This window comes from Carcharhinus amblyrhynchos, chromosome 24, assembly GCF_965287045.1.
Source record: "Carcharhinus amblyrhynchos chromosome 24, sCarAmb.v2.hapA, whole genome shotgun sequence".
In the NCBI taxonomy this organism is placed as follows: domain Eukaryota; kingdom Metazoa; phylum Chordata; class Chondrichthyes; order Carcharhiniformes; family Carcharhinidae; genus Carcharhinus; species Carcharhinus amblyrhynchos.
The window spans coordinates 18,870,675-19,014,853 of NC_137347.1; the positions used below are offsets into that span (position 1 = coordinate 18,870,675).

Below are 144,179 nucleotides of genomic sequence, written 5' to 3' on the forward strand. Positions count from 1 at the left end.
TAAGCTCCGATGGTAAAGTTAAAAAAAAATCAAGCCCATGTAGTGTCCATTATTTTGAAGTCATCTTAGAATGACATGCACACAGATTTGTAAAACATCAGTTTTTTTTAAAGCGTTGCTCACATTGAAATATCAAGTCAGATAAATGATTTAAAAAGATATACATTTGAAAATCCTTTAAAACTCATCAGTCCTGTTTTAAAGAATCTTATATTAAAACAAAGTAGTTAGATAATTGTTAAAAAGTTTAAACATTTAAAATCAATTCAATCTTGTAAAAGAGTCTTTTACGTCAAAACATCAAAGTCAGATAAATAGATAAAAAAGGTCAACTAAAGATTGCTTAAGAATTACTTCAATCTTGTTATAAGTAAACAATGTTACAAGTAACATCCATTTAAATAGTCTGATAAGCTATGATGAAAAGTTAACAAATAAGATTCAGCATTTAAAATATCTGTACTTACCTCTGAAGGTTCCTCCTCCTGCAGTCACCTTCCTTCAAGGAGCTGAAGAACACAACGGGGGTGGGGGGGGGGGATCAAAATTCTCCTGAGTCAGTTCTGTGCATTTGCAATAATTGCAGTTCGAAAAAAACGTAAAGGTCAGCGTCCATTGTGGGCAATTAGCCCAAATGAACAAACTACATGTCCCACTTTACAAATCAGTTCGTCAGAGGGTGCTGTGCAGGATATGCGAATGTCTGAGTTCAGTCAGGACCACAAAATCCAACCCAATATAGAGCCGCATTTTCTGAGTTAGTTCTAAAATAAAATGCCAAGTTGTCAGTAATGACCCAACAATTGCAAAACATTGACCCATCAACCAATTCTATAAATGAGTGTGTGTAACAAACACCTCATTAAACTACATGCAATCAAAATATTTTATTTTATTGAAAGTTGAATCAAAATCATCATCTAAAATGCAGGTTTTGCTGAAAAGATTGGTGGTTAGTAACAGCTAAAGAACTGTGAACATGCAATATGTTTCATTCCAAGTGAAATTAGCTGAACACTAATGGAAAAGCTTCTTAGGCATGCAATGGGTGCAGGGCATGAGCATCCCATTACCAGCATAAAATAACAATATGCCATTTTATAAGGAGCTGTGAAAAGGATTAATGTACAATTCTTTACAAGAAATTAGTGACCTAATGAAGTGGCTAAGAATACTGTCATGGATTTTTTATTAGATCTAAATTATGTAGTACAGGAGTTAAGTGCCTAACACATAATGACATAATGAATAATGACTGGAGCTGGGCTGCTAATTTGTCCCAACTCAAGTCAAGGCTGGGGGTTAACTTGCCAGAAAATGTTATATTTTCATACTGTTTCAAGGCTGCTGGGACGAGCAGAAGGCAGCACTGACACCAAACCTTGGGGTGCACCAAACAGGTTTTGTACACTGTAACTCTGTGGATACTGACACGTAGTGAGTGCATTTCACTACAATCTAGAAAATTCCACCATTTAGTAACTCAAGGCTTCCTTGAGTGTTTGCAACTCTAGTGGATGTTACATCTTTGTTTTACATTATGAGCTCAATATTATATCAGGGTGCTCACAAAGAGGATAAATGTTCAGCAAACACTGGTCAGGTCTCAATTAGACTATTACTGTCCAACTCTGGGCATCACACTTTAGGAAGGACGTCAAGGCAGAGAGGCCGAGAAAGACAGAGTTATGAGAATTGCTTCATAGATGAGGGACTTCAGTTACATGGTTAACACACAGGAGTTGGGGTTGTTCGCCTTAGAGGAGGTTGAGAGTAGGTGTGATGAAATACAAAATCATCAGGGATCCCAAACAGAATAGATAGAATTAAGGGTCAAGGACACCGATGTGAAGTGCTTGGCAAAAGATACAAAGGCATCATAGAAAGTACATTTTTTTAAAAAACACATTAAGTGGTTACAATCTGGAATGCAATGGAAGTTGAGGAACTGAATTAAATTGCGCTTGTCAAAAGGGACAAATATTTCAAGGTTATGGGGAAAGAAGAGGGCTAATTAAATCGGTCTTATAAAGAGGTAGCACAAGCATGATGGGCCAATTGACCGCCTCCTGTGCTGTAACCAATCTATTCGCTGATTCAAACACAAGAGTTCACAACTCACTTAAATAATTTGTCCAGTTGCACAAATTTATGTATCCATCAAGAAGTTAAAGGCTCCAATGCAATCGAGATTCAGGTGATGTGCATCATCCACTTGGATTACATTTATGTTTTCCCATCGTCAAGCCCCAAAGCAAGAATGAACAGGCAAGTTAAGGAGTTAATTGTAACTGTGCCAGTTGGGAGACAGAGTGAGAGCAGAATAGTCATCCATTTTATACCACTTCTGATTTCCCTTTCTCTTGAAGTCAACTGAAAGGAGAATCAAGCTGGTGTTGAAAGGGCAGCCAGCTACTGCCACCCTTTTCTAGCCGGACAGGCATGTTTGAGATAGGCCCTAATACTGCCACTTCTGTGCAGCATTGAGCAAGTGCTGCACTGTCAGAGGAGCCTTTGTTTGGATGAGACTTTAGAAGGAGGCCCCATCTGCCTGATCAAGTATAAATTTCCATTATTGGTGGGAGAGCAAGGACTTTTCCAGCTCCGTGGACAGTTTCAAAACAAACCTCATCATTCACTAGCTGTTTGTGGGATCTTGCTGTGCATAAAAGCAGGTGCAGCTTTTGCCCAACAGTGTACAATAAAGTATACTCCATTGCGTGTAGAGCACTTAGAGAATTGCTGAAAGATACTGTTTTATTTTCATTTTAACCAAACCTCTAACTCATAAGAATTTAAATCAAAGTAAAATTAAATGAAAGGACTTTCATTTTTTTTCCTGTATTTGTGACCAATCCCATCCCTTACTTATCTGCATGAGCTTGTCTTTACGCGCTTGTCAAATGTAAATTTCAAGAGTATCTCACATGCAGGAAATAGCATATGAAGGTAGAACTTAGATTTAGAATTAGATTCTCAATTTAATTCGAGTGTTCTCCCCTGAATGCGTGGTTACTGTTTTGTAAAATAAACACTCAGCAATACCAGTCAGTATATGGTTGTTGCTCATAACAAAATATTGGAGCGGTGCGCCATGGTGCATGAAAGGCGAAAAATCAGTTTGTTTTGAAGTCAATCATTGACGAAATAATGCTGTAAGGGGCCATCGACAATGTGGACTGTCCTCTGTAGTTATAACGCAGAGCTGAAAATGTAAAATATGTCCTTTGACTGGTCTGCAAACGTTTGCCCTGCTGACCTTGTTTTTAATACTTTGTCCGTGAAATATAGTTACCTGGAGACAGTAGCATATTTTACAAGTTTAATCACGTTTGTCCAACCTATGCATTTTGTTCAGTGTTTTCTGTTTATAGGCTGAGTTGCTGAATGGATGATTGAATGGACTGTGGTGCACTGCTTTGCAACGAATAGGAGTGCTGATCCGAATATAATCGCTATTCGCACAGCTTCTTCAGGAAACCAAAAAATGTATACATCAGGATTCAACTGTACAGACATTACTGAAGTTTCATTGCTGATTTCTTGAATGGCTGCTCCCACCCTGTTAAATCAACCTCTTAATATTCCTGCATTCACACATACAATCAAAATGAACAAAAATCATACTTGTTTGGCCTGACGATCTTACATTGGACTGATGCTGAACGATAGTTTGAGAGAATTCCGAATTGCAAAATGAGATGACATCTTATTTCTGGGCTGCAGGGTCACACGGGGTTAGCACTACTACCTCACAGCGCCAGGAACCCAGGTTCAATTCTGGTCCTGGGTGACTGTGCAGACTCCACACAGACAGACATTCTCCCTGTGTCTACATGGATTTGTTCTGGATGCTCCAGTCATCCCCCACACTCCAAATATGTGGGTTAGGTTGACTGGCCATGCTAGATTGCCCTTTAAGTCCCAGGATGTGGTTAGGGATATTAATTGGGTAAATACATGGGTTGTGGGGATAGGGCCTGGGTAAAATGCTCTGTTGGAGTAGGTGCAAACTAGTAGGAGTTCTATGATTCTTCTGGAAAATCTAATCTGTAAACTTTATCTTCAGGCGATGAGGCAGCAGAGGAGGAGAAAAGTAGAGCGTGTGCTGGACAGTTTCACAGGCACCAAACACCTTTCAATAATTCAAATGTTCATTGTCCACAGTTGATCAGTTAATATCAAACTGTTCAGCCATAGGGTCATTCATCAAAGAGCCTGCTTGCATTCTCACAGTTAAAATGTACTTATCCAGAGTATTGGATATTCCTGGCAAGGACAGAATTTCTTGTCCATCCACAATTTCCCTTTGAGATTGTGTTGAACTGCTTTCTAGAACTGTTGCAGTTCAAATTAGTGAGTACACCCACTGTGCAGTTAGGTGATGTTCTGGGATTTTAACGCAGAAACAATATAATAGCATATTTCCATGAAGATGGAGAGGGGGTTGGAGCAGTGAATTCCTAAAGCACCTATTACTGATTGTTTAGGGACCTGATTGGGAAATTGCTGTGAAAGAAGCCTTGGCAAGTTGCTATGGTGCTGCATACTGTAGGCACTCTGTACTGGTGGCGGGAGGAGTGAACGTGTGTTAGATGGTGTGTTAATCAAACAGACTTTGTGCTAGAAGGTGTCAAGCTTAAGTATAGACAGACAAGTGCAGAATATAGCAACAGCTCCTCACTTGGTGTCTTATGAATGGTTAAAAAGCTTTTGAGAAATATGTATGACTCACCACAGAATAGCAATGGCTCTTAGGGCCACAGTATCTATGTGGATGGTCCAGATAATTTTCTGAATACACTTTCAGTAGGGGCCCCTGTAGCAATAGAATAATGTCCTTCCCCCCGGCATCCAAAGATGCTGAAACCTGCTTCTGAAATCAGCTAACTCAGTAGAAAGAAAGAATCTAATCGGGTCGGGGGTCTGGTTCCTGCGCCTTTAGTTACTCGCCATCTTAAAAAGCTCTGAAGAGGAAGAACAGTGAGGTTGCAATCCCTCAGACATCAGCACTGGGTTCAAATGAACAATGTCTCACGGTGGCAGCGTGGGGGAAGAAGATTGGAGAAAGAGTTGCTGAGGGAAGCATTCACTTCTGCAAACGTATATATTTTTTGGATTTGTTGGACCTACGGTGTTTTTCCAGGAATTTTTGTTTCCAGTGACCTCCGGCTTTCCACTTCATCTTTCACATTTTCAACTACACATTCTTTTATAAAAAGCTTTTATTTCTGTAATGTACCCATACCATTTACTGAGATGTTATAATATCCTATCATTCCACTCAGACTTGCTCTTCTACTTACCTGTTTATTGCTTCTCACGCCCCCACAAGCATGATCCCCACCTGATCACAATATGCTTTCTCAATTGCTTGCTCAACTTTGACACAAAAAACATGGATTGTCTGTTCTCTCCACCCCCCTCCCTACTGACTGGCATGCTGTGAGATTCTGCTAGCTTTCTCAATCCAACTTGAACGTAAAATAATTTGGAAACAATATGCCTGGGAACTGCTTTTCTTGACAAAATCGAAGCGTCATTTCTCGCCTTGGCTTTTCATATGCCAAATGCTCAAGATGACACTCCTACTTTGTCAAGAAATGTTGCCACCAGGCATTTGAATACGTGAAAAAAAAGTGTTTTGTTTGATCAGCAAACGATGTTGCTGCCGGGGTAGATCAGCAAATGAACTCTTTTTTTTGGAATTGCTTTGCAGCATACTTTGTGCCACCTCAGACTGCCCACATCATCTCAAAGCAATTAAATCAAATGAGCACCATCAATAGAATACAGCTTCTACAAACCTAAGGCGTGCCCAGTCAGTGGTTTCCTACAGACCAGCTGCAGGAGAGCTGCTTGAACATCAGTTATGGATGCTGCCTTCTAATGTCATGTCACCAGTTTAATGAGACCTCGGGGACTTCCTAATACTTTTTGGCATAAATTGTTTTTTTTAATCTTTATGAAGTACTGCAATAATAAGCTGAGTAGAATGTAGATAGCTGTCAGGAGGTTAGACTTCACCAGAAAACAGCACTGGGTGCAAATCGTGCTTTGTTAATCAACATATCCCACCTTGTTTTCTTTGCTACTGATATTTAAAATATAATTCAAGGGCCACAATTTTGCTTTCCTATTTAAAAAAACATACATTTCTTTCGGCGAGGAACACTGATCTGATACTTACACTGAGCTGATGCTTGCACTGAGCTGAAAAATCCTTGTCACAGAATTTCAATTGTTTTAATACGAACGTATTTAATAAACGGCAATATTTCTAAAGTTCTGTATTAATTTCTACTGACATTGCACGAGAGAATGTTTTAAATCCATGAAATTGAATTAAAAGCTGCATGAAATGAATTCAGGTTAATATTTAAGTTCAGGACTTGGTTGCAATAAATTGATTTTGGACCAAATTACAATAATGTTTATTGAAAATCCAGATAGAACTTTTATAGGATAAGAATGGCTGCGAGGTTAAATTAAACAATTTAACAATCCTTTGCCAATCTCTGTCATAGTCAGTGGCCAACTCCACTGTAAAAGATCTGACCAAGCCTGCCACCTGCTGATACACTACATTAAATACAATCAAATTATATCAGTTCTTTGGATTCACCTGCTTGGAGGTTTGACCGCTATTGGGCAGTGTTCACAAAACATCAGCAAAAATTCAGTAAGGAGTAATTCAGAAAACCAACAACAAACCACAGTTTTATTATAGCTGTCTCTGGTTGATTCCTATTATTACTCAAATGTTTGTTCACCTCAATCATTTTTTTAATATTTATCAATTAAATGTGTTTTAAATTGAACAAGATTGTGTTACCGCTTTTAAAAAATTTTCCAGAGGTGGAATAATCCACAGACATCCTTAGGAATCTTGGACTTCCCTAACAGCATTGTGGGTCAACCCACAGCACATGGACTGCAGCATTTCAAGAAGACAGCTCGCCATCACCTTCTCGAGGGCAACTAGGGATGGGCAATAAATCTGGGTAACCAGTGATGCCCATGTCCCACGTTTGAATAAAAAATATGGATCACAGAAGGGAGCATGCAGCATTTTGAAAGCTTGTGTACAAGTAGAAACTTCCTGCTTACACTTGTAAATGAAGATGTTGGCAGAGTGCCCCCATCTAGGTAGCAAGTGAATAATTAACTTTCATCCCAAACTTTAGCTAGTGAACAAGTAAATTTAGTACCCACCTAGGGCTAGGAAAAATATTGATCATCAATCGACAAAGTATTGGTTGATAGGCCTCAGAAGCAAAGATTGAAAAAAGTTGGCTGACAACTTAAAGCAAAACTGAGCTATCATTGATGAAAAGGCAAAACATTAGATTGAAAGATGCGGCAATACTTAACGTGAACTCATCTTTCTGACAATTATTTCTTTGAAGCATATAAAAATGCAGTTTTCAATGAAAATGGATTTAGAAATTTACAAGACAGAATGCTGACGCCTTGGAACATTTTACAAATGCAATCCCCCATCCCCAAGCAAAGTTTGAACAGACAACTTGGTGCAAATTTTGGTCTTCTGATAATCTCAGTAATTTCTTTCAAATAAACTCATTACAATTCCAACTCCATTTCTATTTTTGAAACCCTTGGCTCTGCCAAAAATGCTCCAATTAAAGCATTTAATATATTCAAACCAGAAAAAATAATTCCCCTTTCAAATTAGTTACAGCCTTGAAAAACTTTCACTAGAGGCAACAAGCTGGCACGCCCATGTCGATGAGGGAAGTAAAAGTAACACATCTTTAAAGGTCTCATTTTAACAATGATGTTTAACAACTATTGAACCAGAAAATGGCTGTCATTAGAACAGAAAACGTTGAAACATCTCAGCCAGTCTGACAGCATCTGTGGAAGCCATGATGTTGAGTTGCCAACAGGTTAAAACCTGTTGGACTTTAACTTGGTGTTGAGAGACTTCTTACTGTGCTAACCCCAGTCCAATGCCAGCATCTCCACATCATGGTTACCATCGACACTGCAAAACTGCCAGCTCCAAGTGGAGAGGATCTCCAAGACGATCGTGCACATCAACTGTGAACACAATTCCCACTCACCTGATGAAGGGGCAATGCTCCAAAAAGCTTGTGGCTTGTGCCACCAAATAAACCTGTTGGACTTTAAGCTGGTGTTATAAGACTTCTTACTGATTATCTATGGAAACAGAAGAGGCAATGTCGAGTCCTGACAACCCCTTGTCAGGAGTCAGCAAACAACATGTAGACACAATGCCCTTGTTTCAGCGACACAAAACAGCCATTTGCTGGTTCATTCCTCAAGACAATGCCTTGGCCAGTGTCAATTTTTTTGTTTTTTTAAATCTCGGCAGTTAACTGTCATTCAACATCAAATGGTGCATTCTATATGGCAATCTCTCTACCAATCAGCACTCTTCCCATACTGTACAAAGTTGTTCCCTGACATTAGTCTTGTGATTATCCTATTGAGTGCAAGACAAAGAGAGACATTGTCAAAGCTTTTCAGCAATACTCAAATTCAGTGCCAAACAGCTATTTGTATGATCTTACTTCAGACCCATAAATTGAGAGAGAATCATAATGGGCATTGTTTTAGGCTGTATTCATTGAGTAAACATGAATCAGCCAGCTGATTTTTGATTCCATGCCATCAGTTTCATTGGAGTGTAGGTTTGAGTAATTCTGCGGACAAAGATGACAGCTGTCAGTTATTTTCATGAAAAAAAGATGTTACAAAGTAAAATTATGAAATGAGACATCCACAAAATGAAGGTAATGATAATCGGCATGCTCAACAAACATTGAGAAAGCATTCTCTACCTCAAATGCTTCAATATCAAAAAACACCAGAGCTGAACATATCCTATGATGAATAGGAATAGCTTGGTGAATTTGAAATATTGTCAACAACTCTGGAGAAGCTGCCCTCAATGAAGGGAGATGAGTCTTTCCGATTGTCAGTTGAATCAAGAAATACAAACACTGCAGTCTTAGAATCAACTATTTCACGTTGTTAGAAGCTTCCAATGCTCAGTTTCGAACATTAACTATTTTGCCTATTCTGCCCTCTGCTGGTTCCTCAAGCTCAAAGCAACCCCCGAAACAAAAATGTTAAATTTTAAAGTTTTCAAATTTCAAATTTGTTTATCAATGTCACAAGTAGGCTAACATTAACACTGCAAAGTGTTAATATTGCAAAAATCCCATAGTTGCCACACTCTAGCACCTGTTCAGGCACACTGGAGGGAGAATTTAGCATGGTCAATGCACCTAACTAGCACATCTTTTCGGACATTGGGAGGAAACCCACGCAGGCACAGAATGGGCAGACTCCACACAGGCGACCCAAGCCAGGAATCAAACCCAGGTCCCTGACGCTGTGAGGCAGCAGTGCTAGCCACTGGGCCACAAACAATTTAAAAAGTTACTGCATTTTTGTCAGAACATTGTAATATTCAACCCCAATACAGAAGTTATGCTTTTAGAGTTTTACTCAAATAAATGGAAAATGTGCTTTGAATTTGTACGAAAACATTTTGCTCTCCCTCCAAATTTTGGAATGGCAAATGCCAGTGTTTCTAGAATTAAAATAAGACACTGTGAGAATGCTGAAGAAGCACATGCAGATTGTCAGATTCTTCATTCACCTTTTTATACTTGTTTTGCTTTAAGTAAGCTTATAACTGTTGGAAAAACCAGTAGAAAATTTGCAAGGTTTCACCCTGATGAACATAGAAAGCTATAAATAGAATCATCAACTCCTGCAAGAATTTCTTGGGAGGCTGGTGCAGAAAGTCTAACCCAACGTACATTGAAATAGTTTGAGGTTCCACTCCAATCCGTAATGCAGAGTGCAGGACTCAGAAGAGGGGGGCCTTAGAGGGCTAAGTGAGAGTCAAGAATACAAGAGAATAAGAGTTGGGAAATTGGGGATGGGTGCAAGAGGGAAGAGAACTAGGATTTAATAGAAATTGATTTATTATTGTCACATGTATTAGTATACAGTGAAAAGTATTGTGTAGTTCTGCAAGAAACAAATCATATTGTTCAGAGAAGGAAAGGAGTGCATAGTGTTACAATCAGATAGGGTGCAGAGAAAGATCAATGTAGTGCGAGGTAGGCCCATTCAAAAGTCTGACGGCAGGAGAGGTTGATACATGACCTCAGACTTCTGTATTTTTTCCGACGGAAGAAAGTGGAAGACAGTATGTCCGGGGTGCTTGTGGTCCTTAATTACGCTGACTGCTTTTCTGAGGCAGGATTGTTTGTATGGCACTGAACATTTCCTGCAAGAGATTGGTGCAGCAACACCACAACGGAAGCAGCCAAAAAAAGGCCAAATGAAATGTTGTGACTTACTGTGGATAAAGTGAAAAAAATTGATTCCCTTGTCATGTGAATGAGGAATAGAAAGTATGAGAGAATTTTCACTGTGCTGAAAGAAACGAGAACCCTAAATTGATATATTGAGTTCCAACCACACTGTTCACGTCAGGCAGGAAGAGAAAGGGACAGCACATGACTAGCTGCAACAAGCTACAGAACTGCTCCTGCAGTTCCTCTCCTAGCCACAAACTACCCTAAATTTATCTTAGGAGTCCTGAGACTCATCCAAACTTAGGACTCGGACCTCATTTGAGCAAAACAAGTGACGCATAGGTATTTTGTCACACCTCCAGACCGATTGCCCAACATCGAGGAATCAAATTTGAGCCTGTTGCTTTGCTGGACATTAAGGGGAAGCAAATAGGGGCATTGTCCCCAACCACTTAAATCACCTACAGTGATCCTTTAAGTATACGCAACATGTTTTGCATTACAAAAAGAGCCCTGAAACAGGAACAGGACCCTCTTGCTACCTAGTAAATCAATTCAATGCCAACTTCAGGCAGCCTACTAGGGACATGAAAATGCAACAAGGAGCATGGGACAGATTAGATTCAGGACCTCTCACCCAGAAATTGGTAGATGCCCCAAAAATGATTGAAACATTATTTTCTGCCAAGAATGCTCAAAAACCTTTTGTTGAAGTGGCTCACATTAACTAGGATGCAAGATCAGGCCCACGTAAATTGAGTTCAACATCCTCATTGTAGAAGTATTTTAGTTAATCAAAAGAACAATACCAAATGTCTAAATTTCCATCCATCTCAGTTGCTACACGAGGTACAATCTGGCACATAAAATACATATAGCAGTTTCAAATTCAAAGTAATACAAATCCAAAGGGTTTAAAGTGCCTTCTGAAAAACTGCAGCTCACGTTGGTTTCCTGCAGCTTGCCTTTCTTTCCTCCTCAGGTCCAGTATTTCTGGATTGTGAAACACCTCCTTTTGAATTGCAGTGCTACAAAAATGAATAGAGCAAGAATAGAAGGATAATCCCACACACCAATGCTTTTGAGTGTTGTGAACAACTTGCATTACATGCATCCTGATGTTAAGAGGTCTAATGGTACATAAGGACTTGTTCAAATAATCACACTAATATACGCATATATAATGCCACCACCAATAGAAGTAAAACCCCAAATCCAGAGAACTGTCTACTTTTGAAAATAATCACTGGTCCAATAAAAATATTTGATTCTGACAAACAGATATTAAATATAATTGCTTTTAAATGCCAATTTTAAATGGTGATTTTAAAAAAAGTAAAACTAAGTGCCCTCTGGCATAAGAAGGCTGCCAGAGAATGAGAATCCAATTTGGGCTTCAATTCATGAACATTAAGAACCAATGCTGCTATCATTTATGAGGTGACCTGAAAATTTAACAGGATTATTGTCTTGTAATTTCAATTCACCAATAACTATAGTTGCTATTCTCATGGGAACATAGGAATTAGGAGCAAGAGTAAGCAAGTTCACCCCTTTGAGCTGTTCTGCCATTCAATCAGATCATGGCTGATCAACCATCTTATATGTTAACCACACGCAACATGGCTTTAAAGAAAAAAATCTGATTTTAGATTTGGAACAGACTGCCTAAGTCGGAGGGGATGGGGGAAAATGAGGGGGGGAAAAAAAGGGGAAGAAAACATTGCAACACCAGTGATGAAAAACAGGTTTATTCCAGCACACATCCTGACATCAGAATGTGTATTTTCTTTTTGTAGACAATACAAGGATTCAGTAGGCTGTGTATATATAGTCTCATTACACAATAATGAATCTCGAAAAAAATAACAGCCATTACAGCAACTTTGCAACAACAATCAGCTTGGTGAAAGGGCTAAATGAGTGCATTTCAAAGAAGCTGATAGCGCCAAGCAGGCTCCGTTTTGGTGTTGGAAGCCAATACAGAAGCAGTTCTTGTAAAAAGTCTTCCCATCTCTGGGCCACCATGTATTGCCTACCACTGTACAACAGGGAAGGCATGCATAAAGCACCAAAGCCTCTGCCAACACCAGAAATTAGACATTAGGTGTGTCACAGCAACTCTGGTTAGCCACACCCTTCAATCATTTCTCCCTCCTCTACAGGAAAACACCTCACACATCACATCTAGCCAACAATGCATCAACAAGTTGCAAGGCATGTCAAGATCAGCTCACAGAGCAATATTCCAGGCTAAGGCTAAGGCTCAGCCAAGAATGCTTTAAGATGGATAGGATTATAACCTCATTTAAAAGATGTATATATTGACTGGTAGTTGCAGGTCATAATGAAATTTTCCCCTCACCTGTTTTAGAACTTGGTAATTTTTATCAAAATGAAACTTTTGTTGAGTATGGAAACAGTATCTCATACGCTAGAGTTTGATTACCAAAAGCTTGCAATAATCTAAATTCTTCATTTTAAAAAAGGAATTATTAGCAACAATCTGTTTCTTTGTGCTTCATCTACTGATAATTGTAGAATATTTTAAATATAATCTGCTGATAAGCAGTCACCCAAATTGGGGCAATACAAGCTTTAGTCATACACCTCCCAAAGTTCTGTGGACTTCCAATTCAATATTTATTTTATTGAACTAGTGTTAGCAGAACTGATCATGTGAATATAATTTTGTTTCAGATTTACCAAATCAAATCTCAAGTGTTTGTACATCATCCTCTCAACATTGCTGTCTCTTTCCACTGACCACTAGGAAGGTTGAACAAAACAAATTACTGGGATTTGCTGGCCCAGCTAATGAAATAAACTTTGATATCATTAGATGTTCTTCATTTGTAGAATAATTTTCAGCAGATTCAGGATTCCATGAAAAGAACAAAACATCTGAAGCCAGTTACAGATTTATTGATAACCCAAGTTTAAAACAGGTCTGTGAAAGAAAGAAGCTATAAATATAAAGGCATCAAGTTATCAGATCAGGAATATGGAGGGTTTAAGTGAATACTGAAGCAAGTCAACAACATACACTCAAAATCACCTGCAGAGCGTGCTGGTATCAGTTCTAATCACACTGAATGCATACAAGTAAAATATACAGTGGCATTTAAAGATGTACTGATAAGGGAGAGTGAAACACAGTACTAGTAGTAATAAAAGGGAATTCTTGTGCATTAGGATATGCAATATTGTTGTATAAGGCTCTGCCAAATAGTATAATCATTTAAACACATGCTGGTATTACTACTATCCTCAATGAAATATCGCCCTCTTTCACCTGTATTACTTGATTGATCAGTTGACTTTTTTCATGCGATTGTGCAGTTGCCTTTTATGAAAAGCAAATACTCAATTCACTTTGTATCATTAGTTGATGATGGAAGCCAAGTGGTAATCCATGGTCATTATTGGTAGTATTTTGAATAAACTATTATTCAGCAGAGATCAATGGCTTCGCGTTCAATTCACTTCATTACTGGCATGTACTTGAATGTTCTGTACGAGTTGTAAACAGAACTAGATTAAAGTTAAATAAGCTTTTGACAACAGCTTCCTGCAGGAATCTGCAATGACTGCAGGATGCTGAAAATTACCACACCAAACCACACAACTGGTTCAGGGCCTCCATTTCCCTTCATTCCATCCTCCAGTCATTTTAATCCAAACTTTTTATTATTTCATTTATGCATTTTTGGCATTAAGCTTTTGCAGTGAAGCAATATTTCAAATGTTCTGGCTCCACTGAAATTGAAAGGGGACCAAACTGCAATCTGCAACGTACTGTAGGAATGATATTAGTACCAACACTAGCACACACATTCTGGATCATTCTAAGCAGTAAGTAATGCTACATGAACTGTCAAGACAAAGTTATTTATGCAGACAGTATCCCCATTTGAGGCGCTGCATAAATCCTTCACAAAACAATAATTGGTCTTTTCACAGAAGAGCAGGTGACTGTAGTTATTTTAACATTGGCAGTAGCAGCATACACTACTACAATTATCTTAACTTTCACCTAGGGTCCACAAACCAAAACCTTAGATAGGAACGATTCAAAAAGAAAAGTCGTGATGTGGGGTGGGTGGGTGGGTGGGTGGGTCATGGGCAGACAACACTTGGAACAATAAATCAATTGTTGACATTTAGGCCATGGAAAAGTCGTTCTCTTATTCTATTTGTACAACAGTACAAATTAGATCAAAAGGCTGAACCAATGGAAATATTATTCTGGCATGATTGTGGGTGTGGTACTTTGCAAAGCCACCACTGTACTGACACAGCTAGACCTCCCAGTGTACAGATACAGCTTACAGAATCGCTTAGCGTTAATCCACAAAAGTTCAGTACACAATGTTCTTCTCATCAAGAGAAAGGGCACCACTCTAATCTTTAATGCAAGTCCTGTTGTGCTCTGCTTGCATTTTGTTTTGTCTACTGCTGTGTCATCAGACTTAAATCACAGGAAGGTTGGCACAGTCATCCTATGGCTGGCTACACAGCAGCTCTGGGTGTGCCATTGTGAGTCACTGTCTTCATGTTCTGCATATTCACTTGGTGGCTGCTTGGCCTGTGAGCACTCACTCCAACCTCAAATACCTCATGGATGGCCTTACGAAAACAATGGAAATTGTAGTCTATCAAACCTGTAACAGAAAGCAGGTACACTGAGAAACATGTCTCCAGTTTCCACTTTTATCCATTTTTCAATCATGGCTACACGACCTCCTGACAGAGGTAGAATAATTTTGCTAAAACATATAGGCAGCATAAAAAGGGGTAGCAATCCCAATTTTAAAAGTGCTGTAAATTAAGCTCAGCTTCACACATTTAAGAGTTATAAACGTTGAATTATGTTCTTCAAACTAACAGAGCCACTAAGAAACTCTTAAATGTGGAGAACACATCAATATTCTTAACTATATTGCAATTCTGAAATAGTACAACTACATACTCCAAATCCCCTAAAATGTACACAAAGTTATTTAGAATGGCATATACGGCCTGCATTCAAGCCAGGAAATCCTTACATCCAGTCTATGGCAAGCAGCTGACATTAAGTATCCTGATACTGTTAGTGTAATCGTTTCTCCCAATAATTCATATGGTATGGACATGTTTGCATTTCTGGCATAGGTAAAGAATGGGTTGGTCCTTCAGTACGCTTCCTAAGGAGCATTATAATACAATACAGCAGTTTTGTTGATGTGGTGAATGTTTCATTTCACATTTTTAAAAAAGGTAATTACTGGATAACATACTAAAGATAAACTCCATTAACAGTCAAGTTATTGGACAGCATTAAACTCAAAATGTTCTATCAGCAACATCACAGTGGAAGTGGAAAAACTTTGAAAATGATAATGAAAGATACATGTATACCTAGAATCAGCAGCCACGAATCAACAAGTGTAACCCTCAAATAGACTGATAAACAAAGCAGAAAAGGAAAGGTGATCTCTATAAATAATGCAGAGAGAAAATTTAGCATATTTACTTAGTAGCAACAGTAATAATAAGCACAAGAGCCAGAAAGGAGATGAGCAGTAGCGGTTGAAAGGGTGGGGATTTTCACTAAATAATGTAATTCTTGCAGCAGTACACGTGACAATAATAAATCAAATCAAATTTGATCCGTGTACCCAAATCCTAGTTTACATTACCTTTTCTCTCAAAGCTTTCCTCTCTTAAAATGCACACAAGAGCAAGAAACCTAGTCACTTCCTTCAGATACAGGACTGTTGTATTGTTGAGTTTGATAATTGCCATAGACTCTTTGTCATATGCACTCCCAGTGCCATCTTCTTTAAGTCTGCAAAGATAATTTATCATATTCATTACTTTCATAGGTCAATTATTCCTGCTTCGCTTGAACGTAATTTAGCATCAATGACCGTTATAAAAAGAGGAAGGACAGATCCACCAAAATAAACTCAAGTTAAATTATACTGCAGTGTGTAACTTCAGTCACTAGGCAGCAGAATATGCAGTCTGCTAGAAAAGTTCTGTATGAAATATTGCATCATCTTTTTCAAACTGGGATATAGTAGATGCTTCACCATGAATTAGAAAACTGCCATCATAACATTTACCATAGCCTGCAAAAGTGCTGAACAAATGCTTTGACAGTTTTTATTTCATTTAACAACAAAAGCAGAGGAAAGAAGATGAGGTGAAGAAATAGGAGGCAGGGTTGAACTGACAATCAAGTAAAGAAGGCTGTTTATTTTTAAAAAATAAAGAAATTGTAATTATGCTAAACCCAAAAAAATTTAGGTCCCAGCTGGAGTATTATGCCCAATTCTGAGCATCACACCTCAGGAAGGATGTGAAGGCTTGAGAGAATGCAGAGGAGATTTATTAGAATGGCACCAGGGACACAGAATCTCTGTTAGATACATATAGCAACTAGACAAACTAGGGCTGTTCCCTTTAGAGCAGGGACTGTTAAGCAGAAGTGTTTGAAATCTAGAAAGCTTTTGATACAAGGGGAAAACAGTCTCCAGTTGCAAAAGCATCAGTAATTAGAGGAATAAGATTTAAGAAAACCAATAAAAGAAACAGAAGCAACGTGATGGAAAAACGTTTATGAAATAAATTGCTGTGATCTAGAGCACGCTACCTGTAAAATGGACAAGCAAATGCAATACACTTCAAAGGGAATTTGGAGAAGTACTTGAAAATAAACTGCTTTCTGTGCTATGGAGAAGGGCAGAGGAATTGGACTAATTTGACAGGTCTTTCAAAGACCAGCACAAGCACTATGGGGCAGAATGGCCCCCTTGCGTGTGTGGCTCTTGGATATTGACCTCCACTCCAGTGGAAATCTGTTACCCAGCGATGAGCTGCAACTCTCAGTTTTGAACAGTGGAAAACTGAAGAGTTTATTGCTGAGTTTGAAATGCAGCTTTAAACAGTTATCAACACAGACATCACAGCAAAATTCTTTAATCACCTGAACCAATTAGAATGTGCAGCTTTGAGAGGAGCTTTCCGCACATTAGGGCAGGAAATGAGGGAGTGGCAGAATGGTCAGTAACTAGAGGATACATATTTAAGGTAATGAGCACAAGAGCCAGAAGGGAGATGAACAGAGATTTTTTTTAAACACAGTGAACTGTTACGCCTGAAAGGGTGGTGGAAGCAGATTCAATAACTTTCAGAAGGAAATTGGATAAATACTTCAAGGGGGGAAAATGTACAGGGCCATGAGGAAAGTACGAGGGAACTAGATTATTTGGATGAGTTTTCAGAAAACTGATACAGACATGTTAACAGAATGGCCTAATTCTGTGCTGTTCCATTCTACAATTAGAATTATAGGAAAACATCACATCACAACAAAGATTGCTAGGAGGACCAATTTACTCAATCTCAATGATGCTGCTTGTGCACACTACCAACCTGGAAAAGAAACTATTGGATTTCATTTTTATTCCTCAAGCTGTAAATATTTCTTGTGACATTGTAAACAGAAACTAATCAGATCATAGTAGAAGCTACAGAAGTGTACGAAGAACTATATATTTATTATTGTATCTTTCTTACCCATAAATGCAGGAGACATCAATCACCACATCAATCATATCACAGCACAGCTCATATGACTGCATGTCTACAGGAGAACTGTCCGTGGCAATATAGATTTTGCTGACTACATCAAAAAGAAAGGCTTTTTCAATCCCAGAATTCTGCAGATAAAAAATTAACAGTTTAAACACCTATTTTATCATGCTTTGAAAAAACTGTTGATTTAAGAGCAATTTTCATTCAAAACCTTGACCCTCTCCCTTTGGTCTGTTACAACAGACAGTGCAATAGCACACACCAGAAACTGCCTTAGTTATGACAGACAGATAGAAGCAATTGGGATATTTTATTTGTATTTTGGTTAAGTTTCCCCCGCAATCACTATTTGGATGCCATGATCTACTCCTCTGTAGTTCAACTCAATTGATTCAAAGTATCTAATAATTCAATTCCTACTACTAAATTCCCACTTTGCAGTATTACTGATGCTGCTCAATTCAAATTGTTGGAAAATTATTTATGGCGCAAAGGTGACAATTACCAGGAGATGGCAACAATTATAATTTTAAGTATATTCTAAATAACACTAAAGGGGGAAAAACTTCAGATATAGAAAACATGTTACAGGATTTTGAAAATGCGCACATTCTTAACATAACTTACGACACCCACTAAATTAAATTCAGATCTCCCACAAATTTTCAATTGATGCAATTTGTTGTGGTAGGGAAGGAAGGAGGGAGAAAAGAGGAGAAAGGAAAGCAACTATTTACATATATTTAAAAGGTGGTCAACTGCAGTTTGCATTTTCCAATAAATACTCTGCTGTTTGCTAGGCAAGTAAGAGCTAACATTCCAGATATTTCAATGTGATGGCCAGACTTTAGGTCCAAAACAATCCATCTTAAATCACCCAGCCAGGTCCCATTTTAGAAAACCACAATCAGGAAATGCGCAAGAAATTTAAACAGATTTAATTAGATCAGCTCAACCAATTATCTACTCAGACCACCATTTTGCTGCACAAAGATTAGCACTGCCAGCTCAGCATCAGGGACCTGGGCTCAATTCCAGTTTTGAGAGAGTTGCACTTTCTCCCCATGTCTATGTGGATCTCTTCACGCAGTCCAAAGATATGGGGGTTAAATGGATTAACTATGGTAAATGTGTTGGGATACAGGATAGGGTGGGGGAAAGAGAGTTTATTCTGTCAGAGAGTCGGTGCAGACTCAATGGACCAAATGGTTGTCTTCTGCACTGTAGGGATTCTATGATTTTTAATCTATGTTTCAGTAGAAGGGATCAAATTGCACGATTTCCCTCTTACTGCACTTCTGCTGCTCAAGTTTCTGAATGAATGTCAGTCAACAATTTGAAAATGAACTGCAGCAGATTTCAAAATGGTCTTTGTGACTTCACTCCCAATTAATACTGCACACCTTGTTTGGATTGTTGTGAAGCAGGTTTGGTACTCCACTAACACAATGTTACAACTATCCAGATACAATTGATCAACTTCACTGTGAAAACTGATAGCTTTAGACTATTGACCTGAGATTGAAATGCCCCGACAAATTTAAATACATAAAAAAAGTATTATCTTTCATCATCTATTCTGTGTTGAGGCAGTTTCAATTTAGGTACTCACCGATATAAAGATGTTAAGTAGATTTTCCAGTGTTGGTAGCTGTGGGATAAGCTTCTGCACTACTTTACTAAATGCTTCAAATATTGAATGATCATAGATGCTGGTTAAGTAAAAGCTGGTGGAAGGGAAGGCAAGGCAACAATCAGTAATTGTACAAAGTCAAAAACTATCCAACATATCCACAAGTGCATCAGCAAAATGCAACTGAAGAAACAGTTTTTCATATAAATTAAGCCATAGTTTTAACCCAACATACTTTAGCTCATATTGTCCTTCATTAAAAAGCAGCCACAAAGATAATCTAGAAACTGAGTGCGCACAATTAATCTCTTTGTAGCATGCACATAATCAAATTCCTACAAAACTACAACTCAAGAACTGGGACTAGATTTGATTTTAGAGTTTGTACAAGAAATTGCTTCACAAAGAGGTATACTTATTTGGCACTCCATTGACAATTATTCACATTTTCCACCATCGACACACAGTGGCAGCAGTGTATAACATCTACAAGATTCACCAAGGTTCTTTAGACAGCACCTTTCAAACCAATGACCACTACCAACTTGAAGGCCACAGGCAACACTTACGGGAACACTATGACCTGGAAGTTCCCCTCCAAGCTACTCACCAGCCTGACTTAGAAAAGTATCACCGCTCCATCACTGACATGGGTCAAAATCCTGGAACTCCTTTCCTAACAGCACAAAGGGTATACCTACACAACATGGACTGCAGCGATTCAAGATGACAGCTCACCACCACCTTCTCAACACCGATTAGGGATTGTTGACCATCCAGCGACATCTACACCCGTTAAAAGAATTTTAAAAATAATTGTTAAGTAGAAGTCGGCCCATCCAGGAAAGAGTGGCTCTCCTTTTTGACATGCCTGTCAGGAGTTTTGCAATTGTAAACCAGAATGTGCAGTTCTGAAGCCAATGGTTTACAATACGAATTAACCACAAGGTTATAACTTAAAGTAAATGTACTGGGGATGCAGTGTATTCAAGTTCATAATTAGCAGGTTTCACTCTTCACATTGAGTTACTAATGTTGCTTCAGTCATGGAGAGAGATTGTAAAAATGACATATTTCAACAGGGGAGCTTTGAAAAGGATAAGGAGCACCAGTTACCCTAGACAAATGCTTTCGCAATCATGGGAAATTTCAAGAGACAGATCTCCATGCAACATTTTACCCAGAGAAAGATGGACATGATATCCTTACACTGCCACAATTAGTGGCACAAACAGGTTCACTGGTTAAAAGCAAAACTGGTCCCCAGGAACTGCCCAAATTTACCAATTTAGCATAGTGTCTTCTTTCACAGGTAAATAAAGTAATTAAAAGTAAACTAATGCTTTATACAAAATAAAAGGACAGAAATTGGATGAAAGAGCTACAAGAATAAACATTTAATGTGTGAAACAAAAATTTCTGACAGGGTCGTCTAGACTGGATGGAGGGGTGCTGGGTAGGTCAAGAACAAGAGGTCACAGTCTCAGGATATGAAGTAGGCCATCTAGCACTGAAATGAGGAGAAATTTCTTTACTTAGATGGAAGTAAACCTGTGGAATTCTCGAACACAGAAGGCTGTGGAGGCCAAGTCACTAAGTATATTTGAGGAAATAGAGTTCTAGACTCTAAAACTACAAAGTGTCATGAATCCGGTTGATATTAACTGTGAGGGTTTCCCAACTTGGAAGCACCATTTTGTGGTGTATAGTTTTATCTAGAGGAAAGGTGCAAGGGGCTACATACAATGATACCCAGTGAGAACTGTAATCAGCCCGGTTGTAGTATAACACTTAGCCGTAGCCTCTCAGCGCTAGGGACCCAGGTTCAATTCCAGTCTTGGATCTGTCAGGAGTTTGCAAGTTCTCCCCAAATCTGCCTGGGTTTGTTCAAGTGCTCTGGTTTTCTCCTACATTAAAAGATGTGCGGGTTACAGTAACTGGCCATGCTAAATTGCCCTTTAGTATCAGGAAGACTAGCAGGGTAAATACATGGGGTTGTGGGGATAGGGCCTGGATGGGATTGTTGTAGGTACCGGCTTGATCCTCCTGCACTGTAGGGATTCTATGATTTTATAGACTATTCATTACAATAAAGATGACACATACTCAGATAGGACTATAATAACCTAGGACAGTTACATATAATACACTGAACACACTTGCATATTTTAAGTAGGAATTACCCTTCTGATCCAAAGTACATTGACAAAATCTGAACTCTTTCAGGACTTCCCTTTTCCCAAACAATATCCAATTCAACAGATCTATAAGTAAAGGCCAGTTTATATTATCACACTGTATACAACTGAAGTTATTCTGGGGAATGTCTCTTCTTGATTCAGTGAAGATATGGGCTTAAACTGCTTCCATGAAAGGTACTCTGCAAGCTTGCTTCTGGTCTGCAAACCAGCACTGGCTTACAGGCTGCAAGCTGGACTCTGCACCTCAGGCTTCTAAATGGATACTGCCTTTTCTACAAAACGGTTGCCAATTGTATCATTGTTTTCCTTTGAAGATATTCTACATATCTGACTATTGTTGGTTCTAATATTGTAAAAAGTCTGACAACACCAGGTTTAAGTCCAACCGATTCATTTGATAGTAAACTCTCAAGCTTTCGGGGTTTGTCCCTTCATCAGGTGAATGGAGAGTTCTGGCCTCAGACAGAGCATATAAAGCACAGTTTAGAGATTACTGATTAGAATGCGAATCTTTACACCTAACCTGCTGTTCAAGTCCTAAAGTGGCTGAGAACGTGAGTGGAAGGAGCACTGATCACAGGTTAAAGAGATGTGTATTGTCTCCAGACAGTACAGTAAGTTCTACTATTCAGTTCTAATATTAACACATGTATGCCCACCCTGAATGTTCCCATTGTCTAACCCAAAGTACTTCCTATTAGCAGCATGTAGTATTTCCTTTCTTGGGCTGTCTACAACTTAACGTTGTTATTTGGATTCACATCTTGCGAAATGCCTTTGAAATGCTGGTGGCTTTAGACCTGCTGGCACATTCATAACACGACGGGTACGGGGAAAGTGCAAGAGTGTGGTGTTGAGTTAGATCATACAGAAAAGCAGAGCAGGTTCAAAGATCTGAATAGCCCACTCCTGCTCCAAGTTTCTGTTGAATTAAAACTATGGTGTTTATTTTGTAGTTTAAGGCTATTGCATCATAAACTTATTTTAATAGCAGTATTGAAGTATTGAGCATTTGCTGAGTTGTCACAAACTGGAAATGAACAAACAGTTATTCAGGAGAGATGATCTTTTCCTTCCGTGTGCTGGTAGCACAAAATAATAGATTGGAAACATAGAAAAGTCTGGTTAAAAGACCTGGGCTGCAATTATCCTAAAGCAGTCAGAGGCAATTCAACAAAAGCTACACCTGCATGAACAAGATAAAACTAAACCTAGTGCATGCAAGTTACTTTAAGATTGGTTGATGCTAAGTGATAAGAGGGAGTATTAGGAAACAGGGGTGTTCCGTTTACTAATGAAAACGATTCATTATTCTCGTCATGAGCAATAACTGACACCAAGATGCTAAATTAAAACAAAACTGTTCAGATTGACAGCATCTATTGAAAAATGCAATCTAGGTCAGCCAGCATTTAATCTTCAGCACAATTCAACTCTACTCTTTTTGTAACTACTTGCTGGGAGAGCAAGCTGCTAGCAACATAGCGAGAGCAAGAGGGCATCAGAATATCAGTGAATGATGGGCCCATCAGTTTACATGCTTAGCCAATGAAATTTAAGGATCAGGAAAGAGGGATGACTGAGGACAGCGATTTAGAGATAAATCAGATACAAAAAGAGCAAGAGGGGAAGATTGGATTAAGAGAAGGAAAAAAAGGCAAATGTTTAAAATTTGACCTTTTAAAATCTTATGTTCAACAGGTCTCAGAAGTGGAGTATCTTGTACGGTTGAAAATATTGATAACTCAAAAACTATGTTAAAAAGGATATAGCCCAAGCTGTGAGCCATGCTTGCTTCTATACAAGTCTGTCTAGTTCATAACCAATTCTGGTCTCAAGTCATGTGTTTCTTTACACCTGACTGTGGGCAGTACTGTTTCCCAGTCCTACATTAATCCAGGCGCCCTTATATTACACCTTCCCACAAGTCTGTACCCATTTTATTCCCTTTACAATCTTGCTATCCCTTCTCCCACCCTCAAATCTGAATTTGTAAATTCAGATGATATGAATTCTTTCAAATTTTGTTCTGTTCGCATTTGGAGAACGGATAGGCTCTGTTAATTTGTTGATTCAGAGTTTGAACTGAAGTTTGTGTTTTAGAACATAGAACATAACAGCGCAGAACAGGCCCTTCGGCCCACGATGTTGCGCCGACCAGCTTTTAAAAAAAAACACTAACCCACTAATCTAAACCAATCCCATTTCGTCCATAAACCTATCCACAGATCTCTTAAACGCCCCCAAACTAGGCGCATTTACAACTGCAGCAGGCAGGGCATTCCAGTCCCTCACCACCCTCTGGGTAAAGAACCTACCCCTGACATCAGTCCTATAACTACCCCCCCTTAATTTAAAGCCATGCCCCCTCGTGCTAGCTTTCTCCATCCTAGGAAAAAGGCTATCACTATCTACCCTGTCTAAACCTCTAATCATCTTATATGTTTCAATAAGGTCCCCTCTTAGCCGCCTTCTTTCCAGCGAAAACAACCCCAAATCTCTCAATCTCTCCTCATAGGATCTCCCCTCCATACCAGGCAACATCCTGGTAAACCTCCTCTGCACCCTCTCCAAAGCCTCTACATCCTTCCTGTAATGTGGGGACCAGAACTGCACACAGTATTCCAAGTGCGGCCGCACCAGAGTTGTGTACAGTTGCATCATGACGCTGCGACTCCTAAATTCAATCCCCCTACCAATAAACGCCAAGACACCGTATGCCTTCTTAACAACCCTATCTACTTGATTCCCAACTTTCAGGGATCTATGTACACATACACCTAGATCCCTCTGCTCCTCCACACTATTCAAAGTCCTCCCGTTAGCCCTATACTCAACACATCTGTTATTCCTACCGAAATGAATTACCTCACACTTCTCCACATTAAACTCCATCCGCCACCTCGCGGCCCAGCTCTGCAACCTTTCTAAGTCACCCTGCAAACTATGACACCCTTCCTCACAATCTACCACACCTCCGACTTTGGTGTCATCAGCAAACTTACTAATCCACCCAACTATACTCTCATCCAGATCATTAATAAAAATTACAAACAGCAGTGGCCCCAAAACAGATCCCTGAGGCACACCACTCGTAACCGAACTCCATGACGAATATTTACCATCAGCCACCACTCTCTGTCTCCTATCTGCTAGCCAATTCCTGATCCAATTACCTAGATCACCCCCAATCCCATACATCTGCATTTTCTGCAGAAGCCTACCATGGTGAACCTTATCAAACGCCTTACTAAAATCCATATACACCACGTCAACTGCCTTACCCCTATCCACCTCTTTGGTCACTTTCTCAAAGAACTCGATAAGGTTAGTAAGGCACGACCTACCCGCTACAAAACCATGCTGACTGTCTCTAATCAATTCATTACTCTCCAAATAACTATAAATCCTGTCTCTAATAATCCTTTCCAAAACCTTACCCACCACAGAAGTAAGACTCACCGGTCTATAATTCCCAGGAAAGTCTCTGCTCCCCTTCTTAAACAATGGGACAACATTTGCTGTCCTCCAATCTTCCGGTACTATACCAGAGACCAACGACAACCTGAAGATCAGAGCCAGAGGCTCCGCAATCACCTCTCTTGCCTCCCAGAGAATCCTAGGGTAAATCCCATCCGGACCAGGGGACTTATCTATTTTCAAACCCTCTAAAATATCCAGCACATCCCCCGTATCAACTGCAATACTATCTATTTTACACCCCTGCACCCCAGTGTCCTCCTCAGCTACATTCATGTCCCCTTGCGTGAACACCGAAGAGAAATATTGGTTCAACGCCTCTCCAATCTCCTCCGGTTCCACACACAACTTCCCTCTACTGTCTGTAACTGGCCCTAATCTTGCCCTAACCAACCTTCTGTTCTTGACATACCTGTAAAACGCCTTAGGGTTCTCCTTAATCCTATCAGCCAAAGTCATCTCATGTCCTCTTTTAGCCCTTCTTAACTCCCTCTTCAACTCCCTCCTAGCCAATCTAAAACTTTCTAATGCACTACCTGAGCCCTCAAGCCTCATCCGAACATAAGCCTCCTTTTTCTTCCTAACCAACGAATCAACTTTTTTAGTGCACCATGGTTCCCTGGGCCTACCAAATCCTCCTTGCCTGACAGGGATATACCTATCACAGACCCGCAGTAGCTGCTCCTTGAAAAATCTCCACATCTCGGATGTTCCCAGTCCCTGTAATCTCCTAGTCCAACCAATGCTTCCTAATTCTCTCCTAATAGCCTCATAATTACCCTTCCCCCAGCTGAAACTACTGACCCGAGGTTCATGCCTATCCCTTTCCATCACTAAGGTGAACGTAATCGAATTGTGGTCACTATCCCCAAAATGCACACCAACTTCCAAGTCTAGCACCTGGTCTAGCTCATTACCCAGCACCAAATCCAATATAGCCTCACCTCTAGTCGGCCTATCTACATACTGAGTCAAAAAACCTTCCTGCACACTTTGAACAAAAACTGACCCCTCTAACGAGCTAGAGCTATAGCAATTCCAATCAACATGAGTAAAGTTAAAGTCCCCCATAACAATTACCCTATTACTTTCACTCCTAACAAGGATCGTCTCCGCAATCCTTTCCTCAACCTCTCTAGAACTTTTTGGAGGTCTATAAAAGACTCCCAACAGGGTGACCTCTCCTCTCCTATTTCTAATCTCCGCCCATACTACCTCAACAGACAAGTCCTCATCAAAGTTCCTCTCTGACACTGTGATACAGTCCTTGACCAATAATGCTACCCCACCCCCCCTTCTACCTCCTTCTCTACTCCGACTAAAGCATTTGTACCCTGGGACCTGCAACATCCATTCCTGACCCTGCTCTATCCAAGTCTCTGAAATGGCCACAACATCAAAGTCCCAGGTACTGGTCCACGCTGCAAGTTCATCCACTTTATTGCGAATACTCCTCGCATTAAAGTATACGCATTTCAAACCCTGCTCCGCCCCACCCCCACAATGCCGTGCATTGCAGTCCCCATCTATGCCCCCCTCACTTTCACCCCCTCTACTCAGGATCCCAACCCCCCTCTGAATCAGTTTAAACCACTCCGCATAACCTTCACAAATTTACAAATTTGGACACTTATTTGCCTTCTAAGTTGCTCAAGTGTATAGAAGGAGATTTGCCTCGAGGGAGGAGGCACCTCCTGTTCCTCTGGATCATGTCTTCCAGTATATGGATGACATATGATTTTGGCTGTAACTGTAGCAAGTTTCTAGTGCAGTACTTCCTATTGTAGATACAAGCCTGCCACTGCCCATAGGACTGTTCTCAATTCCCGAATATTTCCATAGCTTTTGACCACCACTCCTGGGATTTGTTCCCTTGGCAACAGTGGGAGCTGGGGGCAGAGTTTCCTGCCCATCAGGAGCTCTGATGGCGCTAATCCACGTTGCAGAGGGCTGGACCTACAAGTTAAAAGAGCCACAGGGAAGTCATCATGCTCTCTCGGAAGAGCTTTAATAGTGTGTCCGCACCTTTTTACTTCAAAGTGTAATTGGTGATACCATGGGGTGTTGAAATCTATAATGAATGGCAAATTGGGTGGTCATTTGTGAATATGTGCTGTTATTGGACACCATGGGGTCTGGGAGGCTATGGCTCACCACTTCCTTCAAGGATTTCATAACTACCTCAGTAGCTGTTGGTGTGTAGTTGTTTCGTCACAATCCAAAGTGAACTTGCCATTAAAGACGAACAAATTGGCTCACAACTATTCAGTCTTTTAGTGAACATGTGGGGATGAGGGGTCTCCCTTGTCAGGCTTGTAATCATTACTTCAACAGCCCTGATATGCTTGGCTACTGTACTGTAGATTGGGCACAAGCTCTGCATTTTATAATGCTCAGGTGGCCTTGGCAAATTTTTTTTTGAGAATATCCAACCAAAGGCAAGCCAGAATAGCCATCAATTTATTGTATACCAGCAGTTACATTAGGCAGTGAAGTGTTTCTACTGCTCAAACCAAATGGTCATGCTGCTGCTGCCTGGCCTCTGCGGTAGCCACTCTTGTTGATAGCAATGGTGGATGCTTGCTCGCTCACACCTTGCAACAACTTCTGGTGGATCTACTGGCTTCTCCGAGATGCCAGCTGTTGTCTTCTCACCAACTGGGACTTGAGCTCCTTAAACCAGGTTGGCATCATGTGTTGCAGGAAAGTCAAACATGGCCCTGGATTGTGTACTTGCAGTAATTTGACATTTCCCTCGAGCATACGCCATCTGAATTCAGAGAGGCATCTATACAAGCTCCTCAATGTCTAGCAGTGAGACCAACGGTTTATGATCTGCTTCAATGACAACTTTCAGGCACGAGTTAGAGAACACCACAAAGATCATGTAAATGCACGAGCTACTTTTTTGATAACAGCATACACTTTGGTTGACAGTCCTCCAGGTGCGTAACATACCAGTTAGCAACATCCCAGTTAGCAATATCCATCTGGTTGCTCTGGAAATAAAACTGACCCTAGACATGTTGTAGTAGTGGGCAGGGATGGGTCAGAACGAGCCAGTCTAAATCGGGTGAAAGCAGCATTGTTTGGATGTGCTGAAACACTTGCCTCTGGTGCACGTCCCAGTACCATGCCTGGCCTTTTGTGAAAAGGTGTTGCAGTATTTCTGCAACGTTAGATAATTTTGCTAACTGCTTCACCATGCCCAGGAATCTCTGGAGGTCTGGAGTAGATGGAATTGGGAAATCACCAATTGCTTTTGTTTTGTGCTGGCTTTTTGCAATACAATTTGTCCTAAACACCAAATAGAGGTCATGGACAACTAATTTCTTGTTTAGGATCAACCTGCTTCCTGGAAGCATGCTAGACTACACACAACCTTCTGTCATGATCCTGTGGACCAAAGCATCACCGTTATGGCAGATGAAACCGTCCAGGCACTGCAAAATGACCAACACCGTGCCTTGAAATATCTTGATACTGAAGTAATGCTGAATGGCAGGTGGTTGAAACAGAATCTGCCAGAAGGGGTAATAAACGTACACTGCAATCAAGACTCATCTTGTGGAAGATGCCATAAGTTGCTGTTAAATGCCGTTTTGAGAGAGCTTGGTCAAGCTGTTGTCTACCGAGAACACTGAGCAAGCTTCTCTTGTTACTGCCTTGTTGATTTGTGTCAAGTTGACAGAGATACAGATAGACCCATTTGACTTTGGAATTGGGACTGTCTTGTGAGCAGGTGCGGTATTTTCTGTGTTGTGAACAGGCACACTGGTTTGGTATCCTCCATTAACGTAATACTGAATGCAGTCCCCAGCCAATCCAAAGTTTGGGAAACATTTTTAAATTTGGAACCAGACCCTTGCTAGTTGACTTTGATTTTCTAAAGGAGATTGAAGTCACCACAGTAGTAGATATTATTTGTTTCCTGCCTCCCTTATTTCAAGAAGGGAGGCAGGAAACAAAAAAAAACATAGGCCAGTTAGCTTGATGTCTGTCATGGGGGCATTTACAAAAACCCAAGGTAAATCAGGAAGTCAGCATGTGAAAGGGAAATCAGGTTTAACCAATTTGTTGAAGTTTTTTTTCAAAGGAGTAATATATCCTATAGACGCACTGTACTTAAGATGTCCAAAGGGCATTTGATAGAGTGCCACATCAGATATTATTGCAGGAAACAATATTCATAAACAGGTCTTTGTTTGATTGATATAAAGTGATGAGTGGAGTCCTGCAGGGGCCTCAACATTTTACAATTTACATCAATAACTTAGATGTGGGGAATAAAGGCATGGTAGCCAAATTTGCCACTAATACAAAAATAGTTGGGAAGTCTGCTGAAGATAATGAGTTTACAGATAGATGTAGATAAATTGAGTGGGCAAAAATCTGGCAAGTGGGACTAAAGTTTGGGAAAACATGACCGGAAGAATAAAAACAGCAGAGTATCATTAAACAGAGAATGACTACAGAATTCTGAGCTGTAGAGGGATCTAGGTGCTCCTGTGCACGAGTCATAAAAAGTTATTGTGCAGGTTCAGCATGTAATTAAGGCAGTTAATGAAATGCTGTTCTTTATTATGAAGGGAATTGACCATAAAACTAAAATAAGCAAAACACTGGGATACTAGAATTTGAAACAATTGAATGCAAGAACTGGAAAAACTCAACAGGTCTTGGAGCATCTATAGGGAGAAAACAGCTAATGTTTTAAGTCCATTTGGCTTTTCATCAGATCTAAAGATGGAACATGTGTTGGCTTGTACTCGTTAGAGTTTAGAAGAATGAGGGGAGATCTCATTGAGACGTATAAGATGATGAATGGGATGGATAGGATAGAGGTGGAGAGACTCTTCCCGCTCAAAAAAGACAGTAGGACTAGGGGGCACAGCCTCAAGATAAAGGGGAGGCGGTTTAGAACGGAGTTGAGGAGGAACTTCTTCACTCAAAGGGTGGTGAATCTCTGGAATTCTCTGCCCGTTGAAGTGGTGGAGGCTGCCTCGCTAAATATTTTCAAGAAGCGGGTTGATGGGTTCTTGATAAGAGAGGGGATTAAGGGTTATGGGGAGAGGGCGGGAAAGTGGAACTGAACCACAACAGATCAGCCATGATCTTATTGAATGGGTTCTTATATTAAACAGCAGCTGAGAGAGATTGCAGCAAGATGTAGCAACCTTGAGAGAGGCAGATGGCCTCGTTAGGGGGTAGAGTCAGAGGCTTTTGCATCAAGACAATAAATGTATGGGATATTAAAGAACATAAGAACATAAGAAATAGGAGCAGGAGTAGGCCATCTAGCCCTTCGAGCCTGCCCCGCCATTCAATAAGATCATGGCTGATCTGTTGTGGCTCAGTTCCACTTTCCCGCCCTCTCCCCATAACCCTTAATCCCCTCTCTTATCAAGAACCCATCAACCCGCTTCTTGAAAATATTTAGCGAGGCAGCCTCCACCACTTCAACGGGCAGAGAATTCCAGAGATTCACCACCCTTTGAGTGAAGAAGTTCCTCCTCAACTCCGTTCTAAACCGCCTCCCCTTTATCTTGAGGCTGTGCCCCCTAGTCCTACTGTCTTTTTTGAGCGGGAAGAGTCTCTCCACCTCTATCCTATCCATCCCATTCATCATCTTATACGTCTCAATGAGATCTCCCCTCATTCTTCTAAACTCTAACGAGTACAAGCCTAGTTTATTCAGCCTCTCCTCATAGCTCAATCCCCTCAACTCCGGTATCAGCCTAGTAAACCTCCTCTGCACTCCCTCCAGGGCCAAAATATCCTTGCGCAGGTGCGGCGCCCAAAACTGCACACAGTACTCCAGCTGCGGCCTCACCAATGCCCTATACAGCTGCAGCAAGACCTCCCTACTTTTATATTCAATCCCTCTCGCTATGAAGGCCAGCATCCCATTCGCCTTCCTGACCACCTGCTGCACCTGCAAGCTGGGTTTTTGCGACTCATGCACAAGGACCCCGAGGTCCCTCTGCACCGTCGCCTGCTGCAGTTTTTCGCCACGTAAGTAATAGTCCTTCCTACCATTCTTCCTACCAAAGTGGACCACCTCACACTTGCCAACATTAAATTCCATTTGCCATTTCCTGGCCCACTCGCCCAGCCTATCTAGATCCTTCTGCAGACTCTCCACACCCTCTGCACAATTTGCCTTTCCCCCAATCTTGGTGTCATCAGCAAATTTCGACACCCTGCACTCGGTTCCCTCCTCCAGATCATCTATATAAATGGTAAATAGCTGAGGCCCCAGCACCGACCCCTGGGGCACCCCACTAGTCACCAACAGCCAATCCGAATAGCACCCATTGACCCCCACTCTCTGCCTCCTATTTGACAACCAATCCTCTATCCACGCTAACACCCTACCCCCAACTCCATGTCCCCTGACCTTCTGCAATAACCTCTTGAGGTACCTTGTCAAACGCCTTCTGAAAATCCAGAAAGACCACATCCACCGGCTCTCCTCTATCCACTGCCCTAGACACATCCTCATAGAACTCCAGTAAATTTGTCAGACACGACTTCCCTTTAATGAAACCGTGTTGCGTCCGCCCTATCAAGCAATTCCCTTCAAGATGCCTCGCAATTTCCTCCTCAATGACAGATTCTAACATTTTACCTACCACAGACGTTAAACTAACCGGCCTATAATTCCCCGCCTTTTGCCTGGCACCCTTCTTAAACAACGGCGTAACATTAGCCGTTTTCCAATCTTCCGGCACTTCCCCGGAATCCAGCGACGTCTGGAAAATAACCACCAAGGCATCCACTATAACCTCCGCCATTTCTTTCAGAACCCTCGGATGCATTCCATCCGGTCCTGGGGACTTGTCCACAATCAGCCCCTCCAGTCTGTCGAGCACCACCTCTCTAGTAACAGTAATGTCATTAAGACCCTCCATTCCTACCACCTTTCCATCGCTAACACCCGGCAAATTATTCACGTCCTCCTCCGTGAAGACAGAAACAAAAGTTATTCAAGACCTTAGCCATATCCCCATCCCCTACCACTAGCTCCCCTTTCTCATCCTCTAAAGGACCAACGTTCACCCTAGCCAGCCTCTTCCTTTTTATATATTTATAAAAACTCTTGCTATCCTTTTTTATATTAAGTGCTAGCCCAGCCTCATAGCTTCTCCTACCCTCCTTTATCAACTTCTTTGTCAATCTTTGTTGACATTTAAACCTTTCCCAATCCTCTTCTCGCCCACTGCTCTAGGTGGTTTTAAGATGGAGGAAAGAGAGATGTCACAGTCTAAAGTTGAGAGCTGAGGATGTTGGGATATTAAAAGTAAAGATGTTGTTATGTTTCAGTTGTACAGAGCATTGGAGATATTTTAGTCTCCTTATTTAAGAAAGGGTGTAAACACGCTGGAGATGGTTTAGCAGAGAATTTCTAGATTGATACCTGGAATGAGTAGAGTCATCTTACGGGGATAAGTTGGATAGGCTGGGATTGTTTTTATTGGTGTTTAGAAGAGAGAGGCGATTTGTTTGAGGTATCTGATCTTGATAGCCTTGAATAACCTTGATAAGGTGGATATGGAAAAGATGTTTCCACTTTTGGGCAAGTCCAAAACCAGGAGGCATTGTTTTAAAATTAGGAGATATGGGGAAATGCTTTCTCAGAAGATTGCATGACTTTGGAACACTGCCTCAGAAAGCAGTGGAAGTGGGCTCACTATTTTTAAAAGGCAGTGATAGGTAAATTCTTGTTAGGCAAGGGGTTTAAAGATTAACCAGGGTAAGTGGGAATGTAGAACTTTTAACACAAATGGTTCAACAATGATGTTATTGAAGAGTAAAGCAGGTTTGAGGGGCTGAATGGCCTACTTCAGCACCTATTTTTTATGTTTGTAGACCTTTCTGCTCAAAAGGGAAATTTTTTGAATGTGGATTACAAATACTATCACACGTATTTGCTTATCTTTGCATTAGAGTGTCACCTGCAATGTAGCTTTAACCGGAAGCTTGACCCCTGCAGATCTGTACAGATGTATTGCGAGTAGCATCAGGTGGTGTGTCAACAGCCATGGTTCCTTTCTCAAGAGGACCTTGCCCCCATACCCAATTTGAATTTGGTGAGGTGACCGTTTCTGGGAATGTCTATATTTCCAAACATGAAAATCCAGGGTCCTGGTCCTCACCCAATCTCAAAATATTGTCTTTGGATCCCCTGCCCATCTGAGTGTCTTAGCTATGCCTAGCTTTCGCTGCATTGAGATTGCTGGACATTGCTCTTGCCTGCAAGGTTGTTCGCCTCTGAAGCACTGTAAAGGGTCACCCCACCCTCCCTGTGGTCAATTTGTATATTGCCTTCTTTGATCTGGAGTATCACTGCCCCTTTGTTGCTTTACTAGCTGGACAGTGGGGTTATTCGATGCTGTGGATTGCTTTCATTACCCAAAATGGATCAGCACTGTTAATGGATTTCAGATCGTGACTATTTGGATAGTACTTCCTAGTGTCAAATATTGGAGGATTTTTGGGTGTTTTACAACGGAATCCTAGCTTTGGTTGAGTTTTTAAGCCTGCTTTTTTTTCCCTCTTATAGTTTCAGCTGCCATGTGGTTATGGTAGAATCCCCTAATTGTGGCTGTGATTCTGGAAATGGGCAACTCAATTTTTAAATGGCACTGAACAAAAATTTCAATTTTAAAAATTGTCAGTTTTGCTAGGTTCTGTGACTCTGCACACTGTGGACACTCAATGGATCTCCATGTGGTCTTAAAAAGATCCTCAGCTGCCAAGTTTTTTTTTCTCTCTGCTTTTCTGCTTCCAATTCTGCAAAGGAGCTTTTTTCAGAAGATCTCCATGTCTTCCATTCGGGTGCTTTCAAACAGATCAGGATGCTGTTTCTTTACTTTTCCAACATCTGATTTCTGCTTCAGCATCTTTGATGTTCTGGGTGTCTCCGTAATCCGCCACCATGTTGACATTGTATGTTCAGTATGTCTTACAGAGGTTCTGAGTTTTGTGTAGTTCAGCATTAAGTGTTTATTAATAAAACGTAACTATATTATACAGGACATAGCCCAAGTTATGAGCCAAGTCCATGTTTGCTTCTATACTGGTCTCTGTGCAGTCCACAAATGATTCTAGTCTCAGGTCATGTGTTTCTCTGCACGACACTGGTGGTATTGGTCCCCATTTTTACATTAGTATTGGATATCTGGCTTAGCAAGGATTAAACTAAAACAATTTACCACCTGTAGGAATGAAGCTGTAGTTTACATGCCTTGTTAAAAAAAGGTACAATTATGACAAATTAACTGCATTTTTAGCATAGTAAAGTTGAAGCAAGTTTGGAACAGCAAATTTCCGGGAAATTGCAACTCATTTGCTCATCCTCCCCATAAGCTGTTACATAATTTACATATTGTTAGCAGAATGGAGTGACAATACATTAAAAATGCCTTAGGATTTAGAGCAGCCAAAAGCAGCAATTCTGACGTAAAACACCAAGAGTGTGATAATTGGTCAAATTATCTTCTTTCATATCAATAGTTAATTACAATATAAATGCACTTTTTTCCTAAAGGGAAACATATCTTTCAACAAGTCTGACAGTAATGCATCTACAACGCTTACCTCAGGTGGAGTTTCTCTAAGCCAGCGTCAGCAAGGTCATCATTGGCTCGTTGGTGAATGTCTCTTTGGGTTTCTATCTTGTGGTCATCTGACAAACCATCTACTTTGTGGATGAATACTTCAAAATTGATTTCAGGATTGACTTTGTATGCTCTGGATACTGTCAGGTGAAGTCTTGCCAGAGCTTCCATATAATCATCCTGCCAAGGACACAACATTCACCAGTAAGCTGACATTAGCAAGGAGGACAATGCACTCTACATTACATCATCAGCAACAAAAATATTTTTAAACCAATAAAGAACAAACTTGCTTGCTTTTGTGAAACAGCAATCACAGTACTGTTATTTTTTAACATCTGATTTTTCTGTCAATTAACCAAGCAACAGTTCCAATCACTGAAGTGGCTATTAATGACACATTTTTATTTCATTTCTTGTTTGGGAGCAGGGTCTGGGTGTGGTGGTAGGGGAAGAGAAAGAAAAGCAGCTCAGATTCTGGTTGATTTTATTAACTATTTCATGCAATGTTTAGATCAGGTAAAATGTTTTGCCCAGAAATTAAAATGCCAATTCTGGCAGTAGCAGCAATTGAGATTTACTATTTTGCAGCAGGATGTAGCATACGGGTCCTGGAATTGTAAGAAAATCTCAATTTTAATTAATTTCGAGGTGACAGCAATTGTTGTCCCTTCCTCTTTTGTCAATCTGATAACTATTCTCTCCTTTTGGTTGAAAAGTGAACTTTCAACTAAGCTTAGATATTTTTAGTCACTTAAAGTTGTACCCTTAACCAGATTTGAAAATTACAATGTTACAGCATGAATGAAATTTGCATCAGGTAAACTGCATGTATTTTTAATATACAACACAAACATATGAAGTAGAATAATATTTCAAGGGCATTCTTTTTAATATTCCTTCCCTTTCCTGCTCTGCCCTAAAGGCAGTTACTCACTTTTCATTTTCACATGTAGAAAAGCACTTACCCAAATGACCATTCAGTAACACCAAGCTATTCAACTTTTTAAAAATTATGGCTACACCAGCTTTTATAGCCCATTCCTAATTGCCCTCAAGGTAGTGGTGAGTTACCTTCTTGAACTACTGCAGTCCACGTGTAGGTACATTGACAGTACTGTTAAGGAAGGGAATTTCCCATTTAATTTTGACCCAGCAACAGTTAAGCAATGGCGATGTATTTCCAAGTCAGAATGGTGAGCGACTTGGAGGGGAACTTTCAGGTAGTGGTATTCCAATGTATCAGATGCTTCTTCTAAATGTTAGTGGTTTTGAGTTTGAAGAGCCTTGGTGAGTTCCTAAAATAAAGTTTATTTATTAGTCACAAGTAGGCTTACATTCACACTGTGATGGGGTTACTGTGAAAATCCCCTAGTCACCACACTCTGGCACCTGCTCAGACACATTGAAAGAAGAATTTGGCACAATCAATCCATCTAATCTGCACATCTTTGGACTGTGGGAGGAAATCGCAGCACCCGGCGGAAACTAACAGACACAGGGAGTATGTGCAAACAGACAGTGACCCAAGCTGGGAATCGAACTCAAGTCCCTGGCACCACAAGGCAACAGTACTAACCACTACGCATCTTGTAGATGGTACATACTGCTGCTACCATGCGGTGACGGAGAGAGGGAATGTTTGTGGAAGGGGTGCCAATCAAACGAGCTTTGTCCTGGATGGTGCGAAGCTTCCCCAGTACTGTTGGAGCTGTAATCAAAGAAAGGGGAGACTATTCCATCGCACACAAGACTTCTGCCTTGTAGGCTGAACAAGCTTTGGGGAGTCAGGTGGAGAGAGTTACCCTCTGCTAGATTCCTACCCTCTGACCGGCTCTTGTAGCCATGGTATTTGTATGGCTAGTCCAGTTAAGTTTCAGGTCAATGGTAACCCTCTGGACATCGATAATGGAAGATTCAGTGGTGGCAATCCCATTGAATGTCAAGGGTCAACAGTTAGATTCCTCTTATTGGAGATGATCATCGCCTGGCACTTCTTTTGCACAAATGTTATTTGCCACTTGTCAGCCCAGGCCAGGATAGCTTCCAGGTCTTGCTGCTTTTGGACATGGACTGCTTCGGTAGCTGAAGATCACAAATGGTGAATATTGGGAAGTGAACATCCGCACTCCTGACTTTAAGATGGAAGGAAGGTCATGAAGATGGGAGGGATGAGGACACTCCCTTGACAATCCTGCAGTGATGTCCTGGAGCTGAAATGACTGCTCGCCAACAACCACAACCATCTTCCTTTGTGCTAGGTACGACTCCAACCTTCAGAAAGATTTCCGATTCCCACTGACTCCAGTTTTGCTTGATGTCATATTCTGTCAAATGTTGCCTAGATGTTAAGGGCAGTCACTCTTATGTCACCTTTGAAATTCTGATTTCTTTGTTCATGTTTAAACCAAGGATACAGTGAGGTTAGAAGAAGAGTGGCCCTGGAAATGCAATAAGTTATAAGGGATTCAATTGTAAGGGGATTAGATACATATTTTTGTGGCTACAAGATACTCCAGGGTAGTATATGACTTGCTAGCACTTGGTTTTCTCAGGGCAGCTACAGGACATTCTGGAGATGATCAGTGAACAGCTAATGGTCATGATACACACTGGTACAAAGGAAAGAGGTTAAAAAAGGATGAGGTTCTAAAAGTAGAATATAGGAAGTTAAGAACTAAGCTGAAAAGTAGAATTGCAGAGGCAGTGATCTTAGGCACTTATTACCAGTGTCACATTAGTCAGAGCAGAAATAGCAGGATATATCAGACAAATGTGGCTGAAGAGTTGGTGAGAGAAGGTGGGTTTCTGATTCCTCAGACACTGGGACTCGTTCTGGGGCAAGTGGGATTATTATAACCTGGACAGGTTTCAACTGGGCAGGATTTGGACTAATGCCCCAACAGTACTGGCTACAGTGGTTGAGGAAGGTTTAAACTAAAATAGCAGTGGGATGGGAACTTATGCAAGGAGTTGGAGGGGGAAAACAAAAAAACAAAATACAGAAAAGGGGAATGAGAGATGTGACAGAGAAAGCAAAGACCAGAATCAAACAGGATCACAGTGAAAAATAATGGGAACACAACCAGAAATGTTAAACAGTCAAGCCTCAAGACCATATGCCTTAATATGGGGAGCATTCACAATTAAGTGTATGAATTAATCGCACAAATAGATGTAAACAGCAATGATATAATCAAGATTAGGTAGAGATGGCTGCAGGGGGACCGGGGATGAGAATTGAACATCCAGGGGTATTCAGTATTTACAGAAGACAGACAAGGAGAAAGATGGCGGGGTTTGCACTGCTGGTTAAAGGGGAAATTATCACAAATAGTGAGGAAGGATATTAGCTCCGACGATGTGGAATTTGTATGGGTAGAGCTGAGAAATATCAAGGGGCAAAAAAATTAGTGGGGCTATATAGAGACCCTTAGACTGTAGTGGTAATGTTAGGAATGGCATTAAACTGAAAATTTGAGACACGAAGAACATCTGTAATTATGGGCAACTTCAATCTACATAGATTAAGCACTCAAGTTAACAACATGAATGTAGAGGAATCCTTGTAATGTATATGGGATAGTTTTCTGGATCAATACATTGAGGAACCAACTAAAGAACAGGCCATCCCAGTTGGGATATTGAGTAAGAAAGGAATAGAACATAGAACACTACAGCACAAACAGGCCCTTCGGCCCACGAGTTGCGCCGATCACATCAACACCTACCAACCTACAGACCTATCTATAACCCTCAATCTCATTAAACCCCATATACTCATCCAGAAGTCTTTTAAAAGACCCCAGCGAGTTCGCCTCCACCACCACTGACGGCAGCCGATTCCATTCACTCACCACCCTCTGAGTGAAAAACTTACCCCTAACATCACTTCTGAACTTCCCTCCCTGCACCTTAAATCTGTGTCCTCTCGTAGCAACCATTTCAACCCGGGGAAATAGCCTCTGAGAGTCCACCCTATCTATTCCTCTCAACATTTTGTAAACTTCTATCAGGTCGCCTCTCAACCTTCGTCTCTCCAGGGAAAAGAGTCCCAGCTCCCTCAACCTAACTTCATAAGGCATGCCTCCCAGTCCAGGCAACATCCTTGTAAATCTCCTCTGTACCCTCTCAATAGCTTCTACATCTTTCCTATAGTGAGGCGACCAGAACTGCGCACAATACTCTAAATGAGGCCTGACAAGGGTCTTATAAAGTTGCAGCATTACCTCCCGACTCCTAAACTCAATCCCTCGATTAATGAAGGCCAGTACACCATACGCCTTCTTGACCACCTCCTCCACCTGCGAGGCCGATTTAAGAGTCCTGTGGACCCGGACCCCAAGATCCTTCTGCTCTTCAACACTACTCAGACTTCTGCCCTTGATAGTGTACTCGTTCATCCCGTTGGTTCTGCCAAAATGGACGACTACACATTTATCCATGTTGAAGTCCATCTGCCACTTCTCTGCCCAGTCCTGCATCCTATCTATGTCCTGCTGCAACTTTTGCCATCCTTCCAGGCCATCCACAACACCACCGACCTTAGTGTCATCAGCGAACTTACTTACCCATCCCTCCACTTCCTCATCCAGGTCATTTATGAAAATGACAAACAACAAGGGTCCCAGAACAGATCCTTGAGGCACTCCGCTGGTGACTGACCTCCATTCAGAAAAAGCCCCATCCACAACCACTCTCTGCCTTCTGCAGGCAAGCCAGTTCTGAATCCACAAGGCCAAAGGCCCTTGGATCCCATGCCCTCTCACCTTCTCAAGAAGTCTTGCATGGGGGACCTTATCAAACGCCTTGCTGAAGTCCATGTACACTACGTCCACGGCACTTCCTTCGTCAATGTGTTCAGTCACATTATCGAAGAACTCAATGAGGCTTGTAAGGCACGACCTGCCCTTGACAAATCCATGCTGACTATTCCTGATCATGTCAAACCTCTCCAAATGTTCGTAAATCTTGTCCCTCAGAAGCCTCTCCATCAGCTTACCAACCACTGAGGTCAGACTCACCAGTCAGTAATTTCCCGGGCTATCTCTGTTCCCTTTCTTGAAAATAGGAACTACATCCGCAATCCTCCAATCCTCCGGAACCTCTCCCGTCTCCACTGACGACGCAAAGATCGCCAGGGGTTCTGCAATCTCTTCCCTTGCCTCCCACAGTATCCTGGGGTACATCCCATCTGGTCCAGGCGACTTATCTACCTTGATAGAATTCAAAAGTTCCAACACATCCTCCTCCTTAATATTCACGTACTCAATCTTTTCCATCTGCTGCAAATCCATAACAAAATCTCCCAGATCAGCTTCCACTGTGAATACTGAGGCGAAGTACTCGTTAAGCACCTCTGCCATTTCTTCTGGTTCCACACAAACCTTTCCCCCCCCTCACCTTTTATAGGTCCTATCCCTTCTTTTCTTATCCTTTTACCTTTCACATATTTATAGAAGGCCTTGGGATTCTCCTTAATCTTACCCGCCAAGGTCTTCTCATTACCCCTTCTGGCTCTCCTAATTTCCCTTTTAAGTTCCTTCCTACAGTCCTTATACTCAAGATCTTTAACCTCTCCTAATTCCCTGAACCTCTTGTACACTATTCCCTGAACCTCTTGTACACAAGAGAATAATTGACAATCTAGTTGAGAGAGACCATTAAGGGATGGGTGACCATGATAGAATTCTTTGTCAAGATGTAAAGTGACGTAGTTGATCCTGAGACGAGGTTCCTGAATGCAAATAAAGGAAGTTATGATGTTATGAGGTATGAGTCGGCTATAACAGATTGAACAATGTTACTAAAAGGATAACATCAGATAGGCAAAAATTCACACATAGGTGAACCACAACAATTATTCTTTGCTGTGTGGCGCAAAAACAAAACCAGAAAGGTGGCCAACTCATGGCTTAAAAGAAATAAGATAGTATTAGATCCAAGGGAAAGGCTTACAGATTGACCAGAAAAATCAGTAGACCTGAGGACTGCGGGCAGTTTAGAAGTCAGCAAAGGAGGACAAAGGGATTGATTAAGGGGAAATTAGAGTACAAGAGTAAGCTTGCAAGAGAACATTTAAATTATAAAAGCTCATATAGGTAAGCGGAAAAAAAAAATTGGTGAAGACAAATGTGGGGTCTTACAGTCAAAAACAAGGGAATTTATAATCAGGAGCAAAGAAATAGGATTGACCAATGCAAAATGTTGAGGAACAGAGTTTAGAAAGAGGGAGGAACTGAAGGAAATTGGTATTAGTAGGAAAGTGATTGGGAAATTGATGGGATTGAAGGCCAATAAATTCCAAGGGCCTCATAATCCACATCCCAAGAGCATTTAAGTGGCCCTGAAAATAGTGGATGCATTGGTATTCATCTTTCAAAATTCTACAGACGCTGGGACAGTTCCCACAGATCAGAGGATAGCTAATATAACCCCTTTAAAAAAAGAGGTAGAGAGAAAACAAGAGAATTATAGACCAGTCAACCAGACAACAGTTGTGGCAAAATGCTACAGTCCACTGTAATTTAATAGCAGAGCACTTGATAAACAATGGCAGGATCAGACAGAGTCAGCATTTTTTTTTTATTCACTCATGGCACATGGGCATCAATGGCTGGCCAGCATTTATTGCCGATCCCTAGTTGCCCAGCATGGATTTATGAAAGGGAAATCAGGCTTGACAAATCTACAGAAATTCTTTGAGGATATAACTAGTAGAGTTGATGACAGGGAGCCAGTAAATATGGTTTATTTGGATTTTTAGACGGCTTTTGATAAAGTGCCAAATAAGCATGCAAAATTAAAGCACATGGGATTGGGGGATAGTATATAGAGATGTATAGAAAACTGGTTGGCAGATAGAAAACAAAGTAGGAAGAAATGCATATTTTTCCCAGATAGTGGGGTACCACAGGTATCAGTGCGAGGACCTCAGCTATTCACAATATACATTAATAGTGAGGGAGCTAAATGTAACACGTCCAAATTTTCAGATCCTTTCTCCCTTGAATAAACCTCAATTTTCCTGCCCTACCAAACTAGGGAGGTTTAACAGTTAGGGTTCGTCGAGTACTTATATTTAGCGATGCCTGTTGGGTGTATACATGTCACATTTGATTTTACTTTGTAGCACCTTTGTGCTGCTCTTGCCTAATAGTGGTAGGAATGAGGGTGAAGGGAAACGGAGAAGCCAAAATACTCTAAATTAAACGAATGTTCCTCTCATTTGGCAGCACCATGCTACTAATACATCTCTACAAATATTCACAGATCAAGTTTGAGATTTCCACTTGTCAAATTCATTTGGTAAAAACCCACATTCAACATTGCTAGAGGATCATTTTCCGAACAGGAGAATACAGCATTTAATCAGCTTGTAAATGAAAATGATTCCTGCTTTTGGTTGAAGTGCTGTTAATCTAATAATAGATTGGTCACTGAGACAAGAACATTATAAACATACAAAGACAAATTTGCTTCTTTAAACAAATGTACGACCAACTTTGCATCTTTTCTAAGAGCCTTGTCTCCATTTAATCGCCATCTGCTTAAGGATTTTTTGTGAACACACATTCTGCGCTCACTCGAGAGTCACCTGCTCGTGCTCTCAAAGTTTCTACAAACACTTCCCTACAACTAGCTGCTGGCACAATATGTGGGAACAGCTTACTGAGCTCTGCACTATGACAGTTTGGGGTGTTAATGCCCTATCCCATTGCATCACTGAATCCCATTCTTTTTACTATTTTCCTAATTAGACAGGACAAATGTACAGAAACAGCATCTGTGACTTTGTTACCGACCTCATCCGCATCAGGTGAGAAGGGAAATTAAACACAGTTTGGACACTTCACATTCTAACACATGTTTTGGCATCCACTAAACTTCAAAATAATTTAGTTTTGTGGAAGTGTTCTTTGATGCAAAGGTATATGAAAAATAGCAATATATAAAAATGTACACATTTTTCTAATTGAGGCCAAATTATTTGGCAAAAGAGAATTGTGCCTATTTTTATAGCCCATTACTTTCCAGGCAAGCAGAAGGGACAGCCTTTATCTGATTAAAAATTAATCAGATTCAAATCTTACAAGTGTCATTTACCACTAGCTAAATTGCAAATGACTGTTCGGCACTGAGAAACTACATTGCTGGAGCAATAATTTAAATATAAAACCAGAATCTATTAGGAAAACAACTGAGTTTAAAATGTACATTGTTACTAATGTGCAATTCAAGCAAATCTGTAGCAAAGAGATACAGAATTGCGAATTGCTGAACAATGTGTTGCTCCGCCTTTGGCCTTGCCAAAACAGTAGCTGGTTGTCAATTCACCCATGATTTTGAAATCTGCTGCAGTTGCACTGTTAAAATAAATCAAACTCACCATAAAGTTAAAACTGGTATTTAAAAAGTGCTTAATGACAAGATTTGTTCCTGCAATACTGATTTATTCTCTCCTGGCACAGAAACAGCACAACTGAAACTGCGCAGTCTCATACCTGCAGGTACTAATACATTTCTAGAAATTTTTAAAAATGTCAACTAGCTTTAAAAAGTTTAGCCTTTTCTCCCTCTCATTCAATCTTTGTGTCTAAATTTCTGAGTTTTAACTCTACTTCACTGTTATGGCTCAGAAACTCCAATGTGTTTTATGAAAGCCACCTGAATCATAAGTTTTGCATCTGGAATTTGACTAGGATAAGCATGGGATGCTTCACTTCAGATATGATTCAAATGACCCACTAGGGAACTTTTATTAAACAAAGTTTATTTAAGAACACAGTTAACATGTATAGTAAGAAAGTTAGCAGGAACTTTTATCAATTACAAACAAGAAACAAAACAACCACAATATGTATAATCCAACCTATAAACAAAAATACCCTTTTCACAGGTTTAACACAGTACAGATTAACGCTCATTTGATACTGGGATTGAGGCAGTTAGTTGAATTCTACAAAGAATTGTTCTTGAGACTCAGAACAGTTTGAAGCCAAGACAGCTTCCCAGGATATCTGTGACTTTAGGCAAATTAACAGCAAATTGTTTCCTTCAGGAAGGTAAAACCTTGGTTACTAGCAGAATTTCCAAATAAAGGAGAGACTTCTGTTCAGCTTGCTATCCCTGTTAAAACCCTACTGTAGCTCAGAACTGAAAATGAAATTCACTGGGGATAAAAATCCTGTCAAAAAACACATGACCAACCTTCTAACAATGCAAGATCATAAAACTAACCCCAGAGTGGATCCCCATTTACCACTTAAGCAACAATAATCGGACACATCATAGTTAAACCAAAGACAACACTGAAGCTGTGAGCTGCAGAAATCATGTTTTTAAAAAACCTTTGAAGGTACAATGACCCAAATAGATTTGTTTTTAAAAAGGCAAAGACAGACAGATTATTGGCTGACAAGCAAAGAAATGGAATATTATCGGGGATAAGAAATATGGAGCTGAGTTTACAAATCAGATCTTATTGAATGGCAAGCAGGCTCGAAGGGCCGAGTGGCCTACTCCTATGTTCACCCATTTCCTTCTCTTGTCATTTCTCTATTTTTAAATCTCACTGGTCGAGATATTGTTGAACGACTCATTCACCAGGATCCAACATTTAACTAACAAGAAAGAATCTAACAAGTGTGGCATCTCACAAAATGCCCACTCTAGCAAATTCTGGGCTTTTCGTGTTCAAGACAACAGGCAAACTCCTCAGGCATTATGCAATTAATCTGTGGAGATCACTTGGCAATAACAATAAATTGCATACATTTAATAACTGATTAAATTAAATTTATCAGAACATAATCACTAATTTCAGTTTTTCAACGATTCTGATAACCTGTAACATTTTATACAGAGGGAGTGAAGACCAAGTATTATATTTAGGGAATTCAGGATGGGCGTAATTAAACCTAGGTGCACTGACGTTATTCAATTCCAATTTTAAAGTCAATGAGTTTGCTCTTATGTTTATATTTCCATTATATATATTTACAATGGAAATACTATGATCATACTTTGTCAGTGATGGCATTGCATTCACTTCAGAGGTAGGGTACAATTACAGTGTGGCAAATTTGCATAAGCAGTTTCCATTACAAACATGGACATCAATTTAGAACAGAAATGTGTTGTACTGATGGCAGATTCTTAATATAGATTCTACTTTGCATTACCCTAACCCTGTAAATAACCTCAACTGCATAATATTCTAATCTGGTATCCTTAACACTACGGACAGCTATCAGTGACAGGACCTTATCTGTCGCTATAATTCAAGAATCTCGGTGATTTGATTTATCCAGAAATGGATCATGGGATGGGTTTTATTCACAAGCCTAATTCAAGGCTTATTTCAGAACCAGCAGAACAAAGGAACTAAAACCATCATGTCATGCGTAATAGAACCATTACTTGCCCTGTTCAGTCCAAACTGTTTCTGCAAACCACAAAGTTTAAATTAGTGTAACCTCTATACTACCCATTTGACCTCCCATTGGCAGATTCTGCATATGCCCTGAGCCCAAAAAAATACTGACCAATACTAAAATATCCATCCATTGCATTTAACCCATAGCAGCACCCAAGGAACCAATATAACGAGCCAAGTATATTAAAAGAAGCAAATACAGAACTGCTAAAAGATAATCCATGCTGTCATTAATGGTGATTTAAATGTTAATGTTGTTCCAAATTTGGTGACTGTATGACATGGGCATACACAATGAAATAATTTATTTGGGAAAGAAAGCTGAGGCTTCAAGGTATTTTGATTGTCCCAAAAACAATGTAGCATTTGCCTTATTCAAAGCTACACAACTTTGCTTGTGTTTTAGAATAGCAAATAAAGAAATAGGGCTGATTTAATGAACATCGAATAAATAAACTTGGCACAACAGTAGTCATCAAGAGAAAGAAACAAAATCTTACACAACATACAATGGAGAGATTTGGTCTGATGCTTAAATTAGCCAGGCATTAAGGATTAGGAAATGCTACTTCCTCATTGGCTTTCATATTATCTTCAATAGGGCTTGGAATCTTCAGCTACTGAAGTTTGAGCTCTGGATTCTGAACAGTGGTGGCAGGTGCTAGTGAAGCAGCAACAGCAGGGAGGGCAAGTACACAGAAGGGAGAAGATGCTGGTTGGCCAGACAAAGCCAGGGGCCGGTGAATAACAGGGCAGAAGGCCAGACTAGCAAACTAAGAGCAATGGGGTAATTAAGGTGCAAGGGCTTTGTCTGGGTTTTTAGAGGTGGGGGGAGGGGTGGTGAAGGAGGATGGATTTTTATTGTTCTGTGGGATAAGAGTGTATAGGAGCAAAGAGATTAGAGCACAATGAACCACCAACATGCCCATGTACTGTGATTTTTGCACATATTTTGCTCACAGAAAAGAAACAAAAAAACTTTAGGTTTTACATTTAAATTTTGCATGATATGAATATCAACACAAAATCCAATAATCATTAGATACTAAATCAGAAGTGATGTTAATACTAAGCCATACAATAATTGTGTTACTATGTAATGTTTAGATAGCAGGGTTATTTACTGTGCACTGCTAAATCTTAGCACCAAAAAGAGGATTGTTACTCGCAACTTTTTTGAAATCTCGTCAGATTTAAAAGTCTGGCAGAAGCTTCAAGAAAAGCAAAGAAGATTTTAAGGATTGCATTTTTTTTTAAAGACAGAATTTTGTGGAACAGAGCTGCCAGTTCTTTTGCACGCAGTTTGTGTCAGAGGGCAACATTAAAGAATACAACATCCAACACCACTATAGAACTAGACTCAGCAAGATTTGGCACATTTCGGAAACTTTCCCCTCTATGAATGGGTAATACATTAAAACATTAAGTACAGTATCATATTTTCTATCAAGAGTAATACGGAGATGAACAAGTTAACATCCAGCCTTCCTTTAGTAAACAGTTGTGAAACCCTTTTCAGATCAGTGCTTAAGCTGTGCACGGTAGCAAACATTTATCCATAGATATATCTTTTTACAGATTTTTCCCAGCACAATTCAGAGAAAATGCACCAACTGTTTCATATCATCACTTTAACAGTTTCAAGACGACCCTGATTAAAACAGCAAAAATATGGACACTCTAACTGATCACCTTTCAAACCAGAGAGTTCTTCAATCATCTGGTAAGTAATACATCACCCACAAAAATGCTACAACTTTTATTATTTCAACAATTAAAAGTAATCCATCACACTTCAAGCAGACATTTAAATGCTTGAAAATGCCACAGTCTACTTACTGGTACTTGGGAACAGAGTTAAGGCAATTATAAAGATGATGTCTATCAACAAGTTAACTTCTGTTAAATCTGTGCTGCCATGGAAAGTGTCTAGATTAAATAGTCCCATTTGTGTTACAAGTTTACAGAGCCAGCTCAAGCAACCACCACTACACAACACCTTAAGCAGAATCAGCAACCCACTGCCTACAATGGATATGTCTTATGATATAGTCCTTCATTCAAGTAGGAGAGTTGACTATTGCCAGTTTTGAAATTTAATGAAGTGCACAAACAAGGCTCTGCTGTGCATGTCACCTCGATCAGTGCTGTATTCAGGGGCAATCTGCATTGTGCCATTAAATAGGCACACCTACTCAGAGAAGAAGACCTTGCTCACATGAATTATGGCCGGTAGACTATGCACGTCACAACTAAGCAACTAGTCTCAGCAAGAGGTCGACCAGGTTTGACACAAGTGTTTAGTCATGTGTGTGCTTGAGAAAGCATGCTTTAGATGTTTGACAGCCAGCTGGTTTATGGCCAAGTTAGTGCACTTCCCCTTAGGTGCTGTCATTCAGAGGTCAAGATTGCAGCCACTTCTTTCCAACAATGAGGGATGAAACATTACTGGTAATATCAAGACTTCTGTAATAAATTGCAACAATTGGGGGTGCTTGGAAGCCTTTATCCCTTTAACATTTACAGTATCCTACATCAAGTGGTGTGGAGGAGTTAGTGATCAAGTTCATATAGGTGTGCCAAGATTCTACAATGCTGCTGAGGGGAATTTCAGGAACTGTGATGTAATTATTTGATTGCATATAGGTGTGTAAATATTCGTACAAATTTACATGTTAAGATTCCTGGTAACATCTGGCAGGACATGGATACGTTTGTTATCAATGGTGAGGATGAAATCAATAGTGAAAGACTAGGAAAAGCAGAAGTAAACTCCTGACGGAGAAACTGGCCAGTGGTGTTATGAAACAAAACAGTTGTCCAACACAAGTGTATTTTGTTGCAAATATAAAGCCATAAACTTGCATCCAAAGTGACATTCTACAGGAATGTGTGGATGTTTAATAAACATACAAATGTTTTAGAGAGATAAAAGAAAAAGATGCAGTCATTCATGGTGTTTAATTGCAATTGTTTGCGCAAAGTGATTCATCACATGCAGCTTGAAAAAGTTGGCACGCTGTTCAAAAAGCAAAAACAAAAAATTGTTTTTTATTTATGACTTACTGACATTACCCTCAGGTAGCACAGCAAAAACAATACTTTTAGTTTAAAGAAATGAAACGAAACCATTCGCTAACTGTCTCGCTGAAGTTTAAAAATGAGTGATGACAGCTTTAACGTGAAATTTTAGTTAAAGAAGTTTCTTGCATTTACCTTCCAGCTTGTTTTCAAATCATTTGGGAAAACATTAAGAAAAACATCAGCTACAATAAGAATTAAATAATAAATAATTCAGGAGGGATATGGTGGCATGGTGGTAATGTCACTGGACTAATAAACTGGGGAGACAGCCTAATCCTCTGGGGACATATGTTCAAATCCCACCATGGCAGCTGGTGGAATTTAAATTCAATAATAAATCTGGAATATAAAACTAGTCTCAGTAATGGTGACCATGGCAACTATCATCGATTGGAAAAACTCATCTGGTCCACATATCCTTTTGATCTGTATGCAACTCCAGACTCTCAGCAATATGTTTGACTCTTAACTGCCCTCGGTTCAAGGGCAATCAGGCATGGACAACAAATGCTGGCCTTGCCAGCACCACCCACATCCAACAAGAGAAGGAAGAAAATAAAGCGTGTGTTCTAAATCAAATAATTTTAGTTAATAGATGAATATAAAACTGGAAAGCTTGTATATTAATTTTCCATGTTATTCTCAATTATTTGGGGGAAAAGCCCAAAAATCCTATCTGAATGAGAAACAGTGATTAGAAAGTTTCATATCAGTTCAGGATACAAAAAAACTGGGAACTGGAGTGACTGGCTTTGCAGCTAAATAGAATAAATATGACTTAGTGATGGAGACTTTTTCCTTACTGAGCTACAGGTTTTGGAATAACGTTCAAATCAGCTATTAAAAATAATTAATTGCATTTATATGGAGTCTTGTAACACCAAGTACTTCCAGGATATAAAAATAAATCACTAATACCTAATCTTCTGGTTTCCACACACATTATACCAATTTTACAAGAATCTAAGTATGAATAGATCACTCTTGACCAATTAATGGTTCAGACAAAAAAAGATAGGCAAAAACAAAAAGCTTCACAAGATGTCAGAGCATAATTTAAGGCTACAATTGCCATTTCTATAGATAAACTTTAAAATGCCACACTTGCTCTTCGTCAGTCCTGATTCTCACTTGGATTTCATTATCAACCCTGAAAATTGGCTCCTCGTGGTGCAAGAGTTATATAACTCACCATATGGACCAGTATTAAGTAAAATCATTCACAGCTCGGTTTATTTGGTGGAGGATGAATGGCAAAGATCTTCTGGCACAGTTTATAGCACCTCCACCACAGAGTAGAGTCTTAGGATCAAGTCCCACTTCATGCTCGATGGCCACGTACGATGTATTCTTAACATAATCAACAGATCAAACATCAGCCTATAAATCCTCCCAGCAAGCAGTAAGGGCAGGAGTGCGTTCTGGTCAGCCATACTGCAGAGGTAAAGGCAATTATGCAGTACCTTGTCAAACATAATTATGGGCCAATCCAGCACAAGTCAATGGTCACCAATGCCTTCACAGGGCATGGTAGCAGGGTAAAGAAGGGGAGAGTTGAGAGAGAAGCTGGCAGCAGCACAAGAGCAAAATCTGTGCTAAATTGTTTCCATGCAGCACCTCCCCAAAGAACAAACTGGATCCACATTTTCCTTCCAATGGTGTCACACGTAAATTGAATTGATATTGAAGATGTTAGTTGATGTTCATTCCATACGTTAATTGAAGCAACATTGTTTCAAACTTATTTAGAGCAAAAAAAAGTTAGGGTCTTGGACCAGAACCCCAAGTTATACTAGGAAGCCAGACTCAACTAACATTTTCTCTCTTTTTGGTATAAATATTAGGATAGGATATTTCTGTAAGAAAACGCTCCTGCTCTTACTGCTTGCTGGAAGAATTTAGTGATTCCACTAAAAATATGGATCTTTTACAGTAAAACAATTCTATTAAATAACAGTTTAAATATAACAAAAATTAAACAGCTTGACCATTAACAGTTGAATATTTAAAAATGAGGGAAAGCAACTTTATTTTTTAGATTATGACTTTCAATTCCAAATAAATCCCATTTATGCATAGATCGATGCCACTTAACTAGCAAAGCCAGGCATAACTTGTTAAATTGTGTTAACAGTCTTAAAGTTTTCAGAGACAAACTCCGCAGGAAGAGTCTGCACATGCCTCTGACTTCAACAGATCTTCACTTGCAACTCTAAACTGCAAAAGCTTCTTCCTCTGCTGCAGACCCAACTCTGCACATTAATCACATTATCACATGGCCCCCCTCAATCAACTTCCCTAGGAATCTCCTGTGCAAATAAAATCTCATTAGCTCTAAAGTAACCAATTCCTAGCTAAAAATGGGCAATTAGCTTGCTTTTACAACTCTTGAGTTAAAATGTTTTCTAGATACCAAGTGTCTACAGAATAAAGCTAAAATTTTAAACATTCTACAGAAACATTAAAAACCAGCATATATACCCATAGCAATTGCCCACTATCAGCACAAAACTTACAGCAGCTTACAAATTTTGATTCTTGGATATGATTATTCAACACCCAAGTGATGCAAATCCTGCCAACTTGTGCAGCTAACATTCACTGTAATTCTCACTTAAAGCAGCATTATACTGAATTACAAAGCTTGCTCAATAAAGAAAATTGTAATTTTTCACACAAATAAATTGTAAATAAATTAAACTAGTTACCTACTAAACCTAAATGGATAGCAACATTTAATCTTTTTGTTTTAAGTCAAATATGTGCTTTATCTGAACAGCTTCTAATTAGTGCTTTTCAAATCTTCAGCATTTGTATTAATTATGCTGACCTCCATATTCTTTCGAATTTACAGAAAACCAGACCAGGCAGTTCACTGTGCCTCACTCTTTGTAAACTGCACTGCAAAAAAAAAAGTTCAGTGCAAGTGTGGGAGAGATATAGAAAAAGAACAGGAGGATGGTCAGCCATAAATCTGCATACTAGCTCAGTTTTGTGTCCACAAATAGGTCAGAATGTTTGATTTTCATTTTAGGAAATCTCAAATCTTCGACTCCAAGAGTCTCACTATTAAGACTGACTTGATAAGCAGATAACAAGTTCCAGTTAGCTAAGCATTTTTCCAACACTGACTTAGATACAACACTGTGCTCTGGAAATGTTATACATCTGATGTTGTGAAACTGTAAATTTACAAATACCTAGAAAAGTGATTTTGCACACAATGATATTGAACAGAAGCCCAGGGAGCAGGCTGCAAGCCCACAAAAGGTACATTTATATAAGTAAGATTTTGCACTAAGTCTGCAGCTGCTTTCTTTGGTGCTCTTACCCTGGCCTCTTCCCTGGTACAGCCTTCAATCACCACTACCACAAATCCTAAGGCCACAGACTTGAAAGGATATAGCGACCAACTACTTTAGACATCCACTATCCAGGAGACCCAAACTCCGGCTCCCTCGACCCTATTCCCAATTGAACTGCTGACCACCTAACTTCCCCTCAGTCGTGATGTTTGCACATACTGCAAAAGGTTCTCTTCTTTAGGTGCTGAGAGGTTCCTCTCCCCTTCAAAAGTAGTTTCCTCAAAAAAAAACTCCTGATCTCACAGTCTTTGGAAATTACTACCCCATCTCCAAAGTCCTCAAATATGTTGTTAACACCAAAGTCAATGCTCACCTTTTCTAAAGCCCCATTTTTAAAATGCCTCCAATCAGGTTTCCCTCCTGTCACAGTAAAGAAACAGCTTTTATCAAAGTCACAAATTATATCCTATGATTCAAAACATGCATAATCCTTACCCTCGTTGACCTCTCTGCAGCCTTTGACAAGATTGACCACATCATCCTTCTCCATTGCACCTTCAGTCATACAGCTGGGTGGAACTGTTCTCACCTGTTTCCCTTCTTATCTGATCATAGCCAAAGAATCACTTGAAATGGCTTCTCTTCCTCCTCATGCACCATAACCACTGGTGTCCCCCAAGGATCTAGTCTTCTACTTCTCTTATTTCTAATCTAAATGCAACTCCTCGGCAACACCACCATAAAGCATAGGATTAGTTATCACATGTACACTGCTGGCACCCACTACTATCTGTCACACTCCACCACTGTTGCTGAATTATGAAACTGCTCATCTGATATCCAATATTGGGTAAGCAGAAATTTTCTCCAATTGCTTGTCAGGACAATTCTGATATTAGTCATCACTCCTAACTCTTCCCTAATTATCAACTACATCCCTCTCCCTGGCAGCAGTCTGCCTAAGACTTAAACTGTCCGCTTGCAACATTATTTTCATATTTGACACCGAGATGAGCTTTAACCACATATTCATGCCATCACAAAGACTACAAATTTCCACCTCTGCAACATTACTGACTCTGACCTGTTACAACTGATAGGCTGCTGGGACCCTCGTGTGTTTTTATTACCTCTAGGCTTAACTATTCATCATATTCCTGGCTGGTCTCCCAAATTCTATCCTCCGTAAACTTGTGTGCTGCCTGCATCTAAACTTGCACTGAATTCCTTTCGCCTACCATCCATGCTTGATGATTTAGATTGAATCCCAGTCAAGCAATGTCTTGATTTTAAAATTCTCATCCTTGTTTTTAAACCCCATCATGGCTTCAGCACAGAGAGCAAAGTGGAGTTGAGACACAACCATGATCTTATTGACTGGCAGAGCAGGTTTGAAGGACTGAATGACTTACCCCACTCCCAAGTCATATGTTCCAATGACATCATCTGTCTCAATAACCCAGGCAAGTATTGCTTGAAATGTCATTCCTGGTTTAAACAATATTCAAAGTGGATGGGGGAAGGCTTTGATAATTATAACATCAGTTTTTCCTGCTTTTCAATTCAACAAAGCAGAACAATACCCTTGCAGAATAAGGTAACACATTTACCCTAATTTAGATTACATCTGCTCTCTAGTTTGTTAGACAATGTTTAAACCAAATTGGAATTGTGTGACTGCCTCTTGTAAGCGATCTCAGACTACTCCTTTCTAAAAAGTCAGGAATGTTATACTGCAACTTTCATGCAGCAACACAAATCAGTATGATGATTTTTTGATAAACACAAGAATCAACTCATTCAATAAATTACTATCCTCCCTGAAGGGTTGATTCTTGTAGCCACAAACTCAGATTCATAGTACTGGAATAATGTTGACTCACGCAGCAAGTGCAATGACATCAAAGAAAAAAGGAATAAAGTAACTTTTTGCTGCTAGAATCAATTATTCAGGTTTCATATGTAATAGAATGTGGATTAAAAAGATATTATAAAAAGAAACATTTGCCAAAATCAGTGAAAGCAGGGAATAGATGTAGCCAGGTGTAACTACTTACATTTATTCAATGTCAAATGATCACCAAACTCCAATATAACCTCCAGATGGATGCACTGTCCTGGCACACCTTTCCAATACCCCAGTTACTGGCACTGTCAGTTCAATCCCACCGCTGGTACCATTTGCAAAGCAGTGCAACAGACAGACAACCATTTATAATAGCTGTTCACATCACTGACCTCCTCGTATGAAGTTAAAGCAGCCAGTGTATCTTCTGATTGTTAGCGTGTCTCAAAAGGGACTGAATGGAATAGTGGTACAAGCAAATACAAATAAAACCTCGACACAAAAGGCTCAAACTTACACTGACAATATTTTAATCTGCTCTTGATTCAAGTACTCATCTTAGCACTAGGTTCCCAAGTTCCTTTTTATTCACTTTAATTCATTCAAATTGATGGATAATTTGAATTATAGACAAAGAAACTACTTAGATGTACGAGATGACTTGCAATTGGACCATTCTACATTTTATGGCTAACATATGAACTTTGGTGCAATATTAGACCCAAACAATCAGAAAGCTGATGAAATATCCAGTTGCAATCAGACCTGATAACTCATGTTACCATCTACACTTCAGATTCAGAATATGGTCAGAGGCCTAGGGTACCATAAGGAACAGATCACAGTCCTATATATTCCAAATCTTGGACCCACGTTGAAAATGCTTAACAGTTAAAACAACTGCATGTTTCAGCAAAAGCTGTTTTACAACAATTTCTCACAGCTCCTACTACCTTAATTTTAAAAACCAAGAGAGGATCTGAAAGTGATGAAAGAATTCCCCTACCTGCACAGCTGCATGATGATGGGCACCATAGCTAAGCAGGAAGTATAAATACAAAAGAGAAAATATAGATGACGTGCTGAGACACATCAAGACCAAGTTGTGACTTTGATACAGGAAGGGTAAATGTGTGACATGTTAAATGATGCAACTTAACAGGGCTAGCAAACATGGCCTGAGTATTGATGAGGTACAAATCCCTAACTTCACTGCAGAAAATTCAGTGCAAATGTCATTGTTAATAGAAGCAATTATTTACATTCTTATAGAAATAAAAAAGTCCAAGAAAAACATCAATAATATTTTTAGATCATCTTTATCATTAAATATCCCACAGTGCTTCACAGGAGGATTATATAACAAGATGCGACACTAAGCCATATAAGAATATACTCGATCAGATGCCCAAAGACTTGATCAAGGGGACATATTTTAAGGAGTGTCTTAAACAGAAAAGTGAGATAGGAAGGGAATTCCAGAGTTTACATACTAAGCATAAGGTTCAGACAAACCATTAAAATTGGAGAAGCTCAACGGGCCAGAATTGACGAGTGCAAGTATCTGGAAGTGTTGAGGGGCTGGAAGAGATTATAAGGATAGGGAGGGACCAGACCATGGAGGGATCAGAAAATAAGGACAAGAATATCAAAGCGTTTAACCAGAAGCCAATCGAAGTCAGTGAATGAAAGGATGATAAGTAAACAGGATTTGGTGAATCAAGATATGACAGAGTCTTTGATGACCTCAAATTTACAGGGAATATAATGTGGGAAACCAGTCAGATGTATATCAAAATAGTCAAGTGTAGAGGCAATGAGCAGAAATAGGAACAAATCTAGAAGTTAGGAGGTGGAAATAGGGGATCTCAGTGATGGTGTGAGCATGCCATCAAAAGCTCGTCTTGAGGTCAAGCAAAGACATTAAGGTTGCAAACAGACGGGTTTCATCTCAGACTGTTGCAAGGAGAGGGATGGACTCTGAGTTGAGTTTGGTTTCAATCTTCCCAACATTTAATTGGAGAAATTTTCTGATCATCCAAAATTGGACGACAGATTAGCAATTTGATATTTCACAACAGAGAAGTTGAGAAAGATGGTGGCAAGATAGAGTGAGATGTCATCAGCACAAGTGAAAATAACGTGTCACTTTTGCTACCAAGGCAACATGACATCAGCATTGAAAAGAAATCAGGAATAATGTAAAGATCAAGATGTTAATTTCTGTTAGTCGTTAATTTTCTTTAAAAAGTCTAAAATGTCCCATTTCTTAAAATTAACAAAATAGAAATTTTACGTTTTAGCAGGGCAAAATCTAACAGAAACTGAATGAAATGCTGCATTGCTACAAAAAGGTCAAAATAATTAATACATGTGAGCCAAGTGGAAAGACAACTTCGTGAGTAATCCAAAGATATATGCAAAAAAAAAATCAACAAATTGCTGCATAAACCTTTTATCTACCATCTGTTGCACCAACTTGCAACATCCTTATCTTGGGGAAATATGCCATGGTTACAAGCATACAAGAATAAAATTGCCATAAACAAGGGGCTTATTCATAATAAAAATAAATTGCATGTGTGTTAGGACAAGACAATGGTATATTCTGATTATTTCTGGACTGAGCACATTCTACTTGACAAGTGTGTATATGCAATTTACCTTCAGTAAAACCATCAGCAATACACTTTGTTAATTTTACAGAATGTGGGCTTTGCTGGCTAGGCCAGCGTTGATTGTTCATCCCTCACTATCCTTCAGAAAGTGGAGGTGAGCCACTTACTTAAACAGCTACTGTCCACGTTGTGTAGGTACAACCACAGTGCTATTAGGAAGAGTTCCAGCATTTTGACCTAGTGAATGTGAAAGGATGGCGATACACTTCCAAGACAGGTTAGTGTGGGGCTCAGAGGGAAACTCGTAGGTGCTATTCCCATGCATCTGCTGCCCTCGTCTTTCTAGATGCTACAGGTTGTACGTTTGGAAGGTGCTGTCAAAAGAGGTTTGGTGAGTTGCTCCAGGGAATGAACATTTAAAGTAGTGGATGGGCCATTAAACGTGGGCTGCTTTGTCCTGAATGGTGTCAAGCTTCTTGAATGCACTCACTCACACAAATCAAGAGTATTTCATTACTCTCTGACTTGTGCCTTTTAGGTGTTGGGCAGTCAGGTAGTGAGTTACTTGTTGCAGAATTCCCAGTTTCTGGTCTGCTCTTATGGTCAGTCATGAATCACCTAAAGCAGTGAGATTTCAGTTACATAATACATTAGTTAACATTTTTGGAGCAACTGGGCTTCCATGATGCAACCAAATATGAAAAGAATGATACAGACATACAATTTTAGCTTAGCACATGGAACTACAAGTACCAATGAGATTACTCTTGCTGAGATAACATGCAATCCGAGTCCACATCTTCATTGGCTGATAATTTCATGTTTGCCTGTGTTTTCTCCAAACTTGACTGTTCCAAAGCACCCATGGCTGGTGTCTCACATTCTACTGTCCTTAAATTTGAGCTCATCCAAAACTGTGATGTCTGTGTCTTAACATGCCATGACTTATTCACCTTTGAACAATGCATGACGACCTATACTGGCTCCCAGTCAACTTCTTGATCTTAACATTCTCTTGTTTACAAACTGCACCACGGTCTCACTTTTCACTATCTCAGTAATCACCCTCCCCAGTTTTACAATCTCCTCCAGCCCCCACAATCCTCCCTATCTCTAATCTCCTCGAGCTCCACAACCCTAGTAGACATCAGCCCTCTTGAACATCCAAGATTTTAACTGCTCCACCAGAAGTGGCTGGCTTTAAGTTGCTTAGGACCCAAGCTCTGGAATTTCCTTCCTAAACATTTCTGCCTATCTCAATTTCTTCCTTTCAGACACCCTCAAAAATCTACGTCTAACAAAGCTTTTGGTTATTTGGACTAATACCTTCCTACATTTTATATGAGGCACCTTGGGACATTGTCTCAAGTTAAATGTGCTATGCGATATAAAAATAAGTTATCTGTGTTCAATCTTCCAGCTTTAATATTAAACAGCTGATAGGACAGGAAATCTAAACAATTTTACATTTCACAGATATTAAATTTCCTTTGATTGAACTATAGAGCAAACAGTATCTGCTTGAGAATATTTCACCACTTATCTTGACCTAGAGAATAGCTTTGGACACAACAACGGCATGGCACACCCAGACTGCACAGTGACTAACATCTGGGCACTTATACCAAAGCCAAGGGAGCTGTCTCAAACTAGTTAAGCAACAGCCTGACATAATCATCCTCACTGAATCACAACTTCCAGCCATGTCCTCCCATCACCATCCTATAATATGTCCTGTAGCATCAATAACCACAGGTCCACCACAACTGGCAAAAGCAGCATACATTCAGTTCTCATCAAGCCCAGACTGTATGAAGTCTCACGGCAGCAAATAAAACATGGGTGAGAAAGCCTCATACTGAACACCCTGGCTCAGCTGATAAAAATCAATACTGCGTGTTGAATTCCACTTGGAAGCAATCCTGAAGATAGCAAGAGCACAGAATGCACTCTGAATAAAGTGCATCACTTAAAGTGGCATGGTGGCACCACTATTGATCAAACTGGCAGAGTCCAGAAGAACACAGCTGAGACTGCAAATAGATAAAGAACGAACACAGGGGACAAAAACTTACTTGACTTTATGTGTCTGTGACAAATGAATCGATCTGTGACAATCAGTGGAACTGACCACATAATCCTTGCGAATACAAAGTTCCTTCTTCAAATGAAGACACTCCATTGTGTGGTGTAGCACTACCATTGTGCTAAATAGGATGGATTTTGAACAAGTCTAGCAGAATTGTATTTCCCCCCGTATAGTATATAGAAATAAATATACACAGGTAACCTCATGACCTGACAAATCCCACACTCATTACTATCAAAACAGGGGACTAACTTTGGTTCAATCTGTGCCAAGAACAGCATTAAGCATACCTAAAAACAAACTGCCAACCTGATGAGTTACAACAAAACTACATGCATGTTAGCCAGCTGAAGCAGCATGTAGACAGAGGTTAAAAAAATACAACCATTGGATTAGATCAAAGCTCTGCAATTCTACAGTCGTGAATAGTGGTGGGCAATTAAACAACTAATGGGAAGGGAGGCACCATGAATATCTGTTCTCAATGAGAGTGGAATCCAGTACATGAATTGTTTGCAACCACCTCTGCTGATGCGCCAAATGGATAATCTCTCTTCTCCTGAAGTCCCCACATCAAAGATGCAAGTCAACTAATTCAGTTCACCATACGCGACATCAAGAAATAGACAAGTGTGGCAGTTACAGTGGAATCTACGGACCCTAACACCATCTTGGCTGCCGTATTGAAGATCTATGCTTCAGAATAAGCCAAGTTTCTAGTCAAACTATATTAATACACCCTCAAAACTTGCATTTACTCAATTGGAAATTAGCTTGGTATACCCCCATGCACAAAAACAAACAGTCCAGGTAATTGTCCCAGACAATTCCTCCCCCCTCCACCGATGGTCCAAAATGGACAAAAAGCACCAAATTTCAGCGGTTCCAACAGTGGTAAACAGAGACAGCAGTGGGTACCATCTACAATATGCACTGCAGCAACTTATCTGGACTTCTTCAATAGCACCTCCCAAAGCCAAATGACCTTGCCACCCAAGGACAATGACAGCATCCAAACAAGGAGGATCATCACCTTCACGTTGCACACCCTTTGCTTGGAAGTATACTGCTGCTCCTTCATCACCACTGGATTAAAATCCTGGAACTCCCTACCTAACAATATTGTGGAAGTGCCTTCATCCCTTGGAATGTAGCAGCTCAAGGAAGCAGCTAAGTTACACCTTGACAGAAATGAGGGATGGGGCAATAAATTGTCAGTGACACCCACATCACGTGAATAAAACAGCTAGTCTAGCAATTGCATACTTGCGTTGAAATACAATTTGCAAAGCAAAGTTGAATTTGATTCATACACTAAGGATGCAGTGTATCTGATCTATTGTCTTCTCTACGCAAAATAAAATTGCTAAACCCTGTGAATAGCTGATGCAAGTCATGAGATAAACATATGCATCAGCTTTGCAAATGGAAGAACAGATGAGACCAGAATTGTATAAATGTGGCATGTGGTGCCATATTGGGTGAAAAACAGATCGATTTAGGGCTTAGTTACTGCAAAGCTCCCTCAATTTAGTCAAGTAATCGAGAAACATTTCATGGTACAGTGCTGCCTCACAGCATCAGAGTCCCAGGTTAAATCCCAATTTTCGGTGACTGTCTACATGGAGTTTGCACATTCTCCAGTATCTGTGTGGGTTTCCTCCAGGTGCTCCAGTTTCCTCCCACAGTCCAAAGATGTGCAGGTTAGGTGGATTGGCCATGTTAAATTTCCTAGTGTCCCAAGATGTGTAGATTAGGGGGATTAGCAAAATAGATATGGAGTTACAGGGATTAGGCTTCTGTAAAATACCCCCAGAAGTCCTGCAGACTCAATGGGCCAAATGGCCTCCTGTTGCATTGTAGGGATTCTATGATTCTAAAAGATGTTTACAAAAACATGGCCTTATGTTTTGGTGACTTGAGCAAGCAGGTTGAGGGAGGAGGTTTTTGTAAAAACAATACAGTACAAGCTGATTGGAATTGCTCAAAGCTGTGTGCAGTGACCACAGAGGTGGGGAAATTAAAATCCGAAAATGATGAGAGCTGCACAGTGACCACAAGGCAGGAGGTGAGATATTAAAACCTGAAGACTCAGGGGCTGTGTGCAGTGACTGCAGGGGAAGGAATTAAAATCTGAAAATGCTCAGAGCTGTACAGTGACCACAGAGGTGGATAAGATTAAAGCCTGAAGACTCAGGAGCTGTGTGCAGTGACAGGGTGGGCGAAGGGAGAAAGAATTGAAACCTGAAAATGCTCAGAGCTGTGCAGTGACCAGAGTGCAGGAGGGGAGAGATTATAACCTGAAAATATTCAGAGCTGTGTAGTGACCACAGAGGTGGGGAGATTAAAAATGCTCAGGAGTTGTGTGCAGTGACCACAGGGGAAGGAATTAAAACCTGAAGACTCAGGAGCTTGTTGCAGTGACCACAGAGATTAAAACCTGGACAACTTATCAGCCCTCTCCCGCCCATCTTAACCGGATGAGATCATGGGTTTTCCGGAGGCTGGGGTAGATCCTCTCTCAGCATTGGGGCTGCAGTCCGTTTACCTGGGCATCAATGACGAAGATGAGAGCCCCGGTTCCCCTGAAGATCATCTCATAGTCGAAGGTGGGGTCGAAGAAGTCCACCTGGCCGGGGAAATCCCAAATCTGGAAGTTGACGAAGGAGCTGTTGGAGATGTCGTCCTTGTAGATCTTGTTGGTGCTCTCCAAGAAGAGAGTCTCGTTGGGGGACATCTTATGAAAGACCACCTTCTGGATGGAAGACTTGCCGCTGCGCCTGAGGCCCATCAGCAGGATGCGGGGCTTGCTGTCCGACTGCGACTCGCCGCCCTCCATGTCGGCCTCCTCCACCCCGTAGCCGAAGTCTTTGGGGAAGGAGTCCACCACCCCGTAGCTGCCGGCCAGCGGCTCCTCGTCCCCGTACTGGATGGACATGTCGCGGGGCTGGGTGAGGGGAAGCCGCCGCTCAGCTCCGGCCACCACCGCTGCCGCTCGAGCTCCTGCCTGCCTGCACTGTGCAACCAAGCTTGGCTCACCTACCCGCCCCCGCCGCCGCCTCTCCCTCCCGCTCATTGGCTGCCCGCCTGCCGCCCGCCCCCTTAGTCCAGGCTTCCATTGGTCCGCCTGCACGTCCATCAGGACTCGAGCCGCCCAGCAGGTTTGGCTGCGGCCGTCATGTGTTAACGTCACCTGACTGGCGCTGACGACCTTTGACCCCCTTCCCCTTTCCTGGGCCAGGACATCAGCAGCTAGGGGGAGTCAGGTGAAGGGGGGGAGGGACCGGGCCAAGGAGACAGGTAGATGGCACAGGATTGATGCCTGCAGAGAGGGGGAAGGAGGTGCCTGGGTGTGGTTAAATCCTAAGGTCTTTTAGGATAAGGGGTGGCAGATTTAAAACAGATGTCCAAGAGTGGTTGAATTTCTAAGAATGGATTTGATTCAGTCCCTAATATTTTTGAATTTGGTTGACTTGATTTGTTTATTATTATCACATAGGAATTAGGAAGAGAAGTAGGCAAATTCTGCTCTTTCAGTCTGCTCAGATCATGGCCGATCTCTCCCTGATCTCAAATCCACCTCCCCACCTGTTCCCCGTATCCCTATTTTTGTTAGAAATATACCTATCTCTTTGAAACCGTCCAACGATTAAAACTTCACCATGCTATTGGCAGCAAGTTCCACAAGTTCACCACCCTCTGGGAGAAATAGTTCCTCCTCATCTCAGATTTAAATCTTGTCAACTTATACCTGTAGCCTCTTATTCAAGATTGCTCCATAAGAGGAAACATTTGGTCTACATTTACTTTATCAATCCCTCACATGTATTGGGATACAGTGAAAAGTAATGTTTCTTGCACACAATACAGACAAAACATACCATTCATAGAGAAAGGAGAGGGTGCAGAGTGTATTAGCCACAGCTAGGATGTAAAGAAAGATTAACTTAATATTAGGTAGGTCCATTCAAAAGTCTGATGGTAGCAGCAAAGAAGCTGCTCTTGAGTACGTGACCTCAAACTCGTATATCTTTTCCCCGACCGAAGAAGCTGGAAGAAAGTAACAGGTGTATTCCAGTCAGACTGGCCATAGTACAAGCTCCATCATGTGACTGGTGGAAAGGATTTGTTTACAATCAGATATGAGATTGTAATGTACAACAATCCCCCTGGATCATTTAGCTAAATCCAGGCAGTAAACTGCCTGTAAATTGACTATGGGAGATAGCTAAATGCCACGGTTTCTCTGACGGTGAACAATGTTCAGTCCCTTGTGCAAATCAGCCTCCCACCCATCGACTCTATCTATACTCCCCACTGCTTCGGAAAAGCAGCCAGCATAATCAAGGACCCCATGCACCCTGGGTGTACTCTCTTCCACCTTCTACCGTCAGGAAAAAGATGCAGAAGTCTGAGAACATGTACCAACCGACTCTAGAACAGTTCTTCCTTGCTGCAATCAGACTTTTGAATGGACCTATTATATATTAAGCTGACCTTTCTCTTCACCCTATCTGTAACTGCAACACTATATTCTACACCCTCGCCTTTCCATCTCCCCTATGTACTTTATAAACTCTATATAGTGTTCAGGAAACAATACTTTTCACTCTATCCCAATACATGTGACAATAACAAATCAAATCAAATTATACAGAATCATTGTATGTTTTAGCACAGATGGCCTCTATCCTAGAGGCTTAAAGGAAGTGATGTTGGAGATAGTGATGCATCGGTTACAGTATCCCAAAATTTCCTGGATGTGCGAATGGTTCTGGTGGATTGGATATAATTTTAGGATAAGGGGTGACAGATTTAAAACAGAGATGAAGAGAAATTACTTCTTTTAAAGAGTCATGAATCTGTGAAATTCAGTATGCCAGAGCATGGTGGGTGTTGAGATGTTGAGTGAATTTAAGGAAGAGGTGGGCATATTTTTAATTAGGGTTTGATAGACTATGGTGAACAGGCAGGTAAGTGGAGTTGAGGCTGAGATGAGATCAGCCATGAATATATTAATCATAGAATCCCTGCAGTGCAGAAGGAGGCCTTTTGGTCCATGGAATCTGCACCAAAAAACAATCCCACCCAGGCCCTATCTCTGTAACCATACGTATTTACCCTGCTAATCTACCCAAGACTAAGAGGCAACTTACCATGGCCAATCAACCTAACCCACACATCTTTGGACTGTGGGAGGAAAGCAGAACACCCAAAGGAAACCCATGCAGACACAGGGAAGAACATGCAAACTCCACACAGACAGTCACCCGAGGCTGGAATTGAACCCGGATAACTGGCACTGTGAGGCAGCAGTGCGAACCTCTGTACCACGATGCTGCCCAAAATACGCAGCACATTAAATGGTGGAGCAGGCTCAAGGGAGAGGTCTATGATTCATACAAGCAGACCATTCGGCCTGTCAAGCCTGTGTCAGCTCACTGCAGGATCAGTTTAGTTACAGCTCCACGAGTTTCAAAGACGAGTCATATTACACTCGAAACGTTAATTATTTCTCCCTCCACAGATATTGCCAGACCTGCTGAGTTTTTGCAGCACTTCTGCTTTTTTTTCCCCTGGCACTTCCTGTTTTTATTACAGTTCTCCAGCATCCACAGTATTTTGCTTTTTATTTAATCCCACTCTGTTTTGCTGCAATTTGTTTTCTTCAGGTGCTTATCCAATTGCATTTTGAAAGCCACAGTTGAATCTACCTCCATTATCCTTGCAAGCAGGCATTTCAAGTCACAACCACTAACTGCATAATTTTATTTTCCTCATCTCACCTTTGAATCTTTTGCCAATCACTTTAAATTGGTGTCCTCTGATTCTTGACCCTGTACCTGTGGAACAGTTTCTCGCTAATTACTCTGTCCAGAACCCACATGATATTTAAAATCTCTAGCAATCTCCCCTCAACCCACTCTAAGGAAAACAACTGCAACTTCTCCAGTCCATTCACATAACTGAAGTCCCTCATCCTTAGAACCATTCTTATAAATCTTTTCTGCACCCTCTCCAAAACTTTCACATCAGCCTCAAGTGAAATACCAGAATTGGGCACAATATTTAAATTGAGGCCAAACCAACATGTTGTAAAAGTTCTTCATAACTTCCATGTTCTTTTTTGCATTTTGTGCCACGAGTTATAAATCATTATTTTGTAAATTGAGTTTGTGTCTTTACATGCCCTGTTTGTGAATAGAACTCCCACTCACCTGACGAAGGGGCAGCGCTCTGAAAGCTAGTGGCTTTTGCTACCAAATAAACCTGTTGGACTTTAACCTGTGTTGTGAGACTTCTTACCATGATTTATAAAGCCCAGGATCATGTGAGCCTTTTCAACTATGTTCTCAACCTGCCCACTATGGTGAACGATTTGAGTACGTACTGCATATATATAAAATATATATAAAACATTCCAGGATGCAACTACAGATCAAAATGTGGATACATTCCTCAGATTTTGATCCCATGTCAGGAACAGAATTGACTTGAACTTATGTAATCTCAGTAATGTAGAAAAGTATCCGAAAATGCTTCACATAATCAGATTTAAATTTAGAAACTAAATCAAACCAGGCCAAAGAACAGGTCGTTCAGAGGCATGTTTCAAGAAAGGTGTTAAAGAGGGAGAGAATACTGGAGTGCCAGAGTGAGTTAGGAAGTGACCAAAGCAACAGCTGCCAAAGGTTTTGATTCCATCTCATTGAATTTGAAAATTTGGATGAAATCCAATAAAGTTAGAATTTAAACTCGAGCATGTCACTACTCTGCTGTGATATTGTAATGACTTCAATCAGGCCATTGAGGTTGGCCTACTGGAGTATGGACTCCCTGATTAAGGATCTCATCCTGACTGTCTGCCCCTCTATCATGGCTATATTCGTGGTCTGGAGAGCAGGATGTGGTGTCTAAGGACACAGTTGATGCCTTCCATGCCCACAGAGCACCGTGGGGACTGGGGTGTATTATCGACCCTGATAGTCCCCTTTTGATTTAATGTTTTAACTTTCCTTTCAACTTTGTTTTTTGTTCCGGCTGTTCTCCTTCCTTTTAGGGAGTATCCCTTTTACTTTGTCCCTCAGTTAATTTGAGTTGTTTATTTGATTGGTATGCAAAAGAGATCCCTGATTAAGGATCTCACCCAAGCTGACTGTATGCCCCTCTACCGTGGCCATATTCACGGCCTGGAGAGGGAGGATGCGGTGTCTGAGGGCACAGTTGATGCCTTCCATGCCTGCCCATGCCCATGGCCACTGCAGGGACTGGGGTGCATTATTGACTCCTTTAATTACACTTTAATTTGATGTTTTAAGCTTCCTTTCTGCATTGTCTTTGTTTCGGCAGTTCCCTTTCTTTTAGGGAGCTGCCCTTTTTGAGTTGTCCTTAAGTTGTTTTTGTTTTTTTGGTTAAACACAAAAAGATATCCCTGATTAAGGATCTATTTGATAGGCCAATCAGGGAGTCTTTGCCTTATACTTAACCGGGAGTGTCAGTTTCTCAGACACCCCTGGAGATAGATTGCTAACTACTAGCACTCTGTATATTGCTGTTAGAGTTTGCAAATAAAGGGATTTTGGTGAAGAAACTTCTGCCTCCAATTACAGACATATTCAGCCATTTCCCTTTTAGGAACAGGATGCACCTCATCTATCCTAACTGGAACCATCAACTTTGATGGTGTTAATGGCTAATTGAGGTTTTATGAGGAATGGATTGTGTCAACTCCTGAATTAGTTGATCAGCTTTGATTAAATCCACTATTTTCTGATTTTGAGCATTCACTTCAACTTTTAATAGGAAGTGTATATGTGCTCATAGTTGGTTTCACATACAATTTAATGAAAACAACTGAGATCCAGAAAGAATGGTAATATGTACAGAACGTGCCATCATTCTGTCATGTAAATAAAACGCGAACTTCAGTTCAAATTATGCAGTACCATATCACTGGCGTTCACAGCAGCTGTCTACAATGATACAAGTAACAAAAGAAAGAAAATAAGTTATAACATGGGGAAAAAAGAATTAAGCCACCATCACTTCCCGCACAATCCCCCACCAAAATCAATCTAGGTGTCCTTATTGCAAAAAACACAAAAATGCATTTAAATTGATACTTCACATTTTTAGATTAGATGAATGATTAGTTAATCTTTGTGGTGTTTACTGAGGGACAAAAATTAGCCAGGTTATCAGTAGAACTCCCTCACCTTTGAACGGTTTCTAAATGAATAGTTAGACAGGGTCTTAGTTTGACATCTTATCCAAAAGATAGTACCTCCAACAGTGTAATACATTCGCAGTATTGCACTAAAATGGAGGCTTAGGCGATGTGCTTGATTCCCAGAGTGGGGCAGGCTTGGAGGTAACAGCATTGCAATCTAACATATTCTGCAAATAATTATAAAGGGATTTTAACTCCCTCTACCCTGTGCAAATCAGACCATCCAGGAGTTAAAATCTAAATATTAGATTAACCTCTGATTTCCTGCACTGGCAGGGGCTCAATGGATCAAATGTCTTCTGTGTTTTTAATGACTCATCACCATCTCACCATTCGTTTAGACAGCAGCAAAGTACTTGCCTGGCTCAGAAGGGATCTTCATAAATATGTTTGAGTTAGCGTCCTCTTACATAGCCAGTATTTTTATGATCTATTGGGCAACAAATCCAATGTTGGCCAAGAAACAGGCGCTGTGAAGAGCAGCAGTTCATAGAATTTATAGAATCCCTCCGGTGTAGAAGATGCCATTTGGCCCATTGAGCCTGCACTAACTCTCTGGCAGAACACCTTACCCAGGCCCTCTCCCCACCCTATCCCCGTAACCCCACACATTTCCCATAGCTAATCCATCTAACCTACACATCCTGGGACATTAATGGGCAATTTAACATGGCCAATCCATCTAATCTGCGCACATTTGTTCTTCAGCGAGACAGCAAGAGCTAAGCCCTCTCCACGGCCTCACTATACTGCAATAGGCTATACTGGGGTGCTCCTTCGGGACAAATAGTTAATCTATTTAAATAAGCCCCCCCCCCGCCACTCCCCCATCTTCCACTCCACCACCTCTTGGGTAGTTGGCAAGCACATACTGCCAGCTATCTGTGCAAATGATAACATGCCAGCTCATATTTAAAGGATGTATTCCCATCCAACTGCAGCTAGTTGGAGTATATCAGTAGCAGTACGTTTATATCTAAATCAGTAGGTTGTCAGTTCAAGCCGCATGGAAACTTGAGCAAAAATCTAGACTCCGGTCTAGAGGTAGGGAGTGTCGCGCTGTTAGAGTTGCTGTCGTTAAAATATAACAATGTGGACATAAAAGATTGTACAATACTGTTTGAAAAGAAGAAGAAAGTTCTACTTGGTGTCTTCTCCAAAATTTATCGCTCAATCAACGTCACTGAAACAGATTATCTGGCCATTATCTCATGCTGTTTGCAGGGCCTTGCTATGTGAAAATTGGCAGCTGTGTTTCCTCCAATTCCTCAAAAGTCATTAATTGGCTGTGAAACTCTTTAGCATATTGTGACGGATGTTATATAAATGCAAGTTATTATATATGGTGCAATAATATTGGAATCCAGTGAAACAACGTCCATGTCAATAACAGGCTGATAAAAATCTGATCTATTACACTAAACGGAGCTTCAAATGTGTGGTAAGAAAGCAGAAGCAGAACTAAGCTGAGTTTCCCCAAATTAATCCAATGGAGACAATGAGGCAAGCTGAACCCTGTTAAAAACCACTGATGTAAGGAAAATAGCTACGTACAAACTTGAAGCAGGAGTAGGCTATTCGGCGTTTCAAGCCTGTTCTGCCATTCATTTTGATCATGGATGATCATCAAATTCAATATCCTGATCCCATTCCACCCCCCAATATCCCTTGATTCCGTTAAGCCCAAGAGCTATACCTGATTTCTTATTGAAATCACAACAATGCTTTGGTCTTTCTGTCGGGAAACAGTGGCATAGTGATAATGTCACTGGACTGACAAAAGAATACAGTGACGTCAAGCATGATATCTCAGCATGTGGTTGTGAATGTGCTATATCTGCTGTATTTGCCATAAGAGTGAACCAACCTAATTCGTTTTCAAGTACAGATGATGCCATCTACTGATTGGTATGATTTAATTTCCCTGCACTGATAGGTTCTTCATTTACAATGTTTTCTTTGAAGTGAGGCAAAGCTGGTATATACCAGCAGTGCACCATTAAACTGTAAGAGGGGTGAGTTAGAGCAAAGGGAAAAAAAAATCACAATAATATTGCACAGAAATTTAAACACTCAAACAAAGGAAGGAAAATATAAATTAATACATAATAAACAACTAGTCTTCTTACTTTTAAGATATTTGGGATACCTCTTCATGTGCACATTTCTTTATGGGCAATGAAAGTTTTGTCACCAAAAGGGTAGCACGGTGGCACAGTGATTAGCACTGTTCCCTCACAGCACCAGGGACCCAGCTTCAATTCCAACCTTGGGTGACTGTCAGTGTGGATTTTGCACATTTGCTGTGTGTCTGCATGGATTTCTTCTGGGTGCTCCAGTTTCCTCTCACAGTTCAAAGATGTGTGGGTTAGGTTGATTGGACATGCTAAATTCTCCCTCAGCCATGATGTGGATTTGCCTCTGTTGGACTGGGGTAGGCACAGTAAGAAGTCTCATAACACCAGGTTAAAGTCCAACAGGTTTATTTGGTAGCACCCTTTATCAGGTGAAGGGGCAGCGCTCTGAAAGCTCATGCTCCAAAAAAAATCTGTTGGATTTTAACCTGGTGTGAGACTTCTCCTTCAGTGTCAGGGGAATTAGTAGGGTAAATAAGTGGGATAACGGGATAGGGCTTGTTGGGATTGTTGCTGGTGCAGTCTAGATGGGCCAAATAGCCTCATCCTGCACTGTAGAGATTCTTTGATTCTATTCCATGAAAAAGTCAATTAGAAGGGTCATTCTAAGAATCATCTATGAAGACTATTTAGTCTCCCATTTGTTTACTCACATATTAGAGCCTGAAAATATCACCTTCTTAGGACAACATGGTACACAATTTCAAAATGAAATTTTGACTTTCATTGCTGACAAATTGTTAATGCAAGAAGTTGAAACAACTTGACATACATTTGTTTTACTTATTCGTACCTTTAGCACTTTGGCTGCATTGTTGGGAGTGCTGTTCTTTGGGTGAGATGTTAAACTAAGATACTGCCTATGCACCTTTCTCACTCCCCCTCTCTCACTCCCCCTCTCTCACTCCCCCTCTCTCACTCCCCCTCTCTCACTCCCCCTCTCTCTGTCTTTGTCTGACCAACCCACAGCATTGTTTAAATGTCAGCAAATGTCTTGGCTGATGATTGTTTCCTCGGTTGAACAACCAAAACCGGATAAACTGGTCATTCGTTTCATTGCTATTCACGGAATGCTGTCCAGTATAGAAAGTTTGCTTTCAAACATATTTTTCCAGTTCAAAGTGTATGAAATGTTTTGAGATGTTCTTGCTGAGTAATGGTTGCTTAGCTTTATATTGTGTTTTTCTCTATCAATGCCTTTCAGTTTGGTTTGCCCCAAGGCCATGGCTGCACAATAGATAAATTGGCACATGACAGAAAATATACAAGAAACCCAGAGATGGATTCTTAATATTTTGATTAACCCCACAGTCCAAATTCAGTTGAAATTTGCCTATGTGTCCTTTTGGTATTTTAAATATGGTACCATATAGTTGTCACTGAATGCATTAAATGAAGTCAATACATTGGGTGATAACTATATGGTACCATATTGTCACACCTGCCAGAATTGAGTTGCACAAACATTGTAAATGCACGTTGTTGGTTTTTTTCTTACAACAATATAAACTACCAAACTGTTAAAACCTCTTGTGGCTTTTTCAAAGCAAGCAAAATTATATCGGAAGTCCTATTTCTGCATAGATTTCCTCAGGGTCTCATAGAATCCCTACAATGCAGAAGGAGACCATTCAGCCCGCACTGACAACAGTCCCATCCAGGCCCTGTTCCCATAATCCTCCTTATTTACCCCGCTAATCCCCTTAACACTAGGGTTAATCCAGCATGGCCAATCAACCTAACCCCCACATCTTTGAATAATGGAAGGAAACCAGAGCACCCAGAGGAAATCCACACAAACACAGGGAGTGTGTGCAAACTCCACATTGTGACCCAAGGCTATAATTGAACCTGGGCCCCTGGCATTGTGAGGCAGCAGTGCTGACCACTGTGCCACCATGTTACCTGAGTTCCTGAGTTGCAGACTTACTAGATTTTTCTGCTAAACTTATTTCCATAGATCTTGACAGTCGTCATTGAAAGTGTAATGGTAACCATGGAAGCAAAGCCGATTGTCATAAAAACCCATCTGATTCACGAATGTCCTTCAGGGAAGGAAATCTGCCATCCTCACCGGGTCTGGCCTACATGTGACCCCAGATCTGCAGCAATGTGGCTGACTCTTATATGCCCTCTGAAGTGACCTAGCAAGCCACTCAGCTCAAGCGCAATTAGGGATGGGCAATAAATCTTGACCCAGCCAGGGATTCCCTCATCTCATGAACAAAAAAAAAACCTAACTACAAGGTCATCAATTAGCACGGGATTCCAAGATGTGCAGGTTAGATGGATTGGCCACGCCAAATTGCCCCTGAGACTGGAATGTTACAGCCATTCATGCCAGTGGGATTTTCCCATCCCGCTGCAGCGAACAGATATTTGGCTGGCTGCCAAATTCTCCGGCCTCACGGCAGCAGAAGTATGGCGTGAGCAACCGGTCAGATCGTGCACTTAGTGTCCACAAATGTGTAGTTAAGATGGAGTAGTCATGGTAAATGTGCAGTGTTACAGGAATGAGGCAGAGGGGAGGGCCTGGATGGAATGCTCTTTTGGAGAGTGAGAACAGACTTGATGGGCTGAATGGCCTCTTTCTGCACTGCAGCCATTCTATGTGCTTTCTCTATATTCATACCTTCAGGAAATCTCAGTTTACAGCACTGTCGCCTCAGAATGAAACCTGATATTAAGTTTCAAGTTTTCAAGTTTATTTATTAGTGTCACATGTAGACTTACATTAACACTGCAATGAAGTTACTGTGAAAATCCTTTATTCTATATTAATGCATAATAATATCGAGAAATTTGGAATGTGATTCAGTGTTTCTCTTTACTGAAACAATATAGCCATTAATTCATAATGCATCGTCCTTCATCCAAAAGGATTTGAATAATGAAGGTATGGTTCTGGCCAGCAGGGGCCACTACAGCAAGACCCACAAACAAATGTTTCCACAATGTATACAGTATCTCAGCTCAATAACTAATAAGCAAAATACTGCGGATACTGGAAACGAGAACAGAGAACGCTGGAAAAACTCAGCAGGTCTGGCAACCTCTGCCGGGAGAGAATTAACAATTCGAGTCTGTTTGGCTCAACATTAGAATTAAAGAAAAGGAGCAACAGACAAACGGAAAATCTGTCTGACAGAAAAGCAGTACTTCCTCAAGAAAGGCATTCCTGGAAGAGAAATGGCAGTGGATCAAACACTAAAATAAGGAAAATAGTGCAGATGCTGGAATCTGAAACAAGAACATAATTGTTTTTTTCTTCAATGGAGTCTCCATGTCTTTCTCCCTCTCTTTAATTCTAATCAAGAGCCAAATGGACTGGAAAGGTTTCTCTCCTTACAGATGCTGCCAGACCTGCTGAGTTTTTTTCCAGCAATCAAAGAATCCCTACAGTGCAGAAGGAGGACAATTTACCATGGCCAATCAAACCTAACCCATACATCTTTGGTCTGTGGGAGGAAACCGGAGCACCCGGAGCGAATCCATGCAGGCACGGGGAGAACTTGCAGACTCTGCACAGACAGTAACCTAAGCTGGGAATTAAACCTGGGTCCCTGGCACTGTGAGGCAGCAGTGCTAACCACTGCGCCACCCCTTCTCTGTACTCATTCTAAATAATGAATGCTTTTTACAAAGTAAACTGGAAATGTTTATTTCTTAGTTTAGAGCAGATTTCTCACTTTGGCTAAGATCAAGTGTAGTATCGACATACTGCATTTGGTTGAAGTCATTAGGTTACATTTCAGTTTCATTTGAAGCAATTTTTAAAAGTGGCGTCTCGGCCTTTTGACTAAGATGCAAATGAGACCAAGCCTTGGAGGAGGAGCTGCACCTATTCCAATCAGCTTGGATCATGTAGATCAAGCCCAAGACAGGAGGTGAGAGCCCTGTCTTGTCAGCTTGGATCGGGAATGTCCCAACTTGTTGAGACTTTGAATTGGACTTGATTGGATTGAACTGGATTAAAAACAAAAAAAAAAGACTATTTGTTAAATTGGCTAGTTAATGAAACTACTAATTTAAGACAATTAATTATGTTAATACTGACATACTTCCATGCCTACCAGAGTTAACATGCTTCTATCTGTTGATGTTTTATAACTATTAGTGGAATATTAAAGTCCCTTAAACATCATAATCCAAACACACACCAAATTAACTAATTTATAGATTCATAGAACCCCTACAATGCAGAAGGAGGCCATTCAGCCCATCAAGTCTGCACCGGCTACAATCTTACCCAGACCCTATCCCCATAATCCCATGTACTTATCCTGCTAATCTCCCTGACACTAAGGGGCAATTTAGCGTAGCCAATCAATCTAACCATCACATCTTTGGAGTATGGGTTAGCATTCAGAGGAACCGACGCAGGCACTTCAAATAACTTTACATGTTACTGATATGTTTAAAGGGTGGTGGTATGCATTGATGTGCCTTTATGCTTTGCAACGTGGCAGAGAGTAAGTTCATGCCAGTGACTACCAGTTTCATTCATGCAATCAGAGAGAATCACAGCTCAAGGAGAATCAGAAGAAGATTTAACAGAAAAAGCTATCCAGACAAGTACAATCAGGCAGGGCATGTGCACTGTTGTAGCTCTTGAAACAGACAATGGGGAGGTGCTAGCTGAGAGGTATTGTCACTGAACCAGTAACCCAGGGTAATGCTGTCAGGACTTAGGTTCATAATCCCATCACAGCAGATGGTGCAATTTGAATACAATAATTAATTTATTATTTATAACAATAACAATTTAGGAACTTTCAAGCAGTTATTGGATAGGCACATGGAGCACACCAGAATTATAGGGAGGGGATAGCTCGATCTTGGGATTGGACATAACTCGGCACAGAATTGAGGGCCAAAGGGCCTGTACTGTGCTGTAATGTTCTATGTTCTAAAAATCTAACGGTGACCATGAAAAACCCATTAGGGAAGGAATTCTGCCTGGTCTAGTTTACATGTGACACCATGCCCACAGCAATGTGGCTGACTCTTAGGCCATCTGAAATGGCCTAACAAACGAATCTGTTCAAGGACAATAAATGTTGGCCTTGATGCCAACATTCCATAAATAAATAAACAATCTTCGCACCCCTAATTAGGGAATGGAGAGGTAAAGAGAGAAAGCACGATTTTAAAATTGCAAAGAAGAAATAGAAAAATATATTCTTAAACAATTATTCTCCAATCTGCAAGTTACCATTTTGCAAATAATTATTGTCATTAATTGAAAGCATTGAGCAAAGTTCAATAAACCATATGCAAAGTCATTTTATATAAACCATTTCCTTTTTTTCTCCTTATTTCTCTCTGCCCTGCCTCTGGTCGCCTCTTATGTTGGCGATTAAGGTTGCTCTTCAACTAATTTGTTCTATGCTAAAATTATCTTCTGAACTCAACATAAGAGCTGACCCTGACCCCAAGCTTACCAGTCTTTAGAGAAACTTTCCTGTCAGCCAAGATCAGAAAGAGCTGTGCAACCTGAACTCCCCAGGTCACAGTGCACTGCCACTGAATCTCTACGTTGTCACTGAATCCTCTGCACTGTGAATTTAAAAAGATTTGTTTCAGACCTGAGGCAGAAGGACTTTGCTGAGGATCATTTCATATGTTGATTTGATTTGCTTTGATTTATTATTGTCACATGTATTAGTGAAAAGCATTATTTCTTGCGCACTACACAGACGAAGCATACCGTTCATGGAGGAGGAAATGAAAGAGTGCAAGATGTAGTGTTATAGTCATAGCTAGGGTGTAGAGTAAGATCAACTTAATGCAAGGTAAGTCCATTCAAAAGTCTGACAGCAGCAGGGAAGAAGCTGTTCTTGAGTTGGTTGGTATGTGACCTCAGATGTTTGTATCTTTTTCCCAATAGAAGAAGATGGAAGAGAGAATGTTGGGGGTACGTGGGGTCCTTAATTATGCTGGCTGTTTTGCCGAGGCAGCGGGAAGCGCAGACAGCGTCAATGGATGGGAGCCTGGTTTGAGTGATGAATTGGGCTACATTCGTGACCTTTTGTAGTTCCTTGTGGACTTGGGCAGAGCAGGAGCCATACCAAGGTGTGATACAACCAGAAAGAATGCCTTCTATGTTGGAACAACTATCCATGACACACCAGATTAGTAAATTCAACTTATACATTGATGGTCATTTTAGAGAACAAAATACCACACATATTAAAATGGATTATTTTATCTTTATTTGTCATCACTCAGCTCTCTGGAAAACTGCTACAAAATACTTTACTGATTGTTCATAAGGGGGATTGTGGGGAATAGAACTGTAACAATGATCAAAAATTACAAATGCTCTTCCTTCCACCAGGGTAAAGGATGTTTGTGGTCAGTATTTCCTGTAGTTCAACACATCCCGCCACTGCACTCCCCAGCTGAGGTATAGTACAAAATGCGCAATGTTTGGTTCACTGTGTGCTGTCCCATCTCAGAAGAGCACCCTCAAAGCACTCATATGGCATTTCTTACACCAATCTTATGATGGTCTTACAGAAGGTGATTGCAAATAAGTGCTTAATTCACAACAGGTCAGTGCTATGGTCTTTTCCCTACAGCAACTGGACTGATCTTTTGAATTATTTTACTCCAAATAACTCATTTGCCATTAAGGGTGGGTTCAGCTCCAAGCCCCAGAGATTGTAACACATCGAGTTCCACCAAGTGCCCAGTGGAACCTCCAATTAATTCTAGTATCAATTGAATACAAATTATTTTTACTTCCTCTATTGCAGATCATTTAGATGTTTTACAGTTTTTCAAATTTATTGTTCATATTTTTGACTAAATGATCAGAGGTAATAATATCAAATAATGGTAGAAATCTGGAATTCTCTTCCTGAAAAGGTTGTGGATCTTGGTACAATTGGAGTTTTTGAGATGTTAGATTGAAATATTTTTGTTATGCAATGAAATTGAGTCATGAATCTAGTACAGATAAGTGGATTTGCTACATGAATCAGCACAGATTCTACTGACCAGCAGAGCAGGCTCAGGGACTTACTGGCTTACGCCTGTTCCTATGTTCCAAATGTAAAACTGCTCATTTGAATCCGAGTCTCCCGAAGCATGAATTAGTGCTGGGTCTAAATTAAGTTTTAAGCATACTTTTTGGGTGACTAATTGTCAGCTTCCTGTCAGTCTGCTGGCATGAATCCATCCACAGAGGATTCCCAAAAAGAAAGTCTCGCTTGAAATCTGAATGCACAGTATTTATGCAATGCATGGCTGACATCTCCTCTTGTCTGAGGTTTAAATGGCGAGATAGGGACTTAATTTCATTTTAAAATGACTGTAATAAATTGTATTAGAAAATGCTGAGGGTAATCAGAGTGGATTTTGGAGACAGTTCCTCGATACATTCACTTTCACACAGATGGTGTTTGATCAATTACAGTAACTACCTATGAAGGTGCCTAACTGAAGTCCAACACCATCTTTCATAGTTTGTCTAACACTTTCAAGCATCATTAATAAAACTGTCACCGTCAGGCTCCTCGAACTGCAATTAGGGTGAAGCGAGTAGCTATTTAAGCAAATAATTCCATCTGGCTGTTCAACTGGTAATCATAAAACCTGTAATAGATCACGCTGATTATATAAAAAATGTACCTTGGAGTCAGCACCATACAGGCACATTCTGGACAAATTTCACTGCAGCGTACATCTCAGCTTTCAACTTTTCTTCACGAGATCGTAGGTGGTAATGTAGGTCAGAACTGATGAACAGTGTAGTGCTGGGAACGAATGGAAAGGATGGACCAAGAGAATGGGTTGGCTGCGAGGTGTTTTAAAATTGTCAAGGGGAAACATTTTGTCGATTATTTTCTAAGGATAAGCACACTTTGCTTTGTCTTAAGAATTTAATTCAGCAAGGCATAAAAACCTTAGCTTTTACCTCTAAAATTAAGCTTTTACACAATTGTTCAAAAGGAAGAAAGCAATAAAGGTTGTGATTTTAATGGTAAAATTACATTAAAACTAGGCATTTTCTTTTGGTTAAGTGATTATCTCTTTTCAGATAGTTTTAGCCAACAACTTAACACCAAGATATCCTTCATAATGCTCTTAGAATTCATGGAAAGATGCAGTTTACCTTTTCAGAAGAAACATAAAAGCAGCATTATTGTAATTTTGTGAAATTAAAATAATAATTTAAGATGCGTGATTGAAAATCAGAAGAGCCCAAAAAGTACCTGGATGAAGACTTGGCATGTCATAATATTCAAAACTATAGACCAAGTGCTGGTAAATGGGATCAGGTGAGAGTTCAGGTGTTTCTTGTGCACTGATGCAGACTTGATGGGCCAAAGGGCTTTTTCTGCATTCTATGATTCTATGAGTGTGCTGAGAATGCCTTTGACTGAAGTCTGAGTGGCTGGTACCCAATTGCAGATGAGAACAACAGTCTCTGTCTTTTTGTGTAATTGCTACAATACAGCCCCTTGGAAGTTACTTACCAGGAAGTCAAGACAGTGTTGGGCAGCCAGTTCTTTCAATTGCTGCTAATACTTCACAGCTGAAGCAGGATGGATCATTTTCATAAAAGTAGATATTAGAAATCTAAAAAAAAATCTGCTAGAAACACTCAGGAAGTCAGGCAGCATCTGTGGAGAGAGAAACAGAATCATCTGCTGGAATCAGCAGGGATTCTCTGACCGTTCATGCCCCGTTGCTGCAAGAGAGATCAGAGAATTTGGCGCTCAGCCAAATCTGTTCACTCTGTTCAACGGCCTGTGAACTCCTGCCAACGTTTCAGGTCAATGACCTTTTCTCGGAATCGATCTGAAACAAGTTCCTCTCTTCACAGATGCTGCTAGACCTGTTGAGGATTTCCAGATTTTTTTTACATACCACAATTTGCCTCTGAAGGCTTTTTAAAGTTTATTTATTAGTGTCACAAGCAGGAGGGAGTAAAAATAGATTCTTGGAGGATTTGAAAGGCAGCAGTGCAGAAATTAGATAAGTAATTCTCTGGCTCAGACTGGACAGGTTAGAATAGATACAGGCAAAAGCACTCAGCTGGGTGATAGTGGGGAGGTGTGGGAGAAGGATAGTCTGGTCAACTGTGTCAAAGATGTGGAGTCCTCCACATCATGGCTACCATCGACACCACAAACTGTCGGCTCCAAGTGGAGAGGATCTCCAAGAAGATCGCACATATCGACACAGACATCAAGTTTCGACAAGACTTTTAATTGTGACAAAGGCAGCAGACAGATCAAGAAGGATGAGGAAGGATAATTTACCTTGTTACAAGTCGCATTGTCTATCATTTGTGACTATGATAAGGTACATTTTATTACTCTGGCAGGGATGGTAACCTGTTTGGAGAGATGCAAACATGAAGCTTCAAGAAAGGATTGGCTCATATCTGAGAGATGACAACATGTTCAAGGATTTTGGAGAAGAAAATAAGGTTGGAGATGGGGCATAGTTTACAAGGACAGAGGATGAATGTTCTTTTAATGTTTTTGAAAAGACTGATAATTGCAGATGTGAAAAGGAGGGAGATAGTACAAAATTTCCCCTGGTTATTCAACGCTGCTGCTTTACTTTCCCCCAAGCCACTTATGAATCAGTTAATTTGCTGTGAAGCCTTTACTTATACCTTTCTATAAATAACTTCTCAGTAGTGTACAACCAGAACCATCTGGTGACTCAAGTAGTAGTTTCCTGACTTTGCTTTGCAGATAATAAACATGTTCCTGAAGTAAGCCAAGCACTCTTATCCGTCACGTGACATGGGGGCGGGGGCGGGGGGGTGGAGGTGTGTAAAATCAACTTCCCACTGCTCTCAGCAATCTACTTCACTGCACCCACCTTTGTACCACTGGGCCATTTTTGCAGCATTAGCAATGTGATACCAAACCCTCTACAACCAGGAGCCAGCATAAGTATTGGAAATTCTCAAAATCTAAATGGATATTTGGAAGATAATTGACACTTGCTGTGTTTTTGGTATGTTAATTTTGTTCCAGTGAGATGCAGCAGTGATTTTCTTACTTCAAAATGTCAATGTATAATTTGATTAGGATATCTCTTCTAACTCTGACTGCTGGATAGTAAGATCTGTCTATTCTCAGCTATTCATTACAGGGCCTGTGGTGGTCCTAGTGAGTGTAATAATCTTTTCCAGTTCAAATGCAAAATTCTCAGCTGCTCCTAAAGCCATTGGTTACTGACTTCATTTTTTCATAATGGTTAAAAGCTGAAGGACAGTGATCTGAAAGGGAAAAAGAGGAGAGAGAAAAAACAATCATAGCAGAGGAATTAGGCAACATTAACATTTATCTTACAGGGAAAAACAAGGAATCAATTGCCACATTTTACAAACAAAGAAAATGCTACAGGCGTAGACTGTAGGGCTTGGTTACAGAATTGCATGACATGTGCCCAATGCATAAGAGTGCTGAATTATATTAGGGGTGGCACAGCAGCACACTGATTGGCACTGCTGCCTCACAGTGCCAGGGACCTGGGTTCGATTCCAGGCTTGGGTCATTGTCTGTGGGGAGTCTGCATGTTCTCCCTATGTTTGTGTGGGTTTCCTCCAGGTACTCTGGTTTCCTCCCAACTGTCCAAAGATGTGCAGATTGTGTGGATTGGCCATGTTAAATTGCTCCTCAATGATAGGGGGAACTAGCTAGGATAAATGCATGGGGTTATGGGTTTAGGGCCTGGGTGGGATTGTGGTCAGTGCAGAGAATGGCTTCCTTCTGCGCTGAAGGATTCTATCACTCTATAAAATCCCAGGCAGTGAATGTAATCAAAAGCCAGACCTTATCCTACTATCATGTGTTATCCTTCACTGTTTATGGATTCCATTACCATTAAATATTATGCTTAACTTGCCATCATATATGTTCTCATAAAATAGCATTTTTCCTATAAAAATTCAGTGAACCGTTTTTAATTCAGGTAATTAAAAACACCCTTGATTGATAATTGATAATTATGAATGCATCTTGGCCATAACTTGATTTATTGCTCAGGCTTTGCATCAGATTGATAGTTTAAATACATCTCAATCTTGTTACTATCAATCCTCATTAATTTTTTTTTGATTAATCATAGAATCATAGAATCCCTACAGTGCAGAAGCAGGCTATTTGGCCCATTGAGTCCGCACTGACTCTCTCTGACAGAGTACTTTGGCTAGGCTCTTTTCCCCATCCTATCTATTCCTGTCACCCCACATATTTACCATGGCTACTCCATCTAACCTAAGAGACAATTTAGCATGGCCAATCTACCTAACCTGCATATCTTTGGACTGCGAGAGGAAACTGGAGCACCCAAAAGAAACCCACACAAGCCCAGTGATCTCTCAATTCACTTTTCGTTTTGTTTGAATCCCAACTTTAAAGAATTACATATTAATGAAGGGATTAATAATTAGGATTTTTGGGAAGGAGAATGAGAAATGATAATAGAACAGTCCGCCTAGGCTGGAACATAGCAAGTTATGAACATTATTAAACCATCTATCAGGTTCTGGTTCCAAAACCACAAGATTACAAAGAAAGTTCTCTGGTCACTGCTTGAACCAGTCACTCACCATCCCTCTCCACTTCTCTCCCTGCCAAACATGGGACTAAAACAATCACCTTCTGAAGAAGATTTTAAAGTGCAAGTTACTGCAATTAAGATTCTTTTTAATATAATTTGCCTCAAGTAATGTAAAGTCACAATACTCCCAGGTGACCACAGGCTGCTCTTCCCTTTGAGGTGGAAAGCTGACTGGTGGTGATTTAACCTGAGGATCACCACATCTCAGGCAAAGGGCAAGGTTGAGAAGGCAGGGCCTTCATGAATAACCTCAGCCATTACAGGAATTGAACACACACTATTGGTGTCATTCTGCATCATAAGCCAACCATCCAGCCAGCTGAGCTCAACTGACACCCAATTTGCCTAACTATTTCCAAATGAACAACAGACAACCATTACTGACATCATTCAACATAGTTAAAAAGCTCAGTAAGGCATATGACTTGATATTTGCTTAAATTCTTTAACTTCTCTTTAATTAATCTATTCCATATTTTCCATGAAATTAAGTATAATGAATTATTAGTGAGAAATAAATTAATTAAGTTAAATAAGTTAACATGGGGTGACACAGTGGCACAGTGGTTAGCACTACTGCCTCATAGCACCAGGGATCCAGGTCCAATTCCCAGCTTGGGTCACTGCCTGTGTGGAGTCTGCATGTTCTCCCCATGTCTGCGTGGGTTTCCGTTGGTTGACTCTGGTTTCCTCTTACAGTCTGAAAGACGTGCTGGTGGAATTCATTGGCCATGCTAAATTCCCCCTTAGTGAACCTGAACAGGTGCCCGAATGTGGTGACTAGGGGATTTTCACAGTAACTTCATTGCAGTGTTAATATAAGCCTACTTGTGACTAATAAATAAACTTTATTAGAAGAGGCCAGGTCAAAATCATATGTACCTTTGAGGAGTTTAGACAAGTACATAACTGGCAATGGGGAGATTGGGGGGAATTGTGATTTTTGGTGTATGTACTTAATACATAGCTCATAGTCACCTATCCCTACCCACTGCATATTATTTAGGAATATGCAATGTACCATTTCTTTAAACAAAGCTTCAATTTCTCATCACTGTAGAATTGACAATGTTTCCTATCCTTGCTCTGCATCTCGAGTATGCACCATTGCAGTTTCTGCATATATTGAAAAGAATCCAAAAACATATGAAAACAAAAATCATCACTGCAGTACCCAGTCAATGTGCCTTTTTTGCTCTCAGAAATACAGTGCAAATTGGTGTGAGAGGGAGAAATATTTTGTAATATGCCACTAAAATATTAAAACACATGATGTGTCTTAATTATCCCAGTGCAGAAAATTTGCCTTTGAGTGTCTATATTGTCACCATGGAGAGGTGACAAGTTGAGGCATCTTAAGGCCTGACCTGCTTCACAAAAACTCCTCTGACCATGCTGGGAAACAGATTACAGCAGATGGCGTATCTGTTACAGTAACACCCTGAACTTAGTCCTTTTTCCAAAAGCATACAAGTAGCATTTAGTGGGGCATGAAAGTGCATGATTAATAACTCAATCGCACACCATGCTTACAAATGACAACTTTTCATCCATGACACAGAATCATAGAATTGTGACATAATCCCTCACAAAATTACACTTGCGTTTTAGTATTTGTTATGATTAGCGTAGTTAAAGAAACAGGGTGTGCAATTTATTCAATGGAAGGGCAATTCATAGAATCCTACAACGCAAAAAGAGGCCATTCGGCCCATTGCGTCTTGCACCGACCACAATTCCACCCAGGCTCTATCTCCATAACCCTTTGCAATTACCCTAGCTAATCCCCCTGACACTAAGGAGCAATTTAGCATGGCCAATCCACCTAACCCACACATGTTTGGACTGTGTGAGGAAACTGGAGCACCCAAAAGAAAGCCACGCAAACAGGAGGAGAATACGCAAACTCCACACCAACAGTGACCCAAGCTGGGAATCAAACCCAGATACCTGGCGCTGTGAGGCAGCAGTGCTAATCACTGTGCCCTTTATAAACTCATATAAATATATATAAAACTCATATTATAAACTCACAAGTTGGTAAAAAGATTTCTGTAATTGGTAGAGAGAACATGGGTTAACTTGATTGCACATTATGTGTCCTCTTCATGGATATTATAAACAGGAAGCTCAAAATTAGAACTACTGAGCAAATTAGCTAAAGTTTGGGAACTACTCCAGCAACTAAATACTCGCTTTCCCCCTGCTGGCATTATTCTTGCTTCATCCATTCTGTCCTACAACCCAGCTATCCAGGGTGTACTGAGCAATGTTGGTTCATTAAGGATTCTCTATAATTGTAAGTTTTGTAATTGTTAAGGAAGAAAGGTTGGGGAAACTCATGAGCATCTCCATGCTGCTGTTTAAACAACTTGACCCACAATTCTGAGTTGAGATGTAAAGGGTGATTCTTCCCAAAAAATTCAAAGTGTCGCATTTGTGTAAAAGCTGAAGTAAATTCCGTTGGTTTCTTCAGTAGGAGTTTCAAAATGAATCTCCCACACTCTGCGCACTGCAGTGATTCACATGAAAAATCAGGGGGTGGGGCCTATAGCTGCTGGAGAGCCTGGCAACTTAACGCTGAGTGGTCCACTGCACATGTGCTGATCTGTCAGAGCCAAGATTGATGCATGGGTAGTAGCCCCACACTGCCAGCCTTCCAAGCTTTTATGCTGCGAGTTAGGCTTCTTACTTCTGCTAATTATTCTTAACTTTTAAGAATTGAGGGTAGTTAGAGTTCAAGTGAGGTGGGCTCAGATGTATCAGCTGCATTGTAGGTTATGTGCATATGATTTAAGTTACAGCTAAGCGAACAACATTGAACATAGAATCCCTACAGTGCAGAAAGAGGCCATTTGGCCCATCAAGTCTGCACTGACTCTCTGACAGAGCATCCCATCCAGGCTTACCCCCTACCCAGTCCCTGTAACCCCACATATTTATCCAGCTAATCCATCTGACCTACATATCTTGGGACGCTGAGGAGCAATTTAGCATGGCCAATCCACGTCACCTGCACATCTTTGGAGTGTGGAAGGAAAATTGGAGCACCCTGAGGAAACCCATGCAGACATGGGGAGAATGTGCAAACTCCACACAGACAGTGACCCAAGGCTGGAGTTTGAACCCAGGTCCCTAGTGCTGTAAGGCAGCAATGCTAACCATTGTGTAACCATGCTGCCCAGATGACATGACTCATGTAACAGCACCAATCTTCTTTATGATTATTACTGTATTGAATTATTGTATTTCAAATCTTGAGCTACAAATGTCATTTTGTTTTGTTAAGTAATGTAAAAAATACCCATGTGCATGTTAGAGATTCCTGTGTTATTGTCGATTGATGGGGTAGCCCCCAACTTTAAAAGTCTAAATCTGATGAAGTCAGGGGACTAAAACAAGCCAAGGAATAGCAACACTTGGGTAGAAGCCCTGTGGGACACCTTTGAATGTTTAATGCTGAGCACACAGGTTAAATACTTTGCAAAACCAGCTGGCTTTAACTAAGCGAATGCAGCTCTAAATTAATTAGCAATAAATGAGAAATGATTTTAAGAATGAAAATGGCCCCAAGAAATCATCCAAGGAGGGAAGGTACTGACTGGAGTGAATATTAGAAAATTCAGAAGTGATGAACATGTGGAATAAATGTCATAATAAAGTCGTGGAAGGAAATACTGTGGAATTACTTAAGGAAAAATGGAAAAATGTCAGGGTCTCTTGGGATGGATGAAATGAAGTGGGATAATGTCTTTCCTCCATGCTACGCAGCAGTAAAAAACCCTAAGTTGCAGCAGTGTTGTAATGGTATTGTCACTGGGGTAGTGACCCAGAGACCCAGGGTAATGCTTTGGGGATTCAAGTTCCATTCCCACAATTAGAAAATGGTGGAATTTGAATTTGATTAAAACTCTAATGGTGATCATGAACCCTATGTCATAAAAACCTATCAGGTTCACCAATGTTCTTTGGGGAAGGAAATTTGCCATTCTTACCTGGTCTGGCCTCCATGTGACTTCAGATCCACAGCAAAACGATTGACTCTCAAGTGCCCTCTGAAATAGGTAATAAATGCTGGCCCAGCCAGCATTGCCCTCATCCCATGAACAAATGAAGTAATTATCCCACTAATTAGAAAATCTGTCTAACTTGTCTTCTGATACTAATCAATCTGCAGCTTATATCTTCAGGTGTACACAAGCTGAAGTGATCACAGCAGAATGAGTGTCCTGCAGAAGTATCATATAACTGAACTACACGATCTACTTTAATATATCTTTATCTATCTTTTTTCTTATTGTTGCCAATACCAGTTCCATTCTTCATTTATTTGTCTATTAAAACATATATTGGCTGTGTAGGGCATGAACCTACACACTCAAGATGCAGCATTGCACCTTCCTACATTAATTCACTTTCACAGGGCCAGAACTTTTTAATATCCTAAATCAGTCTGCTTGGCTACAATCAACAAACTTTTAAAGCCCTAGTTCAGGTTACCTGCTCATTTTTTCCTGATATTCTTATTTGTTTAAAAGTTGTTGGCGTCCCCAGCACCATTGGTTTAGTTTTGTCCCTCAATAAAAAAAATTGATGATTTCCATGGATTCTTCCAAGTGCTCCAGTGTCCTCCCTCAGTCCAAAGATGTGCAGGTTAAAGTTAATTTAGTAGTCACAAGTAAGGCTTACATTAACATTGGAATGAAGTTACTGTGAAATTCCCCTAGTCCCCCACAGTCCAGCGCCTGTTCGGGTCAATGTACCTAACCAATACGTCTTTCAGACTGTGGGAGGAAACCGGAGCAGCTGGAGGAAACCCACAGAGACACAGGTAGAATGTACAAACCCCACACAGACAATGACATAAGCAGGGAATTGAACCCAGTCTCTGGCACTGTGAGGCAGCAGTGCTAACCATTGTGCTACCATGCATAGGTTAGGTGGATTGGCCATGCTAAATTGTCCCTTAGTATCCCAGGATTTGTAGGTTGCGGGGGGATGGTAAATGTGTGGGGTTATGGAGATAGAGAAGGGGAGAGGATCTGGGTGGGATACTCTGTCAGAGGGTTGGTGCAGATTCAATGGGCTGAATGACTTCCTTCTACACTGTAGGGATTCTATGATTCTATCTATGTACTTAAAGTAGTCTTACTTTTCATAGTAGCGAATAAAGAGAGATATGTCTGGGATATTATTGAATCTTTATTCACTGTTTCTGCTCCATGGACGTGGTACAATAGATATTGATATCAACATAACTACTGATCTAAAGGTGAACCCAAGTATTTGAGACATTTGAGACACTTTGCTAAGATCCAAGTTTATATCTTGTATTTAACAGAGATAAGGTATTAATTAAACTAACACTCATATCCGGAGATCGGTGGGGGCACGTCTGCCGCTGGCACTACTTGCCAATGACATTCTCCGGGAGGGAGAGTGAGCCTTGGGGCTGCCGCCATTCCCACTGTGCTTCGACTCAGAGCTGGATTCGCAGATTGATTCGGGGGTATCGGGTCGGCTGGGCCGCTTCAGGACTGTTTTTGAAGCTGCCTGGGCCCTGGTTGTTCCGAAGCCACATCTTGCCTTGTTCCCGGGCTCAGATTCTGTGGCGGAGCCGCTGCGCTCTGCTACCGTGGCGCAGTTAAGGGAGGCGCTGACTCGGCGCAGCTTGCGGCTGGTGCTGGCGGGAATGGCGGGGAAGGAGGCCATGCCGGAGTGGAGGGGCGGGTACAAGGCAGAGGCTGCGGACAGCTCCATCTGGCTGGAGGAGTATGAGTTGGTGGTGAGACCACTGGTGGGGACAGAGGAGGCCGGGTTGGAGTGTTCAATTAATTCTTCACCCCTTTGGCTGGGAACCTCAGTCGACTTCTTTGGCTTCTCGCTGCAGCTCAGTGCGGTGTCAGAATGAGCCTGGAATGGACTGACCATCGGACGCTGCTGTGGCTCCTCTTTCTGACTGTGCTTCTGATCATCTTGGATGGATTTGAACTCAGGCTTTGGAGTAAATATTGGATATAGGGTTGTCTCTGCTTGCTTCTCCAGCAACAAGCTGTAACCACTGGGGGCGGTGGGCATCATGCTCTGTGCGAGCCCAGTTACAGAGAGAGAGATCTGCTGAGCACTGGAGTTCTTCTGAGATTTGTTGATGCAGATGTCCCCCAGTTCCTCTTTTAGTTTGGGATAATATCCAAAGAGTCCCAGTTCAATTTTCTTGCAGCCCAGGTGAATGATTTCGAGGATGTTTAAAAACAGGGACACAGCTGCAATGCATTGCATGAAGAACATGAAAACTGACTTCTCTGTGGGCCTGGAGACAAAGCAGTCAACAATATTGGGGCAGGGAGACCGCTTACATTTGTATAAAGGATCCAGCTCAAGTCCATAGAGCAGGAACTGACCCATCATGAATCCTACTTCCACCACAGACCTGGAGAGAATGTGCAGGACGTATGTGCGTAGCAGAGACCCTCTCAGTGGTGCTTTGTTTAATTTTCCGCGCTCCAGCTGCCTTAACTCCCGCTCTAATCTGCGCCTGTCTTCCACCATCGTCTCGATCTCTTCCAGTTCGCCCTTCAGCTCCAATTTCTTCTTCTGTCTTTCTTTCTCCAGCGTCCGGAGCCTGTACAGGGCGTGGCCCATGTACACCAGCGATGGTGAAGATACAAAGATGACCTGCAGGACCCAGTATCGTATGAGGGAGATGGGGAAAGCCTTGTCGTAGCACACGTTCCGGCACCCTGGCTGCTCGGTGTTGCAGATGAACTCCGACTGCTCATCATTCCACACGTCTTCCGCAGCCACTCCCAGGACCAGCATGCGGAATATGAAAAGGATTGTCAGCCATATTTTCCCAACAATGGTGGAGTGGACATGAACTTCCTCCAAAATCCCTCCAAGGAAATTCCAGTCACCCATCCTCACTGCTTTATTTCAGTGCAGAGTCCTAACAACAAAAAATCATTGTCTTTTTAAATGGGCAGTTAGTTCAACTAACAGTTCCTTGATATCTTAGAAATTGATAGATTTGTTAAGAAAGGGTTACAGACCCAAGAAAGGTCGATGGAATTAAGATAGTTTACATTTACTTATTAGTGTCACAAGTAGGCTTACTTGCAGTGAAGTTATTGTGAAAATCCCCCAGTTGCCACAATCCAGCCACTGTTCGGTACACTGAGAGAGAATTTAACATGACCAATGCATTTAACCAGCATGTCTTTTGGTCTGTAGGAGGAAGCTGGAGCATTCAGTGGAAACCCACACAGACATGGGGAGAGCAGAAACACCACACAGTGACCTGAGCAGGTATCGAACCCAGGTCCCTGGCTCTGTGAGCAGCAGTGCTAACCACTGTGCCACCCGCGCATATAGATCAACCATAATTTAACGGAATGACAGAAAAGGCTAGAGAGGTTGAATGGTCTCCTCCTGTTCCCCTGTTCCTATATATAATTTCAAAATGATGATCTGAAGTTTCCAAAGGGGAGGAACAGATTAATTTCCTTTGAGATAACATAATGGATTTAACAAGATTATTTTATCAAGTCTCCATTTGCTATACCTGCCACCAATAAATACTCTAATGATGAACAATGAGCATTGGATTAACCCTTTTTTTGGATTTCACAACTGAAATATTTATTTGAGGCATTGGGAATTTATAATCTAGACTCTACTAAATTATCGCATTTACAAATTGTTAATCACAACAGACTTTGGGGAGGATTGAATAAATAGTTTTACCATTTGGGGCATTTGTTCTTCTAACCTTTGATTAATTTTGAAGTAGTCCATATAAAAATGTGTAAGTCTAATACTAACATCCAACTTGTCTTTACAAATCCTCCCTTATGCACACTGATTAATAATTGCTCTAAAGATCAATTTTCATTTTGGTATCCCATCAAGCGATAGAAAGCCCACAAAAAGTGCAGCATTGGGCACATTTCTGTATGAAAGGTTTATGAGACTTGAGGGAAAACTTGCATGCAAAATGTTTAACACAAGTGGAATTCTTTGTAGTTTCAAAGTAATGGGTATGTTTATTGTGGATACATGTGATTTTCCCCGTGTGGCACCCTGTACATTGAAGAAACGAAACATTTCCATTCCAATGTGGAACATGGCCATTCAGACTGTAAGTGTGACCCTGCCCCATCTTGCTTCCACTCTGACCTTACCCAAATGTAGTATTCCAATTGAGCTCAATGCAAGCTTGCGGAACAGACCTTAGCTTTCGACTCTCGACATTGAGTTCAAAGTCATAATCTCCCCTTGGATACATTGTGTGTTTCTTCTTTTTTTGTCTCATTTCTCTGATTTTCTTTGCTTACAGGTGGCAACTATTCAGGATCCTGCCATTCACACCTCCTCTAGATACATTTTTTTGCTTTTTTACTTGTACTATTAGCACTGCCTTTGGCCTTGGACCATTCTTCCTCCCACCCTGTGTCCTTTCTCAAAACCCATTGTATTTCTAACTTTTCCCAATTGCAACACAAGGTCGCCAATCTCTCCCCAGATGCTGCCAGACCTGCTGAGTATTTCCAGCAATTCCTGATGTTATTTCAGACTTCCAGCATCTGCAATACTTTTTGATTTTTGCAACGTAAGTTCATAAGGATTTATGGTTACTTGTGCCTGATTGGAACCCTAGCCTTTCCAGCCACATTCTGCAGCATCTGCCGGGTGCAAGCTCAACAAGTTCTTACAGCACTGCCAGGTGGAGCATTGTTAGCCACACTGGTGACAATTAGGTTTGAAAGGTGTGGCCATGTTAAAGGACAACATTTTAAAAGAGGCCTGAAATGGCAGTGCATCGACGCACGGTATAACTGTTATCATTACCAGGTCAGGTTTTCCTGTTATCAGTCATTTCATTCCAGGAGCTTTTTCTCAGGGATGATGGGGAGAGAAACACCAGCAACCACAGAGAAGATTGGGCAGAGAATTGGCAGTGGGCAAAAGGAAAGAATTGGCAGAGGGCACGGGGAGAGGATCAGCAGTGCACATGGGGAGAGAATTAGTAGCGGGGACAGGGAGGGTCGATGTGAGAACGTTGGTCACAGGCAATGTTAGGGACAGTAACAACATTGGAAACAGGGTTTGGGAAGGGAATCAGTGGTGAACACGTCGAGAAAGATCACGGGATAGAATCAGCAGTGGACTGTTGTTCAACACGGTCCAATTTGCTGTTTCAGAGTATCAGGTGCCTAGTCTTGGAAGCCTAGTCTAGCCTTTTGTCTCTAGTTACTGTGTAGCCCAGGAAAATTGATTTAAAAAGCAACAAAACGAAATGGAAAATATATTATGAGCTCTTCAGTAACTCTGTTCTTTATGCATATTGCATCCTGAAAAATATGACCTTTGCAAGTTTTCTTCTTGGTAATCAGATGATTGACGTTTGTGAACCTTCTATTATGTACCTGAACCATTGCATTCTCCAATCAAAGCACTATTAAATTTGAGTCATTCGTATGTAACTATTGTAATTAGCTATTCCTTATTTTATTTGTTCTTTATTTCTAAAGGGCATTTTAGCCAATTTCAATGAATCAGTACCTAAACAGAAGCAATCATTTGAAACATTTCTATCTAGAATCATAGAATCCCTACAGTGCAGAAGGAGACCATTCGGCTGCCACATTACTGCTAACACTCTTGAAATTGACACTGATTACAATTTTCAGTGAGTGATGGGCATAGCTGTACCGAGCACCAAGACAGCGAAGCACTGACCTGTGTTAAATCCATTGAAACACCCGAGTTGTAGAATCCAAGCACATGCAGGTTTTGCCTTTGTGCTTTTGAGTTCAATCAAACATTGTCAAGCTGGGAACTAAAGTACTTTCGGCTGGTTCATGTTGGACCAAGTTCCAAATAGTGCTGGTGTTGTTACTGATCTCTGCGGTTGCCAGTGTAACATTTATAGCAGGAGAGAAATCAATTTGCAGCGGACTGCTTGGAGGCTGCTAGAAGAATAACCCAAATCAACATCCCTGTACTCACCAACAGAGATACCCGGAGGATATAAAGGCTAACTGTTTGCAAAATTGAATTAAGCTGAAACATCTTAACAGATAAAGTAAAGAGAAAAGATTTGTATTTATATAAAATCATCGTAACATACAGACTTCAAGATTAAATTCAGCATTTGTATGTAAATCATGTGGAGGATTAAATTTGTTTTGTGAGGACCATGACATGTGGTTTCAGAGGGTACAAACAGCTGATCAATAATTTTGTGTTTTACAGTCAGGAAGCAATCAATCGGTCATGTCCCATTTCACAGTTAACTGAATAATCTTTTGTTCCACTTTTTTCAAAAAGCTGCTTCTGCCCAGCTATGAGGGGTGAGGGGCTTTCTTTAAAATGTTTATGAAAAATTGTAATTTAGCTGGTTTGATGGGCCTGAGATTATCTCTTGTGCAAGAAATAATGGTAGGAAGGACTATTACTTACGTGGCAAAAAACCGCAGCAGGCGACGGTGCAGAGGGACCTGGGGGTCCTTGTGCATGAGTCGCAAAAAACCCAGCCTGCAGGTGCAGCAGGTGGTCAGGAAGGTGAATGGGATGCTGGCCTTCATAGCGAGGGGGATTGAATATAAAAGTAGGGAGGTCTTGCTGCGGCTATATAGGGCACTGGTGAGGCTGCAGCTGGAGTACTGTGTGCAGTTTTGGTCGCCGCACTTACATAAGGATATTTTGGCCTTGGAGGGAGAGCAGAGGAGGTTTACTAGGCTGATGCCGGAGCTGAGGGGGTTGAGCTATGAGGAGAGGCTGAATAAACTAGGCTTGTACTCGTTAGAGTTTAGAAGAATGAGGGGAGACCTCATTGAGACATATAAGATGATGAATGGGATGGATAGGATAGAGGTGGAGAGACTCTTCCCGCTCAGAAAGGACAGTAGGACTAGGGGGCACAGCCTCAAGATAAAGGGAGGGCGGTTTAGAACGGAGTTGAGGAGGAACTTCTTCACTCAAAGGGTGGTGAATCTCTGGAATTCTCTGCCCGTTGAAGTGGTGGAGGCTGCCTCGCTAAATATTTTTAAGTTGCAGGTTGATGGGTTTTTGATAAGAGAGGGGATTAAGGGTTATGGGGAGAGGGCGGGAAAGTGGAACTGAGCCACGACAGATCAGCCATGATCTTATTGAATGGCGGGGCAGGCTCGAAGGGCTAGATGGCCTACTCTTGCTTCTATTTCTTATGTTCTTATGTTAATTACAAATGCTGCCGTCAGAACCAGTGGTTCCGACTGGGGGTGAGATTGGCCGAATGAGAAATTAAGCTGATTGGGCATTGCAAGTGCCCATGGAGATTCAGACTGGTTACTCTGACGCATGCACCCCCACTAGGGGCTAATTGAGCTTGGTGCCATATTGGTGATGGTGTTAACATGCGTGTAGTGAATGGCCATGATCTACAGAGCAAGCAGATCATAGTATCAACCAGCATACTCCATGGAATGTTGAGCCCCGTGCGTAGGAATGGTGGTGCACGCTCAAAATCCAAAGAGTTTTGAAATGGGCGATTCTCGCTGACATTTTGCAATTGTGGACGAGGTTCGCGGGTGGAGTGGAACAGATTACGGAACGTCAGGAACTTCATTTCAATACATTAGTATCTCATTATCGAGCATTCACTTCAGATATTGAGCCCACACCAAATATTCAGCAGGTGTCGGTCTGATGTCATGTGGGCACCATTTACAACAGCTCTACATAAGCGTGAATGTGGCGCCTTCACCTCCAAGGGAGATATCAGAGGCCATTAAGGCAGCCAGCACTTCTTAGCCTGTCCAAGACTCAAGGGGCACCAGAGAGAAAGCTGGGAGACAGACAAGGCAAGGAGGAGGAGGAGGAGGAAGGCAGACCTATGGACAGGGCCACAATGGGCTGCTGATAAAGGGAGGTCCTTGTAAGAAATAAAAACTGAAAATGTTGCAGAATCTCAGCAGGTCAGGCAGCATCTGTGGAGAGAGAATAGAACCAATGTTTCGAGTCAGGATGACCCTTCATTAGAGCACTGCCAATTCGGTGCCTATAACTTCCTACTCTTCCTTATCCTCGCATTATGTCTAGGTGCTTCCCCAGGATCCATAGCTGAGGTTAGGGAGGCCTCCTGATTTCCACGCCCTGTTGCCTGTAATAACCTCGTGGTCCTGGCTGTTTTTGGGCAGCACAGGTATTGCAAATTCCTCTATTCCTTTTCCTTGATGTACTCATCTAGATTCCACTTAAAGATATCCCTGTCCTTCAACAACAACTTCCATTTAAATAACACATTCAACATAATAAAATGTTCCAAGGTACTTTACAAGAGCAAATCCTGTACAGTTCACAACCAAAGTAGTGCACGAACTGAATGGTTCATAACCCAGATGTCACGGTGCAATGTCCATAACTTACATCCTCACTGTAAAAACACTGTGTCGTTCGAGCTCTGACCATCTGAGTTTAAATGTTCACAAACCAAATCTCCTTTGACTTGAAAGATGAATCCTCACTGTGCCATCTCTGAACTGGAGGTACAAGCCCAAGGCCTTGATCTGAGTGTCTTAGAGCACAGGATGAGAGATCTATGGATTCAAATTGTTTTTGTTTATAACTTTGAGGCACCCAACCTGAAGTATTTGGCCTGTGCAAAATATTTCCATGGACTATGTAAATAGACTGTTGGAGCAAAAACAAATACAGTGTTTCCCCTGAAAGAAAACTCCTGTTGTGTCACATGGAGGAGCTGAAATGGGAAAGTGAATTTTCTTCATCCGTATTCATCTTGTGATATAATTTGCAATGCCCAAAACTAACTCACTAGAACTCAAAGTGTGATAGTGTGGCCCTTTAACAGGGTGGTGTCTGAGGGCCACATGATCAGGCTGGAATCTATGAATTGTCAAGGTGGGAAGCTAAGCCAATCAGGAAGAGCTTGTAGCCGGGTTGAGGCGGTCCCACAGTTGGAGCCAGGATGGGAGTTGTTCAGTTGTATAATTACTTCAGTCTGACCTTTTGTACATGTAGTTACTTATTGTTGGCATGAAAGCCTTTATTAATTCAAGCCACATCGAGTCACCCTAATCTTGGGCGGCATGGTAGCACAGTGGTTAGCACTGCTGCTTCACAGCTCCAGGGTCCTGGGTTTGATTCTCGGCTCGGGTCACTGTCTGTGTGGAGTTTGCACACTCTCCTCGTGTCTGCGTGGGTTTCCTCCGGGTGCTCCGGTTTCCTTCCACAGTCCAAAGATGTGCGGGTTAGGTTGATTGGCCATGCTAAGAAATTGCCCCTTTAGTGCGTAGGCTAGAAGGATTAGTGAGTATAATATGTAGGGATATGGGGGTAGGGCCTGGGTGGGATTGTGTTCGGTGCAGACTCGATGGGCCGAAGGGTCTCTTTCTGCACTGTAGGGTTCTATGATCTATTATACAAGGGCTTGGTGGACATAATTTCCTTCTTGGGCACACTGTTCTCTTTAGCAGCCAATGGTACTTTTTCTTGTGTCCCATCTTCACCACTGTTCTTACTTCATAGATTTTTTAGACTTCCTCTAAATATGTTTCCATTTTGAATAATTTCTGTTAGTCTCAATCAGCACCTCCAAATGAATTAAATTTTTGGAATTTTATTTTGGGGCTAGTTCAGGCCAGATATTGATGTCTAGTAGCTGGCAGCAATTTTTTTTGGCGCCAACATGTTCCTCTTAACTATCAATAAACTGATTAACTAGGCTGTAAAGCATTCATGCGTTCAAATAGATAATGATTTTCCATATCACTTCCTTGCATTTGCAGCATTAGAATCTATGACACCATTGCGAGCGATTATAATTTGAACCTTCTCATTTACATTAATGCAACCAACTTTCTTCTACACTACAAGCCTACTGATAGTAATAAATTACACCAGTAAATACAAAATTGTCTCACCATGGTTTGGTGAAAGCTGCGTATGGTTATGGCAGAGTGTCATCAAAATAGCCTTTCCAATCACGGGTAGAATGATTCTGGTCAAAGTCAGTCACTAGTAAAATATACCGAGCTTCATAGAGAAAAGGACAGGGAAGGCACGAATAATGAATAAAATCTGCAATTAGGTCAAAGGTACCTGAAATACCAAAGATAGGGCATGTTGTGATGAGGATTCTGTGAGTCAGCAGCAGGATATAGATAGGTTGGGTGACTTGGTAAACTCCATTTGCCAGGTTTTTAATGTGGGCAAGTGTAAACCCATGCACTTTGGTAGAAGGAATCAAAAGGCAGATTATTATTTAAAGAGAGACTGCAGGTGAGTGAAATACAAAGGGATCTAAGTCTTCTGGGACAAGTACTTAAGAAGGAAATGGCATTTTGGCCTTTATTACAAAGGAGTTTGGAATTTAAAAACATGGAGGTTTTGTTGCAATTTTACAGGGTGTTGGTAAGGCCTCACCTGGAATACGGTGCACAGTTTTGTTTCCCTTACCTTATAAATGACATAGTAACACTGGAGGCAGTCCTAAGGAGATTCACCAGGCTAATTTCTAATGAGAGGGTTGTTCTGTCAAGACAGACTAAATAGTCTGGGTCTGTACTCCTTGGAGTTTAGAAGAGGGGTGACCTTATTCAAACATATAAGGTGCTGAGGGGGCTTGACAGGGTAGATAGTGAGATGTTTTCACTTGTGGGAGAGTCTTGAACAAGGGGACATAGCGACAAGATATAGAGCCGTTCATTTAAAACAGATACGTAGAAATTTCTTCTCACAGAGGGTGGCGAATCTCTGGAATTCTCTGCCCCAAAGAGTAGTGGAGGCTGGATCATTAGAAGTATTTAAAGTGAAGGTGGATAAATATTTGGTAGATCGAGGAATAACGCGCTGTGGGGAAATGGCACAGAAAAGGAATTGAGGCCAGCATTGATCAACCATGATTGTATTGAACGGCAGGGCAGGCTTGAAGGGCCTGGTGATGACTTCTATTTCTTGTTTGTCTTGAGTGAAATGGCTTAGACTTTACACATTTCAGAAGTAATAGAAAAATGAGAATAATTTCTACATTTGGAATTTTCTATTTTAATTATTTCTTAATTTATTTTTTATGGGATGTGGGCATTGCAGGCTGGGTCAGCACTTATTACCCATTCTGAACTGCCCTTCGTTTTAGAGGGCACCTGAGAGTTAACCACACTGTTATGGGTCTGGAGTCAGACCAGGTAAGGACAGCTGATTTCCTTCTCTAAAGGACACTAGTTAACCAGGTGGGTGGGTTTTTACAACAATTTCCATATTTATATAGGGGTAAGGCTCCCTGATTGGGCAGGCAATTATAACCAGTCATTTTGGCACCTCCACCAGAGGCTAAGTCCAGTTAGGTTAATGTTTTCTGACGGTTGCATTTGAGGTCGCCCTCACAGGCAATTTTGACCTCAATCAGGGAGATCATACTCCAAGTGACAGTGGTTTCATGGTCAGCATTAGAATTTTAACTCCAGATTTTTAAAATTGAATTCAAATATCATCATCTGCCATGGTGGGATTTGAACCCAGGTCCCAGACCTTGCCCAAGGTCCTTGGATTACTAATCTAAGTACTAATGTTGCCACATCATTGTCTTTTTTAAAATTTTGACTTTGAAGCAGCAAATTCCTTTCCAGCTACACAAATAACTCATGTCATGTCCTAAAGTAATGGAAAACTCTATGTGCAAAGGGGAAAAAAACTAATCAATCATGCTGTATTTAACTAGATGCCGTTGATGTTTTGATCACTGGCTAAATCAAGCCAACCACTCCAGTCACTTCCATTTAAAGGCGACAACCTTCCTCAGCTTGTTCGTATGATCAGGGGAGAGTCCAAACAGGTGCTTAGTGATTTCGACAAAAAAATGAGAACTGTGCAATGCAATTCTGCTGCTATTGATGAATGTCTTTAATGACTTCGATGAGACCCATGAGGTTGGGCTCTTGGAGTATGATCTCCCTGATTGAGGTCAAAATTGCCTGTGAGGGCGACCTCAAATGCAACCGTCAGAAAACATTAACCTAACTGGACTTAGCCTCTGGTGGAGGTGCCAAAATGACTGGTTATAATTGCCTGCCCAATCAGGGAGCCTTACCCCTATATAACTATGGAAATGTCAGATCCGTTGGCACTCCTAATTCTGAAGCACCCTAGGAGTGGATAAGAGTTTGTAAATAAAGGGAATCTGGTGAATGGACACTGACTTCTGAGCAGTTATTTCCATGCCGAGGAATGAATTATCTGCCCATCCACCCAACCAGATAAAAGCCAGGCTGGCCCACACTATGTAGTTGTCGGGTGCCCATCCAAAATATTGCAGTTGAACTAGGGCCAGTGATTTGGCGGACAAGTTTTCGGTTATCTCAATCGAATATTAGTACCAAAAACTGTCATAATTGATGATTTTTCAGAAGATAGATCAACTTACCTTATTAAATACAGCAGTACTGACAGTGTTGGAAATGCTGAAGAATATGTGAAGCGCATCCGTGTGAGAGGAATAATGTGGCACCAGGAGAGTAATTCATTTCACAAGAGCCACTGGGCAAGATTCTTTGTTTCAATTGTATAGTTTTCATGTGTTTGAGTGAATTGTAAGTTAAAAATTAAAAAGCAGAAGGGAGAGGAGAAGTTTTGGCATGTGTCACTGGAGTCAGGTCTGAACTTCCTGCTACTGAGATTGATGACAACATCTATCATTTTAAACCACGGAGGCTGAATTACAATTTTGGAGATTCCAGTGATCAAACACACATACCTATAAACAATTGTATATTTACATGTACTTCACAACAGTGCAAACATTTGCAAGAAACCCACAGTCTCTTTCATGTTTCACCTAATTTTGCCCTTGACAAACATACACTTAAATATTAGTTGTAATTTTTTTCATTCGTCGCAGGATGTGGGTGTTGCTGGCAATTGTTTGCTATTTATAAGCATTTATTGTCCCCCTTGAAATGCCCTTAAGAAGATGGTGAGGAACCTTTTTGGTTACAACCAAGTGGTTCACTCGGACATTTTGGAAGGGGCAATTAAGACTCAATCACATTGTTGAGGGTCTGAAGCTACATGTTGGCCAGACTGGGTAAGGATGGCAAATTTCATTATTGAAAGACCGTTAGTGAACCAGGTAGGTTTTTAGTATAATTTGGTAATTTCAAGGTCACCTTTACTGATGTTAATTTATTATTCCAGATTTATTTCATTAAATAAATTTAAGTAAACCAGCTGCTGTGATGTGATGGCAACCCGTTCCTCCAGATTAGTATTTCTGGATTAGCAGTCCAGTAACATAATCACTGCGCTATATTTTCGAACAAGGTGAAGGCCAATAAAATATACTTTCAAAAATAAATCAATCTAGGGATAATTCCACTCCAGTGTTTGGACCATAGATGGCTCGGCAGCACAATGGTTAGCACCGCTGTCTCACAGCACCAGGGACCTGGGTTCAATTCGGGCCTTGGGTTACTGTCTGTGTGGAGTTTGCATGTTCTCCCCATGTTTATGTGGGTTTCCTCTGGTTTCCTCCCACAGTTCAGAAGTGTGTAGGTGGGTTGGCCATGTTGAATTGTGCCTTGTTATCCAAGATGTATAAATTAGGAGAATCAGGGGGGTAAATGTGTGAGGTTACAGGGATAAAGCCTGGTTAAGATTCTCTGTTGGAGAGTCAGTGCAGACTCGATGGGCTGAATGGCCTCCCTCTGCACTGTAGGAATTGTATGATTCTATGAATAGAGTAGATCCTGACCCAGATAAAAACACAATAAAATTTGTGCATTACAAAATACATCACTCATTTAGGGAACATTGTCCCACATTACATAGATTTATTTATTAAATTTTATTTACTAACAAAATATGTACAGGCTAACCAATTATTTGAATATTTTCATATGTAAGTGCACAAAAAATTGCATCAAAAAGGTTATAAAGTAAATCAGACGTATAAGTTACATTCCAGACTTTTAAGAAGAGAATCTGAAATGGACTGGAATCTGATACCAAAAAGAGACTTGATTCATTCCGACAAGTTAAAAAACGACCAGTGAAAAGTCGTGTCACAAATTTGGTCCAATTGAATTGCTGGAATCTCATTCCATTTGGAGAAATTCTAATAAGTACAAAATGGCAGGTCAATAGTGGTTAAAGACAAGGTCATAACTAGCTAACCAACAAGACATTTTACTGCTAAATGTTCAAATACAAAAAGAAAGGGCCCTTAAAAAATATAACGATATATTTTATAGACAGAAACTAATTTGATGAAGATTTATACAAAGCAGTTATGTCGTTTGAAATAGGTTAAATTTTAAAGAACTAAATATATCACAAAGGAAATGAATAAAAACAACTCATTTAGTGAAGCAGTTTCTGCAAAAGCAAGTTGAGACATCTGCTGAAACTCAGGGTCCAGGCCACTGGTTCCCAGAATCTCAATTCTGGAATTATACATCTTTCTTTCTCTGGCGTGCAGCACCTGTAACATACAACAGAGCTCATCCTGATGCCAAAGGTTGGGTCAATAATACAATGGACAAAATTTTCTGACCCTTGCCACCAGAGGGTCTTCCAGTCCCACCGAACATGGTCCCCTGCAGCAGGTTCCCTGCATATGGGTGTTGAATTTGGCAGGACGGAAGATCCTGCTGGTGGCTAATGGAGAACTGACTCTGCAGCCAGAAAACCCGGTGCAAGGTAGAGGGGAGGGGGAATCCCGGTCAGTGGTTCATTCTGACGTTAGATGACAATTTAGTAAGGACAAAACAAGGTTGAGGAACAAAAGCTGTTTGTTCTGATTTAGGTCAGCATATCTGAAGAACATTTGCAAAGAGAATCCCTACAGTGCAATAAGAAGACCCATCGAGTCTGCACTGACCACAATCCCACCCAGGCTTTATCTCCGTATCCCCACATATTTACCCTGCTAATCCCCTTGACACAAAAGGGCAATTTAGCATGGCCAATCCACCTAACCCTGCAACTTGCTTGGTGTTTAACATCCTACCATAAGCGTTTACTGAGTACCCCTGCTCCATAATAGATCTATGTTGCACTACAATCATTGCCACACAGTTGAAAAGATACTGATATTTTCACTGTCAGAGCAGTAAAACTTGTCAGAAATGGTTATGTTTCAGTCAGGCTTTGCTAGCAGGTGATATCATAACACAGATTTAAATATGACTCAGTTATGATTCATTGATACATTTTTGAAACAGACACAAAGATCACCAAACAGAGGCGATCTTTAAGCCAGTTTTACTTAGGGTCGCTAAGTAACTGGACTTTAATGATAAAAATAAAACGCACATCTCGTCATCTTTTTTTTCCGTAACAGAGAACTAAATATTAGCTTCCTTCCATCGCAGCAACTCTTGTCAAATAAGCAATTGAATTCTCTACCTGCACACTTTATCATAGCTCAAAGGTGGGATTTTAGGGCCTCACTCAATCCAAGACTGGAAAATCCTGTTCAAGGTCAACGGACATTTCCATTGTCCACCCCTCACCCGCTCTGATCTCGTGGCAGGCGGGGCAGTGCGGTAGAATTCCAGGGCACATGTTCCCAATGTGTCACTAAATGTAACAGTTTAGATATTTCCCTTATGTTAAGAAAGTGTCCTGTGTGACATGTAGAGTGTGTGACATGTGGAGTGTGGTACATATAGGGAAGCAACATATATGTTGTGTGGCAAGTAGGGTGGTTGGAGGCCATGCAGCACTTTGTTTTCCTGGAATAGAATTCTTCTTGTATTAAACAGTTAAACAAGTCAATGAATTGCAAAGGCCACAACTCCTTAATGTATGAAATAAAACCTCCAATTGCATTAAAATAGGGAGGGGACACTAGACAAACCTTCATACGACCTTTGAGCTCATACTGAAGTGTGGATAACAACTGTTAATGTTTAATATACCTTTGATCTCTATCTTTTTCAATTCATAACACACCCAATAATATCACAGTGCACGATAAGATGTGTACGTCACATTGTAATAATTTTACAAATCTGCATACCCAGTCTGAGCTTTGTCCACAGTGAGTACAATCCCTGAACCGTGGAGAGGGAGCCCAATATTTTTCATTCATTACAATACATAGACAGAAAATAATAATTTGTAAAGCCACAGGAAGCTTATGCCCAAACTCCTGGACGGATGCTCAGCCACCAAAGATTGTTGCCAGAAAAGCAATTTAGTAAAATTACAGTCACTGACTCAGTCTGAATAGCATTAGGCAAGTAAACCTCCTACACATGCCTCATTACTGGCTGTCAAAGAAAGTAACACCCACACACAATAGATTCTTCTCAAGAATTGTCCTTCGATTAATTCTATACAACATTGGCAAGTAATTTTTAATCAGTATAGTATCTATTAGTGCAGTAATTGCAGAATGGTATCCAGCAAATGAAGTAAACAGATACTCATTGTTCCATTCCATGAGAATTTTACACTCCCCTCTTGGCACGGAAATTGCATTTTTAATAATTACAATGTTTATGTATGCATATATTTCTTCAGGCTACATGTGATTGTCTAGTTGAAACTTTAAGAGTTGCAGTGCAGTTTAAATAGATTTACAAATTAGACACAGAAATAGATCAGTGCACAATAATATTAACAATCCCAGGATGCAATATTAAGGCAAGGAGTAAGGCTTCCTTGGACAATATTTCAATTATTGGTTTGCGAACAGTTGTATACTGAAATTTATAACCAAAACTGTATCACTATAAACAAATCGCCATCAGCAACCTGGGTCTTACAATTGACTGGACTGAACTAGTTATATAAATACTGAGGCTACAAGAGCAGTTGTGAGCTGGGAATCCTGTGGTAAGCAACTCATCTCCTGGCTCCCCAAAGCCTGTCCACCATGTACAAGGTACAAGTCAGGAGTGTAATGGAATACTCTCCACTTCTCTGGGTGGATGCAGCTCCAACAACACTCAAGAAGCGTAACACCAGGACAAAGCAGCCCATTTGATTAGCACCATATCCACAAACATTCACTCCCTCCACCATCGACACAAAGTGGCAACAATGCATATCATCCACAAGATGCACAGCAGGAATTCACCAAGGCTCCTTAAACAGCACCTTCCAAACCTACAACTGCCACCATTTAGAAGGAGAAGGGTCTCTACCCACATGAGAACACCGCCACCTCCAAGCCACTCACTATCCTGATTTGGAAATGTATCACCGTTCCTTCACAGCAACTGGGTCAAAATATTGGAACTCTTTCCCTAATGGCATTGTGGATGTACCTACACAACATGGACTGCAGCAGTTCAGAAAGGCAAATCACCACTGCCTTCTCAAGGGCAATTAAGGATGGGCAATAAATGCTAATCTAGCAAGCAATGTCAACGGTCTATGAACAAATAAAAAAATCCATTGTCCAGAATTAGATCTTCCAATTAGGGTTAATTTAAGAACAGTGTTGATCTCAATTGTTTAAATGATGTTATGACCATACTGTGCCTTTAAGAAACATAATTGTGTCATGTTTCTTGTGAAGGAGATGTTAAGATTCAATTCAGCTTTGTCTGTTCCAAACAGTCCACCTGCTGAGAATACAGAACAATAATTGCTCCTAGATATCAGAGTGTTCGTTTTAACCTGAGTTAATGCAGTTTTGTTATTTTTTCAGGTTGCCCTCAGGGGTTTCAGAGTAGGGTTTGAGTAGTTTGATTGACAAGGGTGCCTCTTGTGCTAATGGAAGGAGCTAGGCTTACAGAGGAAAAAGCAGGCAGTTTCTGCTTGGATTTTCAAAGAGCAGCAACTGTTCTCTCTCTCTGGAAAATGAAGTCTGGAAAATGCTAGGAAATAGGTGCCACTCTCCAAAGGTATTCTGGAACTTTGGTAGCCCACGTACCAGCATGTAAGCCTATTGTTTGCTAACTGATTTTGAAGAGGAGATAACATCTATGAGGGATATTACTTAAATTGGAACTAATAGAGATAAGATAGCAGTTAAGAATTGTATCCTGGCATGTTTAATTATTTCAATTGGTAAAAGCTGCACTTATTTTTTTTTGGTATAGTTAAACTATATTGTTAAATAAAGTCTGTTTTAATAAAAGCTTCCGAGTAGGATAATAGAATCACACCTGGAGTGAAACAACTTTTCTCATACTAATACCAAAATCAAAAAAACTTGGGGACCAGTGTAACTTCATAATATACGTTGGAGATTCTAACAATGTCAATGTTTAAATAACGCCTACCAGAAAACATATCTTGGTGATTAACTGCTCTAGCACCCCTTAATTATATTTCCAAAGTTAGTTATTCTCTCACTCAAATATTCCATGTCACCAAGTGACATGGACACATCTCTCTATTACATTCTATCAAGATCAGCAAATAGAGAGATGTGCATCAACTTTATGCAGGCTGAGATCAAAGAGTAGTATCTCCTCCTCAAACTGATCAACCTGCCATCACAAAGAACATTAACTCACACCACAGCTGATACCAGAAGGGCAGAGGCCTGGAAATGACAGAGAAATTCTGAATTACAAACCCAGATAGCCAAAAACCACCATATATCAGAAAATGACTACAAACTAGATTATTAGGACAGGCGTAATCAGGATCAAGTATGTCGAGAATATAAGAAAATAATAGGAGATGAGAAGAGAACAAATAGTTGCACTGTAGTGATAGTTTAGAAAATGATGCTGCATACATGAAGTCTATCCTGGAAGGGTGACTGATGTCTTCAAGGTAGAATATGGCCAAGTTGAAATATTTACTAAACTAATCTCAATTGCTCCCAACCTGGTTACACTGAATGTATAATTCAATCTGCTGCTCAAACCTGCAGATGTGCAGCTAGTTGAGTAAACTGCAGATTGCATTTCCAGTACTGGGATCGATAAAGTCAACACGACCCAACAAAAATAGGACAAATTGAGGGAAGGTCAAATATTCAGCACCATTCAAAATACCAAAAGGAAAACAAATCAATTCTCTATTCATTCTTCTCTTTCTTCAAATTCAAGACAAGTCAGAAGTTGACATGCGATGATGATTAATAAAAGTTAACACTACAAACAATACCGGTGCGATGTGTCAAAGATAAATTACTGGCATTGTGTGATTTTGAGATGTTTGTGGGAAATGATTGTTCCAATTTCCCTTCAGGAGCTGTGATGAATTTCTTGTCATCAGTGCTTGAAGAATATTCTGTCAGCCTTACTGTACAGTTAAAAAAAAATTATGACCAATCCATTCTCCTGCCCTATTGTTTAAGGAGCAGGAGACAGGAAGATGTTGAATATAACGGCAAACACGACACAGGCTACATACGCCAAAATTGAAACCCAAAATCTGATATCCTTTAAGAGTTTCTGGTTATAGCAGCTGAAAACCACATAGCCGATAGTCATTCCAGCCAGACCGCCTGCAATGTGAGCCACAAAGGATACCTGTAGGGTATAGAAGCATATAGTTTAGAACAAATCATCAAAATGATTATTTTTAATGTCACAATAAAATTCGGCGGAATAAAATCATGCAATAACTCAACATAATTTCCGCACCTCAATCTGTGGAAGTTGCCACTTCTTTCAGTTACAAATACTTTGCATTTACTCTGTAAATATAAGATGAATTTACTGATCTACAGGTCCCATGACCAAAAATCCAACACCCTCAGAACTGCGATCACACTGGGCTTTGTATTTTCCTGATTTTGAACATGGAATTTGAATGCAGTTGGGATTCTCACAGTCAGAAGAATTGGTGAGAATCTCCAATACAATCCCCCTCCATGGAATAGGTAACTTTCTGTTTGGAGAATAGGGAGGGTAGTGGTACAGGGGGGTTTGGGACAGGGGGAGTGCAAGTGGAGTAGGGGAGCCGGGGGTGAAGAAGAGGGAGGATGATCTTAAAGTGCTGTAATGGACTCAAGGCCTGCGTGAACATACTTCTTGCTGATTCCATCCTCTGGGATCAGTCCAAGAATGGCTGTATGTATGAAATCAAAGGATTTAAATAAATATCAAAAATATCCAGTTTTCGTACAGTGGGATTTTAGAAAGCATTAACAGGATCCAAGCTGAAACAGAAACCAAGACACAAACTTTTCTTTATAGATAAGGTTTATTCTTTTTTTGTCCCACAGTTTTACTCCCACATAACCCAGTGTCCCAGTTATCCCCAATTATATACGCTCAAAGACAATTAATATCCATCATCCATTTCTGCTAACTGTAACAACGTATTTGACATGAACAAACTGTAACAATGTAATTGATAAGACATTGACAGAAAACACTGGAGAATGACAGAGGCAGTTGAGGAGAATGACTCATTGAGATCTTGAACTATCTTTTTCTCTTTTTCCACTCATTCATGGGACATGGGCATTGCTGGTTGGCCAGTATTTATCGCCCATCCCTAGTTGCCCAAGGGCAAATGGCAGTCAACCACATTGCTGTGGCTCTGCAGTCACATGTAGGCCAGGCCAGGTAAGTGCGGCAGACTTTCTTCCCTAAGGGATATTAGTGAACCAGATGGGTTTCATCGACAACTGACGATGGTTTCATGCTCATCATAGATTCTTAATTCCAGATTTTTTTATTGAATTCAAATTCTGCCATGGCGGGATTCGAACCCAGGTCCCCAGAGCTTTTGCTGAGTTTTTGGATTAATAGTCTAGTGATAATACCATGAGGCCAAAAGGCTGGTGTCAGTTAAAGACTCTGCCTTTTTTTTCACACATTGGTGAATGAAGAAAAACATATCCCCTTGCATGAAAGCAGCTATTCTTTCTCACACCAAAAATAAATATATTTACATTAATTTTGTACTTTGAGCTTTCAAAAGACCATCACCTCATTGTTCCAAAATGGTGTTGTTTTAGTCTTGCTTATGAGTCAATTTTTCACCCCTGTATATTTCTCTTCTGTAGCTATACCAACTGAAATCCTTTAGCTGAACCATAAATTCAATCTCCTGTCTGTACTAAGTGATCTTAGTGAAAGAGGTAAGAAATGATGATCCCACAGTAGAACTCGTGTCATTAAATCAGCCAGCATTGCTACTGATTACACTCTGGTAACCTTTGCTCAAAAGTTCATCTGGGATGACGTAAAGTGAGGTTCAGTTTTGATGCCTTTCTTAGATGAACAGCCTGCCAAACCTTGAAGAATGGGCAATTAAATGGTGCCCCAGCAAGTTTAACATAGAAACTAGAAGCAGGAGTAGGCCATTCAGCCCTTCAAGCCTGCTCTGCCATTCATTTTGATCATGGCTGACCATCAATTTCAATATCCTGATCCCCCTTCCTCCCATATCCCTTGATCTCTTTAGCCCCAAGAGCTGTATCTAATTTCTTCTTGAAATCAAATCTGTAATGTGTTAGGTAATATCCTGGAACAACATATCGGAAAACCATAATTATTTTAACTTATTCATGGGATGTGGGTGTCGCTGTCTGGGCCAGCATTTATTGCCCATTTCTAGCTGCCCCCTATTTCAAAAGGCATTTAAGAATCAACCACATTGCTGTGGGGCTCTGGAGTCACATATAGACCAGACCAGGTAAAGATGGCAGATTTTCTTTCCTAAGGACATGAGTGAATGACAAACAACATTGGTTTCCTGGTTGTCTTTAGAATATTTCCAGATTTTTAAAAATTAAATTCAGGGCCAAAAAATTCTGCTCTCAATTTGAACCCAAATCTTGCCCTGTGTCTCTAGATTATCAGTCTTGTGACAATACCACTATGCTCCTCTGGATTATGCCTATTTTTCAAAAGGAAATCGAGTATTTAAGTGATTATAAGTCACAGTGTTGCCTACATTCTCAGCCATTCATTGCAGTCTCTTTCCACAATTTGTACTTCAATAGTTTAGCTCTTACCTTTTGTTATGCATCTGTGGTTCCATTTTTCACGGTGGAAGTTTAATAAAGAAATTCTCAGCAGAAGAAAATCAGAACAGCAAGGATGGAAAGCCAGAAAAAAATGTTTATTTCAAACAAAACAGGAAGAAAAAGAAGGCAGAATGAGGGGAGGATAGAAAGTAGATAGATACACTGCCGTAACCACCAGAACACCTCCAAGCAAAATTCAAATTACCAAACCATTCATATTTATTTCTATTTAACAATCTGAGCTACGAAGATTACAGGAATCCAGGCTTGAAACTAATTCTGCTCAAGTCGGGTATTGCTGTGTGCTTTGTTGTCCTCATCGCAACAGGAAGTTATACAATACTCGTTATAAAGCAGAATGGATGGAAATGCCAGCTTGGGGAATTAGATGCTACTGAGACTTAACAATGACTTCAAGGGTGATTTTGACTCTGGACGATAGCGTGAAATTAGCATTATTAGCTGGTCATCTATTAAACATGTTAGAAAATCACGAGAAATAGGAGCAAGAGTAGACCATTTGGCTCATCGGGCCTGCTCCACTGTTCAATATGATCATGGTTGCCCTGATGGGGCCATAACTCCACCTTCCTGCCCCTCACGTAACCTTTGACTCAGTGGTGGGCACTGCCATGGCAACTTCAATTTAATGCAGACCTATAAACTCGCCACCATATCTGGACTTTCAAGCGACTGAAATACAGTAAAGCTGCTCAGATCCAATCACAGGGTGGATCTCCCCAGCATTTTCTCTGATAGCTGAACCTATCAAAGCAGATCAGAGAGAAACCAGCCTGTGATTGGATGAACAGCAAAGTTTGTGAAGGTAATTATTGAAGGTAAGCTTCAGGGCCCAGAATGTGAGGCAGCTGGAGTGGCAGTGTGGGGCTGAGAGAGCTGGAGTGGCAGCGTGGGGCTGAGAGAGCAGGAGTGGCAGTGTGGGGCTGAGAGAGCTGGAACGGCAGTGTGGGGCTGAGAGAGCTGGAGCGGCAGTGTGGGGCTGAGAGAGCTGGAGTGGCAGCGTGGGGCTGAGAGAGCAGGAGTGGCAGTGTGGGGCTGAGAGAGCTGGAACGGCAGTGTGGGGCTGAGAGAGCTGGAGTGGCAGCGTGGGGCTGAGAGAGCTGGAGCGGCAGTGTGGGGCTGAGAGAGCTGGAGCGGCAGTGTGGGGCTGAGAGAGCTGGAGTGGCAGCGTGGGGCTGAGAGAGCTGGAGCGGCAGTGTGGGGCTGAGAGAGCTGGAGCGGCAGTGTGGGGTTGAGAGAGCTGGAGCAGCAGTGTGGGGCTGAGAGAGCTAGAGTGGCAGTGTGGGGCTGAGAGAGCTGGAGCGGCAGTGTGGGGCTGAGAGAGCTGGAGCAGCAGTGTGGGGCTGAGAGAGCTAGAGTGGCAGTGTGGGGCTGAGAGAGCTGGAGCGGCAGTGTGGGGCTGAGAGAGCTGGAGCGGCAGTGTGGGGCTGAGAGAGCTGGAACGGCAGTGTGGGGCTGAGAGAGCTGGAGCGGCAGTGTGGGGTTGAGAGAGCTGGAACAACAGTGTGGGGCTGAGAGAGCTGGAACAACAGTGTGGGGCTGAGAGAGCTGGAACGGCAGTGTGGGGCTGAGGCAGCTGGAGCGGCAGTGTGGGGCTGAGAGAGCTGGAGCGGCAGTGTGGGGCTGAGAGAGCTGGAGCGGCAGTGTGGGGCTGAGAGAGCTGGAACGGCAGTGTGGGGCTGAGAGAGCTGGAGCGGCAGTGTGGGGTTGAGAGAGCTGGAACAACAGTGTGGGGCTGAGAGAGCTGGAGTGCAGTGTGGGGCTGAGAGAGCTGGAACGGCAGTGTGGGGTTGAGAGAGCTGGAACAACAGTGTGGGGCTGAGAGAGCTGGAGTGCAGTGTGGGGCTGAGAGAGCTGGAGCGGCAGTGTGGGGCTGAGGCAGCTGGAGCGGCAGTGTGGGGCTGAGAGAGCTGGAGCGGCAGTGTGGGGCTGAGAGAGCTGGAACGGCAGTGTGGGGCTGAGAGCTGGAACGGCAGTGTGGGGCTGAGAGAGCTGGAACGGCAGTGTGGGGCTGAGAGAGCTGGAGCGGCAGTGTTGGGCTGAGAGAGCTGGAGCGGCAGTGTGGGGCTGAGGCAGCTGGAGCGGCAGTGTGGGGCTGAGAGAGCTGGAGCGGCAGTGTGGGGCTGAGAGAGCTGGAGCGGCAGTGTGGGGCTGAGAGAGCTGGAGCGGCAGTGTGGGGCTGAGAGAGCTGGAACGGCAGTGTGGGGCTGAGAGAGCTGGAGCAGCAATGTGGGGCTGAGAGAGCTGGAGTGGCAGTGTGGGGCTGAGAGAGCTGGAACGGCAGTGTGGGGCTGAGAGAGCTGGAGTGGCAGTGTGGGGCTGAGAGAGCTGGAGCGGCAGTGTGGGGCTGAGGTGAGGCAGCTGGTACATTGCAGCCCACTGGTGTCTGAATACGTGAATTAGTACATGTGACAGAGAATGTGGAGAGTGACTGTGAAGGGGTGGGGAGAGAATGTGGAGGGAGAAGAGAGAGTATGGAAGAGGAAAGAGAGAGTGTGCAGTGTGGGAGAGAGGGCATGGAGGGGGAGAGACAGTGTCGAGTGGGAGAAAGGGTGTGGAGGGGGAGAGAGAACAAAGAGAGGATGTGGCGGGGGAAAGAGAGGGCATGGAGGGGGGGAGAGCAATGGTTTGGAGGGGGAGAGGGGACATGGAGGGGAAAGAGGGTGTGCAGGAGGAGAGATTGTGTGAGGGGGGGAGAAGCAGGGTTGGGCAAGAGAGTGATTCACATTCATTTCTTGGCTATGTTGGCCTGGGAATGTAAGGTCCGGAATAGTGTTTATATTTCCCAATGGCAGTTTTACATGGGACTCCAGCACAGAAAAAGGCCATTTGGCCCATCCCATCTATGCTGGTCTTTATATTCCACAATAGACTCCTCCCACCCTTCTTGATCACATTATCAGCTTTTTTTCTTCCTCATGTTTATCAATTCCTTTGACTAAATCTAAACTAGATTCATGGTTATAAATGTGAGGTTATTCACTTCGGAAACTGAAACAAGGCAGTAGACGACCTGAATGGCTGAAAATTGGGAGAGGGAAGTGTGCAGCAGCACCTGGGTGTCCTTGTATCAGGCTGAAGATAAGCATGCAGGGGCAGCAGGCAGTCAAAAAGACAAATGGTTTGTTGGCATTCATTGTGAGAGGTATCGAGTACAGAAGTAGTTGCAATTATACAGGGCCTTAGTGAGGCCATACTAGAGTATTGTGTTCAGTTTTGGTCTCCCTTTCTGAGGAAGGATGTTCTTGCTCTCGAGGGAGTGCAGTAAAGGTTTACCAGGCTGATTCCGGGGATGGTGGGACTGATGTATGAGGAGAGATTGATTAGGTTAGGATTATTTTTGCTGGAGTTCAGATGAATAAGGGGGATTTAGACCATAGAACATTACAGCACAGAAACAGGCCTTTTGGCCCTTCTTTGGTGTGCTGAACCACGGAACTGCGCCTTAATGAACCTGCTAAATAAAAGTCTGAATTGGGCGCTCCAGCTTCTGAAGAGCGTTTTCAGAGCTTCCAATGGCTCTCTGACTCAGATCAGTGGTGGGTGGGAAGGAGGGAGGCGGGTCATATCATTCTCTGGTTGGAGGGGGGAGGAGGGAAGTGAGGTCAGATCGTTGCCTGGTTGGGAGGGGGAGGAGGAGGAGGCGGGTCAGATGTATCGCCGGCAGGGGGGCGGGGGGGCAGGGAGCAGGGGGTTGGGGGGGGGGTGGCGTTGGTGGTAGGGCAGATCGTTGTCTGGTGGTGGGGAGGGAAGAGGCGGGTCAGATGCCCCTCTGGAAGGGAGGGGAAGTGAGGCCAGATCATTCTCTGGAGGGGGGGCAGTGAGGCAAATTCATTGTCGGGGGAGGGGGTGAGTGAGGCCAGATCGTTGTCTGGGGGAGGTGGAGGGGAGTGAGTCAGATCATTGTATTGGGGGGGAGGTAGGGGGGAGTGAGCCAGATCATTGTATTGGGGGGGAGGTAGGGGGGAGTGAGTCAGATCATTGTATTGGGAGGGAGGCAGGGGGGAGTGAGTCAGATCATTGTACTGGGGGGGAGGTAGGGGGGAGTGAGCCAGATCATTGTATTGGGGGGGGGAGGTAGGGGGGAGTGAGCCAGATCATTGTATTGGGGGGGAGGTAGGGGGGAGTGAGCCAGATCATTGTATTGGGGGGGAGGTAGGGGGGAGTGAGCCAGATCATTGTATTGGGGGGAGGTAGGGGGGAGTGAGTCAGATCATTGTATTGGGGGGGAGGTAGGGGGGAGTGAGCCAGATCATTGTATTGGCGGGGGGGGGTAGGGGGGAGTGAGCCAGATCATTGTATCGGGGGGGAGGTAGGGGGGAGTGAGCCAGATCATTGTATTGGGGGGGAGGTAGGGGGGAGTGAGCCAGATCATTGTATTGGGGGGGAGGTAGGGGGGAGTGAGCCAGATCATTGTATTGGGGGGGGAGGTAGGGGGGAGTGAGCCAGATCATTGTATTGGGGGGGAGGTAGGGGGGAGTGAGTCAGATCATTGTATTGGGGGGGAGGTAGGGGGGAGTGAGCCAGATCATTGTATTGGGGGGGAGGTAGGGGGGAGTGAGCCAGATCATTGTATTGGGGGGGGGTAGGGGGGAGTGAGTCAGATCATTGTATTGGGGGGAGGTAGGGGGGAGTGAGTCAGATCATTGTATTGGGGGGGAGGTAGGGGGGAGTGAGTCAGATCATTGTATTGGGGGGGAGGTAGGGGGGAGTGAGTCAGATCATTGTATCGGGGGGGAGGTAGGGGGGAGTGAGTCAGATCATTGTATTGGGGGGGAGGTAGGGGGGAGTGAGCCAGATCATTGTATTGGGGTTGGGGGGGTGGTGACTGAGGCCAGACGATTCTCTTTGCAGGGAGAGGGTGAGGCCAGATCATTGTCTGGGGGAGTGGGGGGGGCTGGGGGGGGGGGTGGTGGGGTGGAGGGGGGAGGGGGAGAAGGGAGACCGGCAGGTAAGACGTATCTTGAGGTGGGGGGTTGGAAAGATGGATCTCTGATGGGGGGCTGATGGATCTCTGATGGGGGGCTGATGGATCTCTGGTGGGGGAGTAGATGGGTCTCTGATGGGGGGGGTAGATGGGTCTCTGATGGGGGGGGTAGATGGGTCTCTGATGGGGGGCTGATGGATCTCTGATGGGGGGCTGATGGATCTCTGGTGGGGGAGTAGATGGGTCTCTGATGGGGGGGGTAGATGGGTCTCTGATGGGGGAGTAGATGGGTCTCTGATGGGGGAGTAGATGGGTCTCTGATGGGGGGGTAGATGGGTCTCTGATGGGGGAGTAGATGGGTCTCTGATGGGGGGGTAGATGGGTCTCTGATGGGGGGGTAGATGGGTCTCTGATGGGGGGGCAGATGGGTCTCTGATGGGAGGGGTAGATGGGTCTCTGATGGGGGGGGTAGATGGGTCTCTGATGGGAGGGGTAGATGGGTCTCTGATGGGGGGGTAGATGGGTCTCTGATGGGGGAGTAGATGGGTCTCTGATGGGGGGGTAGATGGGTCTCTGATGGGGGGGTAGATGGGTCTCTGATGGGGGGGGTAGATGGGTCTCTGATGGGAGGGGTAGAGGGGTCTCTGATGGGGGGGTAGATAGGTCTCTGATGGGGGGGCAGATGGGTCTCTGATGGGGGAGTAGATGGGTCTCTGATGGGGGGGTAGATGGGTCTCTGATGGGGGGGTAGATGGGTCTCTGATGGGGGGGGGTAGATGGGTCTCTGATGGGGGGGTAGATGGGTCTCTGATGGGGGGGGTAGATGGGTCTCTGATGGGGGAGTAGATGGGTCTCTGATGGGGGGAGTAGATGGGTCTCTGATGGGGGAGTAGATGGATCTCTGATGGGGGGGGCAGATGGGTCTCTGATGGGAGGGTAGATGGGTCTCTGATGGGAGGGGTAGATGGGTCTCTGATGGGGGAGCAGATGGATCTCTGATGGGGGGGGCATATGGGTCTCTGATGGGGGGGTAGATGGATCTCTGGGGGGGGGTAGATGGGTCTCTGATGGGGGGGGGTAGATGGGTCTCTGATGGGGGGGGGTAGATGGGTCTCTGATGGGAGGAGTAGATGGATCTCTGATGGGGGAGTAGATGGGTCTCTGATGGGGGGGGCAGATGGGTCTCTGATGGGGGGGTAAATGGATCTCTGGGGGGGGGTCGGGGATAGAGGGGTCTGCTGCCACTTTGCGGGCAATCGGTGGGGGGGAGGAGGGGGTAGGGGTGGCAATCAGTCTGCGTAGTGGGGGGGTGATAAGGGGGATAGTGATGTGTGTGGGTAGTGGGGGGGTAGACAAGGGGACAGTGATGTGTATGGGTAGTTAGGGGGGTGAATAAGGGGGACAGTGATATGTGTGGGGACCATCACTCCCACTTTTCACTCCCGGGCTGCTTTCTCCACTTTCTGAGGCTCGGGAGCGATCTAACACAAGCACGCTTTTTCCAATTTTTTTCTAACTGCGCATGCAGTTCAGAGCTCCGATCATTCCGGCTGCGCTAAGCCCCGTCTACAGCGTGAATAGGACTGGAGATGGCTGAGTACGTATGGGAGCACCTCAAAGCAGATTTCTAAGTCGGATCTGCATTATGTCCAGATTCAGCACTTAGAATGAAAATGGTAAAATCGGGCCCTATGTGCTAGAGCGTGGGGAGAGGTTGGAATAAACATCAATGGTACTTACGCGGAAAACAACTCCTTCGACAAGGAACCGTCTGTATAAGGCAAACCCCACATCTGTGCCCACTGCAAATCAATATATTAACATGATCAAGTTAAGACTTATCATTCAGTAATCAGAAAATATAGACCAACAATATGCAGGTTTGGTGGATTGGTCATGCTAAACTGCCGCATAGAAGTGTATGTTAGATGGGTTATGGGGATAGGGTGGGGGTGTAGGCCTGGGTAAGATGCTCTTTGGAAAATTGGTGCAGGCACGATGGGCTGAATGGGCTCCTTGTTCACTTGTAGGGATTCTGTGATTCAATAATACCAATAAACTAATTTTAAAATATGTCTAATGTAGGATTCCTTGAACACCACCAAAACAAAATCTTGGAAATTGTGCATGGCAGGAAGATATAAATGAAGGATGCATGTCAACACATGGAATTGTTTGTTTAAAGTTGAATGACAGAACATTGGGAGAATTGCATGCAATGGGAGATTAAATTCCTGTTTATGTGAATGTTTCTTGTTCATACATGCTTAAGAACAATTAATTGGGGACTCCAAATTTGTGATGTTAATTAATCCTCTCCCACACAAGGTAGTGTTACTGAAATCTCCAAAGGAGGTTTTATTTCCCTGATGTTGAATTATAGAGTGGCTGTTAGCTACATCGCTGCAGTTCAAAAGTCCCCTTCATCACAATACCTCAATAAAGTCAAATGGTCAGGACTGGAAATTAGAGGAAGGAGCAATTAGAAAACAGTATAATAAAACTTAAAAAAAAACTTACCTATAATCAAAATGAAAGCTAATCTGAAAACACCAAACAGTGGCACCATTTGTTTAAAATTCTGCAAGCAAACAAAATAAAAATATGATGGAGCTACTGTTTTTAGATCTGTCACAGCGATAAGTCTCATAAGTCACCTTTGATCTGATACCTTTGTTTATGGATGATGGATCTATGAGGGAATCTTGCTGAGTTTTGTTGGCAATTAAGTTCTCCTGCTTGCAACTTGCATTTGATGTTGGTGAACTGATCAGAGCAACACAATGTAAATGTAGGTTTACGAGGATGATCCCAGGAATGAAAAGCTTGACGTACGAGGAGCTTTTGAGGATTCTGGGTCTGCACTTGATGGATTTGAGAAGGATGAGAGGGGATTTCATTGAAACTTACAGAATAATGAAAGGTCTGGACAGAAGGGACATGGAGGTGATGTTTCCATTAGTAGGTGAGACTAGGATCTGAAGGCACAGCCTCAGAATAAAGGGATGACACCTTAGAACTGAGATGAGGAGGAATTTCTTCTGGCAGTGGGTGGTGAAACGATGGAATTCATTGCCACAGAAAGCTGTGGAGGCCAGATCATTGAGTATATTTAATTCACCTGATGAGGGATCAGTGCTCCGAAAGCTTGTGATACCAAATAAACCTGTTTATTTGGTATCACTGCCCCACTGTTTAACACTATCTGTAACCCCCACGACTTGCCTGGGTTTGCAAAATCTCACTAACTGTCCTGGCTGGAAACAATACACATCTCTTTAACCTGTGCTTGACCCTCTCTCCACTCACATTGTCTGTACCTTTAAGACTTGATTACCTGTAAAGAATCACATTCCAATCATTATTCTGTAAATTGAGCTTGTGTCTTTATATGCCCTGTTTGTGATTAGAACTCACACTTACCTGACAAAGGGGCAGCGCTCCAAAAGCTAGTGGCTTCTGCTACCAAATAAACCTGTTGGACTTTAACCTGGTGTTGTGAGACTTCTTACTGTCCTATCATCCCCAGCCAAGTTGGTATTCGTGTTGCGATTGTCCCTTTAATTCCAAGAGCTCTCATTTTTAACATGTCTGCAGTGTGGAACTTTATCAAATGCCTTTTGTTAGTCCATATACGTCAAAAGGCATTATTCTTATTAACTCTCTTTATTACCTCACCAAAAGCTTAGGCAAACACAATTTGCCTGTAATAAATTTGTGCTGACTTACTTAATTAACCCATATTTGGCCCAAGTGACTATTAATTCCACTGTGAGCAAAGTGTCAGCAGCTTGTCCACCCTTAGCCACGCTGAGGCCCTTAAGTAGCCAATTAACTGCTATATGAGGCTCGTAATCTGCCTCTGCCACAATTGTTCAGTCTTTGAGTTAAGGATGAGCCATAGTGAAGAGCCAAGCAGTTTTCATTATTTGGGCTTTTGTCAGACAGAAAGGGAGGAGGTACCTCCATTAGGGAACCCCTTATGCCTATTTATGACACCCTCCCCCACAAGATTATATGCCCCACTAATTCGCTTCTTAAGGGCCTCAAAAGGCACAAGACAGGGTGGCTGCCCAGCGCCAGTCCAGCCCATCATTACATGGGGAACAGGATTGGGGGTGGGCGAGAATGTGGTGGGAAGGCCACCCTTTTTCTTTTATGAGGCCCTCCCAAACCCTCCTCCTCCGGGCTTAAACTACACCAGTGAGCGAAAGTCAAATTCAGCCGCATACATTCAGACACAAATTTCCCACAGTATAATTTCCGTGCTGATGTGTTTTTCAATTGCTTCTCCAAACTCACGCTTTTCCCTTTGTCTGTTTGGCTCAGTGTCAGGTTACTCTATCTGCCTTCCCCAGAGTTATATATTCCTTCCTTCCCCAAACTACAAAGAAAACAATGAACAAGAAAGAAAGGAAGCCGGTAATGGGCCTAATTGCTGAGTATTCTGTCAACACAGAGATTCTGATACAAATTAAATATCTGGATTGCATAGTCACAAGATCAATCTATCGTATTTTGAGATTAAAAGCCACAATTGGATAGAGACTGACATTATAGATTGATGTTCTCCAATTTTTTCCTAAATTTTCTTGAAGGTGTTCGACGTGGGTTACCATGTTACCTGTGAGCCTTCCAATATATAAAACAGGAGATCACTCAAAACGCTTTTGTCTACCAATCATCCACACCCCCTCCCACCCCCATGCATACAATTACATGAATGAAACATTAATTAATTCTGAGCACTTACCACCAGTACATTCATAAAGTAGCCTCCCATTAGAGCATAGCCTCCCCCAGAAGCTCCAACTAATCCAAGCTGTGGGTCAAATATTGAGCTAGCCAATGAGCCTGCAACAAAAGAATGACAAAGGATAATGGGGCATTACTTCACCAGCCTAGACTGTTTGAACTGAGTATAGCATACCTTACCAGAAATTACACCTTGCCAGAGCTCATTTACAGAACTTCTAGTCTGGTCACAAAGCTAAAACACATTGGCTGGAATTTTACCGTTCCGCCGCCACAGGAATCGGAGCGAGCGAGGGGCAGGCCATGGAAAAATCCGTTGACCTCGGCAGGGATCTTCCGATTTTGGGACAAGTGAGGCTGTAAAATCCCGCCCATTCCCTGGGTTAATCCAACCCTCCCACCCCTCAATAGTACTTGTCTGACATTCTTTGTCTTCAGCTCTGATGAAGTGTCATCCTGACTCAGAATGTCAGCTGTATTCTCTCTCTACAGATACTGTCAGGTCTGCTGAGATTTTCTGTTTCCTCCTCCCCCTATCCACCCTGACCCTGGTCTCATGTGTACGTTGTACACATAGCACGTTGAAGTTTGGCTGCAACAAACATCAGAGGCATGCCACACTGTCGCATGCTCTGCCACAGATTAAGTGACACCTAATCCCATGCAACAGATTGTATTGATTATTTAACCACTTCTGACTGTGCCCACCCCAGTCCAACACCAGCATCTCCACATCAACACTTTCACAAAGTACATTCAGCTGCCCCATAATCAACAGCTGTACACCAGAGATTACAACATTCCAGAATTGCAATGTCAGATGACAGGAAATATATTTGGATAACGTTTGAAGACTCCTATATTTAGGCTGGCATGTTCTGTGTGGTTCCACCCGGTTCATTTCTGTCAAGAATCTAGGTTCCTAAATTATTCATCTCATCACAGTGAATGTAGTGCTGCAATGGAAGTCGGCAATTTTAGGAATGTGAAACATAAGGCCCATCCAGATGGAATTTATCGTTGCTATTAGCTTATAGATATCCCGGTTACAATAACACTAGTTTCTTATATACTCTCTGGGGCGGCATGGTGGCACAGTGATTAGCACTGCTGCCCAGGCCCCAGGGTTCAATCCCAGCTTGGGTCACTGTCTATGTGGAATTTGCACATTCTCCCTGTTTCTGCATGGGTTTCTTTTGGGTGCTCCGGTTTCCTCCCACAGTCCAAAGATGTGCAGGTTAGGTGGATTAGCCATGCTAAATTGCCCCTTAGCGTCAGGGGGACTAGCTAGAGTAAATGCATGGGGTTACGGGCCTGGGTGGGATTGTGGTCGGTGCAAATTGATGGGCCAAATGGCCTTCTTATGCATTGTAGGGATTCTATGATTAAGTGTGAGTCATACTGGTCAGACACACCAGCTTGCAAAAGAGACCCAACACAGCAACGTGCACATAATGGGACTTAGTATCAATACAGGGCCTGGACTGGTGGTTATCAGGGGGCATTGGAGGTGGGGAAGCAATTGTGCATGAGAAACACATAACATTGTAGCATGCATGGGAATGCCCCATATCAACTGGGACTCCTTATTATCATTTCACTTCTGGGTTTGTGTTTCCATTGTGTGTGAGCGGGCATAATGCAAACCTACACGATGCAACTATTTAAAGATCCACTTTGCAGATGCAAGGGACGGAAAGGATTGAAGATTTATATGTTGTTCACAGTCAAGTAGAAGCAGAATAATTGGAGCCGGGAGGGCAAAGACAGCATCCAGGTATAACAAGGTACCCGTGGATGTATGGCTGGGTGCAATAAGGGCAAGAAAGTCAGTTCTCTCTCTGAGCAATCAGAAAAAGAAACCTGTAGTCAGAACATAGAAGGTGTGATTGAAGGTGGTCCAACAAAAAATAATTTCAGTTATAGTAATTTTTTCACCTTGCCCTTTCTGCGCCAATCACTGCCATTCACACCAGTCTTCATATAATTGGACTTGATCCCCTGATTCTCAGCATACATCTTCAAATGGCATTTCCTACAAATTTCCCACATGTATGTCATTGCTACTCATGATGTATCTATCTGATGGTTGTCTTCACTGAATGCACTGCATTCATCACATGGACACATGGCTTATAGATGTCCATCTGTCTGTCACGCCACCCTTGCAGGAGCCACAGGGGCTAACCACATAGATGTGCCAGAGATAGAGAAATGTTTTGTAGGTCACTGGGTGCACACACATGGGCGTTTCCGAAAATGAGTTAATTTATTTAATTTATTATCACTTTAAATACATTACTTTGCACCACTTTACATTCCCCACTCTGACAGGTGCTAACTCGACTTTCATTTATTTGTCACTGATTGTGAAGGTATGGAACTACCCGAGATCTGTTGATGTGTGCCTTCCAGTTCAGTGCGAGTAATTAGTTTTCCCCCAAGTTATTAAGACTGTTCTGGCAGCCTGAATGCGATTACTGTCACTAGAGAGGTAGTGCTTGATCGACTACCGGGACTGATGGTGGACAAGTCCCCAGGACCGGATGGAATGCATCCCAGGGTTCTGAAGGAAATGGCAGAGGTGATAGTGGATGCCTTAGTGATTATTTACCAAACTTCGCTGGATTCCGGGGAAGTGCTGGAAGATTGGAAAATGGCTAATGTTACGCCGCTGTTTAAAAAAGGTAGCAGCAAAAGGCAGGGAATTATAGGCCGGTTAATTTAACGTCTGTTGTTGGAAAAATGCTTGAATCCGTCATCAAAGAAGAAATAGCGAGGCACCTAGAGAAGAATTGCTTGAAAGAGCAGACGCAGCACAGATTCGTTAAGGGGAAGTCGTGTTTGACGAATTTATTGGAATTCTATGAGGATGTGACTAGTGCGGTAGACAGAGGGGAATCGGTGGATGTAGTGTTTCTAGACTTTCAAAAGGCGTTTGATAAGGTGCCGCACAGAAGGTTGCTTCAGAAGGTTAGGGGGCATGGAGTTGGGGGTAAGGTGTTAGCGTGGATAGAGGATTGGCTGTCAGATAGGAGGCAGAGAGTTGGTATCAATGGGTGCTATTCTGATTGGCGTTTGGTGACTAGTGGAGTGCCGCAGGGATTGGTGCTGGGGCCTCAGCTATTTACCATTTATATAGATGATCTGGAGGAGGGGGCTGAGTGTAGGGTGACAAAATTTGCTGATGACACAAAGATGAGTGGAAAAGCAAATCGTGCGGACGGTGTGGAAAGTCTACGGAGGGATCTAGATAGGCTGAGCGAGTGGGCGAGGACCTGGCAGATGGAGTACAATGTTAGCAAGTGTGAGGTTATTCACTTTGGCAGGAATAATAGTAGGAAGGACTACTACTTACAGGGCGAAAAGCTGCAGCATGCTACGGTGCAGAGGGACCTGGGGGTCCTTGTGCATGAGTCGCAAAAACCCAGTCTGCAGGTGCAGCAGGTGATCAAGAAGGCGAATGGGATGCTGGCCTTTATAGCGAGGGGGATAGAATATAAAAGCAGGGAGGTCTTGCTGGAACTGTACAGGGCACTGGTGAGGCCGCAGCTGGAGTACTGTGTGCAGTTTTGGTCGCCTCACTTGTGCAAGGATATTTTGGCCTTGGAGGGAGTGCAGAGGAGGTTCACTAGGCTGATACCGGAGATGAGGGGGTTAGACTATGAAGAGAGACTAAATAGACTGGGTCTGTACTCGTTGGAGTTTAGAAGGACGAGGGGGGATCTTATAGAGACGTATAAGATAATGAAAGGGATGGATAGGGTAGAGGTAGAGAGATTCTTCCCGCTCAGAAAGGACAGCAGGACTAGAGGGCACAGCCTCAAGATAAGGGGGGGCAGTTTAGAACAGAGTTGAGGAGGAACTTCTTCACTCAAAGGGTGGTGAATCTCTGGAATTCTCTGCCCATTGAAGTGGTGGAAGCTACCTCGCTAAATATCTTAAGACACGGGTAGATAGGTTTTTGGTAGACAAGGGGATTAAGGGTTATGGGGAGAAAACGAGAAAGTGGAACTGAGCCACTTCAGATCAGCCATGATCTTATTGAATGGCAGGGCAGGCTCGAAGGGCTAGATGGCCTACTCCTGCTCCTACTTCTTATGTTCTTATGTTCTTATGTCCTGAGCAGTAATGTGATTGACTGGACTGGTGCTGGGTTATCCATCTTCTACTTAGTATTGGAATCCTTATCAGATAAGAAGTGCTGAATAGCTTGTTCCTCCTTCACCCCTAGCACTCACTCTAGTGCTATGTTACACACGTTACAGTATGCCACATCTGTCCCAGGCTGTCAGTGCTGTATACTAAAGGGTGCCTCCAGACCTGCCCAGATACCTGAAGACAATCTCAATGACTTTCTCAATCTGGTTGTCATACAGCTCATGTTTTAGCACTCCTGGTGTTCATTGGTGAGGTTCGTCATTGGGCAGGTTTAAAAGTAATATCCTTTGTCATCTGGCAAGCACACTCAAAGCCGGATTCCAAGCCTGAGCAGGTCGAGGGAGATGGACTGCCATTGTATGAGTGCATCCTTGGCAGCTCCCAGGGAATCTGGCATAGAGTTCTTTGAATTTATTTGTGGCTGTGCACCAGCTTAACACGGATTTAGTGAAATCCCTTGCAGCTGCTAGTTGATCTGGGGGTGTTTGGAATAGAAAGAAAAGAAATAGAATAGAAAGCATTTAGCACAGGTTAAAAGGATGTGCATTGTTTCCAGACAGGAAAGTTAGTGAGAGTTTGCAAGTCCAGGCAAGTTGTGGGGTTACAGATCGTGTGACATGAACCCAAGATCCCGGTGGCAAGGCTGTTCTCTTCCTGTTGGGGAACACTTCAGCTGTCACGGGCATTCGACCTCTGATCTTTGGGTAAGCGTTCTCCAGGGCGGCCTTCACGACACGTGACAGCGCAGAGTCGCTGAGCAGAGACTGATAGCCAAGTTCCGCACACATGAGGACAGCCTCAACCAGGATCCTGGGTTCATGTCACACTATCTGTAACCCCCACAATTTGCCTGGACTTGCAAAATCTCACTAACTTTCCTGTCTGGAAACAATAAACATTCTTTTAACCTGTGCTTAATGCTCTCTCCACTCACATTGTCTGTACCTTTAAGACTTGATTAGTTGTAAAGATTCACATTCCAATCATTATTCACGTAAATTGAGTTTGTGTCTTTGTGCCCTGTTTGTGATCAGAACTCCCGCCCACCTGATGAAGGGACAGCCTGTTCCGAAAGCTTGTGGCGTTTGCTACAAATAAACCTATTGGACTTTAAGCTGGTGTTGTGAGACTTCTTTCTGTTTTTACCTCAGTCCAACGCTGGCACCTCCACATCATGTGCTTGGAATGCCATGTGTGGACAAGTAATGACAGACTCTGCTTGTAGAACATCAATCAGAGGTGAGTTTCCAAGTGTCTGCTCGTTTCACTTATTGTCATCACAGGGAAAGAGTTTATAACTTCCAGGCCTCCAAACAATCCACCCACAATCTGTCTTACACATTACTGTGCCACTGGCTGGCTGCCAGACCACTGCAGAGTCTCTGATAGTCCCTTTAAGGAACCAGAGGCAACTTCCACAACCAAAAAAAAGGACTGAGTATTCTTTTAGGAGGCTGCAGATGTCTGTGACCTACGTAGAATCATAGAACCTATAGTGCAGAAGGAGGCCATTTGGCCCATCGAGCCTGCACCAACAACAATCCCACCCAGGTCCTATCCCCGTAACCCCACATATTTACCCTCCTAGTCTCCCTGAACATAAGGGACAATTTATCATGGCCAATCAATATATCCTGCACATCTTTGGAATATGGGAGGAAACTGGAGCACACAGAGGAAACCCACGCAGACACAGGGAGAACATGAAAACTCCACACAGACAGTGACCCGAGGCCAGAATTGAACCAGGTCCCTGGCGCTGTGAGGCAGCAGTGCTAACCACTTAGCTGCTGTACCTGACCTGACAACCTCAAACTCCTCTCCAAGCTGAAGGAAGTTAAGTCTGTCTACAGTTCCTGTGAAGTTGATAGTGTCTCCAGAAAGCCTCAACCCCTCTGCTGCCTCTACTCCTATCCATCTGCAGCTCCCTCCACACCATGGTACCTGGCTACTGATGGGTTCATCTTCTTAAAGTTAAAGTTTATTTATTAGTCACAAGTAAGGCTTACATTAACAGTGCAATTCCTTATCCAATGTCCATTCAAAAGCAGCCACATCGTCATTCTCCATGATGTTCACTGTAAATATCTCCACTCATTGTAAATATAACCTGTAATTCTGGGGTGTTGTGAGGCACATCAGAATACCACATTCAGAACTGGAAGAACTTCAACCATGTTGCATTTTATGTAATGTCAAATTTGAACTGTAATATTTATCAAATTTTATGAATAAAGTATATTTTTGGAAGATTCCAAAATATCTTCCAAATTCCAAATCAGGATCACAACTTCATTATAAGAGTCAGATTTAAATATTTTACTGACGGGCTACCCTGGAGGGATATTGAGACATCTCAGTGTCCAATTCCAATACAAATAGTGGGTGCATGTGTGGTAGGTTAGGGTCATGTCTTGAGTATTTGGTAGTTCAACACAACTCTCAATCTCCACCCATTGTGTGAGGTGGAGTGGTTAATTTTGAAGCTGTGGTCTTTTATATGTAGTACATGAGGCAGAAACGAACTTTGATTTCTAAAAAAACATGTCGCTGAAGTTGCAACATGTTGTGCCTCTTGCAGTGTGGAAATGTTGGGGAGAGTTATACTGCAGAGTTATGTTGCATCATGCTGTTTGTAATTTTCATAAATGGCCTGGATGAGGAAGTGGAGGGATGGGTTGGTAAGTTTGCCGACGACACGAAGGTTGGTGGTGTTGTGGATAGTTTGGAGGGAAGTCAGAAGTTGCAGCGTGACATAGATAGGATGCAAGGCTGGGCAGAGAAGTGGCAGATGGACTTCAACCCAGATAAATGTGTAGTGGTTCATTTTGGCAGGTCAAATGGGATGAAGGAGTACAATATCAAGGGTAAGACTCTTAGCAGTGTAGAGATCAGAAGGACGTTGGGGTCCGGGTCCATAGGACTCTTAAATCGGCCTCGCAGGTAGAGGATGTGGTTAAGAAGGCGTATGGTATACTGGCCTTCATTAATCGAGGGATTCAGTTTAGGTGTGGGGAGATAATGCTGCAACTTTATAAGACTTTGGAGTACCGTGCTCAGTTCTGGTCGCCTCATTACGGGAGGGATGTGGAAGCTATTGAAAGGGTGCAGAGGAGATTTACAAGGATGTTGCCTGGATTGGGTGGCATGCTTTATGAGGATAGGTTAAGGGAGCTCGGTCTTTTCTCCTTGGAGAAACAAAGGATGAGAGCTGACCTGATAGAGGTTTATAAGATGTTGAGAGTACTGATCGGGTGGATTCTCAGAGGCTTTTTCCAGGGCTGAAATAGGTGCTATGAGAGGACACAGGTTTAAGGTGCTGGGGAGAAGGTACAGAGGAGATGTCAGGGGTAAGTTTTTCACTCAGAGGGTGGTGGGTGAGTGGAATCAGCTACCGTCGGTGGTGGTGGAGGCAAATTTGTTAGCGTCTTTTAAGAGACTTCTGGATGTGTACATGGCACTTAATAGGATTGAGGGTTATAGGTAAGCCTAGTAGGTAGCGATATGATCGGCGCAACTTGTGGGCCGAAGGGCCTGTTTGTGCTGTAATTTTTCTATGTTCTATGTTCTAAAACCAGTTCTCCCAGGGTAGATATGAAAATGTTCAAACAAGTTTGGAATGCTTAGTTAGAATCATAGAATTCTACACTGCAGAAGGAGGCCATTTAGCCCATTGAGCCAACACCGACAATAATCCCACTCAGGCCCTATCCCCATAACCCCATGCATTTACCTTAGCTAGTCCTCTGACACTAAGGGGCAATTTAGCATGGCCAATCCACCTAGCCATATTTGGACTGTGGAAGGAAACCGGAGCACCCGGAGGAAATCCACACAGAGACATGGAGAAAGTGCAGATTCCACACAGACAGTCAGCCAAGCTGGGAATCGAACCCAGGTCCCTAGCATTGTGAGACAGCAGTGTTAACCACTGTGCCACCGTGTTGCCCGTTAAGTTGTTATTCAGATATATATCATAGTGCAAAAAGATAAGCACAACACTATTTACCTGTGTACAATATAAATTAGTTTGTGAGGACTGAAATGCTTACTTTTGATAGACCTTCAGCTTAATGTTCTTCTTAAGATATATTTTACTCCCCGCCCCCACAACACTTCATGCCCCCCCATTGCCTGCATCCTCATGCTAAAATTAAAGCATTCCATTCCTCATTGCTAAAGACATGATTTGGAATAGCACACAAAGGATCGTGAAATTGTAGAATTAGCTCACCTCCAAGTACACCTGCAAGGTAGACCAAGCCCACCCGATGGCCCTTGTGAACCAACTCTAATGGAATTCCCAGAATGAGTTGCATAAACAGGTTTCCTATGATATGCTGGACACTGCAGGTACAAAAGAAGAGGTAATTTGTGATTATTTGCATTTCACCCTTAAGACTGGTTTCATGACCAAAAGTTGGAAAGAGGATTGTGGCGTTCCTACTCATTCTGAAATGCTCAAGAAATGTATGGTCCCAATGACACACATCCTTTGGTTATCACTGCAGCATGTATCCTAGCAGACCACAGACCATTCCTCATTCCAGAAAGCAAAGTCACCCTTCAACAAAACACATTTTCTAGAGAACAACTTGTTTGGTCAAATTTGGTAGATGTTTAGAATTCCTATCATTCTGTTGAAGTGATTTGATTATAGATACAGGGCCAGAACTTTACACATCTGGCCTGGGCATGCAGCACACAAGAGGCCACTGGTGATTTCCGACGTCAAGGCGCACACACGTGATTTTAAGATCTGTAGGGACGTGATCAAATTGGATGCGTTTCCACTGACAATTAAATGGCCAATTAAGGCCATTACAAATTCAATCTGCAGGAATTTTGTGCTTGTGCTTAAGGCAACATAACATAGAACATAGAACACTACAGCACAAACAGGCCCTTCGGCCCACAAGCGCTGTTCAGATCCCTACCTACCAGGCCTATCTATAACCCTCAATCCCATTAAATCCCATGTATTCATCCAGAAGTCTCTTAAAAGACCCCAACGAGTTCGCCTCCACCACCACCGACGGCAGCCGATTCCACTCACTCACTAGCCTCTGAGTGTAAAACTTACCCCTAACATCTCCTCTGTACCTACTCCCCAGCACCTTAAACCTGTGTCCTCTCGTAACGACCATTTCAGCCCTGGGAAATAGCCTCTGAGAATCCACCCTATCTATACCTCTCAACATCGTATAAACCTCTATCAGGTCACCTCTCATCCTTCATCTCTCCAGGGAGAAAAGACTGAGCTTCCTCAACCTATCCTCATAAGGCATGCCACGCAATCCAGGCAACATCCTGGTAAATCTTCTCTGCACCCTTTCAATAGCTTCCACATCCTTCATGTAATGAGGGCAAAAAACATACCCTGCAGATGCTGCATTTGGTCCTTTTTCCCCTCGCTGACATCAGCATTGGAGGCAGCTTACTGACATTGCTGTTGTGTGGCCATGATGACCTTGGCGATTGTCCTCTGGCCACTGGTACGTGAGTTGGCTCCGGCTGGGCAGGTGCATCAAGCCCATGACTGGGCACTCCTCAGATGTTGTGGCATTGTCCAATATGGCAGCCATTGGCAGAGGGGTGGAAGAGCTGCTGCCCTAGCTCAGAGTACCCTGGAGGAGTCCACAGAGACAATTGGCCGCTCATCCGCCAATGTGAGGTGTGTTTGCACGGCCCTACACACCTTTGATGGACAGGCACCTAGCAGAAAGACTAGGTACCTTATCCATCTCTAACACTGGCTGTGGTGATGTGCCAGATTGCAGGTCAGGGCATGATCGCTGGAACTCCTGTGGGTGTCCCTGTAGCTGTCTCTATAGAAGAGTCATCACTTTCTCAATGACGGAGGCTGTGCACTCGGTGCTTAAGATCGACGCAGTGCTCAGGGTCAACATGAACTCCTCAATGAAGGAAGTCATGGCACACAAATCCTCACGGATCTCTATCAGATCTCCTCGTGCATCCTGCTGGACTTACAGCAACCCCCGCCTGACCAGAGGCTTGCCATCTGCCTCGGACTCAGCGTGTTCCTGGTCTCCAGCAGTGCTCCCACTGTCGGCACGCTGAAACCTCTCTACCCATGTCACTTCCTCATGCAAGTGTGATGCACCCTCACTATTGTGCACTGCTCGCGGAGGTGACATCCTAATGTCCGCTGATGTGTGAGTATCTGTGCTGGTGCTGGTTCTGACAGAGAGTGTGATGTTTCTGCAGGCAGAGTGGTTTCTTCAGAGGTCCTCGGGTGGTCCTGGGCACTGGCAAATGGTGCATTTGCAGGAGGAAGCAATCGTGTCAGTACAGTCATCATTCTTTCACTGTGTATGTGAGGTGGGCAGATAGACAATGGGGACAACCTGTGAGATATCATCTGCACTGCAGTTTCAATGGGCAGTATCATTGCAACATTGCCTTTTGAAACAACAGGACTTCAATAATGTTTGCAGCAGTCACTGAACAAAAACCTGTGTGCTGCACTCCCACTTCAGCACACCCTGTGCGATGGGCTGGGTGATGGAAATTAGCTCAAGAACCTCCATCTAGAACCAGGTGAGGAAGTTCAGGTTTGCAACCCATCTTCCATCCTCCTCTGCTCTGCTGCATTCTCATTTCTCTTCTCCTGAAAGTAACAAATAGATTGCATTATTAATGCACCCATACCTTAAAGGGCCGTTCACACTAGCAACCACCCCTCCTCCCCCCACCCCCACTCGAGCTAGCTGGCCATGTCCACCTCACTCTCCAATGCACAGAGACCAAGTGGTCAGACATCCCAGCTTTGGTGTCACATGTTTCAGTACCAGTTGTCACACATCACTTTACAATTTTACCCGATCCAGGGAACAGGCACTCACCTCCCTACCTTTCTCCACACAGTTCCACGTCCTCTTTACTTCGCTTGACGATCAGAGTTGGTCATCTGACGTCTTGTGGCACTGAATCCCTGTGTGACGCATCACACCATGCCCAATGACCTGGGCAGCCACCTCCCTCCGAATCTTCTCGGTCCTTGGACATCAGGATGGCCCACCTAGCTATTGCTTCCTGGGCAAGGACAGGCTGGCATGGTGTCACAATGGTTAGCACTGCTGCCTCACAGCGCCAGGGACCCGGGTTTGATTCCAGCCTCAGAATGTTTGCACATTCTCCCAGCGTCTGTGTGGGTTCCTCTGCATGCTTCGGTTTCCTCCCGTGGGTTAGGGGAAGGTTAACTGCATTGCCCAGGCTAAATTTCCCATTAGTATCCCAAGATGAAAAGGTTCGGGGGATTTAGTAAGTGTGTGGGGTTACGGGGATAGGGCGGGAGGAGGGCCTGGATAAGACACTGTCAGAGAGTCGGTGCAGACTCAGTGGAATGAATGGCTTCCTTCTGCACTGTAGGGATCCTATGACAGGCCCTCATCCAAGAAGGAGGGGTTCGCTGGAACCCCGCAGCCATCTCCGTGGCCACCAGGTACTGAGGCCTTTGCCATACAAATATCCTATTTCAGCACTTGATTGTTCAAGAGCTCCATCAGCCTCCCAGACACTCTCGTGGCAATGTTCATGGAGCTACTCCTCCACTTTTTAAACCCAGTCACTGGGTCCCCATTGGACCCAGCACCTGATGCTTTCCTGCCCCACCCACTCAGAGACCCAGTTGGGAATGCGTTTCACACCGGATAGGATTTAATTGACCACCCAGCATGATATCACATTGAAAATGAAATCTGGGTGAGAGTGGGTTATGCCTCTAATTCTGGCTGCACTGACCTCATGCACACGCCCAGCGAGTCTTTTGATTTCCTCAACTGCAAATATCACTGGCATTGCTGCGGGGGTTTCTGCTGTTGGATTTGCTGTTTTCTGCTCCATTTATGTTATCAAAAGCTTTCTAAAAATCCATATACACCACATCCCTGGTTCTCAATTATTACTGCAAGCATTATCCTCAAAAAACTCTACGAAGTTTTGTCAAACATGATGGGAGGAATTCTCCTGTCCCACCCACCACGGGAATTGTAGCGGGCAGGGATCGGACCACACAGAGATCCATCGACCTTGGGCAGAATTCTCTGGTTTTGGGGCAAGCGCGCCGGAGAATCCCATCTGACTTCTTTCATAAATCTATGTCGACTCTGTCCAATTTTATCCTTCTTTTTTAATTGTCCAGTTATCGCTTCCTTTATAATAGAATCTAACATTTTCTCTCCAACTAAAGTCAAACTAACAGGTCTGTAGTTCTGCATTCTCCCTCTTCCTCCCTCCTTCAATAGTGGAGTTCCATTTGCTACTTCCCGGTCCTCAGAAACCTTTCCAGAATCTACTGAATCTTGAAAGATAACTAATAATGTACCCACTATCTCTCTAGTCACCTCCTTCAACACTTTAAGATGAAGCTCATCTGATCCATGGTATTTATCACCCTTCAATCCAGTTAACTTTTTAAATCATTCACTCATTCTAATTTCCTTTAGCTCCTCAGTTTCACAAGTTCCTTAGTTGCCTAGTATTTCTAGGGGATTTTTGGTATATTCTTCCGTGAAGACAGACGCAAAGTAACTGTTCAGTTTCTCTGCCATTTCCATGTTCTCTTCAATGAATTCTCCTGTCCCTCACTTGTAATGGGCCCATATTTGTCCTCACTAATCATTTTAGAAATAAAACAATATTTCTGTTCGAGACACTTACCCAGCATGCACAAGCATGTAAGAAATAAATCTCCAGGCTTCCTGTCTCTTATCGGGCCTATATATAAATGGACTCTCCCACACCCCTGTGTCCAAGGTAATCCACTGCTTCTGAGGCATCCAGACTGCATAGTAAATGAAAATAGCCAGCTGAAAAATAAAATGAGAGTTTCACAATTGCCTATTCAAACACAAATTCTCCAGAAGTAAATAATTTAGCCAACTAAACAGTAAAGTTGTGGGAGTTATGAATTCTTGGATTTGACTTATTGTACTATTCTATTTGGAGATCCAATATTTGCATATGTATACGACTCATCCAAAGAATCTGATCCCACACGACGTGCAATAGTCCTCCTAGGCCACCTAGGGTCTTTTATTTAGTAACCACATTTTATTCTCATTTTATCTTTCTCCCCCTCTCAGAGAATTGTGCGCCACTGGAGAAAACTGTCTCCAAACGCCCAATCTCAGTGCAAAAAGACAACAACAAAAGGACAAGGGCTAAACATTTTAGAACTGAGGTGGAGAAATTTTTTCACCCAGAGAGTGGTGAATGTGTGGGATTCACTACCACAGAATGTAGTTGAGACCAAAACATTACCTGATTTCAAGAAGAAATTAGATATAGCTCTTGGGACCAAAGGTATCAAGGGATGTGGGAGGAAGAGGAAATCAGGACATTGAATTAGATGATCAGCCATGATCAAACTGAATGGTGGAGCAGGCTCAAAGAGTCAAATGGCCATTCCTGCTTCTAGTTTCTACATTTTCTATGTAGAAGGGAAACAAACACTTCCTTAGCCGCAGGACTCTCACACTACAAGTGGCAAATTAGGAAGAGGCTGAAACCCTCTCAGTGAGTAATGATATAGCCAGAAATCATGTATAGTATCTGCTCTTGCATTTAAACCTCACCATATTTTGAAGCAACAGACATCTCTAGAGTTTCCTAAGTGGGAAATATGTAAGTATTTGTGAGTTAATTCCAGATGAATTTGGCTTCGATCTCATTTTTACCAACAAGCATTGTGAATAGTATGAACATTGTTAAAGTCTGATTGTATTCTTTATTTTGTTCTCCAAAAGTGAGCGATGACCTTCTTATATCATAATAAAATAAGTTATATTATTTTTAACAGAGGAACTAGGAGAAGCCCAAGAACAAACAGCATGGTTGTGCCAACTTAACGGACAGAAATACAATTTTCACCAGCATAGTTTGAGAACTGCACAAGCCACAAAATATCTCAATCAAATCAGACTACACTAAACAAATAAATCAGATCTGTTCTGACTTTTCGTGTCCCATTCAGCAACTTATGACGTAAAAGGCAAAAATTTTGACTCAGAGTAATTGTTCTGTGCAACTCAAATTATCATATTTAAATTTCCTATGCAAATTGCTTTCATTTCTGAAAACACTCGATTATACATTTTTAAAATACATTTTTCAAGATCCAAAAAGCATTTTTTTGCATAAAAGAAATGCAAAATACAGTGGATGCTGGAAATCTGAAATCAACACAGAAAATGCTGGAAATACTCAGCAGATCTGGCAGCATCTGTTGTGGGAGAGAAATAGAGTAAACATTTCAAGTCCAATGCGAGTCTTCTTCAGAACTGAAAATTTGAAAAGGCTCAGTAGTCCTCGTCTCAAACTGTGGTTTGAGTTTTCAAACTGTGGTTCTCCCAGGTGTCCACTGAACTTTTTGGTGTATAAGACAAAACTTTACTCACCAAAAGATCAGGCCTCATCTTAAAAGCAGTTTTGACTTATCTATCAAATAGTCATTGATTAGTCAGACTGGACGCATGAATTTTAGACCCTTGTGCCTTTTGAATTGTGAGTATAAATAAATCCAAGCAAACCAAAAATCTCCAGTCAAGTCACACCAATGCTATACAGCAGCAGCTTCTCTAATGTAGAGTAAACTGCGCTGAAAGTGTTCTTGGTCAGTGATCCATTAGTGTAAGGATTAATATGCTAATGTATGCTTTTGCAGTTGTCCTGGGAGTCATGTCTGTTACAAGTTTATCTGTGTTTGTGCTGGATGATTTTCCTTCATTAACAAATGTATCAATAAAATATATGTGACTAACCTGGTCTCATCGTATACAGTGCTTCGACTTGTATATGAGTGGAGTTTGGAAAAATTGGAAATCTAATCAATTTGACTTATGCCCCGCATCAACTTACACACCAGAAAATATGGTACATAGGATCCCAGGGTTGCAAGAACTTCATAAGCAGCTGCAATATTTTCCGTATTTGTGGACTTGCTAGCACAATATTTTGATGCAGTGAATAAAATATTTCCTTTGGGTATGGAAGCTCTCCAAAGTTAGGGTACAGGTTCGGCGGAAGTGCCTTAATCTTTGCTGGGCTTCCTACAGAGAAGAGCATGAAAATCACTGCTCAAGGCCAAGGTGAAAACCATAGCACAAACAGAAGGAGAATTTTAGAAATCCATAAAATTGTATGATGAAGACAGAAACATGTCAGTTGATAAGAAATAGGTGTCATCATCTCAAGATCTCCAGTTTATTATTAGTGCATAGGTCTTGCAGATCTAGTGAAGTTTCCTCCCACACTCCAAAGATGTACTGGTTAGGTGGATTAGCCATGGTAAATGTGCGGGGCTACAGGGATAGGGTGGAGGGGAAGGCCTGGGTGGGATGTTCTTTTGGAGAATAGGTGCGGACTCAATGGGCAGAATGGCCACTTTCTGCACTGTAGAGATTCTATGAAAGAAAACGCTATCAGATCTGCTGAACATTTCCAGCATCCTCTCTTGTTATTATGGCTTGAAATGCTTGTTCATCAACTGAGTACTGAAGTTGTATTGCTATCATTTATCATGTAATAGACAGCTATTCTTCATAGTGAAGAGTTTTAACATGTATAATGATTAGTGTTCCTTTTGATAATCCTGGTTAATGATGAATAATGAGGAATGTAATTGTTATAATGCTATAATGTTGCATTTCTGAATATATAAAGACAGGAATGTAAAAGACTGCAAAATGTATTTTTGGTCCATCTGGCCTGTCGCAATATGAAACTGTAAAGCAAATTCTTAGAAAATCATCTTACTTGTAGTGGCAAATCAGAGAAAGTCATTGTTCTCCAATATGCATTCATCTATTCGAGTTATATTAGTTTAGCATAAATGTGGACTGTACCTCAGCCAAACTTATGGAGATAATGAAGATCGGTGGAGGAAGACAGTTTGCTCTTTCCATATAGCGACTTCTCGTGTCTTCAGGAAGCATCCAATTAGACACAGTTGTGTGAACCTTATGACACCATGAGCAGCATTGTGGCGACTCTCTATTCGCCGCTTCATTCAGATTTTCAGTTTCTTCTTCTGTTGGTTTCATCTCCATCTTCAGCTCCTTAGTAAATCCAAATTCCGTATTATCTGCTTTTATTAAAAAGTCACAACAGTTACCAGGACATCAAAATTCAACAATTCAGAATGACACATGCTAGGATCAGAGACATACTACTTTTGGCTTATCTGCAGAAAATAGTACAGCAAAGAAACATTGTAATATTGTGCTTGATTTCTATCCCATTATATCATCAGTCTGGATAAATACTGACTATTCAAATTGCTGGTGTTGAATTAATAGATTTGATCACATAATCAGGGTATATTCACTGAGCTCTTTCACAGCATTCAGCACTTTTTGTTTTGCTCCATCTCTAACATCTGAAATACGAATGCACCTGTGGCTCAGTTAGTAATCCCTTTTATGCTTCTAAACTGCAGGGTTCTGGGTTCAGTTCCCATGGCAGGGTTTGAACACAATGTCAATGCTGACACCTCAGTGCATTGCTGAGGGAGCACCGTGCTGTTGGAGATAGACTTTTTCGATGCGATATTAAAATGAGGTCCATCTACCTGCTCAGGTAGGTGTAGAAGATCCTATGATACTGTTGGGAAGAGGAGCTGGGGAGTTACAGAATCATAGAATCCTACAGCGCAGAAGGAGGCTATTTGGCTCATCGAGTCTACATCAACCACAATTCCACCCAGGCCCTATCCCCATAACCGCACTTATTTACCCTGCTACCCATTGGCACTAACAGGTAATTGACCTAATTCACATTACAGCCCCATACAGGCCAATCAACCTAACCCGCACATCTTTGAAGTGTGGGAGGAAACCAGAGCACCTAGAGGAAACCCACGTAGACACAGGGAGAACATGCAAACTCCACACAGACAGTGACCCAAGCAGGGAATTGAACCCAGGTCCCTGGCGCTGTGAGGCAGTTGTGCTAACCACCGTGCCACCGTGCCGCCCTCAGATTTGTGGGAGTTTGCTGAGTGCGTGTTGGCCGCTGCATTTTGTACATTTCAACAGTGACTACATCTCAATGGCACAGTGGCACAGTGGTTAGCACTGTTGCCTCACAACACCAGGGACCCGGGTTCAATTTTGGCCTTAGATCACTGTCTGTGTGGAGTTTGCACATTCTCCCCATGTCTGCGTGGGTTTCCTCCGGGAGCTCCGGTTTGCTCTCACAGTCCAAAGGTGTGCAACTTAGGTGGATTGACCATGCTGAATTGCCCCTTAGTGTCCAAGATGTGCAGGTTCAGTGAATTGACCATTTGCAGGGTGACAGGGCTAGGGCAGGGGATTGGCCTAGATAGGATGGTTTTTCAGAATGTCAGTGCAGATTCAATAGGCTGGATGGCCTTTTCTTTTCTTTTCTGCACTTGATTCAATGATTCTAAAACTTCATTGGCTTTGAGACATCCTGTGGCTGTGAAAATTCCTATATAAATGCAAGTCTTTCTTTCAGTGAAGGACACTTTGATTAAAACTACTTTAGTTGAGGACAGCAAAGCATGCAATCAAGTCAGATCTAGTGGTGAATTATCTCTTTTCGATTATCTTCTCCTTGCCTGGTTCCATCTTTATCTGTCCAAACCAGAAACGACCCTGAAATGACTTCTCTTCCTGAAAGTTTCCCTAGGATCTGTCTTGACACCCTCCAATATCTCACCTACACACTGCAGATCATGATAGCATCATCCCAAGACATAATTTCAAGTTCCACATCCATGCTGATGGCTTCCACCATATCGCTGGTCTCCTTCACTGCCTCTCTCATGTCAGGTTAGTTGTGTGACATGAAATCATTGGATCAACAGAAGTTTCTTCCAATTAAAAATTGGGAGTGTTTTTGGTTGTCATCCCAAACTCCATTCCCAGCCAGCACTCTCAAGCCCTCCTTTTTCATTGCCTCAGACTAAATTACTTCCCAACCTCGGCATCCTATTTAACTTTGAGTGAATTTTTCAACATCATCAATACTATTTTCTTCCACCCCTGTGATCTCTGCCCCATTTTAACCCAACTGCAGCCCATCCATATTTTTGTTATCTCCAATTTCATCTAATTCTGCTGCTCCCCCCGGCCTGTCTCCCCATCTTCCACCCTTCAGACATCGGATCCAGAACTTAATTGCTTTATCACAAAACTTTATTAAGTTCATTCTCAAGTTGAAAATCCTCCAGGACCTTAAGTTTCTCCAGTCCTGCAACTTGCTTTCCTTCACCCCACAATTGCGGGCTGTGCATTGAACAAATCCGAAGATGTGTGGGTTAGGTTGATTGACCATGCCAAATTGTCCCTCAGTGTCAAAATGGGATTAGCAGGATAAATACATGGGGTTATGAGAATAGGTTGGGTGAGATTGTTGTCAGTGCAGACTCAGTAGGTCGAATGGCCTCCTTCTGCATTGTAGGGATTCTATGAACCATGAAATCTGTATTCATTCCCTGAACCCCCTCATTTTTCTGCCTTCTTTTAAGCAGCTCTTCAAAGCATTTTGGTAGCCCACCCTGATCTTCCTCTTGGTTTAATTGCTTTTTGATTTTGTGGAGAGAGAAACAAACTTTGCAGTGCAAGTCAATGAGCTGCATCTACCTGAAATGTTAACTCTGTTTCTCTTTCCACAGATGCTACCAGATGTGCTGAGGGTTCTCCACGGCATGGCCTACTCCTGCTTCTATTTTCTATGTTTCCATTTGCTGCTTTTATTTCAAATTCCCAGCAGCTGAAACATATTGTCCAATTTTGCTCCATTGAAATACTTCGGGATGTTTTACTAAATTACAGGTGCTATATAAATGTGGGTTGCTGATGCCAAGCTCTGTTTTCTCCACTAAGTTATTGAGGGAGCCAGCTGAAAGAACAGAAAACAATTGGGATTAGAAGAGGGATGTAGGAAATAAAGGAGATAAAGAAATGGTCAGAGATTGCTTCCAAACAATGGGTGAAGAGAGGTCATGAGAGATAAAAAGGCTGATGAGATAGCCAAAGGTATGATTCAGGCAGTTTGTATGAAGAGAAAAAAAGAGGCAGATAAATCAAAGGAAAGGACAAGTAGGATTGGACCAAGCATGCACATCGTAGAGCAATAAATAAACAACAAGGATTTGATAGAAGATATGTGCTAGATGGAAGAGACTGAGGTTCTTAAAAAGAGGTATGGTTTCAGAAGAATGGGGAAAAAGCAACAGAGAAATTTGTAATAGGACCATTGTCACTGCTGTTTTGGGCAGAAAGTCTCTGCCTGGGACTACAGTTCAGCAGGCCCAGTCCTGGGTGGGCCTTATGAAAGACTTAAGCAATGATTTCCAGCTGAGCAAGCCATTGCCTTTTACCAGAGGAACTCATAGCCAATGAGCCCCACAGGGAGATCACTCAGTGATTTCCCATGGATCTCATAGAGGTTATCACACCCACCAAAATTAATCCCTAATTTTCTATCAGTGTCAATTGCCATCATAATAATTTATGATCAATTTGAAAGTGACCTTGTGTTTTAGGTATTTGATGAGGAATATAGGAAGGGCAGTAGAGATTGTTGGTTGAATAGGTGGAACTGAGTGAATATAGCATAATGTGTAAATGTTGGAGAGATTAAATCCAGGAGCATTCAGAGGATTGGATGATTATTGGCAGCAAGGAATGCAGGTTTCCGATGGCTGGTTCTGTGAAGGACACATAAATGACCCAGGGAAGAAAAATTGAACAAATGTATGGACTCTTTTGCTGCTAAAAGAGTACTTTAAAAGAGTTCTCCCATACTAACTACATTGAAGGACAAGGGCAGCAGATGCACGGGAAACCACCAACTGCAAACTCCCTTCTGAGCCACAAACCATCCTAACTTGGAAATATATCGCCGCTTCTTCACTGTCGCTGGTCAAAACCCTGGAACTCCCTCCCTAATAGCACTATGGGTGCACTTATACCTCAGGGACTGCAGCGGTCAAGGAGGCAGCTCACCAAGACCTTCTCGAGGTCAACTAGAGGTGAGAAATAAATTCCAACCTAGCCAGTGACACTCACATTTCATAAAAAAATTTCAAAAACTGTTCCAACAGAAAGGATATTGCAATCTACAGCATCCATATTCCATATGCAAAACAAATGCTTTAAAATGGAACACTTCTGTCCCCTCATTCCAGAGGTTTTTCCCTGTTTTCTAATCACTGACACAATGCAACTTGAAATAGGACAGGACCGAGTACATGTATTATTATGATTCGTCAGTGTGACATGCTTGGAGACTGCAGCAGCACATAAGATTTGGCATTCTACCAAAAAATTGCCAAGATGTTTGTTTCTAAGTGGAAATCCTGTTTAGACAGGAAACTACGCACAGATGTTTAATGATATGCAACATTTGGAATATTAACATGAAGCCTTCAGAGTTTATTCTGAACCCTTGATGTGGCGCCATTCAAGTGCATGGCTATTTTCCTAATGATTACAGAAACGTCCTTTTGATTTATTCATCTGGTTTGAGATTTGTTATTTACGTGACCCACAAACTCCAGGGCAAGTATTTTTAGGGTCATAATTACTTCCTGTGCTTGAAGCTCTAATTAAACTACCAACAAAGAATGCTGGACAACACACATATATATATAAGAACTTGAGAGATGTTTCAACATCATATAACAGTAAAATGCTGCATGGTAAAGTACTGTCCTCAGGCCGCCCTAAATCATTTCGCATCACTGCTTCAGTACTACACAATTATGTGGATAGGCTTGATACCATAACCTTCTGATAAGCAAGTTGAGGCTGGTTGAGGCAAGATGACACACAGATTGTTCTAATTATTATTAGGTCTGCAGAATCTGTTGAGTAAGCTGATCTGAATCATCTTCATTTACAAACAAAGGCCCTGATTCTCATGAGAACTTGTTTCACTTGGTGCATCTCGGGTAATAGGGACTCTTGAACAGCGCTAATGAGGAAAATATGAAGTGAAATATACCATTAGTTGTACCACTCCATATACATCTGTGTTACTTTTCCATTACCATCACCAAAAACTGAGAAGTTAATTAGTTTTGTCCCTCATAAATAAATGATAGCTGCTATTTTCCTGCATTTTATAGAATAATCATAGAATCCCTACAGTGCAGAGAATGGCCATTTGGCCTATTGAGCTTGGACTGACAATAATCCCACCCAGGCCTATCCCCGTAACCTCAAGTATGTATCCTGCTAATTACTCTGAAACACTAAGGGCAATTTAGCACGGCTAATCAACCTTAACCCTCACATCTTTGGATTTAATCCAGTTTTCACATTGTTGCCATCTAGAAATAACAATGATGGCACTGATAATCTGGTAGTGGCCTGATTTAAATTGACAAGTCTGTCATTTTGATACTGTGCAAAAGCGATTGAAGGAAATGGATCTTGTGAGTTGGTGAGTTTTCTGTTCGATTTGCCAGTTGTATTAACCAATCTGCTCCCAACAGTTCCTATACTTCTAATACAATTCAATCAGGGCAGATAAAGTTGCATCAAAGCTCTCCATCCAGATAATCAGGGCAATATCTCATACTCCCTCCCCTCACCAACCTTCTCTATCATGCAGAATCTGTGCTCTTCCCAATAGGGTCTGGGATTCCCTGCTGGTTTTATAAGCAGCTGTAACTGTATTTTGCAAACTTTTGCAAATTTCACAAAGCTCTTTTACACCTCCTGTCTAAATTAATTTCTAGGATAAAGAATTGTTTAGTGTTTTAAAATACATTAAAGAACTAATTTAGTATCATCATAATATTACAGGTAAAATTACGATTTCACTATTTCACTAGATCATCTTAATAGTGAGAACAACTCAAAATAATAGAAATTTCTTACTAATTAAAACTAAATATTAATATTTGACCAAAGAGATCTTGACAGCGTGTGAACACCACTATGTGGGATTGGTTGATAGAAACGACTGCTAGCATTGACCATGCTGTAGAAGAAATGTAACTTTTTGTTTGCACGTTGGTTTGCCCGATCTGACAAAGCCAGATTCCACGGATAGGTGTTTGTTGATGTAAACAAGAACTGACGGAATATTTATATGATACCTCTAATGCAATAATACATCTCAAGGCACTTCACAGGAGTGTTAAGAAGCAAAATTTGGCATTGTGTCACTGAAGGAGATGTTTGGGGGTGGCATGGTGGCACAGTGGTTAGCACCACTGCCTCACAGTGTCAGGAACCCAGGTTCAATTCCAGCCTTGAGTCACTGTCTACGTGGAGTTTTCACATTCTCCCCATAGTTGCATGGGTTTCCTCCAGGTGTACCGGTTTCCTTCCACAGTCCAAAGATGTGCAGGTTAGGTGGGTTGGCCGTGCTAAATTGACCCTTAGTTTCAGGGTGATTGGTAGGGTAAATACGTGGGTTTGCAGGGATAGGATCTGTGTGGGATTGTTGTCAATGGGTCAAATGGCTTCCTTTTGTACTGTAGGGATTCTGTGTTAAGGGAAATGATCAAATGCACAATCAAAGTTTTGAGGGGCATCTTAAAGGACAAAGAAATGGTAAAGAAGTGGGGAGATTTAGGGATGGAATTCTAGTGTTCAGGGCTTAGCAGCTGAAGGCACGTTCACCAAAGGTGCAATAATTAAAATCAGGAGTGCTCATGAAGACAGAATTGCAGGCATGCAGGTATCTCAAAAGACTATCAGCTTGGTGGAAAATATACAGAGAGGGAAGAGCAAGGCCAAGGAGGAATTTGAAAACCAGCATGAGAATTTTAACATTGATGCACTGCTGAACCAGAAGCCAAAGTAAATCAGCAAGCATGGGGATGATGTGCGAACATGACTTGTTGAGAATTAAGACATGGGCTGTAGAATTTTGGGTGGCTTCAAGTTTACACAGGGTGGAAAGTGAGCAGTCAGTCTGGGTGTATGAACTCCATCCAGTGTTGTACTTCTAAATGAGAGAAGTATACAAACTGGGTCCACAGGTACTTCTTCACTTAATGAAATTGCTGCTGTTATAAGATCAAATGCTGTAAAACTGAAGCTCCCCCTTCGCTTCCTGTTTTTTTGGAAACTGCTAGAGAACACTATGACCGTTGAAATCCTGGCAGATGCAATAGGCAGGACAAGGTCAGAAACATATGATGTTATGGAATAGAGTATATGCAGATATATTTCGGGCATATTATGTTGATGTAAGTGAGATAGACTTCTAACTTTAATCTAGTTATGTATTGCATCTAACTGTAGTTTATGCTTTAAAATAGTTTTTTTTACAAGCACAGTGTATGGTAGGCTGAATTGTGCCTGGCGGTATTTTAGAAAACACTGGTTTTAAAAGATTACATGTTTCTTTCTCTCATTGAGGTCAGTTCTTTTAGCCACAGCCTGCTATTTTGAAATTCAAGCACTTGTCCCAATTAGGTTCTTTTCTCAGTTGGACCCCTGTTAAATGTCAGTTCACAATGGTGGCTGAATATTTTTACCTTTAACTTAGCAAATCCTTCTCATAAACATTTTAGAAATCTGATATTCTATGGAAATCATTAGCCTGCAGTAATAAATCAGGTTCAATTTTCATTAATGGACCAAACCTGTTAAATTCTAGAGCTTCACCACATAACAATGGTGGTAATGCAAGTGTCGCCATCACTTTCACAAGGGCAATTGGCTGGATTGGGCAATAAATGTTGATCTTGCAAGTCTTATCCATTTCCCAAGAGTGAATGAATTAATTCCATTACTTTATGGATGAAGATGGTATCTCTCTTTCTCCTCCTCCCTTTTCCTGCTAATCAGTTGATTGAATATGTTTCATCACTAGATTTCAGAAGCTGCAGGCCACTGAAGGAACATAAGCAGCTGTTCAAACAAAAAGTGTTGTTATTTTTTGGGAATTGCCTGTGCAACACTACAAAACATCAGAGAATGAAAATGATGCCGTTGACAAGGTTAGATAAAACCTGATCCAATATAAATTGTGATGCTTGGATTTGGACTTAAAAAGGCACCTCTCACTTTCAAAATCACCATGGTGCAGTAGATGTAAATTTTATTGTGACCTTCATCATGAGCCATTGTTTCTTAATCAGTGTGTACTTTGAAGATTCCTGTATTATAAGCAAGGAGGAAATAGTTTTATCTTCAAAGCCATTGTTTACTTCATCTGGCAGCATGAGTAAAGTTTAAATTTGCATTTGTGAAGGGGCTCACAGCAACATTTTAACGTGATCTAATTTGCAGCTATCAAGCTTTTTTTTATTGAAATGTTACTTCAATGTGCAAGCATTTTAACTAGATCATAGAATTATAGAATCCCTACAGTGAAAATGAGGCTCTACAGCACATCTAGCCTGCACCTACACTAATTCAGTCCAGGTCCTATCTCTGTAACCTCACACATTTATCCCGCTAATGTAATTCAGCATGGCCAATCATCCTAACTGGCAGATCATTGGAGTGTGGGAGGAAAACAGAGCACCCAGAAGAAGCCCACACAGACACAGGGAAAATGTGCAAACTCCACACAGTCACCTGAGGCCAGAATTGAACCTGGGTCTCTGGTGATGTGAGGCAACAGTGCTAACCATTGTGCTACCATCCCACTCTACTAAACCTATTTTTAAAATAATGCAGGCTTCATAATATAAGTTTTTAATTCCTTTCAATTATGGCAGTACACCCATTTAAACCTGAAATCATAATAGTTTACTTTGTAGACATGCTTGCCAAGTGGGAGTACTTGGGTTGCATATTTCATAAGAACATAAGAACATAAGAACATAAGAAATAGGAGCAGGAGTAGGCCATCTGGCCCTTCGAGCCTGCCCCGCCATTCAATAAGATCATGGCTGATCTGTTGTGGCTCAGTTCCACTTTCCCGTCCTCTCCCCATAACCCTTAATCCCCTCTCTTATCAAGAACCCATCAACCTGCTTCTTAAAAATATTTAGCGAGGTAGCCTCCACCACTTCAACGGGCAGAGAATTCCAGAGATTCACCACCCTTTGAGTGAAGAAGTTCCTCCTCAACTCCGTTCTAAACCACCTCCCCTTTATCTTGAGGCTGTGCCCCCTAGTCCTACTGTCTTTTTTTTTATTTCCATGAGACTAGAAAGCAAATTTTCAATGGAAAGCAAAATCAGACAGGATTTACACTGACATCTGACACAAATCTGCCCAGGTTAAAACTGAGGTTTAAGATTCAGACTATCTGTTCAGCTGTCCTACTTCTCCAAGTCAAATCTCCTTTCCTGGCTCCACTTCACCTTAGCCCTGATGTCACATCTTCCATTAGTTTCTCTAACTCCTGTCACACCTTTGGCCCATACTGCTTCACCAAACCACGCTCAATCTCTTCTGGAAATTCGGACCTTTAATTATTGCTGATCGTCTTTGGCAGTTTAGCCAAATCTCAGTTTGTTTGTCCATCCTCTTGTCTTCACTTATTGATCATGATCCACTTCTGCTGTTTCAATGGACCATTTCATCCTGGCTCCAGCATTGAACATAAGAACATAAGAAATAGGAGCAGGAGTAGGCCATCTAGCCCTTCGAGCCTGCCCCGCCATTCAATAAGATCATGGCTGATCTGTCGCTGCTCAGTTCCACTTTCCCGCCCTCTCCCCATAACCCTTAATCCCCTCTCTTATCAAAAACCCATCAACCCGCGTCTTAAAAATATTTAGCGAGGCAGCCTCCACCACTTCAATGGGCAGAGAATTCCAGAGATTCACCACCCTTTGAGTGAAGAAGTTCCTCCTCAACTCCGTTCTAAACCGCCCCCCTTTTATCTTGAGGCTGTGCCCCCTAGTCCTACTGTCTTTTTTGAGCGGGAAGAGTCTCTCCACCTCTATCCTATCCATCCCATTCATCATCTTATACGTCTCAATGAGATCTCCCCTCATTCTTCTAAACTCTAACGAGTACAAGCCTAGTTTATTCAGCCTCTCCTCATAGCTCAACCCCCTCAACTCCGGTATCAGCCTAGTAAACCTCCTCTGCACTCCCTCCAAGGCCAAAATATCTTTGCACAGGTGCGGCGCCCAAAACTGCACACAGTACTCCAGCTGCGGCCTCACCAATGCCCTATACAGCTGCAGCAAGACCTCCCTACTTTTATATTCAATCCCCCTTGCTATGAAGGCCAGCATCCCATTCGCCTTCCTGACCACCTGCTGCACCTGCAAGCTGGGTTTTTGCGACTCATGCACAAGAACCCCGAGGTCCCTCTGCACCGTCGCCTGCTGCAGTTTTTCGCCCTGTAAGTAATAGTCCTTCCTACCATTCTTCCTACCAAAGTGGACCACCTCACACTTGCCAACATTAAATTCCATTTGCCATTTCCTGGCCCATTCGCCCAGCCTATCTAGATCCTTCTGCAGACTCTCCACACCCTCCGCACAATTTGCCGTTCCACCAATCTTGGTGTCATCAGCAAATTTCGACACCCTACACTCGGTTCCCTCCTCCAGATCAACAATTTAACACTATTGGATCAGGGAGGTCCACAAAGAAGCACTGGGAAAAGCTTTTCGGAAGTTCCCAGGTAAGGGATTATCCAGCAATTGTCTAAAAGGGCTAATTTCCCCTGTACTATTGTGTTGAGTTGGGAACCATCCAACATAGTGACTTAAATCATCAGGAGGGTTCTACCAGTATCATACTCCTGGGGAAGGGATTTACTACTCTGATGTCCACCCCACTCCAATGTCTGGCAACTCCCTTTATAGCCCAAGGTCCAGAACCCCCACCCCCACAATGTGTGTTCACCCCACCCTCCAGACTATTTCCCCAATGGTCCTCCCCCAATGTCCGAACTCCCCTCCACCCACTCCAAGTTTGCACTCCCATACTCCATAATGTCCGGACCCCCACTCTCCACAAACCCCCCCATGTCAGGACACCACATCCCCCACCCCAACCTTCAATATCCACCTTTCCTTGTGTCCAGACCCCTGCCCCTGATATTCAGAAACCCCAAAGTCCGGATGCCCAACTCCCCAAAGTCCACACCTCTCAACCCCTGCCAATATCCAGGGTCCGACCGCTGAATGTCCAGTTCCCCCCAATATCCAGATCCCCCTATGTCAGCCCCCCATAACATCCAGATTCTCACCATGTTTGAATCTCACCTTCCCCCGTCTCCCTCAGCTTCTTATGTCCAGTAACTCCCACATTCCATTCACTTACCTTAGAAACTTAGCTTCTCCCTTTCAATGGGACCTTTAAACTTACCATGTTTTATGGCAGCTAGTGCTGTAATAAGTGGGTGTATCTTTCTTTGCTCTGCTCCTTTTGCACTTAACTGTTGGAGCCAGGGCTGTGTTTCGTTTCTTCCATCTCTCCCAGCCTGGGTCAAGCAGATTGAGCAAGAGAGGTGCTTTCCATTTCAAGCGCAGATATATCGCCACGGAGTGGCAATCCACCACTGACTGCCACACTGAGGAAGTTATGTCACAAGTCACTGAATTCATGCAAGAAGTGGCTTTATAAAAGATCACAGTTTTTTTTTAAGAATCAATTGTCTTTGCCATTCTTCCTTCCCTCATTTCTTTGATTTTGCAGCCACCATTCATTTACTCCAAGTGTCAGTCAGGATCTCAAGTCAATTTCATGTTGCAAGGAAAGGGCCACCCTGAAATTGTCTAAGAAAATACTTCATGGTGGAACGAGTCTACTGTTTTAAAGGCCACAGGGTAAATTACAGGGTCTTGGTAGTTTTTTTTTCAATACTATAGTTAACTAGTGTAATAGAAATGCGTTTGGAGTTGGGTTCCTGTGCCACACAGCAATTACCATAGAGATGGGAATCAAATTTCCATTGAGTGCAGACTGCCTTTCTTTCCAAATGAGCAAATTATATCTAAAGCATATATGCAAACTACATGGGGAAAAAAAATCAGATGAAACTTGCAATGCGCTAAAGTGCACCTTTAGTTCCCTATCTTTGCCAAAGTCAGAAATACAATTTTAAAGCAAGAATCCATTGTGCCCTATGCAAAGCCAAAACCATTACAATTTATGCTGTGTAATGAGCTTAGTCACAAAATCATAACAAAATAAGTACTGGCTAAACGTGCTGAACGCAATACTTGTTTGTCAAGAATGATTACAGGAAGTCACTCAACAACAACTATTAGAGATTGGAATACTCTATAGTACCACGCCCAGTTTTATTTCTCTTTGGTAATGAAAGGTTCAAAGGAGAGCTATAAAAATTATTCT

The 144,179-nt window shown here is 42.0% G+C and overlaps 3 protein-coding genes across 4 annotated transcripts; all 3 read right to left on the reverse strand.

The window, feature by feature from the left end:
* Positions 1-13,232: 13,232 nt before the first annotated feature.
* rragca (Ras-related GTP binding Ca) lies at positions 13,233-61,237 on the reverse strand. Of its 2 annotated transcripts, XM_080211357.1 has the most exons (7): positions 60,775-61,237; positions 34,827-35,026; positions 19,522-19,636; positions 17,892-18,034; positions 16,007-16,155; positions 15,726-15,803; positions 13,233-14,989 (listed from the first exon to the last, which is right to left on the reverse strand). In XM_080211357.1, the coding sequence occupies exons 1-7, from the start codon at positions 61,162-61,164 to the stop codon at positions 14,838-14,840; spliced, it is 1,227 nt and encodes a 408-aa protein (XP_080067483.1). In that variant the 5' UTR covers positions 61,165-61,237; the 3' UTR covers positions 13,233-14,837. The 2 variants fall into 2 exon arrangements, with proteins under 2 accessions (XP_080067483.1, XP_080067484.1); XM_080211358.1 differs by lacking the exon at positions 15,726-15,803.
* Positions 61,238-85,378: 24,141 nt separating this feature from the next.
* On the reverse strand, positions 85,379-90,271 carry gja9a (gap junction protein alpha 9a). Its single transcript, XM_080211289.1, has 2 exons — positions 89,928-90,271; positions 85,379-87,135 (listed from the first exon to the last, which is right to left on the reverse strand). The coding sequence occupies exon 2, from the start codon at positions 87,105-87,107 to the stop codon at positions 85,557-85,559; it is 1,551 nt and encodes a 516-aa protein (XP_080067415.1). The 5' UTR covers positions 87,108-87,135; positions 89,928-90,271; the 3' UTR covers positions 85,379-85,556.
* Positions 90,272-98,053: 7,782 nt separating this feature from the next.
* rhbdl2 (rhomboid, veinlet-like 2 (Drosophila)) lies at positions 98,054-132,052 on the reverse strand. Its single transcript, XM_080211438.1, has 7 exons — positions 131,815-132,052; positions 128,630-128,778; positions 124,182-124,294; positions 115,785-115,885; positions 113,552-113,612; positions 112,772-112,833; positions 98,054-103,630 (listed from the first exon to the last, which is right to left on the reverse strand). The coding sequence occupies exons 1-7, from the start codon at positions 132,016-132,018 to the stop codon at positions 103,451-103,453; spliced, it is 870 nt and encodes a 289-aa protein (XP_080067564.1). The 5' UTR covers positions 132,019-132,052; the 3' UTR covers positions 98,054-103,450.
* Positions 132,053-144,179: the final 12,127 nt, after the last annotated feature.

What these genes read in the sequence shown, in the direction of transcription:
- rhbdl2 (XM_080211438.1), bottom strand. Translation starts at nt 132,018, where the DNA reads ATGGAGATGAAACCAACAGAAGAAGAAACTGAAAATCTGAATGAAGCG. An exon ending in AGCTTTCATTTTGATTATAG is followed by an intron (nt 112,834 to 113,551) that starts GTAAGTTTTTTT and finishes ATTGATTTGCAG; the next exon opens with TGGGCACAGATGTGGGGTTT. An exon ending in TCGAAGGAGTTGTTTTCCGC is followed by an intron (nt 103,631 to 112,771) that starts GTAAGTACCATT and finishes TATACCCTACAG; the next exon opens with GTATCCTTTGTGGCTCACAT.
- gja9a (XM_080211289.1), bottom strand. Translation starts at nt 87,107, where the DNA reads ATGGGTGACTGGAATTTCCTTGGAGGGATTTTGGAGGAAGTTCATGTC.
- rragca (XM_080211357.1), bottom strand. Translation starts at nt 61,164, where the DNA reads ATGTCCATCCAGTACGGGGACGAGGAGCCGCTGGCCGGCAGCTACGGG. An exon ending in TTAGAGAAACTCCACCTGAG is followed by an intron (nt 19,637 to 34,826) that starts GTAAGCGTTGTA and finishes CCCTTCCACCAG; the next exon opens with CTTTTACTTAACCAGCATCT. An exon ending in GATGTCTCCTGCATTTATGG is followed by an intron (nt 16,156 to 17,891) that starts GTAAGAAAGATA and finishes TTATCTTTGCAG; the next exon opens with ACTTAAAGAAGATGGCACTG.